The sequence below is a fragment of the Cinclus cinclus genome, chromosome 9 (assembly GCF_963662255.1).
Source record: "Cinclus cinclus chromosome 9, bCinCin1.1, whole genome shotgun sequence".
NCBI lineage: Eukaryota > Metazoa > Chordata > Aves > Passeriformes > Cinclidae > Cinclus > Cinclus cinclus.
The window spans coordinates 18,332,727-18,454,622 of NC_085054.1; the positions used below are offsets into that span (position 1 = coordinate 18,332,727).

Consider the following 121,896-nt stretch of genomic DNA (forward strand, 5'->3'; position numbering starts at 1 on the left):
ACATGTTTAAGCTGTGGAGAGAATTTATTTCTTCTTTTTTTGGCTTTGTATGGGAGACAAGGCTGTTGGTTTATATTGTGGAACAATCATTTTAACTGACTGAAGCCAGTCCTGTAAATCAATTGCCCTCTCCAGAGCATTAACCAGACCCAGGAACCAGCAGTTTTATGATACCTTTCCATGTTACTCTGGGTGGATTCTGGGCCAGAGTCTCAGGTGGTGTAACTTGGTGTCACTCTCCAAATCCAGGTGATTTACATTGTCTAATGCTGCTATGAACTTCTACAAGTTTGACAGTCTCAGGTGCCCTAGTTTTTACTGAAGAGTTTATATGTTGCTTTAAGGTGTTTTAAAATACATTTGACTGAGAGAGAGCACACAGGTCAAATTGTATATCCCAAACAAATATGTTTGTCACTTCAAAAATAGTTCAGGCCAAAGAACTGAAAGAAAGGAGATCCCTCTCCAGTAGTATGTACTCCAAAGGCTACTGGTCCCAGTTAGCCAGGCCTCCTGGAAGCTCAATTCCCTCCTCTTTGCATTGCTGAGGCTCTCAGCAGATTTGATAGTTTTCCTCTAAACCCTTTGACTATAATCAACAATGAGGCTGCTGCCACTGCAGGCTGATAGGATGGCTCCTGCCTCCTCCTTGGTTCACTCTTGTCCACTATTTTCATCCATCCATCCATCCATCCACCCACCCACCCACCCATCCATCCATCCATCCATCCATCCATCCATCCATCCATCCATCGTGCAAGAGTGCAAGATCCTGGGACAGGCACTGTCTTTCCTTTTTCTCTTTTATCCCATTGCTTGGGTGGCAAGTTTTTATTGACTCACAAATACACACAAAGGGAATTTCTGCCCATGGTCAAAAAGATACAGTTGAGTTAATATTTTTCCAAGCTGCTTAAGGTGAGCCCTCACTTCTGATTTAAACTGCAGATTTTAATTTCTGATGGTTAAAATGAGGGGTTTGTGAACCACACTGGGCACCCACAGGGCATCTCCACAACAGGGTGGGCATCAGCACTGGGGAATCTTTTTATCTTCCTACATGCAGGATCCTTCACATCTCTCATGGTCAGATGGTCACTCTGTGCCATTGGATTTCCTGGAGTTGTTCTAGACCTGGGTGATTTGCACCATTTTGTCCCTCTCCATTACCCCACATGGCTCTGCTATTATTTTTTTACACAGAGAAGAGGAAAAGAAGATCTGAGGACTTTGAGTGATACTCATCCTCTGAAAACAGAGGGCAATGCACACTCAGATGGACATGGGCCTGTCCTGGCTTTTGACATGTTTTCTGTGCAGATAAAGCTAAGCTTAATTTCACCGATAAAATTTCCCATTCCTGTGAGAGGGTGTTTCAGTTAACTGATAATCCATGATGATGAGTTTTCTGTGAACATTAGGTCCCAGGAGGTTTGAGGAAAGTGTCTGTCTCTCCCTTTGACATGGGGCACTTGGGAATGGTTGAGTTCCAGGCTGTCTTCTGTACCCAAGTTTTAAAAGAGTGGAAATTATAAAATTTGGGAAGTTCCTTATTTGTTTGGAATCAGCTTTTCCCAATTTCCACCACCAGCATCTGGCTTTGACATGTTTTTAATATACAGCTTCAGCTTGCACACAGAATTGAAATTTTCACCCACACGGTGCAAGTTTTGTAAGTGGTAATTGCATCAACTTAGGATCAATGGAGCAGAATAATATCTGCCCACTATTAACGGCTTAATAAAATTAATAGTGCTGGCTCTGCCATGAATTACTTGAAAATAGAGATTGTAGGATAGTAATGTAAACAATCATTGATTTTTCTTGGGAGAGTACTGTGAATAAATATGACTCTCTTCAGTATGTAGTTGATACCAGACAATGCAGAAAGTGTATCTGAGTACCTTTAAGGTGGGTGGAGAGGGATAAAGTGAAAGGGCCCCTGTGGCACTGGGGAGGTGATTAGATAAATGAAACTAGCCCAGAACAGATGAAAGCTCAGAGCCTCCTGGCACTCTATATTGCTGCCATCCAACCTGACCCAATTAATAACGCATTAGTGCAGGACAGGTCTGTTCAATGGTTCAGGTCTGTTAATTGAAATAGCATGATTAATGGCTTTGGAGGGGATGGGGAATACTTAGAAAAATGACAGGAGTCTGCAACCCTGCAATGGAGTTGATGCATTACTCGAGGGTGAAGGAGATGGGAGGTGGCTTTTATTCCAATTGAGATACTGCCAGCATCCCAGCACTGAGCTCAGTGTCAATGCCACAGCTGGAGAGTTGGGAGCAGGAAGAGCCAAATCCACCCTCAGCCTTGCCCACGAGCACAGGGGAACTGTGTGAGCTCAGGGGCACTGATGCCTGTGGGGTTTCCATGCTGCTGTCTGGCTACATTTGGACCTGGTACAAAGGCATGTGGAGTGAAGGTTGGGCTAGGCATGGGGGGGGCAGCCCACCTCATGGGGGGCAGCACCCACTGCTACCCTTAGGGGACACTGGGGCCCTGGCAGCAGCATGGCTCTGTTCCCACTACTCACACACAGCCAGCATCCGTGTTTCTCCTTCCAGAGGCCAATTTTCCTGTCGATTCCAATTAACCCCAGCGCTGACATCTCAAGGACAGCTCTGGAGGCGGCTTTGCAGAGGAGCAGCAATTTGGAAATGTCTTGTGGGGTGGAGATGGCACTTTAGAGCCCAGCCTTAATTACATCAAATGGCCAGAAAGAGCTGTGCAGTGGTTTGAACTATTGCCATTTGCAGAATTATTCTGCTGCAAGATTCCCTTCTGTCCTGCTCTTTTCCCGATGTCTTTCCTTTACATCAGTGCCTGTGCTTGAGCTCTGGGCTCACCACAGGGGCACATGTGTGTGATGCATACCCTGGGTGTTTTCCTGGCAAAAACAAGCCTTCCCATTGTTCTCCCTGTTAAACATGCACCCTGCAGCTGGTGCATGAGTGTGTGAGGGAGGGGGCCAACGGGCTTTTCTTGCAGGGACAAGAGGCCAGCTAGCACTTCATCCCAAACAATTGCCCCTGGCTGTAAGGAATGAAGCATCATTTCTTCAAGATTTGCTCTGCCCTGGTCCTTTTTGCTGTTTCCATCAAGCCCATGAAAGCTGGGGATGAGCTCTCCCCATCTCTGTATTTGGAGCAGCCATGCTCCCACACCTCCGTCCTGGTGCGTGTATGGCCCTGAGAATTCACACCCTGTTTGAAATACCCAAATCCACAAGTTTTTGAAGGACAGTCTGGCTAATGGGGACAGTTTGGGTACCTTCATTCCTGGCAGAGGCTGCAAGAGCAGCAGGCACGCTGTGTTTGTTTTCCAGTCCTCAAAGGGAAAGGGGCAGAACTTCAAGAGCAGCAGCAACACCAGGGTTCAGAAGAACAAGCCAAAGCACAGCTTTTAACATGGGGAATAATAAATGCAAAGAAAGACCCACAGAGCCGCAATAAAACATCCCTTAAATCCTTTGTTTTCGTTTTGGATGATAAAGGAAAATCATTAGGGCTCAATTAGTCATGAGAGACAGGGGTCCTTCTGCATTGCACCGGCTTGAGAAAACACCTCCTGTTCAAGAGCACACCCTCCCCATGCAGCGAGGGATCATTAAATATCAAACACTTTATTTGTGCCATTTGCATTGCTTATTGTGCCCTTGTGCGGGATGGGAACTCGGCGGCAATAATTGATGGGCGTGGATTTAAAGGCGCCTGGATCTCCTAAACCAGGCAGGGGAATGAGGGAGAAGCTCTAAGCAGTGGCTGCTGGTTCTGCTTCATCAGCACAGCAGGATAAAAAGGGGAAGGAGTGACAGGTGAGTTTAGGTGACCCTGACAAGAGGACATAAGGGTTTTGGGTACATTACTTTTCACTTGGGGGTGGAGAGGAGGGGACCAGGTGGGTGACAGCCACTGCTGGACATGATGAGACACAGCTGGTCTCAGCTTCTCACTGGGGTGAGCTGGTGCTTCCTCCCTGCTGTGCTGGGGGGAAACTTTGCCGCAGCAGGCCATGCATGTGAGCATGAGGCCTTTAAATATTTATAATGCAACAGATGACGTTGAGATGCTGGGTAAAAGATGGAGAAGGTTCCCAAAGCCCTCTGCATGCTGGCCCTGCTGCAAACTCTTGTTTAGTGGCTGCTGGAACTCTTGGCAATGTCAGCATGGGGTTATGGCTGGCACTGAGCAGACAGAGGACACCCCAAGAGGAAATAAAGTAAATAGTCCATTAACAAATCCTCCACATCAGAACAAGCTCCCCAAATCCCTCTCTCTTCCCAGAAGTGACCGTGCTGCAAGGAGGCTGTGATTTGTTGTTGTCACCATGGGAAATGTAAAGCACAGCAGTGGAGCATCACTTACTGCTTTATTACCCTCCCTGTTCCCTCCATTTCTTTGCCGAGACTGCAAATAAAAGAGCAGACACCTGGTGGCTGGGCCACTGTCCCTGTACTCAAAAGCAGGGTGGGCAGAGGTGGCCAGACAGGCAAAGCCCCAGGATGTGCCCACAGAGTGGGGACAAGCACACAGGGCTGTGCCTTGTTTTTGCACACGAGAACTTGTGATGGGGCAGAGAGAGCAGCTCTAAGCAGTCACCTCAGGACAGAGACACACTGGGGACAGGCTCTGGCACAGGGTTACAGCAGGAGCAGGTCGGGCATGAGGTGGGGTCAGGTACTAGGAAGGAAGATGTTTGTGCTGCCACAGGCACAAGGACGGCTCTGGAAGGAAAAGCCTGACTGAGCCTGCCCAGCCTAAAGCAGAAGGGACCTGCTTTGGCTCTGGGACTCAGGGATTTAATTTTTCCCCTCTCTGCAATTTTTTCATCGCTGCAAGCAGTAACTGCAGCAGGCTAAACAAATAAGGGCCTGTAATGTAATCTTAGACATATGCTCCTGAATTCACATTTAGAGTGCAAACCATAATATTTTGGTTTATTATTTAATTACAGAGCTTGTAAAGTAAATGTATTTAGACCCTTAATTTTAGGAAGCTTGAATTACCTTCCATTCCTTGTTTAGTATTCAGGTGGAGAATTTCCATGTCTGGCTGCAGCATGTTTGGGGTGTGCAACAGAGCTGGGTGAGCCAGGCATTTTCACCACTCTCACTTCTCATTTGTAGGAATTGGGCCAAATTATGTTTTGCTATAAAGTATCTAAAATTAATTGAGTGGCACAGCATAAGGAGTTGGTTTCAGTCCTTCATCCCCCAGCAGCACTTGCAAACTGTGATAACCTCTCTAGCGAAAACCAGGAGGAAATTGAGCCCCCACTCACCAGTTTTTCTTATGCACCTGAAAAGAAAAATCCTGTATTTTTGGAAATGTTCCCCTATTAAAAATTGTTTGCCTAATATTAATTGTGTCGGACAAACCCCTGATGACACAGCTTGAAATGTGAGCTCTGTTCCTGTCCAGTACTGGGACCACAGGTCTCATTTTGAAATTTGTCAAAAGGCTTGAGCCCATGTGTAGGACTGGTGCTGGAATACGCCAAAGAACTGCTCCTATTCAGGATCACTGAGGCTTTAAAACACCAAAACCTGAGCGGAAACTGCTTCTGAGACCTTGAGTCTGAGCCCCCTGCTCTTGGGACAGCTCCTTCAGGGGCTGGTGGGGTCACCCCTACAGTAGGAGGGCAGCACCCACATGGCCATGTGTCCCCTGGCCATGCTGCTGGACATGCCACCAAACAATGGGAATGGTAACTAGGGGAACTGATTCCTTGCCTAAGCAAGGTGCCAGCAGGAACACTGCCACCTGGGAATGAAGCGGTTATTTAGAAAACTCCATCCATCGCTGGGTGTTTGCATCCCCCTCCCTGCTGAGCTGTTCAAGCCAGGTATCACAAAGCCCCTGCTGTGCAGGGTCTTGCCCCAGGAGGCACAGCATTGCTGTGAGGGATTGGGATGTGGTCCTGGAGGTCCCTCCTCGGCGTCTCCACAATGGGGCCGAGGCAGGTTTAGGGATGCTTTGCTTGTACCCTACCAGAAGGGGCCTGAAAGCAGGGTGCATCCTTTTCCACCATGACCAGAGGGAAAAAGTAATTAATTTTATCTATTTGGAACTGTATTGAACTGAGCTTGCTCATCCTGTGCAATTCCCATCTCCTCAGGCTGTCTCCCAGCAGCAGTGATGTCTGCAGGCAGCGGGTCAGAGCTGAGTGACTCCACAGAGACTCTGCACATGGACACATCTAAACCTCTTATTTACCATGCAGGCAGACCGCAGCCAAAATCAGGGAGGGGAGCTGCAATCACATCTGTACCTTATCAGGCATCTGCCCACTCCCACCTGGCTTTTGAGCAGTAAGTTTTGGATAGTGTAACCTCCAGGTCAGCTCTTGTACACAAAACTCCTGCTTGTTCCATGCTGAGTAAATAATTTCTCCATGAGAGGAGTCTGTGGAGGGCCATGGCAAGGTCGGTAACATATTCTTTGTAGGTACACTCAGAAGTAAGTGTGTAACTTTTCTCCCTCATGGACATCATGTTTTAGCAAAGCCTGGGGATGCTTTCTTTTTCCTTTGAAACGTCATATGATTTTAAACCACTGCATTCAAGGAAATGTACATTTGACATCTGATTAGACAATACAACATGAAGTAATGACCATCTAATTCCTACCCATCTGGATTCACCATATAAATAATCAGAGCAAAGAACCTGGAGAAGGGAGGTGAGGGGGCTGAGCCCATCAGCAACAATGTGCAATAAACAGCATAAGAAGATGTCAGACCCACATGATGGGTCAGTCTTGAGCCCTCACTGCAATTCAGTAACATAAAAATACTCTCTGTTTGAGTCTGGGCTGTTTACACAGCTGGTGCATAAATATTTAGATTTGCAAGAGAAGCATTTGCTCAGCTGAAATCGAGATCTCTGGAGTCAGCAGTGGGGGGTGTAGAGAGGCCCAGCATTTCCTTGGAAAAAAGAAAATCGATAATAATTAAAGCAGGGAGCTCTGTTTCCACAAAGAACCCGGCCCTTATGTAGACCTAACTCAACTGGTGTTCTTCAGGGGGTGTGGAAAACTCCCTGCAGGGTGGGTGAATACTGTGACAAAGCTGCACAGGGGCCACAGGTGGGGACCTCATGGACACAGGAGCTTGGTACTGGGCATGATGGGGAGGGTGGAGATGTCACTCTGGAAGTCTGGAATCCCAGGGGAGCCACAGGCACTTCCATGGAACAATTCCAGCATGTGGGATAGCAAGGAGTCTGTCCAGTGCATTTTCTGTCTGTGAGGTGCTCGGTGAGTGATGTGCCTGCCATTACCCCAGCCAGGAGCCATTGTATTGCCATGAATTTCTCTTTTCCCCTTGCGTTTTGCTATCATAAAGTTGGCTGTGGACCCAAGTTCATCTTTTGCTACCTCTTGCCAGGGGAAAAGAAGGCTTTCACTACTCGTGAGTATTACACAGACAGGTGTAAACCCTAGGGAGGGGATGGAGAACCAAGTTGGCTCCTTCCCATGGGATGATGACAGCCTCCTTTCTAGAAAAAAAGTGTTTAAGTGGATTTTTCATCAGGCAAACCCTCACTTTAGGAAAACCATAAGATATAGCAGTTATTAAAAAGATGATTTCTACTAATGCATCTGCTGTGTCTTCATTATGTCAGGGCATCTCCATGAAGAGATTTGCAGAGGAATCCAGTCATTCATTTTCACACATAATTCCTCAATAGCCCATTTGCTTCAAAGACTTTTATAGACTTTTACTACTACATGAATCCTCAGATACTTATTTTTTTAGGCTCCAGGGGATCGACTGAAAAGAAATTAGTTTTCTGAAGTTTTATGACGAAGGTTTTGCTCTGAATAAAAGCTTCCCGTTATTTCCAACTTCTGTTCTCCACAAAGATGACTTTGGCAGGTCTGTTCCTATGGTTGCCACAGGGTATGAGACATGGGTAGAATTTTAGGTCCCAGAAATAAATAATATATTTCTACTGGAAAAGGCTCCTTCCTTAATCTCACCACTTTCAGTAATGTGGACATTTTTCTACAGGTTTACAAATGAACATGAACACCTGGGTGTTGGAGCCCTGATTGTTTCCATGTTGTTTCCATCACCACCATCTACTTCATCACCTGACCCATCTGGGCACAGGCCAGCCCCACCAGGGATGGCCAAAAATGCCCATATAGATCCCTCCTGTGCCCCCAGTCCTGCCTGAGCAGTGGTGCTGGGAAAACAGCAGCGAGCAGTGGCTGGTGGAAAAACCCAAGGGTAGGTGGGATGATAGCCCCTAACCAGCAGAATTCCACCTGGACAGAGAGGTCAGATGGTGATGGTGAAACTTAATAAGAAACAAGCAAAACTAGTAATAATAAAAACCTCTCTCCCTACTTCCATGATCCTAGTGCAACATTTAAGCCACACGAGGGCAAGGCAAACTCACAACACTCAAGGAACATTTCATACATCAAGTGCTTTTTTTTTTTTTGGGAAGGAGCCAAGTCTCTTCTCATTTTGCTTTCCTAAGGATTGGGAATTTCCAAAAGCAAATCATACACCTTGAAAAATAAGCTAATGTGAATGCAAGGATGTCATACACATCCACTAGCAAAACAGGCATTCGAGGGAGTCCAGCAATCCAGGTGTTCCTGGCTTGCATAGCTCCAGGATAATAGTGATCTGTGTAAGCTGGAGCAGTCAGTGTGCCTTGTTTAATAAAAATATAAACTGTTTGGTGCAGTCCTGCTCCTGCTGAAGTCTGTCAAGATGGCATTTCTCTGCCCCAGTCTTCAATGAGACGCTGAGTGAAGTGAGGTGGTAGAGATGAGGCCAACAGAGGGTGAGAAGGGAGGATTAGAGGAGAGCAAACATGGCCCCACCAGCCAGGCTCCAGAGGGAAGGCCAGATGGTTACACTGCAGCAGCACTGACACAGCTAAAGGAAATATTTAGCTGGGCTCATCTGCCATGAGGTGTCACTGGAATTGAGAACCAACACATCCATCAAAGGAAGGGGTGCAGCCAGCACTGGGGTTTATGAGAGGTACAAACCACCACACTTCAGGGAGAGAGCCAGCCACGTTAAAGGGAGGGGAGGAGGAAAGATGCTGTGGGCAGTTTCTGGCTTTCTCCATGGAAGAACAAGCTGGCAGGAGCCATAGCTGTGTTTGATGTTAGTCTGCCCATGCAGTGCCAAGGATCGCTGCTGGCAACTGATGGAGCTCCTTATGGAGCTTCTACATCAAACCAAGCTTCTTCCTCCATCCTGCTGGCTTGCTCTGTCAGGGCCATGTCCCTTTGCTTGCCCTGCCCCAAGCATCTTGGCAGGCTCCATGAGCAGCCATGGGACCACAGTGGTTCCCATGGAAAACTGGGCAGCCATCTCACCCTCCCTGCACCCATCCAAAGGGCATCTCCAGACCTTCACAGCCTGATAGTTCTGCCTTAGAAGCTACAACTGGCAGCAAAACAGGGCAATCAGCCCTAATCACCCTGAATTATCACAAGTCCTCCTCCATCCTGACCTTTCTGCCCCTACTCTCCCCAGAACTTTGCTCTCTCATTAATTGAAACAGAACCTTTCTGTCACCACTGATTGCAGCGTCCAACATCAGCTGCCTGGAAGGATAAAAATAAAAGATGGAAAGTGTGTGCTTTTAGTACAAATAAATAGGTGCCAGAGAAGGTAATTTAATTATGCAGTGATTGAATTAGGTGGAAGAAGCTGCATTATGCCCACAAAATATCTGCCCTGATGATCGATTTGAGACATAGTCCCTGTTTGGCCAAGCAATGGGGTTTGGCTGGGAGGGCTTGGAGCAGCTCCCATCTGAGCTGTCTGGTGCAGCATGCCATTGGGACCATTGTGGATGCCTCATCCCCCTTTTTGGCAAATTTGGCTGCTGGCAGAGTGAGGCTGGCATTAAAATGCTCTCGTTGTACACTACAGGTTTTCTGTGCAAGGAAAAATTACTTTAGAAAGGATGAACCTGATGACTAGGCTGTGTCACTCCATTACTGCACCTTCTGTGGAATTAAACAGAACAAAATAGAGCAATTAATGGACAAAAAGGAAATGCTCACAACGGATGTGTGTTACTGAAAAGTAAAGGCTATGAGGAATTTATATGGGACGGGAAAATATGGATTTATAGCCAATAAAGGGTTTCAGGGAAGTCCCCGAGCCAAGTGCCCTCAGGATGTGCCAAAGCCCCAGCACACCCCTAATTAGGATGAATTTCCCTTCTGCTGGAGTTAATGCATTATGTATTTAAATAATTTGTGTTCATTTGCAGCAAATAATTACTTTAAAATGTTATCATTCATTTGGATTATTTGACTTCTCTATTAATTCTATAAATAATTATTTAAAAGGTTGTGTTGATGTTGGTGGAAAGCATTCCTATTGTGTTGTTGGTGTGGTGGAGCAGCTCCCTGTGGTAGGACCAGCTGGTGGATGCTGGGTTGGCACCAGCAGAGACCCGGCCCCGAGCCCTCCATCCCCAACATCTTCCCACTGCCCCCTGGTGACAAGGAGCACACAACAGCTCAATACTGGAAATCATCATGTGCCTCAAACTTAATTGTTAGGAAATGCTCTGATTTCAATGTAAAGCTGTACCTGTCCTTGCTTCCCCTTGCTGTAAATTTTCTGTCCCATGACACCTAAAAGCAAAAGCAATCTTCTTAATCACAGCACTTCCGAGCACAAACAGAGGTACAATGTAAGAGGCACAGGGCAATGAGCTCCTCTGTTGTGTGCCCTTCAATCTGGCTTGATTAATGGAGATTTTGCGGGGAGATTTTTCATGCATGAGCATTAATAGGGGAGCAAGGCTATTTTCTTTCCCTGAAAGGCAAGACAAAAGAGCTGTGCTTTTCAACTCAGCAACATTAGTCTTTATTTCAATGGGGGAAATTAAATAAATGAATCTGAAAGCAGGAAGGAGGGAAAAGCCTTCAGAACAGGATTTAAAAGAATTATTTCTGGGGTTCTCCGTGTTCTCCTGCTGATTCAACCAAGTCCATAACGCATTAGGGAAACACATGGACCCTCTAGGCATCCCACCAGCAGCCCCTGGCTGGGCACCTAATATTCCAACCCAGCAAGCTGCCAAAATCTTTAAAAAATAACCTGTCAATTAGCAGATTCTCTCTGAAGAATTTAGTCTGGCTAACTTAAAACACAAGTGAACTTAAAAGCTCGCTATGTTAAATTTGATCAAGGCTTTAATAACATCTGGCTGGATTAATGTGTGCTGTGCTCCCAGCAGTGGGGCTGGAGCTGGCCTCCCAAACCCACATTTGCTGTGCTCGAGTCATTTCCCCACCAAGCTCATGTGTTTGCAAGTTAAGGGGTGTTGTGTGGGTTCAGTGGTTCCTCTGGGAGCTGGGGGTCCTGGCAGCACTGATCCCCCCCCACCGGTGGTGTGAGAAGATGTGAGGAAGGTGGAGAAGGTAATGCTGACAGAGGCACTGTCCTGGGCTGGGGCAGGAGGGCTCTGTGGGGTGGCTGAGGGCCCCAGTGGGGTCAGGGGGGTGAAAGGGCAGGGGATGGGGGCTCAGCCCCTCTTGCATCTTGTGCCATCACATTGTCTTTCTGTAGTGGAGCTTCTCCTGGGAAGGCATCACACACCTTGCAGCAGAGAGGGATTTCGCCTGCCCTTAAATCACAGGAAGATGATTTAAGGAACTGAACGCTTCAAGCCAAGGCTTCTAACTGAAAAGACACATTGATTTTCTGTAGCTGATGGAATAAAAGAATTACTGTGGCACAAAAAAAAAAAAAAAAAGCCAACTTTGTTTAAAAAGCCACCTTGGCACGTGCTGTGCATCAGTAGGGATGGTGTTCCTGGGACAGGATCCTTCTGCAGCCCCAGCCCCAGCCCGCACAGACATGCTGGCATGGTTTTGGGTGCCCTGTGGTGGGAGCAGGCAGGGCCCAATGCTCAGAGGAAAGCAGGGCAATGATGGGGAGTCAGGCTCCTGCTTTTGGCAGCGGTGAGTCTCTATCCCACTCTGGGATTCTGGGACCAGAGTGCATCCCCTAAAAAGGGGCACAGATGCCGGCGGACTGGAGATGGGGCAGCAGTGAGCAGGGTGCTGGAAGGATTTGCTGTCCCTGCTGTGGAAGCCGCTCCCTGAGTGGGAATATTTGGTCTCCCCCGGGTCCGTGCCCCGCTCGGAGTCACTCGCTCCCTTGCTCGCTCGCTTTTCCCGATGAAGATTTCATCCCTGCCCCGGCGCTGCTGAGGCTTCCCGGGATTTGGGGAAGCTCCAGTCCGCCTGCCCGGGGAAGAGGGTGGGAAAGGGGCAGCACACCGCACAAAAATGCCCTAAAATATGTCCCCGGGGCACCTCTGCCGCTGGCAGTGATCCCGGTTTGGCGGCTGCATCTTTCGGGGAGCGGCAGAAAAGCAGGAGGATGCGGGAAAGAGAAGCGGGGTCGCTCTGGGGTCGCAGGCACCGGACCCTTCTCATGGGCGGGCCAGGATCGCTCACCCCCACATCCCCCCGACGTCCCCCTTCCTGACCCTTGGCTTTCCCACCAGCGCACAGGAAAGCCCGAAACGGGAGCCGTGAGGAGCTGGCAGCGCTCCCTGGGCCCTCCACAAAAGCACTTGTTCATTCTCTATTCTCCCTTAATTACACGAAAGCAATAACCATTCTATCATCGCTTTACAACGCTTCGGTTTGAATCCACTATTAAGGCAGGAGTGTTGTGGCTCAGACACTTTAATTAACATGAATGATCTCACCTTTTGTCCACAGCATCTTTTTACATGTTATTATATCAGGTAATTGTTAAACTATTCACTGGTTTGGAGAGGTCTATGCTTTCATTAAAATGTCTTGCTTTTTCTGACCCCGCAGATTACCCACATTTTTACATTTAGAATTTTCAGGTGATTTGAGTTAAAACAATCTGCAAGAAAGCAGATGAATTATTTAAAGCACTAGCAGTCTCACTAGGAAAAGGGATTTGGTCAATGCTTCTCCAAATTTTAGAAGTTTCAAGGTGCTCCCAGAGCTGGCTAGGAAATCAACTCCCTATTGACCAAAGCTATCAAAAGAATGAACTGAATAGTTTAAATTCATTTGAAAATTCCCCACACTTGTGGGGGGGGCGGAAAGGCGTTCATTAATTTTTAACATACCCTTTCTTGTTTCCTCTCTCACCAGAAGAAAAGGCTAGGAGAAAAACCAGGGGCTCTTCCCTCAGGAAACAAAAGTCCTGCCAACTTTTTTGAGCTTTTCAGAAATGCTACTCAGGGGGTTTTTAAAAATGAAATCACATTGAAAATGTGGAACAATTAAATAAAACCCAGCCCAAGCCCCCAGATGATAAGTCCTTTCAGGGCACACTCTGACGTGGATGAAATTTGCTTCTGACCAATTTCGGCCACTTGAAAATGTCCATTCTCTAAAATCAGGGAAAATGGAAATAATTTTTGTGCAAACAATCAGGACTGGCTAAAGCATCTTGCTTGTACCCTGTGTCAGCCCTGATGGTGGGAAGTGATTCTACTTCTCTGCTAAAACATGGCTCAGGGGGCTGAAGGAGGCTGAGTCCTTCCCAAGACAATCTCCAGTTCCTGCTTCCACTGTTTGGAGAATGATCTAATGAGAGCAAGACTGGGATGCAGGCACAGATCCTCAAGGACCAAAGAACTAGGTAAACCCTGAAATTTGGTCTAAACACCTGAACCTTCATTTCCTCCTCTTCCTCACCTTGAGCTGCTCCTTAGAAGCAGCAGCAAAGCTGAGTTAGGACAGACAGGGAAGAAAATCTCACTGCCACTGGCCTTCCCCATCAGCAGCAGGAGCATCACCTGTCCCCAGACCATGGCAAGCACCTAAATCACAGGAGCACCTGGGGGCCCTCATGGGCTTGCCCAGCCTCAGCTGGGACACACACCTGCCCATGGGCACTGAAGCCTCTTGCAGCTCAACCCTTCAGCCTGTCTTCAGAAGGGGCCTTGCATTGTCCCATTTCTCTAGCCTGGAATCCATGTCCTCCCATCTGCTGGACTGTGGTGGACCCTGGATCTTGCTCATGTCTCTCTGTGCATGGAGGTGTAGATGGATGCTGGTCCCAGCCCTGCAGGACTGCCCCTGTGGGTGAGGACCACCCCTGACTCCCAGCTGGACCTGCTGCTTCCCAACAGTGAGTTGTTGTGCTCTGGGTGGTGGTGAAGGCAGAGCTGTGTGTGAGCCACATCATTATGCTGACATCAACCTGGGAAAAAGGGCTGGAGGGCACCCTGCATTAAGGGACTGCCTTAATTTAGCCACGTGTTTGACCACCACAGGCATGTGCTTTTCTCAGGGCTGGGGCAGGTCTGCTGCAGTGTTGCCCATTGCTTTGGAAAAATGCATCTGAGTCTTGGAAACTGTGTTTGGTGTCAAGGTTCTTGTGCTGTCCTATCTCTGAGAACAGCCTCTGGCACTGCTGGCCTGAGGGAGAGGAGGCAGAGACACTCTCTCCCCGAGGAGAGAGAATGGGGAGTGGCTCTGCCCCTCAGCCCTGTGGATGTGAGGGGGACAGGGCAGGAAGGCTCCTCTGGGAGCAAGGACAGCTTGGTGTGGCAGTGATGAGAGCTGTGGTTAACTGGGTTAATTATATTCATGTTGCTAGGATCACGGTGAATTATGTTAATAGCAGCATCTGGGGAAATTACATCTTCATTAATTGGTCCTGATTGCTGTTTGGCAGATGCAAGATGTTTCTGACTTTAGCATGCAGGACAAAATTTATTGTAATCAGCACATGCAGTAACTGCACAAGTACTGTTATCGTGCCTTGCTAATTGACTCTCTGAAGAGGAAGGGATGGCAAAGACCTGCATGGCCATCTCATCCTTGCTCTCCTGACCCAGCCAGGACAGGCTTGTCTTCTACTGATTCCTGCTCTAGTGCTTCTTCTGATAGAGCTCTGAGCATTGTTTTGAGTTAATAATGGTGATAATATGGTTGACAGACATGGGACAGCAGTCATGGGGCTGCGGATGCTTCTGTTGATGTGTTGTACCCTGGAGCTGGCCTTGCTCTGGCAACAAGGCTCCTCCTCATGGATGTAACCTGGGGGCAATCAGGTCCATTCACATGCTTGGAGTCAAATTCGTTGGTGATTTGGAGATCTTTGATCCCACCAGGTCCCCAGCAGGAAGGAGAGGAAGCTCACCCAGGCAAGGCTGTCCTCAGGGCACCACCCTTGGGTGGGAGATGGGGCTGCTGGCCCCATGTGAAGAGACACCAGTCATGGCCAAAGCAGGGGTGAGCTACGTGCAGTCTGTGGCACCGATCTTTGCAATGCTGCAGCTTTCAGTCAAAGGAACAGCAGCAAACAAGGAATAAACCACATTGCAGTGAGCTATCACACTGTGGCAGAAAGCTCCATTCTTAACCACGGCAGAGATCCTAATCCCTTTGGATAAAGTCCCAAAGCTCGGAGCAGATGCAGAGGTAATACATTACCTCCCTGGGGAAGCACGGGCTGAAGCACAGGCGAGCGCCAAGTCCCTCATAAGTTATGAGGCTCGTCTGGGGACAGCAATAAGTTGTGTTATGGCCTTGCTTGCTCTGCCTTCTTTTTACACAACACCATCTTTCATTTTAATAGTGGTTTTTCAGCCAGCTTTGTTAGGGCTGCTTCTAATTGGGCTGGATTCATGTGTCCCACCAGGGCACAGGACAAGCCTGGCACTGCTTGGAAGGGAAGGGTTTTACTGCCTGGTGCTTTCAATGGGCATAGCCCAGGCTTTGGGGAGCAGGAGGGGACATGGCAGGGGTGAGAGAGGAATTCAGGAGCAGTTTTAACTCTTTACTTGCACTTGAAGCTCATATAGCCTCCCTGAGGCAGTGATGGGACAAAGAGTGACTCTACATGATTCAAATATCTCCCAGGGAGATGAAAACCTGTTTGACAATCAACCTTTTTGATCTGAGAGATGTGGAGCCGCCTCTTTTGCTGTGAAATTGGATTTAAAAGTTCTTCAGTGCTGAAAGTATCAGAATCACACCTTCACAAAATAGTTTTCATAGGTCATCACAAGGAATGAGAACTCATTGCTGGGACAATTCTACCAGAGCTTTGGAAGCAGGGAAGTCTATGCCCTCAAAACCTAGAGCTAGGTTTCACTTAGAATCTGTAACAGGTGCTGAGTGGGGAGCTGTCTTTTCCACAACACTGACCCTGTAAATAAATGCAAGGGCTAGGAGAGCTGTGATGCATGTGAGATTTGGCTGCAAAGCAATGCTTGCAGCTTCTGAGACACTTTTACCAGCTCCAGGGATCCCCAGGTCCATCAGCACAGGGGCACTGGGAGGTCAGAGAGTCCCAAGGTTTCTGCTTGTGTTCTCTGGGCCTCTGGGAGACTCACAAAACTCCTCTTCCCTCCACTGTTGCACAGCACTTGCCACCTCTGTCCTCACTGACCTATGGTCTGCCCTGGGTGCTGTGGTCCTGCCAAACTGGCTGTTCCAAGGTGACCAGAACTTCCAGCTCCCAGTCAGCCCATTAAGATGGACAAACCTCACTAATTAGATGAAGAAATTAATGTTTAGTGGGAGCATCCACTTAGGATGTCTCCAAAAACACAGCTCTGAAATGTGTGGCTCTTTAATCAGAGATGCTGTCATCCCACTGCCCCCTCAGCCAGTGTGGCAAGGTGTGTCCCCATCTTGCTGTGGGTCAGACCTCTTTGTCTGGAGGACAGAGGAATATGGTGCAGGAGATCTAGGATCCTTTTCCTTCTCCATCTGGATGAACCAGGTGGTGAAACCAGGCCACTTGTTTGCAGAGGTCTTTCCCCATCAGCCATACCGGAAATATCAGAAACTCCCAGGAAACACGTGAGTGGAAGCCTGCTCGTGCCAAACACCAAAACAATTCACATTTGTAGCTGAGAAACACAGCAAGGAGCTTACTAGTTGGCAAACAGACTAAATTGTAGCACTACTTTTATTTTAAAAGGCAATTAGCACTGTGGAAGGATTCTCTCTGCCTCTTCAATATGTCATGTTTGTTAGTTAAAAGCCCAGTTTATGGCTAATGTTATATGATCACATATGTCACAGCTCTGCAGTTGAGCTGCTCTGTGGCATCAAGAAAACTGTGCCACAGCAGAGGTTCTGAGAGAGGCAAATGAGGGCAGTAGCATTGTGAAACTCAGTGGTACCCACAGAAATTTAGTGGGGAGGTTTTCCAGAGAAGACTGAAACTCTGGTAGATGTTACTATTTATTACCTGCTCACTTGAGAGCTAGGACTGTCAGGCCTGGGTGTGGTTTTTGCAGATTCCTTTTAGTGAGGGTGGTGCTCAGGGTCAGCGAGTGGCAAAGTTAGACAGTCCAGGAGAGATAATCCAGGCTGGCCCATGAGCCACCCTGTAAGGCTGGTATTGGGGCAGAGAACACGCAGGGTGTCTCCACCAGCCAAGCAGAACAGCCTGGATGTGCGTGGGGAGATGAATGTGCTGGTCCATCCCGCTGCTTGCACTGGCCCTGGGCTGGAGCAAGGCTTGAGCTTCAACACCAGGCACTGCAGTGTCCATCTCTTAGTCACTCAGCTAAAGCAGAGATGACAAGCATGTCACCACTGTGACCACCCTAGTGATGGTTCCAGGCTATGATCTCAACTGCTGCCATGCCCACTGCTGACAGTGAGTGGGAAACTCTTTCTTGGAGGAGAAAGTTTCTATCAGCAGTTGCAGAGAGCTAGCACTGGGTTCCTGCTCTTCTCGGAGACAGACTGTCACCAGAGAGATCAGAAATCATTTATTTTTAATGCTATGAATATGTAGAAACTTGTCTGAGCTTCTGCACGCAGTGGCCATGAATTTAGAAATGGCGTCAGGAATCGTGGCATTTGGCATCCTGCGAATCGGGTCAGAGCTATAAATTTCTCTTACTGGTGCGCAAGCCATTTGCCATACGTGACTTGCTGAATTTGTGGTCATTTCTCTCTCTGCCCCTGTGTGCAGAGCATATGACTGAGATTTTATATTGCACCTCTGAGACACCCAAGTCCTTCTGGTGCTTTTGCCTTGCATCCTAAACAGCCTCACTCACTCTTCTCCCTGTCCCCTTGGCTTAATGGCTTCTGGCCACAGCCTGGTTCTTAAATCATAGGCTGCACCTGGACAGGCATAAACTGCAACTGTCCCTAGACAGAGAGGGTTTGACTGGAGTGGTGACGGATGTGACTCTGAACACAGCTCAGCCTTGGGAGAACGCTGCTTCTACACTGAGCCTGAGATGGGTCCTCTGGCACAGGCACCGAAGGTGATTGGGGCAAGTCCTACAGAGAACCCTGACATGTTCAGTGAGCCTTCCCAATGACACTCATTTGGAATACAGAGGGATGAAATATTCCGTGTGGATTTCGTGGGGTATGTTAAGATGATCTGTGTGTTGGGAGGAAAGCTTAAGCTAAGCAAGTTCACATTGTGGGGACTGGAAGATGATGCTGCCGCCCTCCTCCTTCACTTTACTGCCTGTGCTTCTCCTCCCCCACCTCTATCTGTTCTAGACATAAAAGCTTTTTTATTGCAAGACTGGTTTTGCTCAGTGAATTAAAATGAAGCATTTGCAACCCCTCCTTCCCAGTGCAACTGCTCCCAGTAGCAGTGCTCTCTTGCTGGTCCCAGCCCCTCTGGTCAGTCTGGGAAAGGCAAGCCCAGCAGCAGGACATGAGCAGGGTCTTGCTAAACCCAGGTCTGCTGAGATGTGCCTGTGCCTCAAAATGGGTCTGCCCTGTTCCACAGACTGCTCCCTATGAGCATGGTGAATCACTAAAGGCCGCAGAGGTGACCAAGATGTTTCCTAACTGATTCCTAATTGAATCCCTTTGTAGCAGCAGTGCCATCTCAAACAGGAACTGTATCAATAGGATTGTTTATTAAATTCTGGTCTGTTTGCAAGGGTGCAACACCACTGAGATCCTTTGGTGTAGAAACATGAAACAAGAACAGGGGATTTTCTCACATTGCTGAGAATTGTATGTTGCCTGCAGATTGCCCTTGAGGATCATGCACAGGTGTTATCAGGGTCTGAGCCCAATTACAGGGCAGAGCAGGATGCTGGAGACTGCACATTTGTAGGTCAGAGATGAAGCTCATGTGGCCTCTGCTACTAACTCACAGCCACTCTTCAAAGCCAGGGTCTCCAGCAAACTACACACACAGCTGTTTCCATCAGGGTAAGGTTTCTGTCCTTGTTAAATGTGAACCTTTGAGCCTTTTCAACTTAATCCTCTTCTGAGTGTATTAGGATTTTGGGGAGATTTTTGAAATAGCAAGGTTTCCTGAATTGCTGATCTATTGGTGCATATCTAAAGCTCTTACCATAAATCATCAGGGCCCTGCCAACATGCAATCTCAATAAAAGCAGAGAAAGCACCTTTGCTATCAGGGTTTTTCAACTATAAATTAGTGGAATGTGGTCTTTGTGAAAACAGCACTAGTTTCATGTATTTAGCAGGGAACACATTAAGCAAAGGAGATACCCGCTGGAGGGCTGGTGGTGCAAGGTTATGGATATGGGAAGAGGCTGATGATAGAAACTGGTTTCTTGGTCTCTAGCAGACACAAACAAAGAGACATTTTAAAAACAAAGGTTTCATAGGAGCTGTCCCTGAAGCTGTCTCTCAAAACTATGATTAGGGAAAATGAAAAAACAGAAATCAGAGGAGGTGAGAACATCCTGGAAGATGCCAGCAGCTTTCGTCCCAGGTTTGGTTCAAGCCTCCATGCATAGCTTCAGAGTTAGCAAACATTCTTGCCTATATTTCATATTCCCTAACTTTTCAATGAAAGAGCAAACCAGCCTTCAAATATAAATCCAAGGACTACTATCCTTTGAAGAAAGGATGATCTCGTACAGCAACCATCTACAACCAAAAAAAAAAAAATACATTTTGATTGTTATGGTAAAGAGAAGGGCAGAGGTAAAAAATCATAGCTGTCTTGCTTTGTTCCTAGAGATAGGGGACTGTGCACATCTGGCTTTAAAAAAATAATAACAGCAACTTCCCAATAGCCCTTAATCTCCCAGCTTCAAGAGTTTCTGAACTAGCTAAAGGCTACTTTCTTGCTAAGGGCTTTTGTCTCACTCCAACCTAGAGCTTTGTGACAAAACTGAAGTTATTTAGTGGAAGGGAAGAAGTAGATGCATTAGTGAGTGCATTGTCTCTTGGCTGAGGTTTAGGTTTACCTGAATGTATTATTTTTAATGTAATCAACTGATTGCTTATTGACCATTTTCCTTTGAATGGAAGGACTGCAGTCTACAGTCAGTCAATCTATCTGCTCTCACCCTTGGTCCCCTTTTGCTATGCAACCATGTCCCAGAACTCTCTCTGTTGTCTATCAAGCCATACTTGTTTTCCAGCTCAGAGCTGAAGAAAACTGTGAATATGAGTGTGACTGTGTGTGCGCTCTCTTGTTCGTAACACTGAGCAGCTCCCTGACTAAACACATCTTTCTCTTCCCAGCCAACACTAACTAGCTATTCTTTCAGCTCAACTTCAACCTCCACTTAACCATTAACTGTGTCTATCTGTACCTAAAAATTACTTGAAATGGAACATTCAATTATTACAGATCTTAAACACGCAGAACAAGGCTGCTGTTTGATTTCTGTTTCAGAAATGATAAAGCACTCCAGCATCACACTCTCATTCTCTCCAACAGTAGCTGAGCCACTAAACTGATGACATGAGGATTAACCAGACAGTCTAACAAGTCATTGGTAGAAAGGGCTGTTTGTGAGGTGCGTGGACCGCAGTCTGAATCCATTTGATGTGCAGCTGTCTCACAGTCATTACTCATTAGCAATCTCTCCCTCTCAGAGTTGAATTTTCCAAAATGTTCTCCTTCGTTTTTACGGAGAAGATCTCCACCGTCACTTTCAATGGTGACTGCACCCATCACGCTTCTTTTGTGAGACTGTGGTAAAACCTGAATAAGATGAGGCCCAAAAGGTATTTTCTGCAGCTCTTCTGCTTTGGGTGTTGAGAAGTCACATTCCTGGGCTAGTAATGTGCAGCTCCCTGGTTCACAGCCAACTTCCCTTCTCTTCCTCTTGCACGAGGCATTTGTCCTCTGCTTTGCACCGGTGCTGCTGGAACGTGCCTGTTCTGACACACTTGTCTCCTGATACTTGAGGTATGCAGACAGTGCTTTATTCAGGTACTGAAGATTGATATCATGGGATGTTGCCTCAACCTAAGAAAACATCCAGAATACACTCAGTTAAAAGGAGACATGTTTCAATTCAGCCTTGCGTGACTATCTTCCATGAATTACTTTTGCTACATGAAGGAATGGAACTTAAAATTCTTTTTCTCAAAGCAGCATAAAGACTCAGGGGGAGCTAAGCAAAATGTCAGTAATTCTTTGTTATTGCTGCTATAATGGGAGCAGTAGAGGGCTTACCTCCGTGGGATTTAGCCAGAGATCTCCATCACTGGGATTTTCTGCTGATTTTATGGCGCATACCAGCATTCGAGTTATTGCCTCTTCTACACGGGCTTCATGATCTGCATCCTGCCTCAGGAGAACAGAAGGTTTTAGGAGATAGATTAGCTCACTGGTCTCTGCAGAAAGCTGAAAGATCCTAGGAAAAACATAGATGGCCTTAGTTTGAAAGCCACACTCATGTATGTGAAGTCAGTGGAAGGTTTCAGGCTCTCTTCCTGAGTACACCCCCCAAACAGGTGACAGCACAGGCTTTGGTGTGACTGCTCATCTGAATAAGGATTTGCAAAAAATAGTATGTGTGTATAATATTTTCCCTTATTAGTGTTTGGTTAAATGAATCTGGTGCTTCAAATTACAATGCAATATTAGCATTTAATTAATGTATGCATTTAAACAGCTCTTTAGGACTAGAAGAGCCATAGAAGTACATAGCACATTTTTGTATCTACATATTATGTCTAATTAAAGCAATTAAAACACACAGGATGTTATAGAAAGGCAGCAGCTATCTAGGGGCTACACAAGCACAGAAGTGAGTATTAAGGAAATTTATGAAATATTTTATGATGTAACAGAAGCTGAAAAACTGCTGCACTTTTGAATATCATCAGAAGGAAAAGCATGTTTGCTCTGAAAGCTCTCCTGCAAAACTAAAAAATAACTTAATAACTTAGTAACAGGCTCATGGTTTCAGGCCTTCACTTCCTGCATTATCCCCCTTGGACAGCTGGATACTAGCTAGGTTAGGATAGCAGAACAAAGTTTTACAGGATCTTAGTGTTCTTTCCCATTTGAGTTTCTTGTATGTGGAAGGAATTGCAGACTCTCCAAACAGGATGGTGGTTTGGTTATCTCAATGACAATGGCATGCATAAATTTGCTTTAATTGAGCTGCTTATATGTATTCGTTTTGGAGGGAATATGCAACATGGTCAACCCACAGCCCTGATGAATCTAACTGTGGTTCCAGGAAACCTGTCAAGCAAACCACACATCTGGCTAGTATGAGTGCTGAAGGCAGCAATTTGTCCTGGAACCCCCTAAGCAGAATTTGGGATAGAAGCAAGGGGAAGTGCTCTAGGCCTTTCATGGGTTTTGATGCTTGGCTTTTTAATGGCCTTGTATGAAAAACCACCAAAATACAGACTTTGGTATCTACATGTGGAAATTATTTTAAGGTGCTGCATTCTTGGTATTCATCCTGGCCTGCTGAATAACAGGGCTGTACTGATTGCATGACAGTATGTTAGAAAGCAAGGAATACTTTTGGGTAACTCAGATCCAGCTGAAAACAAATTAAATTTCCACTCTAAACTCTTGCCAATATAATTAATGGTTTCACTGGGACTGTAATTGTTGGTGTGATTCACATCTGTCAATATGAAGGCAGCTGGTAACAGCTGCGAGCAAGAACTGCTTGGTTTGGTAATGCAAATGTTCTCAGAATTGTCTTTTAGAATCCATGTCAGAATTTATTTTATAGATGGATTGCCCAACACCTAACAAAGAGTGCTCCATCATCAGCTGTAGGGATGATTTCTGTAAGGAATTTTCACCTGGGCTGCAAGAGCCACATTGGCAGATTCTGGTATCTGGGGAGGGTGTGTGTCGTCTATCAGCAAGACCAGCCAACACTCCTCTGCTTATGATACCACACAACCACTGACTCTTGCTGTCACCAAACAGGGCCTTGGTGACTTCTGCAAGACCTTTAGGACAGAAAAGGACATAGAGTTTAGCTCCACTTTTTTTTTTTTTTTTAACCTTGCAACACATAAGAACAGCTAGAAATGCTCAGGCCCCAACCCAGCAGCTGGGAGCTACCAGCCAAGCTGATCCCATCACAGCCTGCTCCTCCAGAGGGGACAACTTGTGAGGCCCAGCTTAGGGCACAAGTGTGTGTGGTGACATCAGAGCCTTCCCAAGCCCAGAGAACACAGCCAGTTCCTCTGCATTACCTCAAAGGCTCAAATACAAGGCAGGCTTAAGTGGCTGCTCTACGATGTAATTGGTGCTTTCTCTGGCACTGGAAACAGCTTGACTGCACTTAGGGCTATGTAAGAGCCTGGTCTGGGCTGTGGGCCTGCTTTCCTTGCTAAATACACAAGTTTCATCTTGAAAATTTCTCCATGAGAGAAATACCCAAGTGAGTTCCTCTGCTCTGCTTGGTTTGATGTTGATATGAGAAATGCATCGTGTGGTCTTGGAACAGCAGATTAATGCATATGTCCTTTCCCCTGCAGATTTCCAGTCTAATATAGGTCTTAGAAGTAGAAAAAAAAATAAGGAAATGAGTAGTTTAGTGAGGCAGCTTTCACAGGCCATTTCAAAAGGGTTTTTTTTAATATTAACCTAGGATTAATAATAAAGTAATGTCAATCAAAAAACCTTCTGGAGTATTGAGATGATCTAGTGGAAGATGTCCCTGCTCCTTGCAGAGTGATTGGATTAGACGACCTTTAGATGTCCCTTCCAACCCGAACTATTCCATGATTCTATGATATCCCTGGAACCATCCCATATACAGTGGTTAACATGAGCAAGAAAAATCAAAGCCCAGGGAAAAGAAAATTAATTAAGTACATGAGGGAATCTAACTTCAGCCAAATCAAAACTACCACAGAGGAATGAAAATTCAAAAATCCTCTTCCCCTCCCTTCCTACTCACATTAATATGATTTAAATTCTAATTTAGCTTTGCACATAAGCTTGTCCTTGAAGTGAAGTTGCTGGTTTTTGTTCTCTATTCAGCACAAAGCTGGCTGGCCCTTAAGAAACTAGGCATGAAAATTTAGCTTGTGTTTAATTGTTTACCTGATTGAAGTAAACTTGAAAGGGGATTTCTGCTGAACTAGGGCTTCAGAACTGGAACCTTGACAGGTTCTTCCAGAGAAAATGTATCCATAACGACTAATCCCTTGCCAGTCTCTGAACACAACACACCCAATAGGACTGAAACTGCCAGGCAAGGGAGGTTCCCTTGGAAATGCTTTGGAAATCCCTTGGAAGTGCTATATCCCCAGAACATTAAAAGGAAAATACCAGTTCAATCCAAGAGTTTATGCTGACAGTGACAGGATCAATGGATTCCACATAGTGCCACCAGTGCCTTGGAACAAGCAGGACCTGGAATTGGAGGCATTACATTAGGGTACAAGCAGAAGCCTGAAAAAAGACACACTTTTTAAATATAGGTGATGTGGGATGTAGATACAGAATTGAGCAAGGACATGGTTGAGAGGTGATATTTATTTCTCTCTTTTAAAGAGCCTTTTCTCAAGACTTAAATGCCCACTCTATCAATACTGTAATGTAAGACATGGATGTGATCCAGAACTACCTTTCATCCAAACTCCTTCCCGTGTAGTCCCAGACAGGACTATAACCTTTAACTGCTGTAGGCAAGCAAAGTCCAGCAGTACAGAGGGGGTGCAGCTGGTGCAACAGTACATCAGGGCTTCAGAGAAAGTCTCAGCCACGCAGGAATTCTTTTGTAGACTCTCCAGCTGAGCAGACATCCCAGTTCCTTTAGGACTGCCAGCTGGTTTCCCCAAAAAGCAGGCATCCCTATGCTCATCTAGGTGACTAGGTGAAAAAACATAGCTTTAATTTTGCTAAAACATCACCAGTATTAAATTTGTCACTTTTAGTAGACTGGCTTTTAAAAGAAAATGCCATGATTTCTGGGACAATCTAGTCTAGATCAGAGCTTTATAACAATATCAGGATGATAGCTGTGACATAAAATTGATTCCAACCCATGGTTTTTATGGTACATGACACTGATGTTGTTTTGATGATAGAGGACAAGCTTTGCAGATTACTGAACATTAGATTAACATGGAGCTATCAAGGAAAGCATAAAAGATATTTTTTGACAAGCTATAAAAATGGTCAGAGACAGATAAAAATACACACTTTACAATGGGGGAAGTGAAGCAATGATCTGTATCTGACTTGCAGACAATTCTTTCTCTTGGTAGACACAAATTATTTAGAAGAATGTTCTGTTATCCAGATAGCCCTGTGCTTCATTATATCAAAACACAGCTAATGAGAAAATGTCTGTGAAGGAAACAATGGCACCAGTTCTGCAAACACTTTCAGGACACTCAGAAGACTCTCATTGTTTGGGCCAGATGACAAAATGTTCTCCACAGGCTTAAATTTAAATCAAACAAAAAAAAGCACTGCTCTCCAAAGGTCAAAAACATTTGGAAATTATTCTTTAATCCGGTACAGCATACAGAACAGAAAAGGAAGTCTATCAGTGGAGGGTCATTATTTTAAAAATATCACTAGTTAGTCCTGACATATAAGCATATGAAACCCTATAGACTGCAGCCAAAGCATGTTTTCTACACTGAACAAGTTTCAGAGTTTTGTTTTTATCAAGGAAACATCACTTTAAATGAACAGTGCAGTTGCATTGGCAACAATGGGTTTATCTGTAAGGAAGTGTTTGCCAGTTTTATTGTATGCAAAATCATTCAAACCACCTCCACCTCCCCAAACGCTCATCTGCTCTATAGGGGATCTCACACTGAGTTCTGCTAAAGAATCTGGGTGCCCTCCAAGTGACTGGGTGTAATGATGAACCCTGGAAAACTTTGTTTTACAGCAAAAGAAACTAGAGCTCCTGTAAGTGGCAACAACAGGATGCTTCCTGTGAGACTTTTGTAGGAACAGTGAGCTTCCAACATGCTGGAGAAGTGGATGAAGACACTGGGGAATTGGTGCAGAGGGACTATGTAGCAAGGGAACACCAGCAAGAGAGAAATTAAGGGATGTGTATAAATGTTTCAGGAAGAGATGCTGCCTCGAAATTTCCAAGAAGGAAATTAGGCATGGAACGTGCTGGCTCCACATGACTCAGAAGCAAAAATTACCAAAAAGCAAAAGGACTAAAACTTTAAGGAAGATGAAGAAATGGAAAAATGTAATTAAGACCAAAAAATACAGCTGGCAAGAGGGCAGAACTAACAAGACCAAAAAAAACCCAAAACAAAAACAAACCAACAAACAAACAAAAAAACCCATCACCACAAAAAACACCCCCAAAAACCAAACAACCCGGAAAAGAAAGAGGTAGAATTGTTCTACGTTTACAAACTAGTATTTTTCTAGGTTTTCAAATCAGAAGCAAACATGCACACAACAAAATGAAAGCAAATTAAAAAAAAACACCACTCCCACCTCTAATGATCAATTCCACAATAACATAAAGCAGACTTCCATATGTTTATGAATATGGGACACAGATTTAGTTACATTCCTATAGGAAATGTGAAAGAAAGTAAGCCACAGTGAAACAACACATACAAATGCAGCAAACATTTTACAGGGAAAATGTAAAGTGCAATAGCAAGACAGAACTACTCCAGACTAAGAGATAATCCTGTGCTAGACTGCTTTCTACAGAACTTATCTAACTTTATTAGTGCTGGAAAGATACTGATCTAAACAGTAACCAATCAGATAACTTTAATATTTAGGCTAGTGACATCCAAATATAGCAAATGAAGTTAAAGTAGGACAGAAGTCCCAGAAATGATAAAATGAGATGCTGTAAGGGGAAGAAAGAAACGGAAGAAACAGCTGGGGGACCAAGTGGAGCAATGCTGAAGACTTGTACAGCACAGAGAACAGAGCAGGTTTAAATTCTCAGTGGACATGATTAACTTGATATAGTGCAAAGGTAGGGCAAAGGTGGAATTGCTTGAAAAAGAGAGCATACCCTGAAGTGAAATATTATACCAAGAGATTTCTGCTCATTAGAAAAAGATATTTAGGTAAATGCACATAAAAAGGATGCCAGTGTGATGGGAAGATAAAGATTTGGAGCCACAGGGGGACCCAAGGAAATCCCAGAAGTGTTTGCATCCATGGCAATGAAAAATAAAATGAAGTAGGTGCAGGCATAGTGAATTCTGTGGGAACACCACCTTAGGATTGCTGCCCCAACCTATGCCTCATCCTAGCTGGTGCCTGGCTGTCCTGGTGCTTGGAAGGTGCTTCTTATTCTGCCTCCCTCCTCCCTCCCCATGTCTTCCCGTCTACTGAAACAGAGCTCCAAGGGCAACGGGAATCAGAAATACGGGCACAGCCCTAGGGAAAAGTACAGTGAAGAGGGAGAGAGTGGGGCTGTATCAGGCCATGTCCATAGTGACTCAGGAAAAGCTCAGGAAAGAGGTGGAGAAGTAGAGTCAGGTACTTGCAGCTTTGACCTTTCGTTTGCCTGGATTCTGAGGCATTAATGGGGTTCTCCATATGTTGCAGGTTGAGCAGTGTTTTTACCACTAATCCTAGCATAAATTCAGTTCCTTGACTCTTCTGTTTCTTCTGTGATGGAGATGATAGTTCTGGGGTCTTGAGGTTGGGTTGGGCTATCTGCCTTCTCTATGTGGTAACTTGAGGCCAGCTCTGCATATGAAAACTCTTAATTCCATCCCCTGAACAGAATTATCAACCATCTATTATGCATAATGCATTGGCCAACTCTGAATTCTCTTTTAGTAAAATCACTTGAACTCTTCTCCAACAAAATAGGTTTTTCACTGTAACCCCTTTTAGAAAGTATTTTGTATACTTTGAGCTGGAACATTACACTACCTTTGAATTACTGCATTTCTTGACTTACTAAAACACTTTTCTTTGGTATCAATTATATTTTTCTTGGCTATCTAGACTGTGTGTTCTGCTGTTCCGCACTTTAAGTCAAATCTGATGTTCTCACACCCTTTCTTTAAAGGCAGCACACAGGGAAATCCCTCCCTGACTTCATGAAGATTTCTTCTTGCTCTGGGTTAGGTTAGAAGTCAGAGATTTGCCTTCACTGTTGGCAGCTCTGCTGCCATGGTGTGTTAGATTCTGCAGCAGAAGCACAGAAAGAGAAAATCCTGCAGCTAAACACAGCAACTGAGTGACAACTGTATTTCTGGCCACACAAATGTGTTTCTTTAGACTTTGAGAAAGCAGGTTAAGCAGAAGCAGGTGAGGGGAGCTTCTGAGCAGCAGACCATGGTAAGAACCAGCAAAGTAAGCAGTAATGTTCATCTTTTTCTAAAATCATTTTTCCCATCCAATGACAATATTTTTCAAGGCTGGAGGGAGGGCATCTTTCTCAGACACAATGTGCCTCTTAGACTACCTCAGTTAGGCCTTTCCTTGCACTTCTGCACTGCAGCTCCACTGGCTCCAGGCTGCACTGGGGCACAGGGCCAGGCCACAGGGCAGGCAAGCCCTGCCTCTAACAGCACCTGCTGGGGTAGCAAGAAGGGGAATGGGATTGCTAATGGGAGCCCAGAGTAGCAGCTGCTTGCTCTCCATACCTTCAGATAAACTCAGATGCATTTTGTAGTCTCTCTACCATGTCTAGTTATGTGGATATGGATTAACAGGGAGATGGATTAAGAGCAATTACATTAGTGAGCAGGAAGGAAGCCAGAAGTCAGTGAGAAGTGGAGCAGAGGAAAGAATGATCAATGATTTTATGCCTGTACAGCATCTCAGTTTTTGTAGCCTTTTCAGGTGGTATTCATCTCTCCTATTTTTAATCATCAAAAAGTTAAGCATCTATATGCGTAAGCTCCTTCTATAGCCTGTGCTGAAGGACAAGGTGGGATGAATGTTCCTGCAGGACTGTAATTGTGTTAAGACAGGAAGGATGAATCACCTTGTTGAGGAGCCAGGAGACACTGATGGCAGATAGGACACCTGTCCTGAACAGGGTTTAAGCTGAGGATGACAGATCCCTAATTCTCTTAACACTTGTCCCAGAGCATGCGTAGAAGATACTAGAACAGATATGTTTTGTCCCATTTCTGGTCTTTTAGGGAATATTTGTATATTTGAGAAAAGAAGCAAGGTGTTACTAGAAATGCTGCTCCATACTTAGTCCTCAGCTTTGCAACCATCACATAGGTGACCAGGTCCAGACAAAATGAACCACAGGTCCATTTATACAGAACCCCTACATTTGTGTGACACTACTTCATGGATACTTCATGGATATAGTGGATATAGTCATGCACCACTGCAAGCCCTTCAACTGCTCAACTGCCTATTTGGGTAAGCTTGACATCTCAATGTTTTCATCATTTGTTTCAGAACAGATCACTAATGTATAACCAGAAGTTATGTCTGTCAGAATGGAGCTGACAGCCAATGGTTAGGTACAGGATGAAACCTTATACAACCTTAAGTCTCAGTCAGCTACCAAAATTCATAACAGAGGTTCACCTCTGAAGAGTACTGTGGAAGGGGACAAAGGATCTGACTGAAGTACATTGTGCACTGGCACTATGTTACATGAAGGAACTCTGCTTTCAGGCAGAAAGGTTGTAGAAAAATGGCTGGTAGCAAACATCGACCAGAAGGTGGCATTAGACACATTAAGTTTTTGATATTCAAAGCTGCACTCACCCTACATGCAGCTGCTCTCCTGAATACCTAAGAACACCTTTGTCTTCGTTTTTTCAGTCTTTTATTGTTACAATAATCCAAAATGTTCTGCATACTCTCTGGGAATGAGTAGAGATGTTACATGTTATCACAAAATAAAGATGCCTACAAATTCTGCAGTAACTGGGCTAATTCTATGTGAAAACCACTGTTAAGCACATATCAAGACATTATTTAGGAATCCTTTCCCTTGTTAATAAAGGAGTTCTTCTAGGTCATTCCTTTCCTCTCGATCAAATGGCAGCAGTTCCCAGCTACCTGCCCCAAAAGCTTCTGGATGAGATGCTGGCAAGCACCACACAGAAGGCAAAATGGATAAAATGGATGAAGGCAATACCTCACTGCTCCATCATTCCTTCTACATGAAGGAATGCTCTACATGTTCTTTCCCCCCCAAGAAATCCAAACAGTATCTCATTCATGGTAATGCAGACAAACTGTATTACTGAGCTGGCTCAAGATCTTTATTCCTAGAAAGATTAATTTGTAATTGCTTTAAGCCTAATTAAAATTAAGATCATATTAAAGGTTCACTAGTACACTTGATCATTGCAAAGGAGATTATAAATTCAAATAGTATTGGGGATCAGGGATAATGCAGTACTGAATGGATGTGACATTTTTATCAATAGTAAAAATTTGTTCTTTGTGCTTTAAATTACGGACTGCTGCAACTTTACAAAGTGCTGAATGTGAAACCAATGATTTGCTTTAGGAGTGTGAGTATGAGGTAATGTAATGTAACAGTAGAGGCTGATCATAGATTCTCCATTTGCATGTGTTCCAGCTGCAGAGCATACACTTCCAGTAGATGGGTATCACCCTTTTGTTGGAAGTTACTATCCTGCCCCACTCTGTCTCCTCAAAATTAGCTTAATTAGCAAAAATCCATTCTTTAAATTGTGGAAGGCAGCTGGGTTTGCCATTTAGTGACAGGGGAACGCTCAAACAAGTTGTTGAGCTGGCAGGTCAAAAGAGGTGACAATATCTTGTAGGAGAATGGTGAAAGGGCTCCAGAAGCAGCAACTCCACTGTCTGAGCAATGACCATTGCAAAATTCCTTCAGAAGGGCCTGACAGTTTGAGATGCACAGCAGTGCGTTACAAGGACATGCACGGGTGAACAAATGAAAAAGGGTAATTCAGTCTCCAAATACAGACCTTGTTGATTAAATAAAGAATGACACTATTTACAGCAGGAGACTGGGAATCAAGAGTCCTGAGCCCTACTCTCACGCTGCTGCTGCTGTCTGTGTGACTGTAAGCCAGGCACTTACAGATGAACCTTCTCAGTAAATCAGGATTAAAAACATCCTTACAGCCCTTTAAAGCACCAGGAAACCTGTGAATGGTGTGCACTCTAAATGCAAGTATCATCATTAAAGTATTTATTAAAGCAACACGTGAAGGCTATTCACTACCAAAATATGGGTTCCTTTGCTAGTTCTATATATTCATTAACCAGATGTGTTTTATGGAACATACTGCTGTCAGAGTAGACAGGCCAGAGTTCAAGAAAGTTCTGAAGTAGACAGACTTGAGGTGGTTTCAAGAAAAGTAGTTGTATGGAATCAGGCAGCTGATTGAACTAGCTCTCCAAAGGTCTCCAGTTTTTGTACAAAAAAAGTCTAGGTAAGTAACTGTCAGCAAAGAAATTCCTGTGCTGAGGGAAATCTATAAAGTCTGAATGTGGAGTGAAGGAAGAGGGAAGTTCCACAGTCAATTTGTTAAGATTTCCTAGCCCTTAATTAGCCAGTTAAATAGAATATAAAGTAATGTAAAGCTTGTATGTAAGTGGTACCTGTCCTGGACTGAGGGTAACAACATGGGATGTTGCGTTCCTAAACTCAGGAAAGCGTTTCAGATCAGGGTTGGCAATGTTGACTTTGCTGAATATGCTGGATTCCTCATAAGGGATCCTAGTAGGATAAAGGAAACTGGTGTCACCAGGTGGGAAGAGGTGCCATCTTTTCCTGAAAATAGAGAGAAGATAAAAATGTATTCAGTGCATGTCACTTGCAGCAAAGAACTAAAGGCAGTAGCAAGGTTTTCAATAAAATATAAATCTGCCTTGCTGTGTGAATCTCCTACGCAGTGAGAACACAGGCAGTGATTACAGGCTGTCTCCTGAAAGTGTATTTAAAATATTCCACTTTTTAATTTTTTAACTGAAAAGATTTGCAGATTCTCACCGATCATTTTTATAGGCAGATAAAATAAAATTTAAAAAACCTCTCCCATCTGGTTTCTTTCTCCTTCTTTTTACATGCAGCACTTACAGATGCTCAGAGCATTAAAAATTGCTCTATAAACTAGAGGAAATAGTTTTGTTACAGACAATGTATTTTTGTTCGCTGAATGAAAAGCTTTCAAAATCTGTATTTGTTTTGAAAGGAGGGCACTGTGTCTTTAGGATGACAACAGTAAAAGGATATAGATATTATCTTCTGTTTCCTGCAGTTCTTACATGGCTGTTAGTTGTGAACCCCCCCATTCTTAGTAAAAATCACCTTAATGTTCCCATGTCAAAGATGGCATAAATAAAAAACAGATACATCTACAGACATAAGCATCCTTAAGCATCTGTATTTTTTTGTGTTATCAGTACCACATGATGAAAATGTGCCTGGTTGTGCATTTAAGAACTTACTGGTGTGACTAAATGCCAGATGGAGCAGGACAGGGCTGTTCTGCTGAGGGCACTCATGTGCCAGGTTGCTTTCTACACGCCCAAAGAAGTACATGAATGCACCACAGTATAAGGCCAAGCAGAGCTGAGACCACTCTTTGTCCTCTGGACCTAATGTCTCTATTTCACTTATATAGGCCAGATCAAAGAGAAAAAAAAGAATATGCCAGAACTGGTGGTGCCAATTTTATGGGTATTATAAATGAAATATCTTAGCAGGTACACATGGTATTTAGAAATAGAAGTTTTATATGGCAGTACTTTAGGTCACAGAAATAACCAGGAGGAACACACAAAGAGAATTTATCACATTTAAGAGGTGCCAGACAAACAGTACATCATGAGCAATGGAAAAGCAAAGGCAGCACTTTACAGCACAGCTGGAGAGCTCTTTTCTTTGTTTTGGACTCTAGCAAGGGCTTTTCTTTGTGTCCTTTCCCTTGGCACTCACTTCTTGAATTTTGCCTACTGCTTCTGGTTCTAAGTCACAGATCTGAAAATGTGAGCAAAGCAACTGAATGGCACAAAACCAAAAGGGACAGGAACAGAAGAGATAAGAATAGCAGGATAGTCAGAACTACAGAGACTAGCACAGATGCAAGTGCCATAGGCTGCTGATATTTCTTGGTAATTACTGAAGCAACTGCTGGATGCAAGCATAAAACCACTTCTGAAACCCAAGCCTTATTGCAACTTTATTTTGCCCTCTAAGCTAGATCCTCTGAGGGGGCAGAGAATGACTAGTTTAGGAGGCTCAGGGTTAATCCTGCAGGCTGACGACAAAGCAATATCGTAAAGCAAAAAATTAAGAAGCCTGAGGGATGCAAGGAGGAAATTCAAGATAGCAACAAAGGGCTAAGGAGTTGTCCCTGGCTTTCCTGCAAAGGCAAATCTATTTAAGTTTAGCATAAGCTTAAGTTCTGTTACAAAACCTGTCTTGTTTGTGAGTCTCAAAAGGGAATCTTTCTGCTCTGAAGAAGCCCAGGATTCACAAGCTTGTGGAAGTTTGCAATCTATTTAAAGGCTTTGTTCTGAAGAAGAAAACAACCTTGTCTTTTCAGGCTGTGCAAAGGCTTTGGATTTCTTTCCCTAAGAGGAACAAGGATTTTGGTCTACTTGAGGGGGGGAAGTGCCTTGGGAAGTTGGACAAAATTGCTGCATTATGCTAGAACTCTGGCTTGAGTTCAACATCTGAAGGTAGATATCAAAGAGGCTTGGCAGGTATTGTGTCCACTACATCACTGTACTTATTTAGTACATCCAGTAGTTAAGTGGATCCTTAGAAGATTACGGCATTTAAGTCTCATGGTTTTCATTGAGATTTCTGGCTCCTGAATACACTAAAGTGTCTGGACTTCAACACACAATGCTTACTGATGTGATCTGAAGCCTACAGGATTGGCTGTAGCACAGCAGTGCTGAGGGAGGCTTCTAGAGTGTCTTTGCTGCAAATCCACCCAAGGACCTCAAGGCTGTTTGCAAACATGAAAACCCTACACAGAGTTACCCTTCTCAGGGATAAGATGATGACAAATTCATTTACCTCAGGCCTTAAAGCCAGTCAGCATGTGGAACTACCTAGCTAAAAGGCAACACCTGACTTCCAATCCTGCACCTTAGTCACACCACCATCACCATGTTAGTGTTCTATAAAATGGCAGAATAATTAATCTCATTGAAAACCCCTGAAGAAATTACTCCTTCCACTCTATACTATCAAACTTGAAGTGTGTGCAACTTGTTCTGTTACTCTAGCGCTATTCTTGCAACAACAGATAGGAGTGAAAAACAACCAAAAAAAAAAAACAAAAAAAAAAAACCAAAACCAAACCAAACACACAAAAAACCAAAAAACAAACAAACAAACAAAAACCAACCAACAAAAAATTAAAACAAAACAAAACTTACCCTGAGCCCAATACACAAGAAAAGGAGAAATAAAAGAATGGAAAAAAAAAAAAAAAAGGCATGCAAGCAGAAAGATACAGCAACAACCACATGCTCCCAAATGAGTTTGGAGCCTCAAATGTCCCTTTCAACTTTGCTTACAGCAGGCTGCTCCAATCCTGATGGTCCCCTTTTAAATTAATTCTAGCAGGCTACTAGAGGCTCTTGCACAGACAATATTGTAAAAGTCTAAAGTAGTTTATTTCTGTTTTGTTTGGGGGCTTTTTTTTCTTAACTGTTTTATCTCCTCATTGCAAATTCCTAAATTCATAACTACTAGGAAGATTAAAGTGTATATAATTGGATGATATGACACACAGACTAGAAAATAAAATCATGTTAACTCCAGGACACCCTGAAGTTTTGCCATTTCCTGTAGAACAGTTATGATGCTCTTCAATCATCGAGAACTCGGAATACTAAAATAATCAGGGCTTAGAATTAATACTAAAAGAGTCCAAAACTAACTTTATGCACAGTATAACTCCCCTGTATTGGCTATATGTATGTGCACTTGTTACCTTCCTTGTACTTGCAACACTAAGTTGCAGCCGTAGGAGTCCAAATGGCAGGGGGTGTTTGCTCCTTCAGAACCAATCCACAGTGTGCTCTCTTTTCCACTTCTTCCAGGAAAACCAAAGTCAGACCACCTAACATCCTACAGCAACAAAAAAGTTTATTTATGTAAGCTGTTGAACTGATTCACATCCTATCCTTAGTTCTGAGAGTTTCCTGTCTTCCCTTTCGACTGCTCATCACTCTTTACCCACTGCAGCTGTTTTTCCTTGGTTGGGTTCTAGAGCACACATAGTCTCTTCCCCTTCCTCCAAAATTCTCATCTCCACCCTTCATATCATTCAAGTTACTCCTTTGCTCTTCAGAAGGGTTGCCCAAATTCTCATGGCCACATGGGGCTTCTTTTAAATACTTTTTTATCTGTCTCCACCCTTGACCATCTACCCAAGCTCAGGATTGCTTTTAGAAAAATTCTTATATATGGCATTTAAGAAGATAATGAAAGGAAAGAAGGAAAGAAAAATCCCCATTCCCTTTTCAAACAATTGATAATGTATGTGGAATTTTTGCTCTCTCTTTGCTCTCTCTGCTCTTATTTCAGCTTTCTCCCCATCGTCTGGGAACACAAACTTTACCCCATCTGTGACCCAGTGTTATGCCAGGTTAAGTTTCTTATTATTTAATGGACACATTTGCAACTGCAGAGGCAGTGAACTTAAAACAACTTGATGACAGGGTGAGGGAGGGCAGAACAGGTATGTACATATTATGAACACAGTTCTGGATCTTTCCAGTCTGTTGATCCTCCCACAAGCAATCCCTTGGGGCTGACAGCTGGAAAGAGGCACAGTGAGGTATTTTTCAGACAATCCAAGGGTTTTGCAGCATGGTTCTGTGTAGCTTGGATAAAGCTTTCCCATGTATCTACAGCTCTCCCTGCCACCTGCAGGGCCTGATCATTTGTTTATTGGAAAGCAGTTGAGGAATACTGGCCAGATACTGGCACCGTTTGGCTGGAGCCCCAGACTGAGCCTTAAGAAACAGAGATTAAATTTCTGGCTTTCCGATGGTCTTGGGCAAATCACTTAATCTCTGAGTTTTACTTTTCCCATCTTGAAAAGGAAGATAATGGTATTTGTTCCATTTCAGTAAAGCATTTTGGGGTCATTCACATCACCTAACTTTAGGAACCTAATTTAAGCTTGGCTCCTGCTCTATTCAAAGCACTCTCAATCAAGCCTTGGAAAAGCCTCTCTCTCTCTGCTGTCTATAAAGAGAAAATAGGAGTCTAGGAGTCCTAATTTAAGTATGTTAGCTTGCTGCCTGCAGACAGGTGGATGACTATCCTTTTTTAAGATCTATGGATGAGGAAAACTACAGCTAGACATTATAAGGATGACTTCACCATGACTCTGTATCAGGAAACCCTCAGAATGAGCAATAGCCTTTCCAAAAATTAGGTGTTGCTAAAGATTCTGAATTTCAGTGTTATTGATTTTAAAGATATCATTTGAAAAAAATGCAGAAGTGTAATATAAACATTTGTCAAAGACAGCAAAAGATCAAAACGAAAAAGTTGCTTCTATAGATTTCAGCAGGCATAAAATTTGAAATTCAATAGAACTATTTCAGTGAAAAAGTTAAGCGTAACACCATTTCTACACTTTAATCTCACACCTAAATAGTTTTTATATTTTGTTACAATTTAAGTGAAAAGAAAGCACACATAATCAATATTAGATTTAAAAGAACTTTTGGAAAATGCTGCTGCTGTAGTAAATAGTAGAAGCGATTATGGGTAAAATAGTTTTTAACCAATGAACTGAAAAGGAACTGGTAGTATTACTGAAATCTTGTCACACTGGGTTCCTTTTCTACAATAAAAAGCCACAGTAAGAAGAAATGCACTAAAAGGTGTTCCAACCATAACAGATGGCACATTACTTGTGATATATATGTATTTCATTTGCTGCTTATAATGAAGTTAATCTGTACCCGTATGTCACTTTAAAAGGTCTCATTTCTATTTAAACTTCATGCATGTATCTTGCTCCTGATTTATATCTCAAATTCTGTAATGAAATATCAACTGAACAAAAAATGTAAGATGCTAGATATTGCTCATAGATTAGAATAATGGAATCATTACCTTAGCCCACACAACTGTAAATGATAAACAGTGCAATCTAAATTTCAAACAACTTCTAAATGGCCCTATTAATCACTATAAATAACAGCGTAGTTGGCCTTCCTTTCCCCTTCAAATAACCTTACGTAAATCTTAATAAAATCTAGAAAGAAAAAAAGGAGTTATCATCAAATTCACACAAGAATGGAAGAGAATTTCTACAATGAACTCCTTTGGCTGGTATAAATTTTGTAGTAGTGTTTCAAAAGCCATGTGAGTGCAGAACTGATGGATGCATTTCCCTCCCATGCCTGTGAAAATGGCAGATGACACACACCATATTTGCTTGCATAACACCACCATTTTTTTTCCTTTCCAGATTCTGCATTTCAAAAAAACCCATAGCATAACCATTACACATATCTATTCTAAAACTGCAGTACAATCTGTTGTGTGTTAGGTCAGATGATCAGGTTGTGGCATAACACCTGCACACAAACACAACTCCTGGAGCCTCAACTTTGTCCTTGAAGGGGGCAAGGGAAAGAAGGAGGTAGAAAAATGGTTGTTTCCTTCAAGTGTGAAGGAAGCAGGAGGATATTCAGGGCTTCTGAGCTGCTATTTGCTTGTGCTGGAAGACACATGGAAATCCTGTCTGTGGATGCAGAAAAAGAGAAGACCAAGACAGGAGCACAGATAGAGAACATTATGCAAGGATCTGGAAAAGCCTGAAACATCCCTGGAGCTCCCAGTTTAGTTCAGACAACACAAACGAGCCCAAGGTTATGTGATCCTGGTTATGTTTCCATGTGCTCAGGAAGGGAAGGGGGAAAAAAGGTAAGATGCTCTGTGCCCAATCCTTACCTTCTGAGTCAATGGCAAGTCTGAAAAGTCTGAAAAAAGACTGACCACTGAAAAACACCAATTTTACTGGCACAAAAGAATAAAATACATGTAAGGAGCATGGGAAATGCTTTCTGAGGAATTAATTAACTTGAGGGGGATTATCAGTTCATGGTCATTGTCACACCAGTGATACAGTGATTTTACAGGGAATTCCATTCCATTTTCACCTTTCAAAGTTTAGAAATTAATAAGGCTTTACTTACTCTTTATTTATATCTTTTGAAGAAGTACACCTTTTCTATAGCTATCCTTAATTTTGCCCTCTTACAATTTGCAAGGAGAAGTAGCAGGAATGTGGATGAAGCAAGACATTGAAATAGGAGATAGGCACAGAGAAAATAAAACTAAATACCTTGGGTAGTTGTCCTCCTGTGTATGTTAATTACCACAGATTATGTACTTCCATGGGCAGCTTACTTCCTGCATTTTACTGCTTCCACCGAATCTCTCCTCCTCACAAACAGTTAATCTAATTATATTAAGGGAAGGAGTTGAGCTACTTAAGAAAATGAGCCACAAGTCAAACATGGAGTAAAGCCATGTTACAGACTTGTTACTACAAGGAAATACATGCCATCATTCCTCCCTCCTGAGTGGAGCTGTTAATTTGGGCACCATTTGGGTGGATCTGACCTAAACGGGAAGGAGAGTGATGCCAACCTAGTAGCTCTTTTTTGTCACTTGGGGTAGTGTTTCTAAATTTATAAGGAGACCCAGAATTTTGATGGCTGCTACTTGGCAGATTTCAGATTTCACCTGGGAGCCAGTAGCTTTTATTTCAGAATTTTAAAATAAGTGGCCAAAGGAGCAGAGAGGGATAGCAGTAGAGGTTTCAGAAACTACATCAGATAATTTGCAATGCTTCAATTAGGAAGAGATAGTATTAATGTTTTACCTGGAAAATTTCTGGCTTGTCTTCAAATATCCTGGCAACGTACTTGTAGTCAGCATAAGCCCAGTATTTGGAGTAATCGTAACAACTGAATGGTCCAGAGAGACAAGAAGGCTGCCCACAACTCCAAGCCAAAAACTCCCCAAGTGTAGCTTCCACATAGCTGCAGCTGGTTTCAAACTGGGGAACTAGAGCAACAAAAGAAAAATCAAATATTACATGAGCATTGAGCATAGAACCAGTAAAAATAATACAGATTCTCTCAGCTCTGGTTAAACACAATGTGAGATACAAATGTGACTAGGTAGCTTGGCTCTGGTCAATAAAATGGTTCTCATGACCTAACTTATAAGTGAAGTCTGAGATTATTGCTTTTTCATTAAGGTTTAATTGAATGGCTGTTACCTTGAACTTGCTGTGAGACAAAAGCACACCAATAGTTAGAGTTGTTCTTCAGCACAGTAACTCAATAACACACCCAATTTCGCTTCATCTCCCAAGTGTGAGTTGCAAATGTGCACATCAAGTATTTGTGTATCCTTTATATTGTCTCCATAGATTTATGCAGATGGACATTTTCATCTTACCCTTTCCCTAAAGCAACCACACACATGCTGCCAATGATCCATCTAAAATGCTGTGTGCCTTTATTTTTCATTTGGGACTGACAAAAGCATATTGCAGTGTTCCTTGGCAGACACAAAAAGTGTATACCAGCAGGGTTTTGCTCCTGGCATGCTTTGGTCAGGCTGACTGATAGAGCCTTTCAGCTCAAGGTCAGGTCACTTGGAAGGTCTGTAAGATAACCTGCATCACATTATACTTTAATTGCAGTTAATCAGAAATCTTCATTTCCCACCACCACTAATTGTGCCATCTTCAAAGAGACTTACCCAGTGGTAAAAAATATATTACTTTACTATAACTACTACTGGGGAAAAATTACTGCAGCCTGCATGAATGACAATGACAGAGCTGCAATTTAATCTTGTGTAACTTGCATAGAGCTGCACAGAAATGGGATCCTTTCACTGCTGTGCAGCAGCAGCTCTTAGTTCTTTACCACTTTCATTTTGTTACTGCAGAAATTCTCACAGAGTCTCATACAGCTTTTACAAACCTTTATCACTATTATTTTGCTCTTTTCCATTGTAGTAGCATAGGTAGTGGTTTCCTTCCCACTACTATCAAATCATTAACTAAAAATGTCAGATAACCTTGTGATTCAGCAGTCTGTAACCTGGGTCTGTGCAGTGGATAGGCTCCCTACCTAAGGACGGCATACAAGAGATATGAATCACTTGCAATTCACAAAATCACAACCAAAACCCTCTGTACTGGATCCCATACCTGTGTTGCAATCCCTCTCCTGATATCCAGTTTTTAATGCAATGTATATAATTTTACTAGAAGGTGGTCTGACAGAAAAATTTGAGAAAAAATACAAGCACTACTGAGGGTGCCTCAGTATCTCTATTACTTTCATGAGAACAAAGAGTGCTTAGGACACTGCCTATTTTCCAAGATAACTCAGAAGCAAATGTTTTAAAGGTAAGAAATATGCTTTTTCTACCTCTCAGCATATTTCACTCTGAGTTTCATTGAAAAAAAATCCAACTATGAAAGGCAAGACTCTTGTAGAATACAATCTCCTCAGGGCAGCGTTCTTGGTTTGATTTATACCTTGTTCAGCACCAAGGTGTGGGTGCTTATGGAAAAATAAATAGTTATAAAAAACATATTTGGGCAATCTAGACAGTTTGCTTAGATGAGTTTATCGGCTGCAACAAGGGTGAAAATGTTAGCAATGAGCAACTGAAAACAAGATTATTAACCAGTTTGCTAATACTTAATGACGTAAAGCTGAGAGTGTTTTGTAATTGACAAATTGCAGATTAAGCCAATCAAGTCTAAAGTAGCCTCACAATTCTGTCTGATGAACAGTCCTCCTCTTTCCCCTAATACCAGATAGAAATTGGGGGGAAGGAGAGAGGGAAAAAGTGGGTTTTGGAGAAGCAGCTCTCATCCTTAGTTATAAGGTCTGGTTCTGACAGTTGCAAAATTCATTCTTCTCAGAGTGTTTGCCACGTGTACTAAGGATAATGTAAAAAAAAAAGTGTAATAGTCTTAGAAAACACCTAAAGCTCCATTAAGAATGCAAGTGAAATGTCCTTTCCATTTCTTTAAAGAAAACCAAACCCCTATTCACAGCTGCTGGGGAATTAGACAAATAATCCAAGCAAGGAATAGCCATTTCATACGATAACAAAGCATAGGCATACTCATAAACAAAAACCTCAGAGACCTGAACTCTTCTGCCATCCTTAGAGGTAAAACCTCTTGGCAAGATGGTCAAGTTGCAGCCCTTTCCTATCCAAGTGTACATCTGACAGCATCATCTCTATCCAGCATCAGTAAGAGAAACATCCTCCAGAGATCTTGTGACTCAGAAACTGATCAGCATGACAGCTTCTTGCTCTCTCCAGCTTCTTCACAGTAAACTCACTGTTGATTTATTTTACTATGCAACCACCAAAAATGGTCAAAATAAGAAATGGCCGTATACAGAAGTCAGTTCTGTGTAAGTTTTCTTCTTACTTTGTGCTGCTATGCTTCAGGTAGCCACCAGACACAATGGCTATAAAGCTGCATTTTCTCTGTCAGAAGCAAGACTTCTGTAGCTTTGGCCTACATCAGAAAAATAAATCTTTTAGTGTGGCTGGAACCAGATAGGTAGGGATTTCCTGATTAATAGCACCTTCACTGTTCTTGTAAAGAAGTCTGGTACTCTCTTTGAAGGTATCTTTTGTCAATGCTTAGTCCTCTGATTGTATTTTTTTCCCCTTCTTACGGACAATGTTTAACTTGTGTAATCAGACAGAATGCTAGACAGAATACTATCAAACACACACTTAGGTATAAATAATATACACAAATAAAGCTGCTAGCTCTCACATTTTTCCATGTTTCAAATGTGCCATCCACATTGATATGCTGCAGGAAGTTACAAACTAGAAAAAAAAGCAAATACAAAATCCATGCAACTCCCACCAAGTTGCCCCAATTGTAATTCTCACTTTTGTACATTAAGGAATCTTCAGCTTGGGAAACCCATCAGGCTGCAGGTGTGACATTAAAGAAAGATGAAGAGTTGCTGTAGTAAAGAGGTCTCCATTAATTTTGAGTCTTCCAGATTAATCTCACAGCTTAAATAACCTCAGAAACTCTGAAGCTGTCATTTCAGAGTGTCACCAAAATGTGCCTTTAAGCAGGAGAGTGAAATTTTAATTCTACATTTCCAGCTCCACAGTAGGAGTGGTCCCACCTAGTCTTAAGGCCATAAACCTCTTGAGAACATGGAAGGAATATTCAGAGAGAGATCAATGCAATTTTAGTTGTATTCTAAAATACTAATTCTGTTCTCTCTCTAAGCACATGACTGGCTCCATTTCACCTGGAAAGTTAGCAGGAACAGTAAGAAAGAGAGGCCCTCATTAAAATTAGTTTTAAGCATGCAAGAGTGAGATCAACTACCTTCCAAATGACAGTGGCACATGGAATGTATTACATTATTTCAGACTCTGAGATGGCTTGGATAATGGCTTCACTAATACATTCTTACATTGGAATTTTTTATGGCATCACAGGTCTCATTCAGTTAGAATATAACCCCTGAAGGAAGGATGTACCCATCTCCTTGAAGACAATTCTAACCAACATTACCACATAATGGAGGTTCCTGGAGACAAAATGATTGCTGCACAGGGATAAATGCCTTTAGGAAAAAGCAAAATGCAGATAGATGCTTCAAGATATAAATTCCAATTTAAATCCACTCTGTATCTCTAGTGACTATAAGTTATTGTTAAGTGATGACTCTTATCTACTCAGTTGGTAGCATCAATCTGTGACTTGGCTACATAGCACTCCATCAGTCCCATCAGAAACTCTGCCAGCTGGAACACCCATCTGGCTCTCAAAAAGTGCCTACTAATTAATGGAGAGTAGGACCAAAACTACTCTTTTACCTGGCAGGCCTTGTTTATTATAACTCAGATATATTAACAAGGTATTAAGGGAAGTGCCATGTATATATGTGTGTGTGTATATATATTTATATATTTATATATACATATGCTATGCCTTCTCTGTTGGCAATGCGATGCATTTCACACTTAGTGCAGGAATTAGGTGGTACCTCACTGAACTACAGAGATATTGCTATGAAGATGTGTACCAAGGTTTTAATTCTACACCTCAGTTTTCCCATCTGTAGAAAGTGAGTAAATAACATCTGTTCCCCCAGAAATGGCATAAAAATCATTAATCCATGCTGGTAAAATGCTTTGAAATCCTAACATGCCAAGCATTTTCACTCTAACACTTCTGTTTCATCACTTCTCTTGAAAAAATTGAACATGAAATAACATAGTCATGATGCTGTGAAGAAAGCAAATTTCACAATGTTTAGTAAGATAGTATGATGTAATCCTACAACTTTCCCTGGAACTGGCAGACCCTCATCTGGAGTCTTTGTGCAGACTCTACATTCCAAGAAAGAGGAAGTCCAACTGGAAAAGGTTGGAAGACATAATAATAGTTGTGTGGGGTCTAAAAGACCATGACATATCAAATATTTTTAAAGTGGATTTTTCTGGCCTAAGGGTTAAAAAAAAATCCTAAAGGCAGTCAAGATACTTTACAGGCAAAAGGGAGAAAGTGCATGGCAAAATGCATTTTGGTATGTCGTTGGGAGGGCAAAGGATGTAAAGGGCAGGAATAAAAAGCAGTGCATAACCTTTCAAGTGGATAGCAGATTGTCACCTTGGAACATGTTTCTTCTGTCTTCCCTCCATGGTATGAAAGTCTGTCCATGGACACACTACTGTGTGGCTACAAAGATAAAGTTGCAGTATTTAAAATCAAGTTGGAATGCTGTCTTTCTCCCATGGCATGTTCCAAGATGTATGAGTGAATCTGGAGGGCTAGCAGTGAAATTACTGCGCTGGTGTCAAATTATTTTCTTGATGCTTTACATTTCCATCTTGTCTTTCATCACAGTACCTTAAAGTACTGAAAATTACCTAAGTCTTAAAAGTCTTAAAACCTAAGTCTTAAGAGGAAGGTCAGAATTACCACCATTACAGGTAAAAACTCCAAGTCAGGCTAATTATTTAGCCAATTCCTTAACACAGTCAGGCTCATGGACATGGACGTTCAGTTCACGTGAACAATCTAATAATGTGTAAGACCACACACACTACAAAGCAAGGAAGGAAAACTGAGAGGCTTGGTTCTTAAATGCTGGTCATAGCCACCAGACTTCCTACTAAGAATAAACACATGAGAAAGAGAAAGGAGAGTTCTACTGCTGGCCAAATCCCATTCCTGAAAACAAAGCCTGCAATGAAAAGCAGTACATTAGAGAAAGAACAGTATTAATGAAAAGGCAGACAATTGCAAGACCTAAAAAAGAGACTTGTGACATTAATGTCTGTCCACCTCATTCTCACCTAAATCCACCGTCTTCAGGCCCAGCCTAAACTGGATTGTCTTTCCCTCCAACACTGCAGAAAGGTATTTCACATTCCAGTGCAGGGCTGGCCAGTTGCCAACCATGTTACAGAAGACTGCAGGTTGCTGTAGAGACATCACAATTTCCTTGGTTTTCTCAGGAGTAAATGGTTTGACATCTTCACCTATGTAAAGAAAAAAAAAACATATGGAGAGAGATGATTTATCATACGTGAAGTGCTACTACCATCTCCCATGGGACAGAAAACAAGAACTAAGACCTCCTTTGTTTTATTACTGTTTTATTACATTTGTAGATTTTTTTAAAAATCAAAGTTGTACTGCAAACACAGGAGGAAGTAAAAGTTTAAAGTGGTGTATTAGCAAATAAAATGTAAAGCAAAAAATAAAAATAGGCACATGCTTGGAATTTTCACTTGTATCTTAGGCAATAAAGCACTGTAGCCAAACTGCTTAGAAATAGGCTAACAATAAAATAAACTTGCAAATAACGTTCAGAGTTTAGAGAACATAAATTTCATGAGTAACAGTGTTTCTGTATGGTATTCTTTCCAAAATTGTAGTATATTGTCAGAGATAGCAAACCAGCTCCCCATGCATTACCTTAAACAAAGGAACAGTAGCACAACCAACCAGCAGGTATTTTTGAAGTGTTTTAAAATTTCATCAACAGGATTTTAGAAAAACAAAATTATGCCAATCCAAGAACTAAACTAAACCAAGATTTCCAATTATTCATTTGCTGTTTAGAGAGTTATATGCCCCACTGAAACTGTCAAGCTGAAATGCTGGCAATCTTGAATTAACTCAGCACTATCAGAACAACTTTTCTTTAGGGACATATTCAGAGGGAAAATTTGTGTTTTTTTAAAAGGAATGACATCTCCATAGAGCAGAAGATGTGGACTACAGGCTTCAGATCATAAAAAAATCCATTCCTTATTTTAACCTCTGTTGAAGTTAACTCATCCAGAATTTGTATCTGCGTAATGGCTAAGATTTAACATACTGAATTGATACACATGGCTCCCCGTGACTTCCAGCGGTTTATTTAAAACAAACAAACCAATTCAATTCAATCATTGTATTTAGGGGTCAAATGATGGTCTGGCATATATAGTGAGTTAAATAAATACAGGCCAAGAACATTTCCTCCACCACTGGGTGCTAATTTTGCCTGTGGCTGCTCCCCACATATGGGAGACAGCAGAGAACCACCCAGTCCCACAAGGGGCAACCCTGTGGAGCCAGCTGAGGGAAACACAAGATGACCCCTGGAAACAATGTCACTGAGAAAAGTTCTTCGGGTTTAATTTAAATGCAACAAAAATCCAAAATAAATTTATGAACGCTGAATTGGAAATGGCAGGAATAAGAGGTGTCCTCTGCATGCTGAGTGCTGCATTTTGTTGGTAACTTTTGTGAGTCCCTCCACTTTTGACAGGGTTTATAATCCCACATAGCTGTGCTTTTTGGTTTTCTAAATTAAGCTGCTATCTTCACACAAAGTCATTGGGAGGTACTGGGGCTGGGGTTTCCTAGAGTCAATGGGTCTCTTATTCCACAGACTTCAGGAAAACCAAATCCCTCACTTTTCACTCATGAAAACTCCATTGTGAAGCTTTAAAATTAAAGACCTCTTGTATTTTATCTTCACGGAACATAAAATTTTTAAATGGCTTCTCTTTCCTAAGGCAGATGACAGGATTTTGGTTTGTTTTCCACATTTCCTCTCATACGCAGAGCAACACTTGACAGGATGGTGTTGCTGTGACACAGGGATGTCTCTGACACTTGCCCTTCAGTCTCACACTCCAGCAACTTACACAACCAGGACATAAGGAGACCTCACGGGGACCGTATGTTGTACCATATGGTCTTCCCTACCCCCGGGAGGAGGCTCTGGGGCTTCCCAAGGAAGAGGTCAGCACACCTAGAGGGAGCAGGTCAGAGAAGGCACGGAGACCATCTGCAGACACAAGGGCACATGCTGGTGCAGCTACCAGGAGCTGGCTGGAGGCATGGCAAGAGGTGAAAGCTCAGCAGGTTTTTTCACAGTGATTCTGCTTAAGAGCTAACACAAGACTTGGTCCAGATCTGAACACTCCCAGGGGGTTTATAAAACTTCTGTCCTTCAAAAGTGCAGTTATTTTTTACTGTACAGAGGTGGGTTCCACCACGTGGGAGCTGGCAGGCCTTAGCTACCTTTCAGATTTTCCAGCTCATAAAAATGAAATTACTTCTGCTTAGGCCATGTTTATCACTGCATGGCTGTCTTTTTGACTACTCAGGGCTTTTTTTTTTTTTTTTTTTGCTTTAAGAGCACTACATTTAACTATTTTAGAGGATGTAAACCCAAATAAATGCAGGAAACTGGTGACACTTTTTTGGAGGATTTTGTAAAGCTGACTTATTGCAAAAGTTTCAGCTTTATCCTGTAACTTCAGTCAACAGTTGGGATGGGCTACAAAAGCAGAAATTTTACTGGAAGAGACAGGAAGGCTCTTTGAAGCCAACTGTTGATTCTGTGTGGCTTTCTAATGTGATTTTCACATGCACATCATGCTTTTGGAAGGTGTGGTTTCAAACAGTGCATACACACTCAGTGGGAAGCTCAAAGATGAAGCTATTGGGAGAGCAGGCCACTGCCAAACAAAAAACCGCAATTAGGCTAAATAGCCTCTCCTCTGCTGAATGATTGTCCTGTCACCATATTCAGTTGTAAAATATTCCCCTATAAAATCAAGAAAAAAAATTAAAGAGGACAGTCTGTCTTACTAAGATGCTAATAATTCCTATCTTCAAACAGTATTAAAATTTTGTTAAATAAGTATATATCTTCTGATATAGATAATCACATACAATGTATATAATGCACAATGACATTTGAAACATTTGAGAAAATTTAAAGACTTAAATAAATATACATTGGGGATTTTTGCAAAGACAAATGCAGATTCTTATTAGATCTGTGTGAAGAATCTGTCTTGATTCACCTTTATATACTCCTTGGTGAGAACAGAGTAGGCTAAACATAATTCTTTCCCTATAACACTTGTCATGCATATCTAAGTGCCTGCTATAGAAAAGACACATGATAAAAGGTAAATATCATATACCACAGCAAATGGATATTATAATAATTTGGAGAACTCTGCTCAAGACCATCAGATTTCTGATGTAAACATATGCTGTAGGAGTGGGGAAAAGTAATTAAAAGAGATATTTGAAGATAGAAGAACTGAAGAGAGATTAGCAGTATTATAGTTTAAAATAATATTTTCCTCAGTTATTGTTATCATAGCTTCACAAAGACCTTATAAACTGGGCTGTTGCTTCTCAGTATTTTATAGCCTAAGATTGATGGTAATTGAATCCAAGGCAAAATCCAAGGTTGTATAACATATATAAGCACATACAGTTTGGATACAGATGTGCACAAGTAAAAGGTGAATAAATAAAATGTGTAGCAAAGAAGAAAAATATCCATTGCACATCTTAGGCATTAAACATCAAATTCCATGGGGAGACTGGGTAGCAGGAGAGAACAGAAATGCATATTCCCTTGAAAAAGAAAAGCTCTGTGGGAGTCTTCATTTTCTCAGTTGTACTCTGATGCACAAGAGAAAAGGAATACTTCAGCTTAGTTCTTTCTATCAGGCTCAACAAACGCTGTGACTTCACAGTACAAAAGGAAGCAGGAATAATTTGTCTCATGTTTTGACTTTACCCAAGGCATGTACAGAATCCAACCAGGAACTGAAAAAACGAACCAAGTTTTAGCTCAAGTTTTGTAACTGTAGCAGCTTATATAATTGGCAAAAAACATAGGTGTTCTTTAGAAAGGCAACACCTTGCAAAATAGAGATCTCCCAATTAAAAAAAGAAAGCTCTCCAGTTGTCTTTACACAAAGTACTGTCAAACATTAAGCCTCATCCAGACTTAGCACTGAGGGCAGGTAAAAGAAAAGTAATGAATTGGCCGAGTCTCCAGTAGACTTCGTGCTTCTGAAAGAGAAAATAATTTAATGTTTCTGATTAACGATTTTTCTGAATAACTGAGTGGGGTTTGGGAATTAAGAGTTTAGCACAGCAGGCAGTCTAACTAAAAGTGGACTTGATCAAAGTTGTTCAGAAGTTAAATGTACTGTCATTAAAAAGCTAAATGTACTGTCATTCATTTAAAATAATTTAGCAAATTATAAGAGTTCATTAGTGCGTGGCAGTTGGCTTCTGCCAAAACACCCTGCTGCTTAAATATGAGACTTAATTGAGAGGTATTAAAATTATTTTCTAAAATAGGGAGTACAAGGAAATCCTGGTAATGTATTTGGTACATGCATCATCAAATTGTTTTTCTTGCAAAACTGTAATGCTCCTTTTTCGTTGCTTCTTTTATTAATTTTTTTTAAATAGAAAAAAAAAATATTTCAACACATTAATACAGAGCTGTGAGGTGAGTCATAAAACCACCTAACCCCCAGAATCTTAACTATTCAACAACCAGGAGTGGGGAAAGAGAAGGTATGGGGGAAGATGAGCAAGCTCCCCAAACCAAGTATAAGTGACTTGGTTTGGAGGTCAGACTTAATGGTTTCACAGTACATTAACTCTGTAAATTAAAAAAACAACTTTAAATAATCTGCAAGTGATTACAACACTATGCACTATAATCAGCCTCCTCTGGGCAAACAGAATGCCTCTAAATATACATGAGCAGTTTTCAGGATAGGCTGCACCAACATCTAGGTATTATTTCCTAGCCAGCTGTTGCTATTAGTTTTGACTCTGGGAATGTTAACACTGTAAATGCACATAGCCAGCAGGTAGCTACCCTAGATTTAAAGGCGTTTTGGTTACTGAAGAAGAGGTAGTAGTTGCATGGGGACTCTCAGGATAAACCAGTCTGCACTGGTAAGACTGGCACCTGCAGCTCACTCCGGCAGCCTGCAGCCAGCACACCCTTCCTTCCTCTCTGCGTCTGCTACCGCAGAAGGAGGGCAGCCAAAGAAAGAAAAGAAAGAGGCTAAAAGAAGAATTTGGACTCTTTCCAGTGCTCCCGTGGCAGGGCTGAGCATCGTACAGTTTTTTTCACAGGAAGTTGAAGTGACTTCAGACATGAAGTAAGACACGGGTGGGGCCCATGCCCAAACCTCACCTCGTCCTTCTGATAAAGCAATGGGAATTGCTGCCAGACTCCCTCGGGGGGAGTGGGGCTGAGCCCAGAACACAGCTCTGGGGGGCCTTCCCGCCGCTGCTATAAATGACAGCGCATCTCAAGCAAAGGTCTAGGAAATTCTTCCCCTAAATCCCCTAAGGCTCTTCCTCGAAAGCTCTTCCTGAAGCCCTGCCCAGCCTCTGCCTGATGTCTCTCCATCCTGCATGCAGGTTTAGAATGCAGTCGTGCCAGTTTTCAGCTAATGAACTGAATGCCGAATGACCTCGGCTCCTCTGGTCTCCTCCAGCAGAAGAAATGCTTGGAGGAAAATACTCTTGTCTTCGACCAAAAGCTTCCACCAAGATATGAAAAGATATATAATTCTTCCTTAAGCTAGGCTGCCAAAATTCCACCTTTCTGTCAGTCTGTGGGGTGTAAATTACACACACCTGCTACTGAGGAAATTCAGTAGCCAACCATGTCTTCCCAATAGCCCACCGGCACTGATACACATTTCTGATATCTCCTAATCAACAGAAAATTTAATACAAAATTCGATACTAATACAACATTATAACTGAAGGGAAGTGGCATGTCAGGAAGTTAATGTGTGTATTTTGGAAAAAGAAAAGAGTTTGATCATATTATAAGCAAACTTATTTGCATTTCTTTTTTTAGTCCTTGTCAGTAGTAAATATGAAAGCACTGCTCTTAAACAGATGAATATGCGGTGTAAAAGTCACTGTCAGAAACCATAACCAATTGTGACTATTTTTATTCAGTCCAGCAAATTTGACAGACAAGAACTTCAAAATAGCAACAACAAAAGAATCGAAATCTTCTCATTTATAATATTTTCCCAAAAACTATTGCAGTACATATTCAATACTATTCTCAAAATACATGCTTTTTTTTCCCCTACAAGCCATTGTAATACGTAGTAATTAATACAATGGAGCCTTTTGAATTTGGTCCACAAAGGGGTTATGATGGTAGTATACATGACCTTGTTCACTATTATACTGCACAGGATACAAATTATGATTAATGACTGAGACAATTAGATATATAATTAATTGTCAGAATGAAATTATACTTTAAAAGAATAAAAGAAGTTTTTGAATTACATAAATCAACTTGAAAGACACCCACCATGTGAACCTCAAGAAGAGTTTCTGAAATGCACAATAAAGGTATTAGATTCAGGGATTGCCATTATTATAGGAATACTAAAGAAAATGCATGGCTATTATTCCACTGTTTACATCATTCCATTTCTTTCAGCATGGGTAAAACAAACAGAAGTGCTTTTATTTTGTGCTTCAAATTGCTATTTCTGTTTATAAAGGTTCTCCTGCTTAACATTAATTTTGTAAGTGAGTAACTTTTAACAGTGTATGTTTTGAATCCTGGGGTTCATATAGACTGTAAAAATATTGCTTTGACGTAATGTCAAGAATACAGCTGACCAAAACAACCCACAAAAAAGTGAACTACCAAGGTTTTCTGATTTATTTTTCAACCTTAACAACTAGTTCATGTTAGTTCTGTTTCTTAATATAACTATTAAACATAAAATAAACTCTTCCTTAGCTGAAAAAGCACAGTCTTTTTACACAGAAGCTCATATTTCACAACTTTGTAATATAACAAACTGCTGGTAGTAACGTCAATGTATCTTCAGCATTTTCCCTCCAGAGGTTTCCTTTATCTTTTCTTTTTTTATATAACAACTGCCTGCAAAGTTTCTTTATTTGTAAACACCAACACTAAATATCAGAGAAGATCAAGGACTGCAGGCCTAAGTCTCTACTCAGATCTCCATGAACTCCTGCTATAATCAGCTGCACCTGCATTTCTGGAGACTGAAGGTGACCTTTAATTATACAACAAACTATGACAGTGCTACTGCTTTGAATTTTGGGAGTTTCTTGCAATATGCAAAATCTACCAAAACTCAGTATTTTTCAACCTATCAGTAAATATGGAAAACTCCTTTCAGCAGAAGAGTTTCAATATTTTCATATTCTTTTTAAACATTAATATCCCCCTACTCACCATTGTCTGATATAATACTAGTATTAGAGGGAATTATGTCTTTTATGTCTGGTGTTCAAAAGCACATGGTACATAGAATTTTAAGATAACCCCCTGAACATTAACAAAGTAATAAAACTGTGAAAGGTTAAAGTTGCACTTTTATACCAAGACATCCAAACTACCTTACCATTGCTCTTTCAAAAAATACTCTTACAGAAGCCAAAATCTCATGCTACTGTATAAACTCCTGAGAATTTAATTGTGTCTGTGATCACAAAGCATAGAATAGTTTCAATTTTATTCATATATGTCCCTGTTGAGAAAATCCCAGACAAAGAAATAATCAATTCAGCTTCTTCCTTCTATATGGCATTACATGATAGGGTCACATTTTCCAAGAGACAAACAACACTTTGTGAGCTTTTTGTCCTCAATATGGATTTGATCCCAAACACTTACCCAGACAATCAAGTCTTCAGAAAACTCCTTTGCAGAGCTCACAGCATACTTATTATATGACAGCTCAACGTGACTGGACCAACAGAAACAAACTCCCTAATGTCTACATTGTTAATTATAGCAGAGAGGTAATTAAGTTACCCCTTGCTGCTTCAAAGTAAGACAACAGGAGAACAATGGCACAGTCTGATAAGAAATGAGAAACACATGCACCAGAGACACAATGGGACAGACCAGTACCAGAGCACCATGACTATCTCTCCTTGCTGGCATCAGAGACAATGAGAGCTGCACTGAAGCAGTCCTAACACAACCAGACAGTGGAAATTTTCACCCTGTACTTCCCAATTCAAGCCTAACATCCTCCACCATCCCTGTGACTCAGCTCATTTGCATAATTCTCAGGTTTTTTTCAGGAAGAGAGGAAACCATCAGTCTTTGAACTGAATTTCCTTAACATAACTTTGAGGTGTAAAATACTCCATTGATGTCGTTTGCAGTTACTTGCACATGGTGGCCCAGAATAAAATGAGACAACATAGGGGCAGTAGTCTGCTGAAGCTGGAGTTCCAACATAAACTCCCTAAAACATCTATGAGATGGAGCCTGAAGGCTAAGTGAGGTAGGGAAGTAGCCAACAAAGCTACCGTGATGAAAGACATCATGTAGCTTCCACCTCCTCCTCAAAGAACATACATTCACCACTTACAAGGTCATCATTAAGCAGGGAATGAATGGCAGAACAAGCCATTCAGAAATGGAGCACAAAATGCTTTAATCATGCTCAAAGCCCAAGTCAGATGTGACTTTTGCATATTCCTTTTGAGAGCTGCAGTAAAGAACCTACAGTGTGGTGTATAAGGAATCTAGTGACAAGTCTTTCATTAGCCAGTCACATAGCTAACCTCCACAAGAAAAAGGGAAAGAAAAAGGAGCTATCCCACCTCTCCCTAGAGAATCTTACAACGGGCTCTGGCTCACCACAAACCTGGAATCATCTACACTACAATGGTCACTCTGCAGGGGGAATATACACAGCTTGCAATCAAAAGGTGTAAATGAATTCTCCACTGGAAAACACTGAAGTTTGAATTTAAGAATAAAACTGTCCAGCTTTCAGAAGCTGAAAATGTGTCTGGTCTGTATTTTTGCTTCTTGTTGAAACTAGATAAAAGGAAGCACTGTAAAACGTGAAGGACAAGGAAATTGTATGATGTTAGTACTGGAGTTTACATACTTATCAATAAGGAAGAAAGGCAAGAAAATATGCTGAATGAATACAGACTGGAAGGTGCCCAAACCAAGCCCAAAACAGTGCAGATTTCATACAACCTGTTCCTGAGCAACTAGAAGATGTCAAAACTTGAGAAAGGAAGAACAGTATTTGCTCACACCTCACAGGCTCACCTTCAGAGGTGTTTTTCAAGATGAGGTGTAAAGAACATTCCCTTTACAGCTCCCTGCTACGATACCTGTTGTTCATGGCAGCTCTGAAACTGCACTGTCACAATTCCAGCTGAAGTCTGGAAATTGAGGGAAATCCCTGGTAAAGAGAACTTTTTTTTAGATACTGGAAGGAATTTTCAGAATCTGCTAAATACTGTTTTTCAATCTTTGAATTAGGTTTTGTGCCAAAATGCTACTAACCTCTACAGGGTATGCAGTCACTTGCTGCTTGTCACATTGCAAGGTATGAGTTGACACAAGAAAGGACAAGAATGCATACACGACATTAGGAGCTGTTGGGAGAGAGGTGTAAGAACCAAGGGGACTGTCAAGTTCATTGAATCTCTCTGAAGAATGGCACACGGAGAGCAAATCTGTCAAAACTGTGGTGACAGGAAAGAGCAACGGCACTTCCTAGCATGCAAGGAACTGGGGGTTGCACCATGGGAACATGCTCTCCTGCACTGCTGAGCACAACCATTACATGATGATGTATTTGAGCTGAACTAGACTCTCCAGATGCCTCAAGGCTGTAACAAACCCATCAAAGCCTCAGTTTATATTAATAAGCCAATCTTAAATTGGCACACTGCAGGTGCCAACTTGTAAGCAGATCTACCAGGTCTGCCTCAGGGATGGGAAGAGCATTTGGAATCAGAAACAGCCTCAGCCTTGTACTTTTTGTCCATCACCACTAGTGTAGCAGAGCTCCGGGCAAACAAATCCTCCTAAGATGAATTCCAGAATGTTTTAGGTCAGACACGGGCAGACAGACATGAATATGGTCACACAACCACCTCAGAGCTTGCTGGTTGGAAATGAAGGCACCCGTCAATGGGCACACTATTGTGCTTAGGAAATTAGTACCTCCACGGGCATCTGTATCACAGTTTTGGATCTAGGTGTCATTCTGTCCATGCAAGAGCTGCTATAGACATGAAAGTTATGGGCCAGGAGACAAAATAACCTTTCTCCTTGCCTGAATATGTGTGCATTTCATCTGATAATATCCAAATCTCTTTAGCTACATTATAATGAGGTTAAAGCAAGAAAAATTTCCCCACCTCAAATATTACAAATGTCAGTAATGAGAACAGTAAAAATGTCACCACACGGAGAAAAGAGTGAAATTAGCATTTTCAGAGGACTATTATACCCATGAGTGAAATAATGCAATCAGCTAGCTGCAAGATAAAGCTAATTTGGTTTCTAACAGTTTATCAACAATACACTGCTCCTTTACATTAACAAATTTAACCGATACCATATCCTGCAAACAAGAATAATTCACACAGAATATTATACTGTGTTAATTAAATAGCTGGAATAGAAAAGGTCAGGCCATGACTGAAAGATGCGCATATGGGTTGTGAAAAAGATGGAGCGATTTCAAATCAAGCAATTAAAATAAATTATTTAAATCATTATTAAGTCAATAATAAATACACCTGGATGTTTTTGAGCCTATTTTGAAAGCCCCTTTAGTTTGTCACTGTTTCTCATAAATTTCTCTTGCTTGTTGACCCATGAAAGAGTCAAAGTATCTTGAAACCCATCATAAGATGAAGTGTCCTGGATATGCTATCAAAGACTTATCCTGCTTATATTCAAGTTTTCATTTGACCATGCAGGTAATAAAAGGCATGAGACAAGTTTTGAAGTTAAAAGGACACCACAAAGCCCCACCTGCCTTATTTCTGGATGGGTTTCCTGCCACTAGAACCATGAAACCTCCACAGCTACTACAGTTAATTGAAAAATGTTCAGAGAGAGAAGTACTTTTTCACATTGTTTACTTCTGCAAATAGCAGCACTTTGTCTCTGGATGAATGCCAGTAAATCACTTAAATTATATCAGTAACATACCCTTTTTAAATTGAAAGACATTTTGGCATGGGCTAAACTATGCTGAGGTGGTAATGTAAAAAGACTTAGTAAAATGGGGAATTAATCTTATTTGGAGCCCCAAAACACTACAAGAATATACATCAGTCACAAGCAAGTCTGAAACTGATCCTGTGTTTTTACTGTACTTTTGTCACTTCAGCTGTACACAGCAGCCTCAAATTTGAGTTTGCTGTATCTCCTCCCATTATTTAATTGTGTGTGAATTTTATTTTTCCTGGGGCATTTCCTGAAATTTTGTAGACAAAATTTTCTTTTGATCATAGTTCTGCTGATTTCAGTCAGCATATACTTACTTCCCTTTTGTACCTTCAGTCTAGGCAACTGAGCTACATGGACTAAACAAAATGCAATGTCTGTTATGTTCCGAGAAGAATTTCATGCGAGTCTGTGATTTCGGCTGCAAAATTGTGGGATGATGGCCACATGTAAAATTCAGCTTTTCACTGCCCAGCACATCAACAGTTCTGACACTGACACTAGACCTAAAACCAGTCTGTTGGTATCCCACCGTTCAGCTCTCCCCATTTAATTACGTGGGCCTTTATCAATCCAACTTCAGACGTTGTGGCAGAATGTCTAATCAAGCCACACTGAAATACCCAATTTTTTAGGGAAGATGAAGCACTGCGCAGCATATGAGCCATTAATTTTATGACAAGTGCAGATGGTTGATATACAGATAAATTCTCACATAACCTAATCTAATGAATATATACTTCAATCTATTTAAATGGTAATACTAATGAGCATAGCGTTCTCCACATAATGGTATATTCACCCGAATTATTTTGAAATGGATTGCAGTGCATGTTGTATCTGAAACCTGCTATGTTTTTCCTCCCAATTCGGGCCATAGTTGGTTTGTATCCACCAAAGCAACACCATTTCCTTCTCCCTTTAAAAGGCTCGATACCAGAGGGATGCCCTGCTGCAGCACCTCCCCGCGCGAGGGTACCACACTGCGGCGAGGGGCCCGCGGCCGAGAGGGACGTGTGGGAGGAGGAGCTGATGGAGACGCTCGGCGGGCCCGGTCACGGCCCCGCTTCAGCCGCCGCTTCGCCCTCCCCACGTCCGCCCTTGGCCCGGGCCCGCAGCCGCGCCGGGGCCCCGGGGCGGGCCGGGGCGAGGGGCACCTACCCGGCACGGTGGGACGGCAGCTCTGCGCCCCGGCCATGCTCCGGCCTCGTTCGGCACCGCCTTCGGTGGCGGAAGGGGCAGCGCGGCCCGGGAGCCGCGACGAGACTGAGCCGGGTGTCAGCGTGAGGGCCGGAGCTCCCCGGCTCCGCCGGTGACACTAGGGAGGCTGTGCCTACGGGCCGCCCCGCTCCTGCCCCAGGCTCCTCTCCCCCGCTCCCCGCGGAGTGCCGGCCTGGTGCCTTCCCCGTCCCGCACGCCCCCGCTGCCCGCCGGCGCGGCTTCCTCCCCGCGAGCGGCGGGCCCGGCTCTCCTCCGCGGCGCCGGTTCCCTCCTCCCCTCGCCGGCGGAGGAAGGAGGCGGCCGCCGGCCCTCCCCGACCGCGCATGCGGCAGTGCCAGGCCGGGGCAGCGCTACCGCGCTCGGGGGCTGAAGTCTGGGTGTCCGTTCCCCCGGCCCCGTCCCCTCCTCCCCTGCGGGCCCCCGGCAGCGCCCCCGCAGATGGGCTTGGGCTGGAGCAGCGCGGAGGAGCGGCGGCCCCTCCTGCCGCCGCCGCCGCAGCAGCCGCGGCCGCAGCCGCGGGGGCCGGCCGGGGGCCCGGCGGGGCGGCTGCCGCCGCTGCTCTCGGGCCGCGTGTACGGGAGGCGGTGGCTGGTGCTGCTGCTGTTCTCGCTGCTGGGCTTCGCGCAGGGCCTGGTGTGGAACACCTGGGGCCCTATCCAGAACTCGGCCCGCCTGGCCTTCGGCTTCAGCGGCTGGGACATCGCCCTGCTCGTCTTCTGGGGGCCCATCGGCTTCGCGCCCTGCTTCTTCTTCATGTGGCTTATGGACAAGAAGGGTGAGCGGGGCCGGGGGCGGCGGGGCCGGGGGTTCGGGACTCCCCGACCCGCTCCTGTGGCTTCCCCCGGGCCAGGCGGGGCCGCCGTGGCCGTGTCCCCCGACGCCGCGGTCCTTTGGCCGGTGAAGGGGACGCTGCCAGACCGGGGACGCTCGGGCCCAGTGCCTCGGCCTAAAAAAGGGTTGACTAATACTTAAAACGCATCATGACTGCTGTTTTCAGTCCTGTGCCCAAACGAAGGCACATCAAAGGCCATTCACAAGGAAGATACTTAAGCTAAGCAGAATTAGAGCGTCTGACGTCTCAGGTGAGGTGTGGGTCTGGAGGAGTGTGCTCCGGTCGGGCATTGCCAGCCGGCTGTTTGACCTGGAGATGGCCGTGATTTCTGGGTACCAGCTGTGGAACAAACAAGCGTTGATGTTTGGATCAAGTAATGTCATTGCTCACGGTGGCCACTGCATCTTGAAAGAAGTTCTTAATTTTTAAAAGCAGGCTGGACATGAAGTCTATGGTTTTCTTTGAATTGTGCTAGGGAGATAAAAAGAGAACACAGAGAAGTTGCACTTCGGTGTTTTGAAGAGGAGTACAAGGGAGGGTTTCCTAATTTGTGTTCAGGCCATTGCATCTTGGTAGCAAACTTACAAAAATGGTGTTTGTCACTGGAGAGCTCCTCCAGGGTCTGTGTGGTTCCTCTGTGGTCACCCAGGGGACCATTCCGGTGAGGTCAAGTACCTGTGTTTGCAGATTTCAGCATTTGGGCCTAAATCCACTGAAGGGATTTCTTTTAATTCCTGTTTAAACAGACCTCTGAACAAGAGATAGGCGCTAGAGGACCCTTGTGGCTCCTGGTCCCAAGTGCTACTTATTCCATTTATTTAGGAATTAATAGCTCATTTGTGGAAAGGGAAGGGGAAGAGGAAGGGAAAGTGAAAGCAGGCAGGGAGAGAAGTTGTATTTGAGAAGGCCTGTATTAAAATTTGAGTTACTTTTCCTAGAACTGAAGAGGCAGTGTGGGAATAAAATTTACTGTGCTGAGAGTACATTCTCAAAATGAGTCTGTGGTGGCTGTACTTCCAGTCTTCTCTCAAGTAGTTTAGACTTAACTTGGCAATGTCTGTCTCGACTGATACATAAAAGTGTTGTTAATTATCTTAAAGTAAGTTATTTTGGTTTGTGCAGTGAAGACTGACTGCTCATGGCATGAAGGAAAAATGCGTACAGAGATGAGTCTGTATTTTTATTTCTGCATTTGCTATGAAGTTCATGAGCAATGCAAAATATTGCTGGGACAGTTTTGAAGTAACTAATGAGAAAAGAAACTGTAGTATTTTGTTATTTTATACTGTGATTAGTAGTGTAGTTGTGGGATTTCTTGGTTTAATATATTGGTTGTTTCGATCAGAATATGTATACAGGTGATTTTCTCATTTCCTTAACTGATTGCTTTGGAGGTTTTGTTTGTTTGTTTGGTTTTTTTTGTTTTTTGTTTGTTTTGTTTGTTTGTTTTGGTTGGTTAGTTGGTTGCAGTTTTTTTAGAATTCCGATATTCATTGGAAGTGCAGATACAAACAACCTGTTTGCTCTTGGTTTGTTGCTTTCCTTGTTGGTAGAATGCTGGTAAACCTGAATAGAGCATCTCAGCTCATTTGATTGTGTGCGTAAGGAGTACATGGCATGGGCACTGGAACAAGTTCTTTTCAGATCAGCAGATTTTGTGAGGGTTCTGATTGTTTTCTGATGTTTGTTTCATGGTGTTTTCTGAGTCTGGGTGATTCCCACAGAGAACGTGCTGCTGTTCACTTTTGAAGTGATGGTGGAGTCCTGTCATTTGGTTCATCATGGAGCAGGGAGGAGAGCTACTGAGCCCCGAATCAGCCATGGGGCACGCTTCCACTGGAGGCATTTTGTGGGGAGTTACCTGCTCTTTGGAGTGCATGTGTTTGTTGCAGGAGGATCTTACTCTACTGCTTTGAAGCTGTAAAATTGGTTGAATCTGATCTTGGAAGGGCAGTATTTCACTTGCTTGCTGTTACACCAGGTTTACTTTGGAGAAGCTACACCATTTACTCTTCGACTTCAATCATGTCACTGGAGTTGGCTAGTAAAGAAGCTGTCAGGAAAAAAATGTGTTTGTAGAGTGTCAACATGTAAAACCTGGCAAGTATCAGAAGTATGACACGGTAGATGAGGCATGTCAGAATCTGAGAGGAGATTGTGCTGTAAGATAGTCCTGTACTTCACAGTCAGAGGTAAATCTGACTGAAAAGTAGCTGCCTGCTGTCACTCGAGTCTGATTTTGTGTTATGATGCTTCAGAAGAAGTTCAGGAGTGTTGGTCCCTTTGGTTTTTAGTTGTTCATTCACAGCACATAGTTCACAGCATGAATCTGTATCCAGATTTGTATCTGTATCTGTACCCAGACCTGTTGTGCATTTTGTGCACCTGCTCATTGTTTCAGTACTGGTTGTAGAAGGTTTGGTCACTTTTTTCTCTTTTTTCTTTGTTTCTTTACTAATTGGAAGTTGAAAGAATAAATATTCATGAATAGGCATGTTAATAGTTACAAGAAGCATTTCTTAGATTCTGTGATCCAGTTCCATTATAGCTTCTCAGAGAAGTGTGGGGCCCTCTGAGAAGAGATAACAGCAGTGTATTTTTTTAGTGAAAGGTGTGCTAAATAAGCTCCGTTCTTCAGTTCTTTACAGAAGGGTTCTAGGAGGGAGGAATTAAATTTTTTTGTTTTTCTAACCACAAAAAGTTTCTTGACCTTTGTGATCTTTTTCCTGCTAGCCTGTTGAGGGCCTGTCCTGAATTCTTTCTGAAGGCCTGGCTACAGTCAACCCAAGCAAAGGCAGCTGGGGAATGGCGGGAATACTGGGAAAGGTTTGGGTGGTGTCACTTCTGGCTCCCCAGGGAGTATTGCTGGCATCTGTACACCTCCCCAGAGGATGACCCAAAGGGGTCTTGGTGCCAGAAGCAGCATGACAAAAAGTCTTGGTTGTCTTAAGCCCGTGTTCCTATGGATCTATAGGGATATCATATTTTTTACAAAGTTGAGGATGATTTTTCATCAGGAGGGTAGTGATGATCTTCACAAGGCTTCATGAAGAATATCTTACTTGAAGATCTGAACAGACTCAGAGAAGACATTTTTGGAAGGGTTTTCAACACTATTTTGAGTGGTATTTGAGACACTGGAGGAAGCCTGGATTTAGCCTGTCTCTGCAAGCTCTGTAAATTGAAAGCTACTTTTTATTTTTGCTGAGCTCTTGTCCTTCTCTTAAATACATTCATTTTGAGATGCATAGAGAAGTTCACATATCACAGCTGAATGTTCTTTGGGGAATGAGCTCTGTTTCTCTTCCTGCCTCCCATCTTCCTCTGGCTGAATGGAGACTTGTGCTAGCCCTTGGGGGCTTCCATGCTCCTTGGCGAAGTGCTGTGTAAGGACAGTGGTGGCATCTGTCATGTTTCTTAGTCCTGTTCTGGGATGGGTGCATGTTGAAATAAGGAATTATATTCGCTTGTAATTTTTGAGTATGTGCCATTTTGGGTGGGTTTGAAAACTCTTCTCTGTTTATAGGATTAGAGCTGTTGTCTTGGTTTCTCAGTGAAAAATGTGAAAAGATAGATGGTATGGAGCTACATGTGTCTTATTTGGTGCATTTTCTTTAGCAGTAAGATTAGGGAGTCCTTGTTTAAATTCCAATTATCTTTAGAGATTTAATAAAACTGAAATTAAATGGGAAATTACTTCAGTGTGCTATTGGATGGACCCTTGTTGTTTACATGATTAAAATTAGCTACAATTCATCACATGATGCTTGAGTGTTTATGTACATTTTGTGCCTTGAGTGTTTAATTTCCTGAGAACTGTAAATACAAGCACACACGACTGTTACGATGTTTATATATCTAACTTGAAATCAACAGCTTACATACTTCCCTGGATCTGGTTCACCAAGGGGGTTTTATTGAGCTCCTAGTTATACAGTGAGACCTAGAAGCAGTATATGTCAGTCTTCATTATGTTCCCATATAAGCAAGAAGAGGCAATGAAGAATGAAATATTTTATGACAGTTTACATTAAACAGATGGAATAGAATGGCGATATTTTTTCATTAATTTTTGGAATCCAGTGAACAGTTTTATATTGAATTTGGAGATGAGAGATATTGTAAAAGTGGAATGTAATCTATTTCTTGGTCCTTTTTTATAAAATTATATATGTTTATGTGGATTGCATAGACAATCTTAGTAACTTTATTTTGCTGAAATTAAATTTAAAGAGCAATGTTATTCTAATGATTACATTATAAAGTAGAGAGAAGACTTCAATAATCAGATTCTGGTTTTAATCAAGATTGGCTTGTCCACTGACACCATGAAAGTTTTTATTTGTAAGAGTAGTTATTCCTTTACTGAATATTAAACTATTTATTTTATTGCTGTCTCCTAAATGATGCATCATGGTTTCCTTCTCTGAGACGTTTGATAGTTTTTTCTTTTCCACCTGGGAATTTTGAGATTAAATCCTTTAATACAGTCTGACAAAAGTGTCATGAATATTGAGTACAAGTACTGAATAGGATCTTACTAATACAAAAATGTCTTAATAACTGTTCTCCATATAAAATAAACTACATATGATGTATAAAGAGAATTGTGCATGGCACCTTTCGTACTTGCAGTTCCTGGATTGTCAGTTCGTGCTGTGTGCATATGCTGGTTTTGCTTTCAGGGGACCTTTGAATACCTCTACCTCACCTACATGGTCACTGGGTCAGAAGGGAGGTGACTCCAAGTGAACTTGTTTTCTCCTGAGATTTTAGTCTAGGAAGTGTTTGTGAAATGCCTTTGGGTTTGATATTGATGGATGATGTGAAGTACTTTCCATGGTGGCACTCACAAGAAAATGGGAGTTTTTGATGGAAGAATTCATAGTTCTGTCTTGGCACAGGTGCTTAACAGAAGGACAAAAGAGGTGACTTGGGAACTTTGAAAATCTGAGAATTTTCACCTTTGGCAAAGAAATGCGTTTTCATCTCCTTTTTGTCATGAGCTCAGAAACAGACTTTTCTTATCTCAGATTCATGACTGCAAGATGAGTGCCCAGTATTTCAAAATTACCAATTTGATAATTCATGTGGTAAGTTAAAGTATGAGCCTCAGCTAAAAACATCTGGGATAAGACTTGGCATAAAGCTGTAGGACTTTAACTTAGTGACATCAAGCCAAAGGGATTTACACACTTCAACAGCAGAAGTTTTTAGGCATTCTGACTTGGGTAGGTTAGTACAGCCTACAACAAATACTCATGGGAAAACTTAAGAAATTAAAAACATGTGAGTAGAATGGCAAAGGAGCAAGTAAGAAAGGAAAGTGTGATGCAGAGATTTGAGAGTAGCCTCATAATAAACACCTGAATCTACTTAGTACTTATGGTATTAGGATCCAGTAATTATTAGAGAGGTGCCTCTGCCCAAGTTTAAGTGCAGACGAGATCATATGTCCAGTCCATAGTATGGATTTTATTTAGTGGTAAATGTGAGGTAGAGAGAGATAGGAATAAGAAGAGAGGGAGGCCGTGACAGATTAAGTAGAAAGGTATCACCACCCACAGATCCAGACAACATCCTGTTGATCCTCGTTTTCTCAGTGGTGGAGGTCCCAAGGTCACTCCAGACTTTAACCATTTATATATTTTAGCAAACAAAGGAATCAATGCTCATTTGACTACACAGTTCTTTTATTCTTTGGTTAAATGATTCCCTCTCTTCCAATGCTAATTAGCCCCATGCTCAGTCTTTCACTTCTTTTGAGTTGGTGGACTTCCCATCTTAAATGGGTAGGCTTTGGCCTCCACCTGCTGGACCCAGCCAGAAGCTGTATTGGCTTTCAGTGTGGATTTTTTGTGTTACCAGTGCTCTCCCAGCTTGTTTTCCTCTTCCTAGTCAGAGATAATTGGAAAATAGTACCCCCTTATCTCAAGTTCCCATCAGGTGGCATAATTTACTGTCCAAATTTCCAGGAATTCATGAAGTCATATTCAGGTGGGAGGGACAGCATGAGGAGCTTGGTGGTCACAGATGAGCAGTTGCTTTATTTTACAGTTTGCCGTAGTGGACAAAGTCCTTTGGTGATCTTAAAAGTTTTCCAGGCTATAATGACCTTTATGGCTATTACAAATGGCAAATGTTCTAGCTCCAATAAGAGCAGCAAGAAGCTGTTTCAGATTGAATGAAAGTTAAATGTGAACTTAAGGCTTCAGCAAAGAAAGGGAGAGAACACCTTGACTCCTAAGAAGTGAAAGGTGCTTGTATTTGGTGAAAATGCAAGTGGTTGATGCACTTTGCCAAATACAAAAGAAGCTTGAAGGGAAATACCTGCTTTACTGCAGTCTGTCTCTCTCATCCTGTAGACAGCTACCACGTGTTTTTAATTATGTGTATTTCATTATCTTGTAAGTGATACTGATCCACACCTATCAAATCCTGTGAAAGGGATTAATTTTCCTAAGCTAACAAATCTTGGAAGAAATGAGACTAAGTGTTGCTTTTCATGTGGAGAGATGAAAGAAGCAATTAGAGAGCTGAGTATAAGTAAATCCCACTCGAACAGGTATTTGATCAGCTTGGTTTTAGAAAATTTATTTTGATGAGTGCTGGTGTGCATTTTTTTGTAGACATACTTTTCCTCTGTTTCATCAGAAGAAAAGTAAAAGGGAGACTGAACCAAACTTTGCTTTTGTTCCTTAATTTTATATACTGTAGCTACATGAATGTCCACAGTGTGTTTGTGCAAGTGCTTCTGGAAGTGAGGACTCATTAGAGAATTGGTTGGCTCACCCTCCTTGGAGCCAGGAATGCTGCAGAAGACCACTTGATGCACAGTGATTAGCAACACAGAGTGCTTTACCTTCTGGTGAGTTGTATTAACATGATGCTGCTGTTCATCATAGCAACACTAGCTTGATTCCTTGTAGAACTTCCCATACCTCCTGCTGGGCCGGGTTGAGTTAAAAAGCATCAACTGAGGCTGTAGATAGATGTCCTGTACTGGAGCTAGGTGTTTCTGTTGGGTGGATTCCACCCCAGCTCTGATGGCTGCCGTGTTTCCATACATTCTCTTTATGCTGCTGTCCTATGCAGCTGCTGTGCCCTTTGCACTCTTCACACAGGTCTTTGCAGATATGGAGGGCTACTAGGGGTACAGCTGTTCAAACACTATGTAGTGAAGCATATCAGGAAGCTGCATGCTTGATTTAAAAGAAGTTTTCCATGGTGGAAAGTAAAATAATTATATTTGCATATAGCTCAGATGAAAATAGTAATCACTATGTTATCTGGGGATAATGCTCCTAGACTTTGGTGCATTGGACATTCAAGCACAGTGAGCATGGGGTGATGACTCTAAACTAAAACACAAGGAATTCTACCTCAACATAAAGGAAGAACCTTATGTTGTGGTTGGCAGAGCACTGGAACATGCTGCCCAGGGAGGTCATGGAGTCACGTCTCCTCACTGGAGACGCTCAAAATCCATTTGAATGCATTACTGTGTAACCTGCTCCTGGTAACCTGCTCAGGGGTTGGACTAGAGGATCTCAAGAGGCCCCTTCCAATTCTAACAATTCTGTGATTCTGTATGTAACTTGATATACCTTGATGTTGGGAAATTGAGGAATAGGGAAATAATTTACCAGTGTAAAATCAGAAGTGTGTAAAATATGATCCCATGCTTTTCTTATGCAGTTGCTAACAGAAGCAGAGTTAAAGCACTGAAGCATCCCTGAACTGGGTCAGGACGCAGGTCCAGATAGGAAGATACTTTGTAAACAGAAGCATTTAGAAGTTGACTATAGAGGGTGTAATACCAGGGCAGCTGTACGCTGATATCTTCCTCATTGTATGCTCACATGTTTTTACTACTCCTCATAATTTTCTCTTGACCCAAGTACTTTCTAATATGACTGCTTCTTCTCTATTTCCTACCTCACCTGTGTTGTGATATGCCCATCTTATCCCCTGTTTTCCTCTGTTCTCCACTCCTCTTGGTTGTTGAGGAGGAGAGGTTGGATGCAGGAAGCTCAAATGAGTTAGAGAAGCCTGTGGATAGATGAGAAGAAGGAGAGGAGAGAGTGTGGAGCAAGGTGAAGTATGGGAGTCACAGATGCAGAAATAAGATTTGGATCCAGAGGGCAAGAAGTGCTGGGAATGGGAGAGGTGGAGGAATGAGTTGAGTGGAAGGCACAGGGCAGTGGGTACTGCGAGGGGCAGTAGGAAATGGGACCGAGGTAGCCAGCAGCAAATGGGGAGGGGCAGATGCCTGCACAGCAGTGTAGGTCAGCATGGCCTATGTTTTGTGAGGTGTCTTGAGAAGTGCTTTTGAAACCATGAGCTGGGAATAGCTCAGGACACAACTGACCTTTTTGCCTTTTCTTATCTCCAACAAGATGCCTGTGTTTTGCCTCTTCACAACCAAACCTCTGAACTCTGCCTGGCACTTCTTGTCAGCCAGAGGGTGAATTGGCTCTTCCTTCAGCCCTGGCTGCCCTGAAGTGTGGTGGGCTGCAGCTGCCTGCTCCCTGCGGGGCGCTCCGGGCACTGCTGATGCAGGGGAGGGTGGTTGTTCCTTCTTGTGTGGCTTTGATGGTGATGGATGTCTGGCCTCGTGATGGAGGCACCAGTGGGATGCAGAAGAGGATGTGGCCCCTCTGGCTGGTATTTCTCCCCTTCTGGAAAGCCATGTGGAATGGGACAGAAAGTGTTAAAATACTGTTTTGTTTGTAATGCCTTGCTGCATTTTGAAAACACTGAGATTTTGGCAGTTTCGTATCTTCTGGGAGTTTTTGATAGGGTGGCAGCTATGCTGCATAAAGGTAGCTGGTACTGACTTTTATAATGTGAATGACAGCAATAATTTCTCTATTAATCAAAGTCCCCTGGGCTTTCTTAGAGATTCTTAATATGGAAGTAGTTAAGTACTCAGGAAGGCTGTACTGCATTCATTTTGCTAGGTGTATGTTTATACTGTATTTATAATTCCAAGCTATTAGTTTAGAATTCTGTTAAAGAGAAAAATAATTGATCAGCTGTTGTTCTGAAAAGCTGAATCTATTGCCCTTAAAGAAAACAGAGGCTTTTCTTCAAATAATTACTATGATATTTATTTTTCTTATTAGAAGAAATTAAATATGAACAAAAAAAGACCATTTTCACTTGGTAGTGCTGAACTAACCCTAACCTTACTGATTTCTGAATTCTAGTAAAAGCATTACACAATTGCATAAACAAAACAATTTTTATTCATTATTTTCAGCAGATGTTGTTCTTAGGAGCTAGTTTCATGTTACATTTTAGGAGTGAAAAGCAAGTCTGAAGCAAACACAAAAAGGAGGTTCATTACTTGTTAATAAATTTTGGATATTTTCTGCTGATTGCTGATTTTTCACCTGAGCTTTTTTTTTTTTCTTCTGGTAAGAAATGCCTTGCTTGTGGGAAAGGAGCCATGTAAAACAGGGGTATTTGCTTGCCTTTTCAGACTGATGAAACAGTGCATAACACAAGTCCTGAAATAATCTTCCCTGTTGTGAAAATTTGTATTCTGACATTGTCAAAATTTTTTTTGGTTTATATTCGTTTAAAAACACCCAAACCCCCAAAACCATGGTCAGTGCTGAGAAGAGCAGAAGTAAATTGAAGAAATAGGATGTTTTGGCAGCTGTTCCATTATTTTAGAAATTTTTTTAGGGAGTATTTGAATTCTTCCACTGGCAGCGTGTTATAGCCTTAACTGAGCAGACCAAAGACCTGATAAAAAATTCTTTAAGAGGTTTTTTTGTTACAATTATATTGTTATGAATTGTATATTATAAATAATATATTCCCAGCACCAGGGAAGATCTGGCTTGCCCTGACTTTCTCCTAGTGGTGACATTCAGAGCTATTCCATCACTTCCTGCCATAACTTCGATTTTTTTAATGCTTCTTGTGTGCATGTGCTATTGTAGCTCTGTAGCTGTGCTGTAGCTGTAATTGTGCTGCAGGAACTTGTGATCAGTGCTCTAGCTTCCTCAAAAGCCGTAAATTAAGCTTTCTCATGCAGATTTTTAGTAGAGAGGATTTTTAGATTTTTCCTGTTTTTAGAGCTGGAGATCTGTGACTCATCCAGAGGGAGTGAGATATTTTGAAAGTGAGAGGTCTTCTGCTTTTTGCAAAGAATTCTGGTGTTTTTCTAGAATACGGACATCAAGTATAACCACAGTTAGAAACTTTTTTGTTTTACTTTTTGATTTGTTGATAAGAGCCATCCCTTTTGAATCCTTGAGAAAGGCGGTGGTGTTGTAATTTTAATTAATCACATGAACCTAAAGAATTGATCAGGACCCTTAAAAAATATGATGGGTTTAGGACTCATTATAGTGCTGCAAAAGATGTCTTTTAGAATGAACAATGTACCTTAAATAGTGCCTGATGCATTATAATGTTAAAGTAACACTGAAACTGTTCATGCAGAGAGAATTTGAAAGCTTACTCCAGTGACCTTTCATATAAGTCACAAGACCTGCATGGATATTACATCAGTGAAGCTCTTCCCACTCTTTTTTTCCCCCACTCTGAGCAGGGATAATAAAAAGAAGAAATCTTGCACTTAGTGTCCTGCTTAGTGGATGCACTAGGCAGTATTTAATGTAGCTGCCAATCCTTGCTGCACGGTTGCTTCTTGTTACTCTGTTGATGCAAAGCAAAATGCCTCTGTGCTTCTTAAGAAGAATTTCATGCACCATTGAGTGGCGTGAGCAAGTACTATCAAGGTAACAACAGAACATCTTCCCTGGCAGATGTGTGTAAGAGAGGTTGTTTTTGCTCTCTGTTGCCACAGGTAAGGCTCTGTATTTAGTGATGTGGTAATTGAGCCTGCTGTGCAACTGGGAGTTCTTGAAAGGAGTGGAAAGAGAAAAGAAAGTGCTTCCCTCCCCTTGTGTGGTGCTGTAAACACTCAACTTGAGTGTTTTTCATTTGGGAGAGATAGAGCAAAGGCTTATTGTTGTGTACTTTGTCAACTTGTTAGTGACGTCCTTTCTTTAGCTTCAGAATTGGTGAGGAGGTTTAGCCCCCAACTGCATTATTGGCCATTTTTGTCAATTGCTCTGCATCTCTTTCTATGTACACACTGTCACCTGCCATTATGTAGATTTAATTGTATCAAATGGCAAAGATAGATTCAATGATTCACCTGAATTTTTGTGTTTTATTACATGCTGGTGTTGAGAGTAGAAAGCAGCTACTTGTGGTGAGAGAAGAATGAACAATTCATACAAGTGTTTGTTAATGTCACAGATTTAGGAAGTACTTAAATAGCTCTTTTTTGTTGTATCCCAGCACTGCACTGGTGGTGGGATACACCTCAGGTGAAGAGAAAACCTGATTTAACAGACTTTCTAATACTAATGGTGAGACTGGCTCATGTTTCCCTGTGTTCATAGCCTGAATAAACAAGGCAGAGGGAAGGGGAAAGAGAGAAAAGGGAAGCAGAAGAGAAGTGGCCTGCCCAATTTCATAAGGTATGTTGAGAGATGCAGGTCCTGCTGCCCCAGGCCAGTGCTCTCTTCTCAGAGATGCTCTGCAAACATTAAGAGAGGTTCATTGCACTTGGATTAGTTGCAGATAAAATGGATGCTTTCTGCAGTAAAATGTATAATAACAATAATTGGCTAAAATAATTGGTCTCCCTTGAAACAAAGAAACATGTTATTAAAGAACAGGAGATATTCCAGTAAAGGGTCTAAAGCTGATTCTAAAATAATCGTTTTGATCTTCAGGCAAATACCATTCAGCTCAGCACTTTGTTTATCTGTTCAGGCGAAATGTCAGTCTCTGGATTGCTGAATAGAATTTACAACACTTGTATAAACTTGCAATGCAGATTTCTAGTTTACATATTTTGCCATTTTTTCCCATTGTTGATGTTGAACTGTTAGAATGCTTCAATATCCTTCACTGCCATGTGGAAGGAAGCTTCATTACTTGTAAGCTACCTTTTTGTAGATCCAAAAGCTTAGATTAAGCTGTTCAGTTCTTAAAAAAGACTATTTTATTTACAGTACCGGACTTACAAATCGCTGCCAAACTCTGAAATACTTGCTTTGTATTTGCAGGTGTAAACACAGGTGTCACCAGCTGTGGTGAAATCCGTGGTAGTGGAGCCAGCTCTGCAAAGAATTTGGATCATTAAATCTGTAATAACTAAATGTAGAGGAGTGCAGGAGAATTAAGCGATGCTTTCCTTGACATATTTTTAGAGTTTGATTATGTGCTTGCCTGATACACTGGGATAATGTTAAAAACAGTATATGTCCACTGTTCACATGGCCTTGACTTCATCCATGCAAATGAGATAAAAGCACCCTGCAGCCTCCTGATGTGGCTGTTTCAGTTTGTTCTTCCTCATGGCTGCAGTCAGGTTCTTGTATCTAGAGTAAACAAAAAATTAAGGACCTTAATATACTTTAATGAATGTTAGGGAGGTGTGTGTGTGAGGAAGAATAAAAATAACTTAAAAACAGGAGCAGTATTTACAATACAAACCAGAAGTGAGCTGTGCAATTAGAGTGTGTACTGAAGTGTCTTGGTTTCCTTACAGTCAGGGTGCACATAAAAAAAGATGCAGCAGATCAGGAATTGCAGAGTGGTTACGTGATTGTCGTAATAACTCTCAATTGCATTCTGTTTAGTTTCTCACAATTATGTTCTGTCAGCTTCCTTTTCTGTTTCTGTGGTTATATGTGTTCAGTCATTTCCCTCAGGATGAGTGTCTTCTCTGTGAAACACTTGACAGGGTAAATTTTGTGCTTTGAGTCTCTGACCTATATTGTGTTTTTTTTACAAAGTTCTTAACTAGCCTCAGTATTTGGGAGGGATACTCTCCTTACAGGGATGCACATGACAATGTTATGCAGAGAATGCATGTTCTTCCTCTGAGAGGTACACTGGAGAAAAGAAAGCGTGTATTGGCCCTCATGCTTTTAGTTTGCACACAGCCTTACTATGTCTATCCAGCAAGTGTGAGCAGCAGAGATTACTTTATCTGTGGGTCAGATCTCGTTGTTGGCACCCTAATTTGGCAGGGTTTCCCCCATCAGTGGTGATGACACTTCTGGGATGTTTGCTCTACTGAAATTCTGACCCTGATGAGAAAGTTTGACCAAATCACAGGAACTATTTTACTTCAACTTGTGTTTGTGTACGGAGTTTGCTTTCTCAAATTTAAATTTTGCAAGTAAATCAATGTATATAGAAATGTCAAACTCTTGTTGATAGCCTTGCTGTTAACTGGGCAGCAATTGCTGACAGATTCTGTTGCAACAGCTCTAAGATACTGTAAAGAGAAATTGCCCCTCTGAAGATCGTTACCTTCCTAGGTCTACATTTCAAGAAGTTTCTAGTACATATTTCATATGGGCATCTCAATCTGCCAGCTGTTTATGTCAGACACAAATTGGAACAGCGTCAGCTGGAATCTGCCCTGCAACCTTCCTTTGAAAGGTGGAACTGGGGGTGTGTTGTGGATTAGTATAGGAAAAGATCTTGTGCCCTAGACAAGACTGTGGGTTGAAATGTAGCTCTGGGTTTAATTTATTTCAGGCAGGTTCTATATAATAGATCTTGGTTCTTACATTTTGATGCTAGAGGGGTGCTGTCACCTGTCTTGTAGGATGTTTAAATTGAGTTAGCTTCATTTTCAATCAAAAAAAAAAGTACTCAGGTCCTAAATCTTTCCAGTTGAAACTGGGATGCTGTCTTGGCAGTGCCACATAAAGCCAAGGAAATGAATGCAAGCACTTGGCTTCATCTTATTTTAAAAACAGATGTTTGAAATGGGGCAATATCAGAAGCATCAGCATCAAGTACCCAGGGAGAAAGGGAGGTCCAGGTTGTGCTTAATAGCACCCAGTGATAGAAGCAGCAATAGCACCAATGATACCTTGGTCATCAAACTAGGATTAGAGCATGGTGTTAATGGTGCTGATAACACCATGGTAGTGGGCTAAATCACTGTATGGGCCATTCACAGAAGAGTTAGACTCAATCCTTGTGGGTCCCTTCCACCTCAGAATTATCTGTGAATCTGTAATGTTGGATTAGCTACATGTGACCTGGTAGTTGTTCTCTCATGCATGCAGTATTTGTATTTGGTTCCCAGTTTTCTTTGGTGCTATTCTTGAGGATGTATTTCTTTTCTACTGAGTTTCCAAACACAATTTATGCCACTCTGCAATCAAGTGCCTTTGTGGAATCCAAGGCAGGCCCAATATCAGTAAACTTTTCAAGTTTATTCCATGTGTTAGCAGAAAGACTGGGACCACATCTCAGCTATGAAGTATTTTTACATCAATGAAAAGGTTGTTTTCTTTGAAAATTGTATTGCTCATTGATGCAAGGATGCCCCTTCTGAGAAAGGATTGCCACTTACCCTCCTTAATGACTGTAGTCAATTTGGCACAGAGCAGGCACAATGCAAGTTTTATTCTCTGTGTTTAGTAGAAAGCAAATTTTTTTTGTATTTTAATCATGACAAAGTAATTGATGTTATGAGAGTGAATGTTGCAGCTATTAGTATAATTTTTCTGGAATTACATTAAAAATCCAAAGATTTCTGGGGGATGGTGTGTGTGGGCAGTGCTTTCAGGATTCCTTGATAAAGGGAGCTGTTTAATTAAGCCATTTTTTAAATTATAGCTAAATGTATAGGCATATATTAAGAAGGGAGAGGAGCAGACCCATCATATGAAACAGAGAATTGGTATCCAGCAAAGAAACCCATTTAAAAATGATGTTTGACCAGTAAGGAGGACATTTAAACAAGACATAGAAACAATTTCATGCCCAAAGAAAAATTGTGGAAAACTTGGAGCTCAATACATTACTTACTGAACCTAAATGTAAAAGTTGTTTTTTATAGGTTAATTTCATAGAAGGAAACATGCAGGGACTGTGGTCTGTTTGGTTAAGAAAGGCAAAATAAGAACTTCTTTAAATTTGCTTTAAATTGAGAGGAAAAGCACAGTTTAACAGTGAATTGTTGAAACAGCTGTTGCAATTGGTGAGTTTTAAATTTCCTGGTGTGTGTGGACCAAGACAGGCTTTTACATTCTATTTTCTCTGACCTAGATGCTGGTTTTGTCACAATGATAGGAAGTTAAGAAAATGCTCTCAGTTCAGTGTCAGAAGGGGACCATTTGTGCTTTCAGCCCAGTCTTTAAAAACTGAAAATATGCAGGAGGCTGATGTCGCTTGTTTCTACTCAGAGCCTTGTTGTACTTGGTATTTGTGAGAACTGATTTTAGTATCTTCAGGGGAAGGTAGGAAACCCCTGAAATGTTACTGTGTGTAAGAGCAGGGTGTGTGAGCTGTATGAGGGAAATCACTGCTGCCATGCCAAGGGCTGAATCCAGCATCCTTTCCTCTGGCCAAACTTCTGTTTAAAAAAGGGAGAAAGGTGAAAACTTTTCTGTTCTGCCCATCCAGCTGGGATTTCCCTTAGGATGAATGCTTCATTGTAGAGGGGAAACCAAACTCAAACAATGTCTGCCATGTGTGTGATGGTCTGAGCTGGAAGAGGCTGCTTGCAGTGCTCTGTAGCAGTAGTGGGGAACTGAGGGAGCTGCTGTGCAGGGCTCAGGTGGGGGATGCACAGGAATGAGTTAATCACATTCTTCTCGTGAATGACAAACACTAATGCATAAATTGTTGGAATGAGGACAGCAGCATCTTTTGTTAAGTTTATTATTAAACTGGGCATAATAATTAATTCATTGGGTAACAAGTCAGTAATGTGGGGGGTGGGGGAATGCATTTTCTTTTCATATATTTTGAAAAGCATCTTGAAAGTAAGGCATGCTGGAGGATTTGTGGGGCATCAGCACCCACATCCTTGCTTTTGCATCCTTGCCTCTTGCTTGATGCTGTGAGGGAGCTGAAGAGCAGCTGGGTGCGACTGCATTCCAGCATGGTGGGGTTCTCCCTGTGCTCTGTGTTGGGCTGTGGGTGGTGGGGGATTGAGAGTTTGTTTAATCTGTAATAGTGGCCAGAATTTGGAGACAGTTGTTTTAAAAAGAAATATGAAACAGTAAATGCAGCACTGACTGCTGAAGTCATAAAGCAGATGGTGTTACGAGCCACAGGAGGGTTAAACAGTTGAACAATATCGACTGTTACATTCATAAATGATAATTAATATGTCATTTTTTATTACTGACTCCACTTCTGCTGCTTGCTTGGACTTTTCTGTTGCTGTCAATGAAATTTGGCTGTTCTGAGCAAGGCCACAATTTGCTCAAGAGCTACCTGTGTGGCCCAGAAACCTCCTGCAAGAACAGGATGGGAAGGAGCAGCTAAGGAGTCAAGGTGTAAAGAACACAAAACTTCATCCATTGGCAGAAAATCTTATTTAAAGGAATTTCTTCCCCTTCCAGCCGTGTGTCAGAAATCTCTGATAGAAAGGGATGGAAATTGAATGATGGATTTTAAGAAGCTGTATCCTCCTCCCTCCCTCCAATTATTGCTTGCATTATCAGGGTAGAATTAATGAAGTTAATTACATCTACACAAAATCTCTTGGTTGAGTGAATTACTTAGATCTTTTAAAGTAGAGACATAATTTTCTGCAAGATTCACAGGCTGTTTTTCAAGCTTCGTTGGTTACTTTGGTTTATAGTCTCCATGATGCATGGTTGCTATCTTAAGCACTCTGGGGTGCACCTTTTAGAGTAATACATGATGTCAAATTCAGTGTAACAACAACTGCAGCATTCAAAACAAAAATACTGAAATGAATAAAAAGATTGGTTTCTAACAATGATTGAAAGGAGTTAAAATGTAAAGCAAAATAATAAGGTGAGGTGCTTAGAGGATAAAACTATATTGTGTAATTAGCAAAGAAAATGTCTAATATGCTGCTTGTCTGAGTATTTTGTTCACTTTGGTCTCATCATTTTCAGCATGCAGCATTAACCGAAGGAATTTTCAGGGGTGTGTTTACATGTTAAGGTGGAAACAGAAAAAATTGACACAAAATCACCTGGGCAATCAAAATATTTTAAAGGGATACCTTACAGTAAATAATATTCAAGATTAGGATTTCAGAGAATGAAAAGATCAGGCATACATGGTTGTGAAGTTTTAACAGATAATTTTACTTTAAAATTATCTGACATGTGAGGTTGACATTAAGGATAAGCCTGAATTTAGGGCTGGAGGCAAACTTCAGCATCTAATTCATTTTTCACCAAATTTCACGTTGGTTTTTTTTTTTTTTTTAAGGACATTTTTGTGCAGATTTAATTTAAAACTTCCTTGGGTTGTATATATTTTGGTTTAGGGATTTTCTTAAAAATTAGAAATCAAATAGGGTATTTTTTGTATGGAAACACTCATTTTGGGTCTTGTGGTGATTTAAACTTAAATTTATATTTCTCATTTACAGCTATGTCCTGGGCTTGCCCCTAGCTTGCACTTCAAACGGGGCCCTGTGAGCAGCACCTTCCATGTTGTCCTTGTGTCTCTTGAAAGGCAGAATGTACCGTGTTTTGTGAAATGTAGTTCAAAAAGAACCTAGTTTATATGGAAATATAAGGTGGTGTGTACTTTACTAGAGCTCTTCAGAAAAATTTCTACAGCATTTCGTAATGGAAAACTTCAGGGTTTTCATATAAAAGATTTATATTTCAGTTTTCCATCAATACAATTCCAATCCTTACTACATACAAATTTTTATTATATACAAAAGCAGTGCTAACAAAAATTAATTTCCAAGAAGAAAAGGCAAAAGCATCATGAATGCAATCCAGATACACATGATTGCCCCCAGCACAGCACAGGCAGTATGGTAATGTGGAGATAATGTCGCAGGAAGACTCGTGGTGGCCCAGCAAACATAGGAGCATGAAGGTTTTAAACAGACATATTAAATGGGCATTTGTTTAGGCCTCTCTGAACACACTAGAAAAACCAGTTTAACAGCAGCATTTGCTGGTTGGGCAGAATCAAGGAACTAAGGAGAGGCATTGGGAAATCCTACCAGGAAAGAAATATTTTTGGCTGATGATACTTCTCCAGGGCATTAGGGATCTGAGGTGTCCTTTGGAGCTGCATCACTGTAGCTGGCATTCCTGGTGATGATAACTGAACCTTACCAAAGGAAGTCTCACTTCCATTTCAGAAAACCTGTTATTTACTGCCTTATTTTTGTTTGGATTGTTTTGGGCTACGCTGGTTGATAGAGAAGCTTGTCTTTGGTTTGGTTTGTGGAGTGTCTGGTACCAGGAGTTGCATACCCATGGGTGAGGTTCACTAAGAACTGTCACAACATGGGCAAAATTTTGTCTCACCCAGTAAAATCACATTTTAGTAAAATACATGCAGACAAAATATTTAAGGCAACTATTGCCTGAACTATACTGATTACAGGAGTCAGAGGGAATACTCCTCTTAAAATAGGCAGCTTTAGAAAGAATCAGTCATTTGTTTGATAGGTGACTTACCATAGGGCAGGTTCCTTTACCATCTTTATTTTTGGTAATTACTAGTTTTACCTAAATGTTAGAGGTATTACATGTTTGTCATCATTAATAATTTTTATTATCTTCTAAGAATGTGGAGACCCTTTATTTTCTATTTGTTGGTGTGAAATTGTTTTAAAGTGTATAACTTCACAGATGCAGACTCTCTCTATGGTTTTTAATTATAAGTATTTATTTTTGGTGTTTTGCAAGATTCTGCAGCTTAAGCCCTTCAGCTGTCATTATTCTCTGCTGCTGATGGAAACACCTTAACAGCAAACAAACTGCTGGCTAAAGGAATTGCAGCATGAAGATAAGGTTGTTTCTAATCTCAGGGCTTCTCAGTTGAAAATCGCATGAGGAAAAAAACATATTCAAGGAATCAGTCAATTGTGGCTTTTTTCTAATGTGTGATATTTACAACCTCTGACAATTTGAGCTGAGAGCAGCAAAAATCTGCCCTAATTGCAAGGACTGCAAAAAAATAGTCACACTTTTTCCTCCTGAATAATGGTTGTTTCTTTGGGATGAAATGCATATGAAAGAAAACAATAGCAGTGCTGTGTCTGTGCTCGTTAAGTGGTTGGAGAAGAATGACCAAGTCCAAATTTTTCTTTGCTTCTGCCTAGATTTCAGATAAATCAGTAGAGCATGTTTCCCGATGCCTCTAATTCTGAAGGGACTATTGTACATTTTGATGATACTTTTATTACCACTTTTCACTTTCAAGAATGTAAAGATTTTGGATACACTCCTGCATGTTACTATGCCAAGAGTAAGCCTTTGTATTTCTGGAGTGTAAGTGTAGAAAATAACTCAGGGTTTCATAATGTGTCTGAAATTTATATCAGCACTAAAGTGCTTATGATTTGAAAGAAATAGGTGTTATTTTTGTGAGACTGCATTTAAATATGTATATATGTATATATTTAAGCAGTGCTTCTTTTGTAACATTATTGATTTAACTTGCAAAATACTGTTGTTTTTCATCTTAGGTCTGAGGGTAACAGTGCTACTAACATCATCCCTCATGGTATTGGGAGCTGGCCTCAGATGTGTTCCAGTTTCAGACCTAGAAATTAGGAAGAAGTAAGTGAATTAATTCTTTTTAATATATGTATTTTATTCTTTGTGCTAATACAGCTTTTGCTGCTACTACAAAGGAATGTTAGTACAAATTTTCTGTATGGAGCTGATACACCAAATGTTTGTTGTGTGGCCATGGGTTTACGTGCTTCTTTGCTTCTTAAATGGTTTTTTCTAGTCCTTCTTCTCCATAGTATCTGAAGATCAGAAAGCCCTTTACAAGCTTGAATTAATTTAATCTCACCCCGTTCTGCATAACTATAATTAATCTGCTTTGCAAATAAGGAACCAGAGATTTAGCAAGGTTCAGAAACTGGCCCAAGATCACACAGGGAGCCATGCCTCAACCCCCAAAAATAAGTAATTTGTATGCAAATGTTAAATAATTCATGTTCTCATATTGAATGTATGGAATCATGCCGTGAGACAGATGAATTTGTGCAAAATGGCCTTTTTCATGTTCCAAAGCAGCCTTGTACTTTTTCTGAAGTTAAATGATTATCTGCTGTACATGCGCACTTTACGAATTTGTGATAGAAACAGATTCTTTCCTAAAAATCCCACAAACCAAACAATTTAATTGTTCCATCAACATATCCTGAATCTGGGTATTCTCACTAAGGACTAGTACTTGTTTTGCACAGCCAGGGAATATGGATCACTTGTTAACTTTCTTTTGCCTCTTAGTGTGAACGAGGTGGGAATATGCAGGCATTACGACACTTTTCTGCTACTTTAAAAAAGCAGTAGCACTGGTTCTTTGCTGGTTATACTTGCATAATATGTAAACACTAAGAAAAGATATTACAAATAAAATATTTTATGTGGGTTGGGTTTTCTCCCCCTTGAATTCTTGTCAGCTTGAATTCTACCACACAGTCCTGGTATTACTTCAGCAAGTTTTTTTTTGTTTTTTTTTAAATCGCTTTCATATTGCTTAACTTGAAAATCAGGATGGGAACCTTTTAAGCTGAGAAAGAAAATGTTCGGTGTGAAGTTACAAGCTGATGACTGGGTACTGTGGATAAAAAAAAGAAGAGCTTCAGAGAGAGAACTGAGAATGTAAAAAACACATGAATTGTAAAACTAGCCCTGATAAGTAAACTGAGAGCAGAGTGTCAGGTGGGGGGATGCAGCTTCACTAATGTGAGCATATAAAGAAGCACTCAAGATGCTTCTGATGTTTGTTGCCCAGTATTGCCCATTTTGACATGGTGTTCAAGGACTGTGAGCAGAGCAGGCTGAACTAACTATACTGTGCTACCCTTGACAGTGACCCTTTTGAGGAAAATGCACTGTTTGGGTGGCCAGAAAGAGCTGCCCTTATTTTGCCCTCGGTTTACGTTTTCTTAAAATGTCAGCAGGTGCTCAGCATTCAGTTTATTCATTCTCATCAGTCTTGGTTTAAATATCAATACCTTTGAAATGGGACAGATGGCTTAAATGCGATGAAATGTGGTGTTTTATGTAGCTTTTTTTATGATGTGTGCCAGAAGAGGTATGGTGCCCTAGGCTTTACCAAAGCAAGGATGAACAATGTAAATACTTGAGAAGATGAAAATTCCCAGGTGGGATTTAGATGTGAGGTATCATCTGGGGAGTGGGAAGGAGAGTTTCCACAAATTCTTATCACCTTTAGACAAGGTTTTCCGGTGTAGCTGCAGAAAGCAGGCCTAGGAAGACAATGGAATACATAACTAAGGAGAAACATCCAAGGAACAAAGAAAGGCTTTGGACTCTACAGTCTGATGAGTGAGATGTATAAAACATGATGTAAAAATTTATTGAAAACTATATAGGAAACAAAAAAAGAATGTGAGTATAATACTGATGGAAAAGGTTAATAATTTCATATATTCAAGCTGTGAAAATATGTATCATCTCCATCTGAACCTGATAAATTGGCCTACTTATTCTCCTCCCAAAAAAGAAATTTGCAAGAATTGTAGCTCTGCATGAGGAAGAAGCTTGATCTTTTACACAGTTTTACACAGTTTGATTAAAAATTCTACCAAGAATTAATTACAACAAACTGTGTGAAGCAAAAGAATGGTTTTCAGTGAAGTTTCTTGAGACTTTGTAAATAATTGTACAGACGGTATGATGTTATACTCCGTAACTCACCTTGTTTTGTGGGTTAAGGCTTAAGGCCAGTTTTCAACCATTATCTGAAGTATGATAACAAATAAAATAATATTTTTGAGATAAGCATTATTGCTTAATGCATTAGCCACAACTGGCTGAGCACCAAATTATGCACTTATTCTAAATGTGTATATGTGTTAATACAACAGTTTGAATGTTACAGAGCCTGTCAGAGGGACAAGATCACACACAAGCTAATCGGAAGAATTTCAGAAGCCACTGTAACTGGAATTTCTTTAAATGCTTTTGTATGTTTTACAGTCTGTGAGTAATCTGTAGGAATATGCTGAAGATTTCCATGGGACAATTCTGTGAGGGTTAATATACATAAAATTATAAGAATGTTCATAAGGTTTGTAAGGCTTAAATTGGGGTTTTGTAGTTTGTAGAAGTCTCTGCTCCCTAAGTTCTTGTGATTAACTTTAAGGAGAGCTACTAAAGCCTTCCACCTATCAGAGCAGTCATAGACCTAAGGAAATCACTGTTAAGACTGACATTTAATCCTGGCTGCTTTATGCTCCTTATCTCAAACAGACCTGTAATATCCAGGTGTATTTTTAAAGCCCCTTTCTAGTCTATTCTTTTTGGTTGTAGTGTGTAATATCAGACTAAGACCATCCCCAGTCCTTCAAGTCATGTTTTAAACATGGACCTTAACCTCTCTTTACAGTACATTTGGTGCCTATGCATATGAGGGAAAATTCAAATTGCGTATTTCAGTGTGTCTCTTGAAGCAGCTGTGAATTTTGCTGTGGTGAATTTTTCTTCTCTGCCAGTGTGTGACCTAAAATTTTACTGGAAATCCATGCCAGAACTGCATAAATTCAGTGCGGGCTGAAGTGGGAGTACATGGTGAAAATGTTGAAGTGTGAACTTCCATGGAAGATCCATCCTTTACATGGTCTAATAAAGTCCCTTTCATGTACCCATATGCTTTTCATCTGTTTTCCTCCCCAGCCCAGTAACCTTTGAGCTTAATGAGTCTATCATACAGACAAGGACATAAAAAGAATCTTTCTTACGTACCATGTGCTTCTGAGTTTGTCAAATGTGCCAGATATATGACAGTAAATTGACCCCAAGTTTATTGCTCCTTTCGAAGTGTTATGAAAACTTCATTTGCCACACCTGTTTATTTAGTTCACAGTTAGTATACATTATATAGAACATAAAGGAAAAAAGATGCTACCAACCTGTACCTTTCCTGAATCTTCTTTCCTTCCCTGGAGGCTATAAGAACATCACTAATGCTTTTTTGCCTGCATTTTGTCCAGTCCTTTCCTTTCTGACACCTTCTTGTCACTGAGTAGGTACTTTCACTGGACTCTTAGGATTTGGTTATTTTATCCTGAACAATAACATTACCGGGAGGCCATTTTTTTTATGGACTAAATCAGAGTTGTTTTCTTCCCTCCACATAGCACTTCATATTTACCTTGTATTCTTGTTTAGGAGTAGATTTACATACATCTTAGATCTTAAATCTAGGCAAAAAGCTGTATGAGCTGAAGCGTGCAAAAAAGAAGGAAATAAAATTATGAAATCAGCCCACAGCCATAAATCTTTGGCTTTTAAAACTGATTGTGTGATGTAAGACTTCTTAAAATGTTTTGAAAGACAGGGTAGTTAAAGGCATGGAAGTAAAGGATGTAACATCATTTGTCATTTGTACTGAACACATTAATTAAGCAATTTTTGGGAACTTGTTATGCTGTGGGCTGGTAGTGTTTGTCCTTCACATTAGATTTCACAACAGATAAGTAGTTATTGAGGACCTTGCATCATGGCAGTGAGAGGATGCTCCTTGGCAGTAAGTGCCATTAAAATGTTTGTTGGGAATCCAGCAGAATAGCACAGAGAATTACAGTGGAAACAAAGTGGTTGTTTACACAGTCGTTTATAGGAGACACATCAATAGCTGGTAAATCCTGTAAATGGGTCTTTTTGTTAATATTACCAGCTCTTAGGATTTTGTATATTTCTCTTACTCTTAGATACATTGTTGTGAACTCTTTCCTTTACTATATTTGAAGATGCACTCTTAGCACATCTTTGGTACATTTTGATTCTATTAGCTGGTTGCAACCCAGTTTGTATTTTACTCTTGTTAGACTTTCCCTTTAATAATTCCACATTTTCCCCTCTTCTGTCCCTGAAAGCCTAAAAAATTAATGGGATCATCTCATTATTTGTCTTTTCTGATCCTAAGACTGCTATAAGTCACTATTCTTATGCATGAAAAATGCAAAGGGGCATCTTGGAAGAGATTGTTTCAGTAAAGGGAAGGCATTCTAGGATTCCCATATTTTCAGGTAATACTGAACACACTTCTGTGCTCAAAAAACCCCAAACAACTGAAACTGGAGCATCTGTGGAGAAGAGGAATTAAAGTTTTCTAGGGAATGAGAAGAGCTTGTCAGGAAAGGATGGTAGACAAATCAACCTGTAAGAAATAAAGACAGAGTGTGCCGAGTGTTTTGTGCTCCCTACCTCACTAGGGAAGGGAAATGAAAAAAGGATTTAATCTAAAGTATGGGTCTGGGAGTAGAAAGATGAATAAACATACCTGTTTGTATGTTGTAGCTCAGCAGGCAGAGGGGGAAAACATTAAGATTGAGCACTTGCCAGGTGCTGATGGTGCTGGTTTGTGCTACAGTGCTGGGGGAAGACTGAGCTGGGTTAATCCATGGCATCAGAAAAGTAGGAAAATGGGGAACAAAGGAAAACAGGTCGTTCATGAGTAGGTTCACAAGGGGAATACTTTTTTATTTTTTAATGCCCCTGTAACTTAACATTTTATCTTGTTTTTATTACTTCCACCAAGAGCTTAATCTTCTACACAGGGTTTATTTTTTAACCTCTGCTTCAAAGCATTTGTTTTAGATTTGAGGTCCTGTGTTCTTAAGTGATTATGATTTTTTTCCAGCTTTGCTTATTTGTTGGTGGTCATGGGGGGTGATTCAGTGTCCCTCTGGCTGCCCAGTGGTCCTGTGAGCCACATGTCCTGTGATGGACCTGCAGCTCCTGATCAAAACTGGCACTCCAGGGCAGCCAAAGTGGCTTCTCCTTCAGCTGGATCAGCCTTAGTGGAAAAAGGAGATGACTTGAAAGTTCTGGTCATAAACACGCTTTTCCTTTTGCTCCTGTCCTGGACTTTGGCCGTGGCACAGTGAGTGTCATCCACCTGCAGCCAGCGTGGCTGCTGAATTAGCAGTTTACAGACCCTGTCTAAATTCTTGGAGCACATTAAAAGAAACTCAGAAAGGGCTTGGTATTGCAGCAGTATTTAGTGAGCAGCATTTCTACAAGGCCTCAGTTAGTGCAAGCCTATTCTGGAAGGGAAGAGAATTTATATTCTCTGTGGGATATTTAGCTTCATCTCATATAATGGCAGGCGGTATCATTAACTGTAGAACACATTTAATTTTTTAATCATACTGAGCTCTTTGTCTTGGTTTGTGACTCATATTATGGTGGCTAATTTCTGTCCTTAAAGAATTCTTATTAATCAAATTTATATTGAAGTTGCTGCATTATAATCAAGACACCATCTTGCTTTTTCACTCACTTAAGAAAAATTATTCAGGAATATTTAAATAGGTCTTGTTTGTCCCATTCCTTAATTTGCTGCATCTCTTGTACACTCCTACTCTTTTACTAAAAAATCCTACTTAGGACCTCTTTTGTATTAAATAATCAGCTTTCTCCCACAGCGGCCCAAATAGCAGCCAGTCCTGGTGCACTTCCCTGATAACTTTTTTCAGTACGTTTTGCCTCATTAGCCCATAATGTAATTGCCTCCTTGATGTTTACAATGTTGTGTACGTCGGGTCTGTTCATATTTGATGAGCATATCCCCTATTAGTGCTGCTTTAAATATTTATTCTTTTAGTAATGGGTTTGTGGAATTGGTTAGTTTTAAAATAAAAAACAGAAAACACAAGTTTTATAAAACAACCCTCAGCTTTGACTTTATGTGCCCTTATCTTTCAAATCTGGATAAAGTGAAGAACCACCCCCCCACACACAGGTGTATGACAAGTGTGATGGCTGCACAGTAACGCAGTGAGGATGCAAGGGAATTTGTCACCACAGTGCCAGGGGGTCTCACTGTACATCCACCTTATCCCTCTCCTCTGTCAGGATGTCTGATGGACACCTCAGGCTCTTGGCCTGAGATTGCTGCTTCCTCTCCTTGCAAATACTTGTCTTTCTCAGCAGGCTCTCAGTAATGAGTGCTGAAGTAAATCCGGTTTTCCGGTCTTTTAAATTTAATCCCAAAACTCACTGTCTTTTAGACCATTGTAAATGTGTTTGCTGTTTAAGTGTGGGAGAAGAAACGTGAGGCTGGGATGCCTGGGATGGAGATGCTTGGTCCCTTCCAGGTCTGCTCCCATGGTTTGACTGACTGTGCTGAGGCCATGGTTCATACAGGGGTAAAACATGAGCCTAATTCCTGATGAAAATGGCTAAATGTGCATTTCTAAGTTTTTCTCTTTTCTTTTTCATTCTGTTTCTGGAAATAATGTGCCAAACAGTGACTCAGACTTTCTGATTGTAATAATATTTTACTGATGGGGAAAAAACAGGTTTTAAATTATTCCACATATCAATGGTCGCATGCATCAAAAACAAGCTAAAAAATGCTAATGGCCTCAATCCATGAATATCCAGAAGGCAGAAAGCTTTTGTAGTATAAATATATAATTTAATGAAAATATTGAAAGGAAGTGCATTTCCATGAAATTCATCTATCAGAATGTTATTTTTAATAGATGAATTCATTGCTTTACCCAGAGGTGTTTTTCTTTCCAGCCTTTTTCCAGACATAGAGCCTTACTGTGCTCTCTTTGGGGTATAAACAAAACATCATTTGCATCAGTTCTCCCCATACTCTGTAGCAGTCAATTGCAGTAAAGCATGAATTTGACCTCCCTAATTCTCTTTGCCTTAAAAGTGCCTGAAAAAGTTCCACTTACTAAGAGGTTCTGTTTTTGTATTTATTTTTGTGAGTTTAAAGGAGAAGCTCTTTTCCCTTCTGATTTCTGAAAATCAGAAGTGGTTCTTGACAAAACTAATGTTGGTTCCCTCTGAGGTATAGTCAGTGTCCTGATATATAATGTGGGTAAGTCCATGGCTTTTCATGTGCCTTTTCCTGGGCAAGTAGTTTGCATCACACGTTGTTATAGGCATTGTAGAGTAGGAGGTATTTGCTTGCTTTGTTGTCGTGTAGTGACACTAAATTCAGTAGCACTTCAAAAGTTCTCTGAAGTCCTCCAGTGGAAGGGTCTCTTTCATTTGCTTCCAGGAGTTCCCACAATGAGCTAATCACTATGTAAACCATTTTGCCTTCCAAATTAACAGGAGTTGAACAGTCCACTTGTTTCAGTGAATTAAATTGTCAGGCATGTGAAGGAAATATTAGCCATCCATTTCTATAAAACATCAACTTCTTTATCCAGAATTACTTTTTGCGTTAATTGTTAGGATTAGCAGTTCATATACTAAGCTTTTCAAAAGTAAGTGGAAAACTTACTGTAACACTGTACCACTGTCTTCCTGCAGAAGAAGCACTCTCAATGACTTCGTTGCTCCTCACATTTTGCCCAACAGTGGCAAAACTGAATTGCAGTTTATTTTCTTGTATTTGCATAGAAGTTTGAAAAGTGACTAAGTGGTCAATTCTCATGGCAGCGAGTAGGAAAAGCATGGTAGAAGTTTCACAAAAAACCTGCCCCAGAATCACATCTTCTCAGGGTTCTTGAAATGAGCTCTACTTCCTCCTAAAATGCAAAGAAATTGAATTTTCCCGTTGGTTGGGGTCATTGTGTTTAGAGAGTCAGAGCACCACACTGGGGTTAACAGCCCTGCCCTTCATTGTGTTGTCTGCCAAAGAAAAGGTGAAAATGCTTTTTCCACACTGTGGATCAGTTAAAATACTGATCCAACTTCTCCAGTCTTAGTCTTCCCAGAAAAAGTTCACTTAGTGTATCTTAGAACTGAGCTTTGGATACGTATTTTAGTGTTGCGGGTTTTAAATCCATTGTATCAAAAGTAATTTTTTCAGTAAACAGTTCTCCCTCCAGTGTTGCCTTTTTTTCCCCATCTGAGTATAGAAACTAATGACATTTTCTTTCGTTTAAAATTCTCCTAAGTCCAGGCATTAGACACACAGTGGTAGGAACACTAAAATGTCTGGATTTTTACCTAGAAAAAGCACTTACGTAACACACAGCTTTTAAATAGCTTAACAAATCCAGTACCTGATGTGACTGTGACCATGCATGCAAAGTTTCAACTAGTACAAGGAAAAAAGAAAAACAAAGCTGACTGTAAATGGAAGTGCTTTCCCATCGTAACTGTATGGTATTATCATCAGTCACTAGAACCTTTTTCCTGTCTAATCTTCCTTTTTTTCATACCCAGTTTGCTCAGTGGTATTGTAATTCCAGCATTTATAGCCATACTTGGTTTTCTTTGTTGCTGCCTGTTAGGATATTGCAAGTGACTGCAAGAAGTGAATAAGGCAGGTATAACCAGGTGAGTTCCTGATACTAGTACCAAGTCTTCTCAGGGAGGTGATGAAAACTCCATAATTAAATATTTATAATGTGACTTGATAAAAAAATTGGGGAAGAGGTGACAGTATGGTACGATAAGAGTTCTTTTCTTCTCTAATTTCTATTGCTGTTTTTGAACTGTCCCTTGTACTATATTTTTACAGTTCAGAGGCCAGTTTAGGAACAAAAGTGATCTTTATTTTGTGTAAAAGTGTGTGTGTGTGCGCATACGTGTATTTTCTGAGATTGATAGACAAATAATGTAAATGTCTAAGTTACTCATTACTGTGATGCTTTGGCATGTGGTATTTCACACTACCATTTACTATCAGTCCTCAAATAATTGTTTTTGTTCTTTAAAAGGGCTCATAAAGAGCTCATGTTCAATTGCAGGTTACAAGTTTGGCAGAGCACATAAATCCATTAGCAGGGAGGTCAGGTGTGCAAAAACCTTGACATATCAAAATGAGTCCTGACCTGGCTACTGAGACAGTTAGAAACAAAATATTTTAGATGCTTACTTCCCCAGTTTTGCTTTAAGCTACAGTCATCAATTATTTTATAAGTTGAGAATTAATTTCTGGTGTAACTTTTTTCCAATTTTCTCTTTCACAATTGTGATTAAAAAGCCTTCTGCTCATGTTATTTTCTGTCATTTGACCTCAATAGCTTTCTGCTTTTTGATACATGAAAATAATTAAATGATGACTGGATAAATAACACATCTGAAAACAGCGCTGGGTAAATAACAGATGAACATTACACTTGATAGTGTAATGAGACTGAAAAATGTTTTCCCATCTGGGTAAGATCCTGAGCTAAACTTATCTTTTCATCCCTTTCCTCAGGAAAGAGAAAACTTGTTGTGCAGAATGCAATTGGAATAGTGGTGGGGGAAATCCACTTCCCCTTTGTACCTTTTCAGTAACAGAAACAAGAAGAAAATTGGGGGATAACAGAAACAAACCTCTTTTGGTGTGGAGCAAATTTTTAGCACTGATGGTGTACGAGAGGAGACTCATGGGCTGTGAGACCAAAATCTAGTGCAGTTAGATAAGATGTTGTAACAAACAGAAGAAAGCCACCAGTACTGTTGTGTTCATATTTTTCTGTCAGGTGGAGCAGCTGCTACATACATCTCCCAGAGCAGCAGCTTAGTAAATGCTCTGAATTGCATTTTGAATCTCTCATCCCTGCCTCTCTGGGGAAATGAGTTAGGGACATGCAGAAGAACCATGCAAATAATCTTTTTCTCAGGAAAAAGCAGCTTAATTCAACCCAGTATTGAAAAAGAGATAAAATAGGGTTTAAGCTGTTATCATGTGCAGAGATATTTGGTGTAGTAGTCTGTATATTGATGGCAATTTAGTCTGAAAATAGTGTTTATTAACTCAAATATGTTGGACTTGAGGAATTAAACAATATGAAGAGAAGAGATGCTCTGCCCTGGATGATAATGTCAGGCGTGATAAATGCCAAATCTGTGTCAACAGAGCACATCAGCCAGGACAAGGCTTGGAGAGAGAGAGCAGCCAGGAAAACACCAACAGAAGACATCTTGACAGAATCAAAATTGGCTCACCCTTTGGGAAAAAAAAACAAAAAAAAAATCCAAGCCAATAAAGACAAAAAGCTAATAGAGAATTAAAATTCTGGATAAAGTTACTACTTTCTCCCTTGGGATCTGCAAAGTAAAATTAACACTTGTTGCTTCCCTTGAGTATAGAGATTGGTTATAGAGCCTTAGTCGGATTGTGGAGTTTGATAGACATAATCTAAAGCTGAAGTACGTGGTAAGAATATGTGTGTGTAATTTTCACAATATATAAACTGGGGGCTTTAGTTTGATGGTTTGTTTAGGATTTTTTTTGCAAAACTTTTCTTCTATCAGATGAAGTGCCTACATGATCACAGATGCTGCTGAACTACTGTACTCCTTATTGATTTTACTGAGTTTCATTTGCTTTTAGGATGACTACAGAGAGGGCATATTTGAGTTGAAACAATAATACCAGAGTGGTGTCAGTGAACAGAAGTGGTAGTATGGCACACAAAGCTCTAAAAGTTATTTTGTGGTGACACAGTTTTCCAAACTTACAGTAACAGAAACACAACTTAAGTGTTAAATTTACTTTGGAGCAGGAGGATATAATAAAATAAAATAATTATATGAGTAGTTACCTCACTTGCTACTGAAATCAGTTGTTTCTGGGGATGTGCCGTAGCTCTGCAAATATCCTGGAACATTTTAGAAGTTTGAGAATAACTTACTGTAGTGAAATAAGCATGAAAATACCAAAATGCACATGAATACCTTGGTTTGTCTAGAGTAGAACCATAGGGGATTGATGTAATGTGTCCTCCAGAAAAACACCAGAGCATTGTTTATATAATACATTTTCTTTATTTAAAACTATTTCATTTTGGTATAGTGTGTGTGGCAGCGTAACAAGCATTGACAAGGCCTGACCATGCCTTGGTGATGTACATCTGAAGCACATCATCAACACCAGTAATGAAATCTGTCATTTCTGTGTGAGCGTTAAAAAAACCTCCTAAAACATTGAATTGCTTATAAGTGTGGATATTATTTCTGTCCCAGCCCAGAAAGGGTTTCCTTCAGATGATATATAATAGTGCCTCCTTTTTTGTGTATTTTTTCTAAATTATGTTTTAAAATTTTGTTTCCTATCCACTGAAAATCAGTAGCATCTATTCCTTTATATTGCAATCTATCTTGTTAATTCAGTAAAGAGTCTGTAGGCATTTCTTTTGCATATTGTGCTCCTTTGTGTGCTTTAAAAAACTCTTGCTACCCTGTATATTATTCAGCCATTTTGTGGCTTGAAGCACTGCCTAAATGCTGGCTTATGTGTCCCCATTTTCAGGCCATAGCTTTTTATGTCTCACAACTCAAGTCTTGCAGCAATAACACAGAGTTCCTGCTATGGTTAGAAAAACACCACCTATTTGAAAATATCATCTGTCGCCACTTTATTGCACAATGAATAGATTTACTTTGGAGGGTTGCAATATCTCACATGACTCTCTAGCTGTTTTTTAGACATGAAGTTTTTGTATAATTTCCAAAATAGTTTTGCCTTCCATGGATGATTACTTTTTGGAAAATTCAAAGTGGAAGATTTCTGACTGAATTCCACATGTAGGAGAGCCTTCAAAAAGTCCTTTTTGTATTTGTTCATTGTACTAATATTAAGCCAAACTTTGCTGAGATTTCACTGCTTGGAAGTACTATCTCTGTTCTGTCACCAGCCTTATCTGTTAAATCCCAACGAGTGTGAAAAATGAGAAAAATCTGGGTTTACTTGGCTGTTTCAGCAGTATGTTGAGAATGGCCAGATTGCTGGAGAAGACGACTCTCTTGGAAACCCTAACAGCCCGGCCTTCTCATCTGTAGGCACATAGAGCTCATCTGAGTGTGTAAATAAAAATAAATAATGCAGTGAAAAAATATGCAGAGTATTTTGCTGAAGTGTTTCAATTTTGGATCTGCCATAACTGATTTAAATCTTCGGTTGGGATTTATGCAGGCAGGAGGGTTAGGTTTACAATGTTTGTAATTTAAAGCTTTTCTGCTACTACACCTTTTCTACTTTTATATCCTATCATGATACCTTTTTGCTGCAAAGAAAATTCCTTTTATTCCCTTTTCCTTTTCTGCTTTGAAGAGAACATTTGCTTCTCCTTTTGTATGAGGTAATGAGATCAGAGTAGCTCCAGATTCTTTAAATCAATCTAATTTGGCTTCCTTTAGCGTATAGAATATCTTTCTTTTGCACTTCCATTTCTTTGTGCAGTAGCTCCATCTCCAGCACTTGGTGTATCTCACGTGCCTTTTTAATTAAAAATCCCAGCAAGCAGTTGTCATGCCAATGGCCGTGGTGTGTTCTGTGTTTCAGGCTGATTCACGGAGGGCAGCTGTTGAACGGCTTGGCGGGGCCCACGGTGATGAACGCGGCTCCCTTCCTTTCCACCACCTGGTTTTCTCCGGACGAGCGCGCCACGGCCACGGCCATCGCCTCGCTGCTCAACTACCTGGGCTGTGCTGCTGCCTTCCTGGTGGGGCCGCTGGTGGTGCCACCTCCCAATGGCACAGCTCACCTGGTGGCACTGAGCAGCACCCAGCACATCAAGGACCGCATCGAGGCCGTGCTCTATGCAGGTGTGGGTCAACCACAGCACCTAAAGACGCAAAATGTAGATGCTAGCGTGTGTGCTTGGTGCTTGAGAACCACTACCCTCTAGTGGCTGGTTTGCACAGGATCTGCTCTCTGGCTGAGGGAAAATAATTAAGTCAGGAGGCTTAATTTTTTTTTTTCCCTCTCGTGTAGGAAAGGTTTTAAAATAGCCTTTTGTACAGACTGACAAGAAAAGAAGTAATTCAGTTCTTTGTATCGGCTGATCTTGGGAGAAATGTTTTCTTAGAGTTTCCCTGAGCTTCAAAACTGGTTTTTGCTTATTGAATTTTCATTAAAAATGTGTTTCCATGACAGGTTGGATTTCTTTTACTGTTTCTGTAAGGATGGAAATTCAATAGTCTTTTAGTATTAAATTCTCTTCTGCATTAACTGAGGCTTAATTTATGACCTGTGCGTGCCTTTCAAATATGATTACATCATTAGTATTTCAGAATCTACAGAATCAGAAATGCTGAAATTAAAGCATAATAGATTTTGTTTTTAGCTAAAACCATGTAATTCTTACTGGTGAGCAATTTCAATGTTATGGCAGCAGTTTAGTGGAAAAAATCACTGATATAAAATTCACCTGATAAAACTTGGATTTTATGTTCTTGCTCTTTCTATTGCAATGGCTTCTATGCCTCTTCCTGTCACTTAGAAAGATTAGCAGCAAACTTTAAGGAAACAGAATTGTTTAAGTGGGTTAAGTGTCTGCATTCTGATTTTTAGTGGTTATAATTTGGTACAGCATTAAAAGTTGTGCATCTCACAGGGGTTTCCCCTCTTATAATTGCATCCTCTGAAATTCAGCCAGGACTTAGTCCTAAGTGTTCCAGAAGTCCTAACATATATATACTGTGTAGTTTATATGGAGGTTTAGGGGATTGAGTTAGCTGTTTGTGATCATTTATTCCTGGATGTTATTCTTATGGAAATTTGTCAAATTAATATCCTTGTTGGGTGAGGGCCACATTAATGTTTGTTTTAAAGAAAGTGTAGTAGAATTTGGATCATGACTTCAGCAAGTATTTTTGAGTAACCTACTTACTGGATTCAGATGTAACAACAAGGAAATTCAGATTTGGCTAAGCCTTTTACACAAGTAAATATGGTATAAGGCTCTGAAAATCTCGTGGCAGATGAAAATGGCTAGTATGAAAGAAGGAAAAATGAAAGCAAGTCAGGTTTTTTTTCCTGAGGAGCAGTGGATAAGGGGAGGAAAACCCTAGCAATTAGAGAAGTGCTTTAGCTCTCCACAGATTTTCCATGGAGAGGGAAGAATTCATCTGCCTAAGGAAATACCATGTTGTGCTTGAAAACACTGTTTTGAGTCTGGTAGCAGTAGAGATGTTGCCTTCAGCAGTGCATTCGATTCACATTCTCTTCTGTTTCTCCTTCTGGAGATTTTACTAAGCATTTATCTCAGAAACAGGGATGGATTTTGCCACCAAGGTTCAGGTCTTGCCTGCCTCACATCTCAGCATGTCTCTTTCTACCTTTCTGAGCCGGCAAGGATGTGGGAGCACCCTCGTAGACCTGTTTGGGATCACTGGTCCCAGCACACGATCATCCTACAGCAGCTGTTCGACTTCCTAGGAATTGTGTTTTGTGGGGCATATGTATTTCTCACTTAGGATTTGAAAGTGTTTTGAACAGAGGTGGTTTCTTGGTGCTGGTATTTGTGTCCTATGGGATGTGTATGTTCAGGAGTTGCAAACCCTGTAGCTGTTCAGACAATGACAGAGAGATTCTTTGTGAGCATTGCTGGCCTGCAGTGAATCACAGTAATGATGGAAAACCTCCAACTGGTTTAAAATTGCAAAGAACTGTCAAAGAGGAGTTTGCTTTGAATCCCTTATGGGATTTGTTTTGTCTCGGCCTTAGCCCTGTTTCCCTGGAGAGATGAAGGCACAAAGTTCCTGGTGACTGCTTCCCTGTACTCTGTTGTGCCCCATGTGGTCCAGAGGTGGAAGGATAGCTGCTGCATGGTGGGTTGGTAGTGAACAGACAGCTCTGTTCACCTATGGGACAAAAAATACTTGGTAGGTGTGGTAGGGTACTATTTGTCCCCTTAAACAGCTGTCCAGAAAACTAGGCTCAAATTGACTTTACAGATTGGTAGTAAAGGTTTTGCAGAATTTAGAAGAACATGAAGTTGTGGGGAAGTGGGACACTTGGGTCCTTCTTCAGCAAGTGTGGTCAGGTTTGGTATGACTTGTCCTTCCAGACAGATACCATGGGAAAGCCAGTTTCACGGGGTGAGCACTTTGCATTTCTAATTAGCTTGTTGCTTTTGTTGAGCTAGCGTTAAATAAGCAGCCTCCAAAAGTTAGATGATGTCTTTTAAAAGACAGTAACGATGTCAGTTGTTAACTTGGGAGTAGTGTGCCAAGAGTGTGCAAATTTTCCAGGAACTTAAACATGATTACGAAGCAATTGCTTATAAGCCCATTCTGAAATTGCTCTGTTAACTCCAGTCTCTTCTGTGTTTTAATAAATTGCTGTTCGTTTATCTCAAACACGGACTAAGAGCTCAGCTGAATTGCCACAGCCTCTTTCTGTGTCATCTGTGTCACTGCACATTCTGGTTCACAGCTCAAGTAGTACAGATGTAGCAAATCAGGATTGAAATGTACTACCTGAATCACGTAAGGAAGCTTGAGTTATTCTGGACTGCAGCCAGAGATTTTAGCCTTGTGCTTTCCTAAATATCAATGTAAAATCATTATTTGTTTTAAAAAAGCATGTGTGTGTTTGTGTGTGTGTAAGGGACCCTCATGCCCCCTGGAATGTTCCTACAAAACAAGGTGAGGAGGAGGATTTCTGGGATTGAACAGGTTTTTGTTCTATGAGTAGCCTGTCTGAAGGAAAAATACTTTGTTGTCAAGGCTTGTGGCTCTGTAAACCTCTTTTATTTTCCTTTTTTTCTTTCTTTGCCTCTTTTTTTTTTTTTTTTGGTCTGTTTGGGGTTTACACAATTATCAGGATGCCTGCTTCCTAGGCTAAGATTAGGCAGGCTTCTCTCCTGTCACAAGTCACTGTGGTGTGGTACCCAGCTTTTATGAAGCATTCCAGTTTCACTCCTCAACAAGTATGCAGGTATGTACATATCTGTGTCTCTGCACAGTAATTTATGAGTTGCCCCATTCCATGTGCTTTGCTCTGTATGAGAGCATCCATTGCACTTCTGAGAAGCTAGCAGATTCTAAAGAAGAGCCTCTCTCTTGTGACTGCAGCTCCCTCACTCTCAGCATTGGCTGATTTCTTACCTTCTCGATTTTGCTTACTTTTACTACTTACCTGACCAGGAAAAGTTTTAGATTTTATTCCTCTTCCTCTAATCTGATAAAGGATGGACATAAAGGTATGGGTTTTCTACTGAGGAAGGATTTCAATATGTAAGGAATCAGATGTGTTTAGCAGTACCTGGACTTCTAATAGAGGTGTAAGTATTGGATACAAAGCTAAGATGGCACTAAAAACTCATATTTTTCAACAGAGGGAGATGCTTTTGTTTCCACAGTGAATTAATCACTTTTCATTTGTGCATGACAGGAGAGCTATCTAAGCAAATTTGTTAGCCTGAAAAGTGTAAGACTGGGAAACATTAAAGAGTTTCAAGAAGGTACTACAAGGACAGCCTGCTGAACTTAGTAATTTAAAAAAAAAAAAGAGGTTACAATACTGCTCCTACTACAACAATTTGTCAGGTAGAAATCTTGAGGCAGTGCATAGATGAGGCCCCAGATGGGCACATGTTATGAAATATTTGTATGATTTTAAAAAAAATATTGATGTAGTTTACATTTTTCGCAAAAAAATCCCTGACCTTTCCCCTTATAGAATTGTAGTATAACAATGTTAAATAATGAGTACCTTGGCCAAAATTTATGGGATTGTGTGATCACATTCTTGTTTAGCTATACCTGTTTGCATCCTTAAATCTTCCTTTAATATGTGATTGAAATGTATGTATTCATGTACATACATATGCCTGTAAACCTACATGTAGAATAGAGGAAGGAGTGGGGATAACAGCTTTTACTAAAGAGCTGCGTAGAGTCATCCTGTAGTAACAGAGCATCTCATCATTTCTTAGGTCTGGGATGATCAGTTACAGCCAGTTCTTTATTCACTGCTCATGTTCTCCAAAACAATATGCACAAAGATAGAAATGAATCTGTTTTCTGAAGAGGAGTGAGAAGGTCTAGTTAAAGTGCCCTTGGCTCTCAAAACATCCAGTTACACCACAGCAGGAAAAGAGACACCACGTAATTCAAAATGAGTCCTTTAGTATTTGATCATGAAAAATGGCATTGTCACGCTCCCAAAATGCCTTTTTTCCCATATACCAAATAGAAGCATTCATTTCCCTTTTCCATGTCCAGCTGATCCATTTAGACTGAGTGTTATTTACTCTTCAGTTTCCTGAATTTATTTTCTTCTAGTTTAGCAGAAGACCTGGCAAAGTGCCATGTTCACATTGATTTATTAAAAAAGAGGAGAAAAAAGAAAATTAAGGCAGTTGAGTATCCAACTCTGCTGGAATTTATTTGTGGTGTCAGTGAACACTTCTTTGTTATAAGATCACAAATTCTTTTAAGATAACACACTTCAACTATACATTTTTTTTCTTACCAGCAAAGAATCTTGTTTTAAAGGGGATAGGAAAAATACTGGGATTGAGGACTGTGGAGAACATGGTATACATTGTGAAAGGCCTGTAAAGCAAATTAATTAGACTGACTATGGGTAGAGTTGTTTCTTTTCAGAATGTCTGCTCATAGAACTTACTGTTTTCTGTGAAGTGCTCATCACTTTTCAAGCTCGGGTCCAAAATTCTGCTATGAATTTTTTCAAAGGTTTGGAATACCTGCTGCTAAACAAGCAGAGCATCCACAAACAGCTGTATTCTTTCTTTTTTCCCCCCTCTTACCTGTACTTATTCTATTCATGAGCCATGGCTGCTTCTGCACTTTGCTCTTTATATTCTGTTGCCATGTAGTACTGTTTGTGTTGGAACTTTTGCCTTGCTTGACCTTTTGTTTGCCTTCATCATCTTGTGCAATGAATAATTGTTATTCCATGCCCTGGGGCTTCCTGAGTCCCATCTGTTTAAAGTCTCTAGCATGCTGTTACCTTCACTGAGTTACTTCCATGGCAGGGAAATGTGGCCAAATCCTCATATTGCAGTTCTCTCTGAAGAGAAAAAGCAAAAGCTGTTCTTTTGCTTCACTGAGTTCCCAGTGTGTGAACCTGGTTCTCTGCAGCACCTATCACTGGAACAGACTGCCAGTCTCATTGATTCTCCATCTCAATTTGAAATCTTGTTTGGGGAAGGAGAAAGAAATTTTTCCTTCAAGTTACGGAATTCTATTGTCAGGAGCAGTCAAGCACTTGCGGTGGGATTTATGTCTCAGAGGCTGGCTGATAACAGCACTGTAGTGAACTAAGTCTTTCAACGCTAACATCTGTTCTTGGTTTTGTTTTTCTTTGCCCTCTTGTTTAGAATTTGGAATGGTTTCCCTGATATTTTCTGCAGCGTTGGCCTACTTCCCCTCGCGCCCTCCATTTCCCCCCAGCGTGGCTGCAGCAAGCCAGCGGCTCAGCTACAGGAGAAGTTTTTGCAGACTCTTAAGGTAGGACCTCATTGGGTTTTCACTTCAAAGCAGATCAGTGCCTAAGTAATTAAAAGCAAGTGCGCTTTAATCTTCTCATTGAGCAAACAAGTTGGTTTGTAGTGCTTTTAAACAAAATAAAATTAAATATTAATGTCGAGACATAAAAGGATGTTAACTGCTAAAGAGCAGACATTAAATTTTAAACCACTGTGTATATCTCCAGTCTTCATGCCAGTCCTTCAGCACCAGCAGTGCTTTAGTCATCCTGTTAGCGTGGTTTTTCTTATGCAATGCTTCTGTTGCATCAGGTTATACAAGATTGTTAAAAGTGAATAGTGAGAAAACAGTGAACAACACTGGGCAAAACTACCTTCTAAGTTGGTTTCTTCTGTGCTTATTACATTGGAATGAATTTGGGGTTTACTTGTCTTTTGAAGGATTATTCAGCTGCTTTCATTCAGCCATAGAAGCAATGCATGAACTATCTAAAACTATCATATGACCTATTAAATCTCATTAATTGTACATTAAAATATAAAGTAGGAATAAGAAAAGTGTCTCCAGATGTGTTTCTGGATAGGCTCAAAGGTGAGCTGGCTTCCTTTGAATTTTTAGGTTAAAGAAAGAAGAGAGGTTATAAAGAAAGTGACAGTACTGCAGCTTCTCCCTCTTGAGTTCCTGTGGTAAGACACAGTCTCGCTTCCCCCCAGTGTTTGTACCATGTCTTGTGTAATGGAAATATGGTCTCAGAGGAGCAGCTAAAGCAAGTGTAATGTTAATGGTGAATAATTGTGAAGGGCCATGCCATGTAGGTGATAGTGCAGAGAGGAGCTTCCCAGGGCAAAGAATAGCTGCTCCCCTGGTACAGAATATGACTGACTTCACTGGGAAGCTTCTGACTCTTGCCGTAATTGTTTGTTGAGTGATGTAGGATCTGAATCTGCATATAAAGGACTGCTTGAAGCTTGATAATTGTGCAGCTTTAGGCATTTAGTTACTAGAGACCTATTGTGGGCTGTACTTTCAATAATTTTTAGAGGCAGCGAAAACAGCTCATTCCCTGTTGTCATTGGGTTTTCTTTTCTTTTGTTTTTGGAGGCTTTTTTTTTTTTTTTTTTGGTTGGGGAGAGTAAATAGTTGGCAGGATGCTTAATCCTATGTGTTCATCCTGGAGCAGGCTGGTACTCAGGAGGTGTGAGTACAGCTGGGTGGTTTGTGTGCAAAGTGACCTAATCAGGGTATTAAAAAATAGCAGTTCCCTTAAGGACACTTAGCACACACAGTAATGCTGTTCTGCACCCAAGCTGATGTGCCGTTAGACCCTGCCTGAGGGCTGTGTTGTAAAAATGTTGCTGTTGAACAGAAATTCAAACAGCAACTGGCTCCTCAGGTGGAATATAAAATTTCAGTTGACAGCGCTCCATTTGGGAGTTTTATAACCATTGATTCCGTGTTCAAAGTGTTATAAACAGTGGACCTGAGATACTGGTAAGGTCAGAATGTAAACAGCAAAGCTGGCTTACTGTTAACAATAGCCAGTGTAACTTAAGAAAATAAACTGGACTCTTAAATAATGAGTATAGTTTACAGTGTCTCCAAGAACCAAGAGGGCTTTTTTAAAATGAGGACAGGTAGATAATTATATCTCTCATCCCTCAGGTCTTGCATTCTTCCGTGCTACCCTTTATCAAAGGCACTTCATTCCTCTGTACATGAAACAATCAACAGTTCATCATTAAACCCACTTATCTTGGGGAGCTGTTCAGTAACAATCTGTCATGCAAGGGAGTTTTATAAAAGAAAAGCATGGTATCTGTCAAGCTTCAAGAGAAATCCATCATCTGGTTCATTAGGCTTCTAAGCTCTGTTGACTGCCTAATTTCGGCTTCATCTTGGCTCAGAGAGCCTTTCTTTAGACTTGGTGGTGTAGACTGAAGGTAACCAGCAGATGAGCACTAGGAAATCATTACTTCCTTTTATTGCAGACTTACCCTTTGGTGTAAGAACTGTGTGTAAGGCATTTAGGATGTGTGTGAGCTGGTGGGCTGACCCAGCTATTCACCAGATACACTCATGACATCTGAGATTTCCCTGTCTTCTCTGCCAGGCTGCAGTTTTATTACTTCAAAATAAAGCAGCATAGCATAACTTTACCATTGAAGTCACTGGCCTTTTTTCCTTGGACACCAAGGGGATCTGTCACATCCTTGCAGCTCCCACACTCCTTTGTGCCTTCAGGTCCTTGGGCAGTCATTCCATGAGCTGCTTGTTGCAGAGTTACCACACCATCCACAGAGGTCAGCCTTCCTCTGTGGGCCTTTTGGGGGGGACTTTCTTAAGAACTGGATTCTTCCTTCTGATTTGGAGGGTTCTTCCTTCTGACAGATTGTAACAATTAGTTGATGTTTGATTATCTCCTGATACCAACTCTCTCAGCTTGCAGTGGGAGACAACAGATTGGTCATGGTTTGGGAGCTAAGCCCAAATCTTTTAACAGTCTATCACACACTCTGACAAGTGTAGTTTGAATTTCCATTAGAAAATGTGTGGTGCCCTGTCTCAGTTTCTTGGGTGAAGAAAATATGACTTGTTTTTATTTCCCCAGTTCAGGAAACTTAATTTCATTCAGGAAAATTCCACAAACTTCAATGGAAAAAATCCTAATACAAGTAAATGGTTGATAAGTCTTAAAACTTGCATTAAAAAAAATGTGTAGTGATTTTTGTTTTGAAGTAATAAGGTGCTTTTAGCCAGTTACATGACTTACATTTTCTAGGGACAATGTAAGCAATTTTGGAATTTTGTATCAGGGGTTTTATGCATCATTATTGCTTTAATGACACTTCCATCAACATCACCATCCAGTAATGGAAACTGCTCAGAATGTGCCTGATGTTAATAGGCACTGTCAAAGTTACTCTGAAAATGATGACTGACTTTGATGGGGCTCCCCTCTCAACCAGCCTGTCTTACAGATTCTAGTGGCATTAGGTTTCTAGAAAAAAAAAAAAAAACAAAAAAACCCCAACAAAACAAACAAACAAAAAAAAAAAAGCAAGAAAAAAATCAATTCTTATTCCAGCAGAATGGTTTAACAGAGAGGCTAATGCTGATATCCTGTCATTGCTGATAGGATGGAAAACAGTGTGGGTTCAACAGCTGATGGTGTGACAGACAGCACATTTTTCTACTTTCAGTGCAGCAATTGCAAAATTGCAAAAGCTGTGCACACGTTACTGGAGCCCTGAAAAGTGGAGCTGCTCCTGAAGATACGTGTCTCAAATGGCTTTAAGCCAGCACGAGGTATTGCTGGGCGAGGGGGCAGAATGACACCTGGTGATCAGTGTCTCTGTCACTGCCAGGCTCCCTTTTCCTGGTCACCTTCCTTGTTGTGGAGACTAGGCAGGGGAGCAGGCTCTGTCCCTGGAGATTGTCATCATGCAGAGCTGGTGCTATAGGATTGGTTCTAGGGGTTGGATGTGGCACAGAGCAGCTATCCCACAGTTGCTTGCGTTACAGAAAACAAATACACCACAGAAAATGCTGATCAAGTAAAGGACAAAGTTCTCCCTCAGAAGCAGCTTTAATGAAGTTGAGGTCCGGGTAGCGAAAGATTTTGAATATTCAGCAAGTGTTATTTCAGAACACTACATTCAGACTTGTTTCCTCTTAGCAATCTACAATATGGCTCTATAAGGTCCATGCAAAATTCCCTTTTATTATGTTCAAATGGCTTTCACATGGATAGTATTAAGTAGCATCAAATGCCAAGGTGATACAAAGTAGACTAGGATAAGAGTATGACATGCCTAAGAAAGAAAAAAGAAGTTATCAGGCAGACAGTAGCATTCAGAGAAGTATATAGCTAATGTATAGAAGAGATGAAAGTTTGAGAGTTGTTCTTTGCATTAAAAAGATAAATCTGATGAATGATATTGAAAGCAGAGGATATGTTCATGGGATGGAAATGTGTTATTCAAGAGGAGGATGTGTGAAAAAGAGCAGTGCAAAAAGCACTGGCTGGTGTGTGCTATGTGGAGCATCTAAGGGAGTAAAACAGAGTAAGCTGCAAACTTACAAATGTTTTGAAGAGTAATTGAATCTCTCTGTCTCCCTCTTGGCTATTTTAACTGTGTGCTGTCAAATTACCACTGCTTGCCAAGGAACTGGTACTGATCAGGATCAATTTTATGTGAATTATTTGAGACTGGAGGGAGCCACGTTTGGGGTTACACAGATATCCCATGGAATAACTGACCTTGGAATCACTGTAAAATCTCTTCAGTTTAAAATGCCGCTGTTTCAGATTCCAAAGTATATTTTCTTTCCCATTTGAAACATTTTTGAGGAAAACTTGGATGTCACTTAGCAAGGATTTCACATTTACTTTCAGTTATGGTGAGTGGGGGACATTGTGGTTAAAATCCTGTTTAGCTCTATACATTGAAGATGGTACATCTTCGACTGTTTCACCTTCACTGAATATTAGAAGTTGGATAATCGGGGGAAAAGCAAACATGTTAGCTATTTAGAGTATTATATCTGTCTCTGGTTTTTACCAGTTCAAATTGTAAAAAATTTCCACTCTTGCAACTGTATCTGCCTCATTTCCAGAGATTTCCTTGCCTTTCACCAAAATAAAGAGAATTAAAACAGATTTGGGGGTTTTTTTGTTTGTTTGATTTTTTAAGTACAGTTCAAGAGGGATGAACCCTGATGTTATTTTTGAAATAAGCTCTTACTCTTTAAAATTAGTGCTTATTATTCCTAACATACACTTAGGCTAATTAGGTTGCCCATACCAATACCATGAAGAATTGCTTGCAGAAATGAGAAACATGTGAGCCCAGCATGTTACAGAAATCTTTGAACTAAATGGAGAGACTGGCTTTTTCTGTTATCACAGTGCTAAGGTAGTAACATGTCAACCATGAGAAATTCAGTGACATGGCTGGATACCTTTCTTGTTTTCCCTGGCTCACTCCTCCTTCAGACCTTTGCTGTTTTTCTTGATGGGTAGAATATAGACTCTAGGATATTATTTACTCTCCTGGCTAATCTTGGTGCAATTTTTAATGTAAGCTGAGGCTAATGGCAATGTTTTATCTTCACAGCAATTTCCGATTCTTGATGATTGCTTTAGCCTATGCAATACCACTGGGTGTTTTCTCTGGCTGGTCTGGTGTTCTGGATTTGATATTAACACCTATTCATGTAAGCCAGGTAAGTATCTCCTGACTGATAATCTTTTGTAAGTGGAATGTTTTTATTTTGCACTAGCATGCAGTTTTACCATGTTTTTATGTTTAACATGCTATTAATACATATGGACCACTTTACTCCCTGAAATTTAAAACAAAATGAACCGTAGCTTTGGCATCCCAAACTGTCACAATTCTCCCTGCTGACTCTTCATCCGTGGTGTTTTCAGAACTGTACACACCTTTTGACAAGAAGGAAGAAGTAGGTAAATATATGGGAGTATTGTTGGCTGCTGCATCTCTAGTGAAAGAAAATATTGTATGCCTGGTGAAAAGATGAAGTGGGGAGAAGAAGATTTCTAGGCTTTTGACAGAATATTATAAAAAAAACAGAGGACATTACTCAGATTCCATAAAGAGAGGTCACATTTAGGGCACAGACTACTTAGTCATACTTTCTTGTGGTGAATTTATTTCCTTTCCTAGGAAAAGCTTGCACTTCAGATTATTGTAGAGAGCTGTTGTTAGCAGTTTGGAGCTCCTGCACAGCATTTGTTTTAAAAGTAACATAATCTTATTTTCTCAGGTTTAACATATTTCTCTATGTTTTGTTTTGTTTTTTTTCCCCTGTCAGGTGGATGCAGGCTGGATTGGATTTTGGTCTATAGTTGGAGGTTGTGTGGTTGGCATAGCAATGGCAAGGTAGGAATAATTACAGGTCCTTCTCCATTTCTTCAACTGTGATTTTCATTTAGTTTATCCTCTTAGCAAGAACAGAACTTATTTTCTCTCGTCTTCAGAAACTTGAAATGGAAAATTAGTTTTGGGGTTATAATGTGTTTCTAGTAAAGCAATAATTTGTACCATGTTAGTGGTTGCTGAGGATTGAGAACTCCACATGCATATACCTGCATTTGGAAGTGAGATTCTTCTTCCTGAAATGGCATCCTGTATGCTACTTTTAAAGACAGCTCTGGTGAATTCAGCTGCCTGGTATGAGGGAGAACCTCAGTGTAGCACATTTGGAAAACATTGAAGAAATTATTGTCTGTCGCCTTCTATTAACACTTTTGGGCATATTGATTCCCAAAGGGATATAGGGAATATAACACAGGCCCACAGTAACATTATGTTCCTCCACAGAGAAATTAGTCTGGGCCCATTTTGGGCAGGTTGCTGGATTCCTGCATAGCCTAACTATTTTCTCCTGTATCCTATGGGCTACAGTATGGGTGTATGTATGCTTTTTATAAATCAGACACAGCTGTCTCTGGCCATTGTGAATGCTGATGACAAGGTGAGTGGAACAGCAAGAAATGGATTGCCCTTCCAAAAGGCTGCTGCTTCTTCTTCATTGAGGTCCTATTTAGGAAAAGGGATGGTGGGAGGGAGGAAAAGTTATCACATGTTCCCCTTGCTTTGGGGTATCTGAGCATTGTCCTGGCTTCTCTGTGTCCACTCTTTGGATTCCATTTCTGCAGTGAGTTTACCACATGTGCAGATATCTACAATTGTTCCATCGTGGTGTTGTGGATGGAGAGAGTGATCTTTTTAGGACTCTATTTTCTTTCTTTTTGAAACTTCCTTTTTTTTCCACTTGCTGTGCTTCATCAGACTACACAATGCATAAAGAAATGTGAGGTTTCACATCCTGACATTTTGCAGGCTGCCTAGCAACTGCAATAGTGAGAGGCAAAAACTCCTGACCTAGGAAAAAGAAACAAGATCTTCTCTCCCATCCACTCCAGATGCAGGCCAAAGGACTTCATCTAGCCAAACAAAGTTCATGCCCTGATTTCCTCTAAAAAGGGTTGCTTTTGATTAGCCAGTCTCAGATACAATGTTTTCTCTGTAAGAGAATAGATGTTTAAAAGCAACTGCTGTAAATGATGCAGATGCCATAAGGTTGCATGTTGAAGCAGGTAGACTGCCAGTTTCATATTTTTCATCATGAATTAATCTCTGGTATATTTGCAACATTTCAGTAGTAGAGCTTAGAAGCTTGCTTAACTTTATTAGGAGACAATCTGCAAACTCTATGCCAATATGCAAATCTCAGTCTTTATGGTAGATTAATTTATTTAATATATTGTCTGGGTTAAGTTTTAGGAAATGCTGGCAGTCCCTTTAACTGCTTCAAAATTGATTTCAAACCTCGTTGAATACCTGTATTTTGTAGTATTTTGTAAATTTAAGGAATACCAACAGTCTCTCTCCAAATATGTCGTTCTGACTTGGATGATGCACAGTTCAGATGGGAGGGTTTGCATACAGAAAGGGAGGGAGGAGGTGATTTGTCATTTCTGATGGATGACTCTTCCTCCTAGGCCTATTCAGCATTTATCTGTGTAGGGTTGAATCAATGACGAGTCTGACTGTAATCTGCTGAAAGTTGTAATTAGGAAAATTAAGTAATGATTCTTGTCAAAGCTGACAAGTTGATATATTTCACTGTCAGAACTGAGATTTGCCAAGCAAGCAGCTCTCTCCCTTAACCACCTCTCAAGAAGCTGCTAGTTTTGGGGTGGGGTTTTTTCCTTTTTATTTCTGCTATTTTGTCAGAGCAAAATTGGTGCATCTTTAGGAATTTGCTCCTTCCATTTTTATCAATGCAGATTCTGTAATTTAGAATTTTTAATAACCCGAGCCTTGCCCTGGAGCATTAGGTCTTGTACATCACAGTAAGTATTAAATCATCTGTATTTAAAGTAATGCCCAGTTTGGAAATTTGCTTATCTATCTCATTTTCAAATTGGTGCAAGTTTTCCTCAGCATTATACATAAATCCTTCTACTCTCCACCCACTGCTGTCCTGATAGCCATGAACTTACATGTTTAGCTGATGTGTTTGATGCATTTTTATAATTGAAAAGCGTGGCCTATTTTGGGCAGCTGGTAGGTGCTGTACCCTTTGCTGGCAGCTTTCAAATGCTACTAGTTTGAAGAAAAGCAGTGTCAAAGAGCAGCATTCATATTATTGCATGGAAACACAAATCTATTCCCTTTTCTCAGCTTTTTTTTTTTTTTCCCCCACATTTGCCAAGGATCATCGATATTTCTGAGGTTTTGTCCTCCGCGGCTCAGTTTCAGTTCCTGATTCTAACCTGCAGTGTAGTCAAAATGCTGAAACTTTATGGCATGGTGATAATGTCCTTAGCAACAGACAGTGTTGTCTGCAGTGTGGGTTTGTGATTTTAACTGTAGGATACAGCCTAGGGCTGGATCTGCTAGGAGGCTGGAGACTGTTACCAGCAGCAGGCTCAGAGGTCTGTGTCTGGCAAAGTATACACCTTCTCTCTGGTTGTGCCTACTTTTTTAGCAGCTGCAGACAATCCCTTACATGCTAGATGATGAAGAAGGATTTATACAGAACAAAGGTTTGAAATCAGGTACAGGGTCTGAGGATAAAATTAATTTCTCATATTTTTGATTGAAGCAAGTGTTGTGAAGAGTGGACTAGATTTACAGTCTTCTTTATTCCCATGTAAGACAAGAAACAGGTCCTTCCATTACCAAGTTCAGGCTAGGTTATTATGTAATTTTTTTTCTATTATTTCTATTGCTGGCTGAATCTAGTAGCTGAATAAACCTTTATTTTTGGGTACATTTGACCCTTTTGGAGTTCTGTGATATCTGAGAGCTCTTTGGAGTAGTGGTATCTGCTACTCAAACTTGGATCTTTGTGTCTGCAGCTGCTTGGTAAAGGTAGGTATTTTCTCCACTTAGCTGTCATGAATGGCTGAGATGCATATCAACCTCCCATCCCCACATATCCTTGGTGGTGGGATAGAGACCAGGGATCCCTTAAGAGATCACTTCCAGACCTGTAGTCTCTGAATGTCCCTCCCAGAAGGCTGATATTTCTCAGACTGTTTCATGGGACACGATCTATGTCACTGCCCTTGCCTGTTAGGACAGTGATGCTGTCTGCTAGCAGGCAAAGCAGGAGTCTCTGTGGAATAAGATGGAAGTTTACATTTTGAGATGCTTCTGGAAAGCTTTTAAAATTGCTGATTTTGACCCTAGTGATTCCAAATAATAATTAAAGAAGCTGGCAAAACAGTGAGGCAATCCTGACTCCTCGATTGGGTTGTCAGAAAAAAGTCCAGCAGTAATAGCTGACCTCTGGCTATTGGAGAGGAATGCATAAGCCACTTTAACACTGCAGTCATAAACTTCTCAGATTATATGCAGCATTGATCTCCCACTACTGCTTATTGAATTACTCACTGCTAAATTCACTGTGGAATTCAGGCATGGGGAGAATCCAAATACAAGGAAAGAAGTTGGTTTGGGGGAGCAGTGAGTGTTTGACTACATTACTCCTGCATCTCTTAGGGTATATTTGGAAGTTCTCAAAATATTGGTAGCATTTCTTGTTTTATCAAGTAATCTGTAAGGTATCTGCCTATAGAGTGATCTTTGTCAGGGCACAGAAGACAGTGAGCTGATGGAAAGACAAATTTCATCATGGACCAAACCAGGTGGATTATGCTGCCATTAGCCTAATCAAGGTAGGAGCCTGTGGAGGCAGAAGATAAGCTTTAGAAATGCATACCTAACCTGTCCATCCCAAAATCACATCTCCTAAGCAGGAGATTATAGAAAATTACTCATGAATAAATGACATTGCCTTTTCTAATGTATTCTTCCCAGTAGTTAGGATGACATCCCCTTTGAAAAGAGCAGTTGTGCTGATAATTATGCCACATGAGCACTGTTCAAAAGCATTCTATTTCCTTGAAAGAAAAAGGGGGAAAAAAAAAGATGAAAAATGAATTGTACCATCAGGTGGTATAAAGATCATGGTTCCCTCTATATACAGCCAGACTGCCCGAGGAACTGTGGGGCTGTCCTCCCCCAGTCTGTCAGCAGGGTCTGTGTGGAAGAGGAGTAGCACCAAGCTTGTGGTTTCTGGAACTTTTCAACCCAAAACAGCCACTGGCAGAGTTGACCCCCTGTGTCACCCCTGAGTGACCTTCCTTGCCTACGCCACCACAAGCTTCATCACCAATGCATCCAAGGTTTCAGAAGCTGTTCCTTGTCATCTTCAACTAGGGATTCTTTGGATTTTTTTGGAGTTTTTCCATTTCCCACAGGAATGAATCTTGACACTTAACTGCGTCTTGAATGAAACGCGGCAGCCTCCTCATATGCTAATGGAGCTCTGTGTCTGCCAAGGGAGACTGGCAAATGCTGACAAAACAGTGATGGAAGTAGTGGTGAGATATTGTGTCCAACAAATGCAGAAGAAAAAAAAATCTTTCCTCCAGTGTTTTCATTTGATGCATTGAGAATTGCTTGAGAATTGTTCTGGTTTGGTTGTTACTTTGTGACAGCTACTTTGTGACCGTGGCTCTTCAGCTTGACAGCTAGAAATATCACCATTCTATAAAAAAACCTTTTTTCTATTTCTGAAAACGAGAAATGACTTTTAAATTGTTTTTATAGTCTCAGAAATGTTTAATGAGAATATACTGAATTAATTGTCAAGCATCACATTTAAATAATATGAAAATCAGTATTTGTACTGCTCTGATGTGTGCTTTTATTTTAGATTTGCAGATTTTATCAGAGGCATGCTGAAGTTCATACTCCTGCTGCTTCTATCTGGAGCAACATTAGCATCAACCTGGTTCACTCTCACCTGTCTAACTACTGTCACTCATCTGCCTTTAACCACAGGTATCGACAATGATTTTAATTCCTATTCTTTATAGTTGAGGAGTGTTTTTCTCTTTTGAGTACTTTGGAATAACCGAAGTGAGAAATAAATCAAGAAAAATCAGATGAATGAGAGTAGTGTTGCATATAAGAAACAGTGACATGCGTGGGAATTTAGGGGTTTGAAACTTACATTAGTTATTGGAAACACATGGTGCATTTCAAACCAAGGTGACCCATAGTGTTTACAGACATCTAAATCTGTCCCTGCACAGTGCTGTCCTCTTTTTTTTGCACCTGCCTGCAGGCTCAGGGAACTCTTCCAGCCCAAAATTAACTCAGCCCGTACCTCAAAAAGACAGGAAAAAAAGCTGTTGGCAGGAGTGGGGGGAAAAGCTCAGAGGTCTAGTTGGGCTGCAAGCAAGCTGTACCATTAGTTGAAAGCTAGCACTGCTTAGTTCTTAAAAGTCTGTCCTTCACCTTATTATCTGTACCAATGGACTGATCCACCTGTGATACCAAGACCTTCAACAGAGCAGCAAGTTACAGTAAAACCTAAGCCATCAAGATTCAAAAATGTATTTACTTAGTAAGGAATCCTATCAATCCATTTTAAATAAAGTGCCACCTCTGTCACAAGCAATTTATGCATTCTAGGAGAAATGAAAACTTTTTTTTGCCCATTTTTAATAAAAGAGTTCGGTGGGGAAAGTAGTATATAGAGTATTGTTTTACTCAAATGAAGTTTGAGTTTCAGTAAGTGTCCTTGGTGCGCTGCAAATGTCACAACTATAAACTAAAGTGGGTACAGCAAATTGAAATACATGATCAATTCAGGAGCAACACCATCTGGATAGATAGGTCAAATTTGTGCTTTATCTTGAAATTTCAATGCTTTCAAAAATTCTGCTTAAATAAAACATAATTTAATCAATAAACAAATCAAATTTCATGATGGCTGTTGTCAGGCTAAATGACTACACATTTCCATCAAATCAAGAATAAAAGCAATAAAAGCTTTTTTCTCGTGCTTGCCTTCATCACTACAAGCCTGGAGTAATGTGAATTTTTACAGTAACTCTATCCTCTGAATTGATGCAACAAGCCAAACGCATAAATGACCCTTCAAGTCTATGCATAAGAATGAAGCAAAGATGTTTCAAGAGGGGAAAGTCATTACGTAGGTACTCGCCAGTGTTCCAAAGCAAAACTGATGGAGCTCTCTCTGATTTTTTTTTTTTATTTTTGTGAAGAATTTGCCATGCAACATAAGTTCTGTAAGAATTCCTATTTGTTTGTTGCATGTAACTGCATTGTGCTGGTTTTTTTTGGAAATGGGATCCACTGTCAGGACAGAAAAGTAGGTGGGGTATTTGAGGTTTGATATATAGTGTCCTAAACTAGCATCCCTTGATTCAGAGGGTTTGGGTTGTACTTTTCATGCAATTATCATTTATCTTGAAATGGATGATTCCTTAGATTAAGTTGCAATTTATATATCAGAGTTTTCTGTCAGTGCTTTTCTTATATATGTCACTGTAAATACTGAACCCTTCTCTTTAAAACACAAGCTTGTTTTGAATAGAAGTGCCAGGAATTTGGTGCATTCCTCAAAACAAAACAAAAAAAGGCAATCTAAAGCATCAGAGTCTGACGTGCAGCCAGAAAATAACGTCTCTTTTTGATTCTGTTTAAATTTCATAGATATGTGGTGGGGGAAGGTTCGTATGAGGCTTTTCTCATTAAAGTTCTTACGAAATAGATGTAATGTTCCTGTTCAATTTAGTTCCTTGTACACAGAAAAGCAGTGCTATATCTTTATGAAATATGCTGTTATGGATGAAAACACACAAGCTATTTAAGCTAATTTATAGGACTTCATGCTAGATTATTCCTCAATGTAATGATGCAACATGATGATGACCTCTGCATTCACAGTAATTGGGAGAAACGGTACATTTGAATTGATTCGGATGAACTTCTTTTTTCTTCTCCTTTTAATTAAAAGTTTGAGATGTAGAGTGTATTGGAGTACAAATCTAGGAGGTCAAATGCAGGCTGTGGGCTGGCAGCTTTTGGAAGTGATTAGTGGTAGCTGGTAAAGGTGGAAGTCACTCTGCATATCAAGTGTTGACAGTGGACTGCCAAGTAGTTATTCTCTGTGTGTTTTTTGTAGAAATGGAAGATGTGCAAAACAAAAGCAGAAATCATTGTGGGGTTTTTTCCCTCATTCATCTTTCAATTTTTTTTTGTTTTATTTCTTTTATTTTCTTCTAGTTTCTTTTTCTCCTGAAAAGGTCCATGAAATACTTTGTATTCCAGAGCCACTTGGCAGGCAGCACTGGACACCTGCTGCAAAGCAGGCGTTGTGCCATTGAAGGCAGGTTTTGATGTTGCCAGAAGGTTCATAGGCTCCTCCACTTCCTCCTGTCCTGTGGCAAAGAGCACAAGTGTTGGGCTTGGCAGTGCTACAGAGCCAGTGATGGATCTCAGTTCACACTTTCAGCCTTATTCAAGTGCTGAGGCAGAGCAAGCAGGGTTCAAAACTGGCATGGAAAATTGTGGGGGTGTGCATTTGATCTTCCAAAGAGGTTTTCCCTTCCAACCATGTAACTCCCATTTTGGGAGGGACTTCCCCCTCCTCTCTTGGCCTGCCTCCAGCGTTGTTCTCTTGAACAAGTCAGGCTTTGCCCTACAAAGCCCCAGGTGTTGCCATCTTCAGCAATACCTGGGAACTGCTGAAATATCCACATGATCTGAAGGATTGCTGGTACAGTTAAAAGGCAGCTCTTCCACAGGGCAGGACACATTATGGAGAGGAGACAAGACACCTTATGGGAGCCCTTGTACTGGCCCAGGTGTTAAGGCAGGCTTCACCACAGAGATGAAGGTGATTAGGCAACGTCATCAGCTGCTGTATCTCACCTGACAGCTGCTTGATTCATGAATAAAGTTTGCATCTATAGGCAAACTCTTTGACAGGGGTTTCCCCAGCTCCAAAACCAGTCTTTTCCTCTAGCATGTGGATATTGGGTGACATATGCTCATCTCCCTCTTCTGAAAACCCTCTGCTTGTCTCCCACCTGGGCTCAGAGCAAGCCATAGGTGGATGTGCTTTTATAGAAGCATAAAAAAGATGAGAGAGTTTGGTCAATTACTCACCCTAAAAGAAAAGGAGAAAAATCTCTAAATATGTTTTTTTTAAATGCAAGCAAACCAAAGCCCTCTGTTAATTAGTGTTCTTTGTAGCAGTTTTAATAATGTCTGGTTTAAATACTGGGGGAGAGAAGGTATTTGAAAAAATGGTCACAGCAAAATATATTTTCCTCACCTTGTTTGTATAATATTCTCCTAATTCCTTTTAGATAGGCACAACATCATTTAAATATATTTCCTACAAGATGTAATTATTTAGAATGGAGACCTTTAATGCCAATATTAAAAATCAATGGCTGCATTTGTGGTTTTAAATGATACTGTTTAGCATTGTTTGTGTTGAGTAATGCCTACACTGCTTTGTATTTGCATAATATGCTCCATTTTTCCCCCTCCCATGGAGGAAGATGAGTTTTGTGTCATTTGCTGACTTCTTAATGTAACTCCAAAAGACTTTATAAAAAGTATATTCAGACTTCTATATATGAACTGTAACAGCCAGTGTGGGGAAAAAGAAAAGCAAGGCAGTAAGGATACAGTGCCAACTACTATATCATCTGTCTGAAACACCTCTCGTCAGCTAATCACAGCTCTCCAAAAACCTTGATTCTGGAGTTCGTTTACATTTTAAGCAATTTTATTCTAAGAAATTTTAATTTTCATGTATATTATTTGCATTTCAGTTTCAAAGACAATTTTATGTACACACTGAGCATTAAAATAGTTTTCTCCATTGAATTCCCAGTGCAGCTGCTGATCTGTTTCTCTTTGCCAAGTTCATTGTTAGTTTGCTTTGTACTGAACTTCATTATGTGAATTTATGTACAATGGGGTACTTTGACCCAAAATAATTGTGTAAGGCATTGTGTTGCCAGTTTCAGTATCTTGCCACTTTGTATTGCTGGTAGGATCTCTGGATACAAATACTAGCATTTTCCAAAAATTAATATGCAACACTAGTTGCTCGCAGCTCAGATTGAATGTTTTCAGTGTAGCATATCAAAAATATTCTAATATTTATGAGTACATTCAGCAGAATTTTGCTTTACAAAATCTTTTCTAGTACTGCATGGCACTAGACACTGAATACAGAGGCAACTCCATAAGTTGATGACTATATTTAGGTTAGGCAGCCCACACTTTTATTTTCGGGTTCAACAGATTGAACATTATAAACACATGTGTCTCTCTGTCCTGATCTGCAAAGCACGGAAAAAGAGAGGTGTGAATAATATAGTAGTGATTGGTTTATTATTAGTTTAATTTCTTTACTGTAAACAAGATGTGCTTGGTAAGTGTGTAAGGCAGGGGGACCTGGAAGATAAAACAGTGGCCCGAAAACATGAACCTGCTTAGGGGTGTGGGCAAATCATTATCCTGACTCCTGCTGTGCTTTTCCTACTCATAAGATGGGAATAATGACCTTTGTTTTGCTGAGAGCTTCTTTAACTTCACAGATAGAAAAGTGCCTAAAGAAGAACTAATTTAGGGGGTTGTTTTCTGTTTAAAACAGTGTTCAATAGTATATAGTGCTTGAAATTTGGGAAGAGCATTTCAGGGTTGAGTATCTGTGAATCTGCACACTTTAAATATTCATCAATAACAAACCTCAAATACTGTGTCATTTCCAGCCCTCTCCTCTTTCATTTCTTGAGGATTACTTGGTAATTTTTTCACTTCTTAGTTCTCCAAACTGAATGCTCTGCTTTCAAAGCAAGTTCCACTTGCTTTTCTCATGAGAAGAATGTAGACCAAATCAAATTTGATCAGATTTTTGGTTACTTTCAAAACTATATCATGAGATAGCAATTTGCTCAGTGCATGCTGGAATGGAAATCCAGGCAATGAAACATATTGATGTTATGAATGTGCACTACAGAGACATCTTTCTTCTATTGTGTTTTTTCATTCCCATAAGTGAATTACGGTAAAATTTACTGTCTTACCTTAAGGGAGTCACATTTCTCATAGAAAAATTAAGGGTTACTTCTTCCATGACTTTTCTTACCACGGCCAGTAGCAAGAGTTAGATTATATGGAGGTTTCATTCTACTTTAATGGATTTTAGATTTTGGCTGGAACTAACTTGAATTGTTTGAATTGGTCATGGGGATACTGAAGCACTAAAGTCAACACAGCCTTCATTCACAGGAGGCATTATCCTTTCACTTTGATGCTTGGGATACAGTTATAATGGGCAATAACAAAGTGCCCTAGATCTCCATATGTTTTGCTTTAAAGTGTGTGCTGTTCCCAAGAGAATATATTCCATTGTATTTACTCTCCTGTTTATCTATATAAAATTTGTGTGAGTTTTGGCCGACAGTGTCTCAGAAGAGAACTGCTACAAAATGTACAGCGTTCAAGAGATTCTGGCAGAGGACTTTGGAAGGTGATACTATACCACTTGCTTGCACTTGAGGCAGGATTTCCTGTGCAATTTTATCTGAAAAACATTTTTTTAAATGGTAATATTTCATATTCTTTGTTAAAAGTCAGCCAAGATACATGTGCCAATGATTGATAAGAACTAGTCACATCACTTGAGGTCCTTCCATCAATTTCATTTGGGTTTGGATCAGGTTCTGTAGTTATACATTTAGTGATGGTATGATTTAAGAGTAAATTGCTAAACATGTTGCAGAACGTCCTGGAAAATTCTGGGAGATTGTATGTCAGAGATAGTTGAGTCTCCTTCTGCTGCATTGCAAGCTCATCTGAGGACACCAAGTGAAGGCTGTCATTGAAATCACTTCCGTGTTTGAATTCCTAACTTCCCTCCCCCCGCTTCTTTTTTTCAATTAGTAAAAAGCTTTTCTCAGCTTGTAGCTGGGAGAAGAGGAGGTGTTTTTTGGGGGGATGGGCATGTATTTTCCATGCAGTAGCTGAAGGGCCTGTAGGAGATAAGCCAGTCAGGAACCTTCCTTCTTGCCACTTTTTCTCCTCTTTCTGCTAAGCCAGTGTATCACCATCAGTCCCAAGTCATCTAACTGGTAACATCTCTAGTGCTATTATCAAGGCATGTTTTAGTCCTCACTTCCTTTCTGGCCAGCAGAATGTGTGCTGAGGGAATAGCAAGGGTTACCTCATACCTCAAGCATGAACATGACATGATGAAACATGGCTTGAGCCTCCTTCTGCAGCAGATCCTGGCCAGTTCTCTGAAACAGCTGTGCTTTTGGATGGGTTTTTTGCCTTTGCTGCTCTTTTTGGAGTGGTCAACCTGAGAAATAGCTGCTTAATGTGCACAAACATATTTTAAACTATTTCAATTAATGACATGTTTTAAGTAACTTAGCCCAGTTCCATTGTTGGTGTCTGTAACTGCCATTGTCTTGGATACACAACTTTGCACATCACTTCACAGGCAATTAATTAATTCATTTTCCTAAGAAAAAGTGAATCTTTTTAATAGTAGTAGCACAACACACTTCTCCAGTGTATGCCTATCCAAGTCGGTTGTTATTCTTTAGGACATGTTAGCTTCTTGGTGAATCATCTCTCTTTTTTTTTTTTTGTTTCTGTCAGTGCTTTCAAATCCTTATAGTCATTTCCAATGACTGTCATTAAGATTGTCTTAATTGAAAGAACATTTGCTGTAACTTCAGCAGCTGTTCTTCTGCAGTATAAAATAATGGTAATTGTTTGCGTTCGTTCAGCACAAGGTCTCTGTGATGGAAAGCAAATGGTCCCTGTTAATAGGTGGTATCTTCCCTACTATCCTGTCACCCACGAGTTTGAATATAAGATACACTATTTAGTGTGAGAAATAAAAAACAAAAAAACACTTCTGAACTCTGATTTTACTTGTTTCTGTGACTTATTTTTCTAAAACTGCATATCTTATCTTTGAGTTCCTGTCTAGTTGACCTGCTGGATTTGTGGCTCGGTTGCCAAGTTACTGGAATAAGCTTATTTGTATAGCACTCAGGATAACCCTGGGTGATGTACAGATGCACGAAATAAAAAGCAGTTTCCCATCACTACCATATATACCAAAGAAGGCTTTCAGATGTGCACATCTCTCTCATTTTTAGAGCTTCTTTTTGTGGTTTCCCAGTTGAAAGCTATCATTTCCATTAGATGTTAGAACTTAAATTGGTATCTACTGGATGCTATATTCTGTCTGTCCTTTTGCTGTGGCATTTCTGCTTATTAATTCCAAAGATGTGTGTACCTGTACCTCTACACACAGACCTTGTTTCATCAGTACTACCTGTGATCTCAACTGAGGTGCTGTCACTGGTATTCAACTGGCAGTTCTTGGTGTGCACATGCAAGGCAGGCAGTACTTTGGGGGAGCCAATGGGTGATGCTAAAGCTGCTTTGCTCCTCTCAGTGTGGAAGTGTGAGGTGTGTGCCAGTGAGTGTGTTTGTGTGAGTGTCATTACAAGGAACTGTGAGGTACAGAGTTACTGCCCTTGTTCACTTGTGGTCTGGTCATCTTAATACCTTTTAATGAGTGGTGAGCAATGATGTCATTCAACTGGCATATTTTAAACTAGCAAACCTAGTTTTAAGGCTTCTGCTTATTTATGGAAACCTTGGCACTGACTGTATTAAACAAAATCTGAAGTCTTTAAATGGCTGCTAATTTTTGCCTTCATCTCAGTGACTCTTTAAGTTTCTGGAAATCATATGTCTAGACATTGTCTCTGTTTGGAGGCATGATTTCCCAAGATGTTTTAGCCTTCTTGCAGAGGTGTTGCTTCTGACACTCTTCACTGCTCCACTTTCAATGGTGCTGTTGTGGCTTTCAGCAGCTTCTCAACTATTTCCACTGTTTGAGTTTCTGATACAGAATTACAGCTGGATGCCACCTTCACTTCTTTGGGGGAGGTTCTGAAAATGTTCTATAGAAGTTACAAGTCTAACTTAAAGACATCTTCAGCTGAGTAATAAGGGACAAATGTTCATTTCTCTTAAGAGATTCTTCTATTTCATTTATGTGTTGGTCTCTCGAGACAATACAAAAATTTCAAACCACTGAGTGTGATATTCTAGCACCCACAACCACAGTTAGAGAGAGTTAGAGCAATATGCAGCAGTGTTTGAGGTAAATGGGAGTTCAAAGAGTGGCTCATGAAACTTTAAATACTGGTGAGGACTTGCAGCAAAAATCTATGGATCTTCTAACTAGGGAATCAGGTCCTCAGTGTTAGCTGGGGGAGCGCATTAGGAAGAACATCCTAATACTGTGTGGGTTTTTTTCTTTCCTCTCTGGCAACTCCTGGACATATCTTGCATCAATTTCTTTGATTTATTCTGCAGTTTATGACAGGAGAATTGACAACTAGGAAAAGCTACCATGTTTTTTGTTTTGGTTTGGTTTGTTTTTTTTTTTTTGGGGGGGGGGTTTGTTTGTTTTTTTGAGGGGATTGGTATTGTTTGGTTTTGTGTGTATTTGTTTGCTTTTCTTAACAGCTCAGAGTTCTGTGGTATATTCAAAAAAGCAGAGCCAGGTCTCCCTCCTTTTTCCTGTCCAGACAAATCCTCTGTTGAGAAAGAAATGTCCTAATGCCTTGGAAGCAAACCACATGAAATGGAGGACGTGATAGATAGCCCTTTCTGCTTCTTAGTGCCTTTATTTCTTTTCCATGATTTTTTTATATTTTAAAAAGCTGATTTTTAATTTTTTGTTAAGATGAATGCTTCCTGCTTAACAGTTTCTCAGTTGAAAGCTTAAGCAGTGCTTAACAAAAGATGAAGCAGAGCTGTTTCTGTTCTCTCCTTTCTAAGACAAAAGACTGCAAATTAAACTGAAATATGTATACATATATATTTATATGAGAAAAAATTATGAGGATTTTGTATGATATAATCTTTTTACTGCAGTGAAAAGATGCTATAAACAATTTACCTGTGACTTCATAACACTTTTGTACCTGAAATTTTTTTCTTTAGGTTTTCTTAGTATTTTGGTGGGAACCTCAGAAATTATTCCAGAGTTTTCTGGTTATTTAAAGCCTTCTGATAATTTCCTTCTTCTTTTTACTTGGTCACTAACCTCAGTTTATTGAGGTTGCAAGTAAGGAAATCTTCACTGTCTAAGAAAAAACTAACTTAAATTTCTAAATATAGACTAAATTTTTGTTACGTTTTGTGGAGTTGATTTTTTTTGGTCCAGAAATAGCTATATTACATTTACTAAATTATAATATAGGTATATTAAGCTTCTCTATTAAGTACTGTGAAGTATTTGGCAGAAATTGTAGAACAAAATAGCTGAGGCTACCGGGGAAATGTCACAATTTTCTCTTGGTTTGTCCAAGAAAAACAATTTGTTGTACAGCAGCAAATAATCTGCATTATCAAATCTGTCCCATTCCTGTCAGGAGCTGGGTGCCCTTCATTTCCTTTTGAAGCCAGAAGGGATTCAACATGTTGCAGCTCAGGCTGTGCTGAATACTAATATCTTGATAGCTGGTAGATCATTAGTATTTATTTATAAAATGGAATCAAAATTAGTTTTGACCTTTAGAGCTAAGTCAAAAGGTTAATCCATGTCCATTTCCAATTTGGTGCATTAATTGCTCCCTGTCCTAATTGTGTGTAGGACAATATTTTCTGTTTGTTTCAGAGGTGAATCAAACTGTAGGTGATGCTTTGCATTCATAATTTTGTTTGTTTTACTTACAAGTGAAGTCCAAATCACTGAGTGTATCTTCATGGATTCTGTTTAAATTAATAGATAAATAAATCAATCAGTATTTCTGATTTTTTTTTCCACAAATCAATGCATGCATTCTTCCTAAAGCTAGTGGGGTGTGATGTTCTTTTTGATACACAGAGGATAAAAATAAGATTATGCATTTTTTGGTTATTCAGATATTAGTATTCTTGGCAGCTCTGAATAGGGGGGGAAAACACCAGCATGAAATTAATAACTGTTTTTGTTTCTGTCACAGCTACACTGTACACATCCTGCATTTTGCTGGGTATATTCCTCAACAGCAGTGTACCAATATTCTTTGAGCTCTTTGTGGAGACAGTCTACCCTGTTCCAGAAGGAATAAGCTGTGGAGTTGTCACCTTTTTGAGCAATGTGTTCATGGGAGTGCTTTTGTTTTTCCTCACATTTTACCATACAGGTAAGAAATATAAGCTACATGAAAAATTCAATTCTCCTTAAAGACATACCTCTGTCAGTAAAAGGAAGGATTTGCACATACAATTTCTGTTAATAAGCAAATGTTTGAATCCAAGCAAGGGCAGCAAGGAAGGAGAATTTTAATTATTCTTTTCTATATGCATGCTTATAAAAATGAAATTTCTTAGATGCAAGAAAATTCTGCTTGAATTTGCTGGAGCCAGAAAACACCAAGGTACACATTGTCATCATATTTCATAAAGGCCTGGGTAACGTGACCATTAATAATGTTTGTACTGTGGGTGTTCAGAACCACAGTAAAGCTCACCTCATGCTCCTGGGTAGAGCTCTATTGCCCAGGAGGGGCAGAGCAGAAATGCCCCATTTAAAGCCAGCTCTGTTCAGTGGGTCAGAGATCTGACCACTGCTCAAAGACAGAACAGGCATTCCTCTGGGTAATCCCGTGGCCTAATCCAGCTCAACAGGATTTCACTTCATGTTTTTGTCAATTTATTCCGACTTTCTTGTCTCTCAAGTATTATTTGCTTCCTCTTAACTCCTAATCATAACTTACAAATTGCTGTTTAGCAGACTATAATACATATTATTACTCTAAGTGTAAAAAAAGAACCCAGCTAGCTTTCAAAGGGAAGTGGTCTTTATTAATGCTTTTCAAAGACGCAGATTTTTTCTTTGTATTTTGTCATTATGGTAAACATTTGCTTCATGGTGTAATATTTATAAACCATTAGAAAATGTGAGCTTTTATGTATTATTGCTTCTTAAGATGTTGTATTTTATAACTAAAAGGAGAGTGACAAATATCAGATTGAATTCTGCTAGAAATTATCAAGGTTTCAACCTGGGGCAATTTTTCAGCATGGTTTGTCTTTCTGCCAGGTAATTGCAGGCAGGATGACAACCATGTTCCAAATTGTGGTTTGTGAACACAGACGGGGACAAATAATTTAATTTTTTTAATACTGGTGTGGAGCTGTATCATTGTGAAATCTGAATGTCATGTGGGCTAACCTTGGGTGGTGTGAGAGCTAGTCTTTACATTTTAAAATGTACTTTTGATATTAATTGGTGTGAACTCTGTTCACATATACTGTTGTTTCCGACATCTGTACCTGAGCTGGATGACACAGAATATTCTTAAAATTTCTTCAGAGTTTGGCATTACATAATAAATGAGGATAGGGATATGGTGTCTCTCTTCTGATGAAAGAATTACAATAAAGTGGTCTCATTCCCCCATAAATAGGGTATTTGGGACCATTTTTTATCTCTCATATTTCTTTGTCTATGAGATACCAGTTAAATGCAGGTTAGGATAAACCTGAAATTGGTATACCCATACACTTAAAATATTTTCCCTATTTCTTCAGAAGGGAAGAAAATAAAGTAATTTGTGCTTAGGAAAACCCATTCTTTGATAGAAAGTAGGAGAGAGTGTGTGGTCACTGGGGGGGGGGGATCAGTGCCAGGGGTGCTATTGGCTCCTCTGATTAAAAAAATCCGTTAGGAGGTAGATAATGATCTTAATAATTTGCTTTCATTTGATTCAAATACATCCTCTAATGACATTTAAGAAGCTTATAGATAAATCAGAACTCAGTCAAATTCATTTTGTTCCCTTGGTCTTTCCTTTTAGGCCAAATAATCTTTCTGTAGTTTTCATTCCAATTTCTCTTTTTCTTCTTGTACTGATAGTGCAAATGCTGTGAAGGACCCAAACTCTGTAAGCTTTCCAGTGCACTGAATATTTTGGTTCAGCCAGCAGAGTGGGGATGTAAACCTTCCTAAAGATCAGCCTCGCTGCTCTTGCTGTGCCCCAAAGCTGCAGCCTCTGGATGAGGTTTCCTTTGCCTTTTCTGCAGGGACTTCAAAGGGAAAACAAAAGGAAAATGACCTTTGGCTTCACACAATTGATGCATTCCCTGCATTGCCAGTGCTGTCACAAATTCCAGATCAAAAAAGACATGAAGGATTCCCGAGTCAAATTTAATCTTTTAGGATAAATGAGTTAAAGTCTGTTTAGTCCAATTAAGGAGGAATGTTACAAGGAAAATAATAGCAAAAAATTTGCCTGTTGACTTCTGTTATCACATAACAGTCTTTTCCAAGCCTAGAAGATTTTTACTATGGTTTTAATAATATTACTGCCTAAACAAATCCATAAGGGATTTTGGTGGATCAGGGAGGGTGTTGTTGAAAGTTACTGGCTTTGGAAGGCTGGTTTTTCAGGCTTTCTGACTGTTGTCCTTCACATTGTTTAAAATAAATCATGCTTTTTCTTTCAGCAATATAAATTACAGATTTAAGAAAGTAGTAGTGATAAAAGCCTTGATTTTGATTAACTCAGACCTGGAGGGATACTTTAGATTCTGTGAAATTAAATTAATAACAACAAGATAATTAATAATAATAATAGAATTTTAAAATAAGTAAAACAATATCCAGTGAAATTAATGTTTCTTTAGTAAATTGACACATTAAAAAAGAAAATTGTGTTGTACTTGTTTGAAAAAAAAAGTGAATCAAACTGCTAATTATTAGTCAAATATCAGATGATAGGATTTATTGAGTACAGAACACAGGCTTTTAAGAGCAGTACATTAGCTCTTTCAGATCAGCTGAAAAGAGGCTTCTGAGGACCTGTTTTTGTGATGGCTTTTAAATTGAATTGATCGTATTATGCACAAGTTTCTTCTGAGGAATTGGTTTTCCCTCCTTATACAATGTAGCAGGTTTGATTCAAAATCAAACCCAGTTTCTTCCTGTGCTTTTAATTTTAGTTCTCAATCCATAGAAATCAAGGGACTAATGAGCAGAGTCTTTGGAAGTGGTTTATTCTCCATTAGCAATGATAGATTTTATTTTTTCCCCTGTTCTCTTCATTGGCAGGTTGAATAAGGAGGATTTTCATTAGCTGGAGGCATTGGTTATAAATATATATAATTTAAGGTGTCCATGGAGAAGGCTCACAGACCATGTTAACCATCGATCGATTGATCGATCAACGGTTAGATCGAGCTGTCAGGATTTTGTCAGAACACAGCAATTCCCTTCAAACCTGCCATCAGTCCAAGTTTTGGTCGCTCTAAACACAGAACATGTTTGATAACTGAGGCTGTGTCTCTGTTCTGCTTTACAGAGTTTTCCTGGTTCAACTGGTGCCTGCCAGGGTCATGTCTGCTCAGCCTGCTCCTCATCCTGTGCTTCCGCGAGTCCTACGACAGACTCTATCTCGACGTCGTCGTCTCCGTGTGATCATGCTGGACTGGTGAGGGCTTGGAAGAGACTGGAAGTCGGCTTTGCAGTCTGCACCTCTGCCTGGATTTGCACAGCTGAACAGCAGAAAAACAAAGAAATTTCAAGACTTAATCATGGCTTTATTTAGAGAGGGTGAGGGATGGGTTGTTCTTATGTTCAAGACCATCCTGGTTTGCCATAAATGTGGAACTGGAGTGGTGATGGTGACACCAGAATGCACAGAGAGAATCTCTCTGCTGTCCAGGTGCCTGTGCCAGGACTAGGGCTCTCTGTTGAAGAAGCTCTTGATGTAGCAGTGAGGTGTATGTTGGGTGTGTGTGTGTGTGCGCGTGCGTGCCTATGTGCTGACTTACGGTTATACGCACCAAGGTACCAGTGATCTTCAGAGTCTTCTATCAGAATAAAAATATGGAATAATCTTAACAAAGAAAAAAAAAACAGAAAAGAAAACAAAAATCTTTCTTTGAGATCTCTTTAAAATCACTAGTCATTTATATATTGAATGTCCATTAAACCATTAAGCTAAAGTGATTTGGTGCTTGTACACTACATTTGCATTCTAATAAAGTGGGTTCTGATACAAGACACTGGTACCAGGGTTTTTAGCCATACTAAATATCCCAAGTAATCCTTGCAGTGTTATTAGAGGTGTTTGTTGCCACTCTGGAGCACAAGTAAACAATAGCTTTAGCTGCCACTAAATCCCACCCTGCACCCTTAGTCATCTCTGAAACGCCACCATGGTCCCATATGTCCTGAATATGGAGCATCTGTGGTGTACTGGAGTGTCACTCTAGGTAAATGTTGCTGTTCTAAAAGCCACCACTGTGTCACCTTTCAGTCCTCCATCTCCAGTACTGCCTTTTTTATTGTTTGTGCCACTGAATACTGTGGGTGTCGATGTCTGAGTCCTCCTCATTCTCTCCTGGTACTCTAAGGTGTGTGTGGTTTTTAGGATTAGTTTATGACTGAGGGTGCCTAAACAATATTGCTTGTAACCCAAGTCTTGAGAAATCACTGTTTCCTAAAAAAAACCCCTTTCTAGTTGAGGAGATGCATTGATTGCGAAATGACAATGAGTTTGACAATGAGGAGTAGCTCATGAGTTCTGGCATAATATTGGAAATTAGTGCCAGCTCTTTTTATCAGTACTAATCTGTGGCCATTCTGGCCCTTACTTGAACATAAATATTAAAGACACTTTGAATAGTTTTTTAACTCAATTTTTAAACCTGCTAATGATTTCTTAACTATATTCTTAGATTTCAGTTCAGCATCATTTGAAATATTTCTGTATGTGTGTGTGTGTGTGTGTGTTCTGTGCTTTGTGTTATGGGGGTGTGTTTGTGTGTATGGGGGCGTGCTTATTTATATCAATGTGTACACAAATAAAACTTATATATATAAGAGATACATATATATATAAGTTGTGCAAGGGTATGTGTTTCCCTAGGTTTACTCCAGGTGATCCTGTCTGGGGAAGGTGATGTGCCCTTGTTTGTAACCAAGCCTGTCACTGCCATGAGTGGGAGCGCGTTGTGCGCAGTCTGTGACAGGGATTCATTTCAGGGGTGAATGATTTCCTGGCCTGGCAGTTCTATAGCAAGGGGTGGGTGCACGTGTTGGAGGAAGCTCTGCATCTCTAGAAGTTGTGTGCATCTCTAGTCATTGTGGGGCTCTTCTTTGCCCCTGTGGCGACACCAACATGGTAAGCTCACTCAAACCCAGAACTACCTTTCAGATATGGATCTGTTCCTCCTGCCTGCTCTTCTTTTGCAGACAGAATACACCTCTAAGACTTAACTCAGGAGTGTATCT

General features: G+C 40.8%; 2 protein-coding genes across 2 annotated transcripts; one reads left to right on the top strand and one right to left on the bottom strand.

Annotated features, from left to right (window-relative positions):
• Positions 1-20,640: 20,640 nt before the first annotated feature.
• Positions 20,641-52,458, bottom strand: HSPBAP1 (HSPB1 associated protein 1). Its single transcript, XM_062498469.1, is given in 9 exon segments — positions 20,641-21,198; positions 21,409-21,519; positions 24,496-24,579; positions 31,717-31,888; positions 35,073-35,209; positions 38,997-39,181; positions 44,507-44,692; positions 52,235-52,424; positions 52,426-52,458. Coding segments are annotated over 9 exon segments (1,656 nt in total).
• A 4,716-nt stretch (positions 52,459-57,174) lies between these two features.
• SLC49A4 (solute carrier family 49 member 4) lies at positions 57,175-121,433 on the top strand. Its single transcript, XM_062498327.1, has 9 exons — positions 57,175-57,511; positions 77,070-77,163; positions 89,786-90,048; positions 95,577-95,706; positions 100,803-100,911; positions 101,524-101,591; positions 106,447-106,574; positions 116,618-116,800; positions 119,960-121,433. The coding sequence occupies exons 1-9, from the start codon at positions 57,175-57,177 to the stop codon at positions 120,073-120,075; spliced, it is 1,428 nt and encodes a 475-aa protein (XP_062354311.1). The 3' UTR covers positions 120,076-121,433.
• The last annotated feature ends 463 nt before the right edge of the window (positions 121,434-121,896 follow it).

Excerpts from the sequence above, each read along its gene's own strand:
- SLC49A4 (XM_062498327.1), top strand. The coding sequence starts at position 57,175 with ATGGGCTTGGGCTGGAGCAGCGCGGAGGAGCGGCGGCCCCTCCTGCCG. Across the intron at positions 100,912-101,523 it reads CACCTATTCATGTAAGCCAG|GTGGATGCAGGCTGGATTGG; the intron begins GTAAGTATCTCC and ends TTCCCCTGTCAG. Across the intron at positions 116,801-119,959 it reads CCTCACATTTTACCATACAG|AGTTTTCCTGGTTCAACTGG; the intron begins GTAAGAAATATA and ends TCTGCTTTACAG.